Raw genomic sequence first — 136979 nt, forward strand, 5'->3', positions numbered from 1 at the left:
GAGGATTGTGTTCACTGCTTAGTTGAATTACAAATTCGAGTTTTCTAATTAATGAAAAATGTGAAATGATGATACTGCCCTCTCAATATCCTACCAGGGATATTGCTTTTGAAGAATAAAGACAGTTTTGATAATTCCCTTCATTCTCCATTATTTCAATTTTCCTGCAATAGCCTTTCCACTCACTTCCCACCCACCCACCATGCTTAAGCATGCCATCTCCCACCTTATTCCACAGTCACTAGGCCTACCCTATAAAAGGGAAATACATTTCTTTCTTTTTTTTTTTTAAGGTTTTATTTATTTAACAGAGATCACCAGTAGACAGAGAGGCAGGCAGAGAGAGAGGAGGAAGCAGGCTCCCTGCTGAGCAGAGAGCCCGATGTGGGGCTCGGTCCCAGGATCCTGGGATCATGACCCAAGCCGAAGGCAGCAGCCTAACCCACTGAGCCACCCAGGTGCCCCGGGAAATACATTTCTTATCAGCATGATTTGGATGTGGGTTAAAAATACATATGCACTCTTGGAGCGCCTGGGTAGCTCAGTCTGTTGAACATCCAACTCTTGATTTCTCCTCATGTTCTGAGCCCAAGATGGAGCTCCATATGGGGCTCCCCTCTGGTGGGTGGGGGTGTCTGCTTGGGATTCTCTCTCTCTCTGCCCCTCCCCCTTCACGAGTACTCTCTCTCTCAAATAAATAAATGGTTTTTAAATATATATATATATATATATATATATATCCATACACACACACACACACACTCTCTCTCTCTCTCTCTGGGGCGCCACTGAACCTTGGACTCTTGGTTTTGGGATCTGGGGTTATGGGATGGAGCCCCATGTCTGGCTCTGCACTGAGCACAGAGTTGGCCTGGGACTCTCTCTCTCTCCCTCTATCCCTCCTCCCCCCTCAAATAAGTAAATCTTAAAATACATATATACATACCCATACGCACACCCCACTCTGGAATCAGTTGAGTTAGGCCTCTCAGCAATTTCCAACAAACCTTTTGAAAATATTCCTCCTAACTACTGCTGGATTTCTAAATTGCAGCCAGACACACTAAGTCACTTTGTTTCTATGCAAAGCCCGTTTTCTTCTCACTGTGCTTTTGTCCTTTTCTATTCTCTCTACCTGTGAAACTTCCATCTCTGTATTCAAACTTGAGCTTTATCTATTCCATCCTTATGGCTTAAATAATTTCAACAAATAATCTGGCACTTCAAACATCTACAAGAAAGTATAGAAAGCACTAGATATACAGGAATGATGCCTCTGTTTGTAAACATTTCATTTTCTGTTCATCCTTGTAGGGCTCCACGATTCCCAGCATTCTACCAGGCTCATGTGCACTTACATGAATGAATGAACAAATGAAACTATGAATACACCTGAGGAGCAGTAAGCACAGACACCTTGTCCAGCACTGGTAATCCACCAACAGCCCAGCTACTATCTTCATCTACCCTAGGACTGAAGCCCTAATTTCCTTCATTTTAAATCTCAGACTCTTTTTTTTCCCCCCTCAGGCATTTAACTGAGAATTTAATTCTTCTCACTTTCTGGTGGCTAGCAAGACTCCTTATACATATATCCAAAAATCACAATCTTTCTTCTCTTCTCCCCCATTTAATTCAGAAGATACTTAAAGATGCACTAAATTTTAGGAGTGACACATAATGCCCTTAAGGAATGTAATATTCTCCTCACTATGTCAAGCAGAGAAGTTCAGGACTGTGTCTCTAAACCAGTTGTAGCAAAAAAAGACACCAGCAATTGCCTACTTTGAAAATGGAGATTACATCTCTCACTTCTACCTCCAGTTTTCAAAACTACTTATCCCTGCCCAACAGAAGGTCAGGAAAAAATTATAAGCAATGAATTCTGATGGGGCAGAGCAGGAGAGCACATTTCATATATGAAAGAGAATTAAGTGAATCATATATAAAAGCATGTAAAAACTGCAAAGCCTTACAGAAATGTCAATGTACTGACTGAACTCTGAGCACCTTGAAAATATTGGGCATCAGAAGTGGCAGAGTCTGCAAATAGCCAATTCTGCTTTCCAAATAACTTATCAAAGGCATCACAGCATGGTGATCAAAGCAAGGACTCTGGAGTCACAGCATCGTAACAAATGAACAGTGCTTATAATGTGATGTCCTCAGTGAACGCTAGAAGTCTTCATTCTTCAAAGATAGCTACCAGGAGGCAGAGGCATGTGACCTGAACAGGCATGCTTGCCCCAAGGCTGCAATACATTAGAGAAATCACTACCACCCAGGATACAACTTCATTTTTGCAAACGCAAAACATGATTTATCAGAGCATAGGTAAGTGATATTATTGCTCTGGGCAAACTCATTAATCAAGCTCACAAAGAAATGATGCTACAACTACAATGCTGGAATATTATTTTATAGGGAAAATTATCTTCAGAAAGGACCAACAACTCACATCCTATAATCACTGCATTCTCTCCCAGGATACAAACTACCCATCTAATTGTTTAATGAGTCCAGAATCAGAAGAGTTATTCATTAATAATATATGCTTCCAGCTTTTTTTTTTAATGTTTTAAGGGCTTTATTTATTTGTCAGAGAGAGAGAGAGAGAGAGAAGGAACAGAGGGAGAGTAAGAATCCCAAGCTGACTTCACGCTGAGCACAGAACACATCACAGGGCTCGATACCAGGACTGTGATATCATGATGCGAGTTGCAACTAAGAGGTGGTCGCTCAACTGACCCCCAATTCCAACTTTTAATAGCATCAGCTAAGATAGTCTCCTCACTGTCTGAATTAAATGCTAGGTTCAATGCAATCCCAATCAAATACCAGAATTAGCTAGGGGATCTCAAGTTTAAATGGAAATGCAAAGGATCTAGAATAGCCAAAACAAATTTGGGAAAAATGAACAAATTTAATTACCTAATTTTTAAAAGATTTTATTTATTTATTTGACAGATCATAAGTAGGCAGAGAGGCAAGCAGAGAGTGAGAGAGGAGGAAGCAGGCTCCCCACTAAGCAGAGAGCCTGATGTGGGGCTCAATCCCAGGACCCTGGGATCATGACCTGAGCTGAAGGCAGAGGCTTTAACCCACTGAGCCACCCAGGCGCCCCTAATTACCTAATTTTTAACAATTATTATACAATTGTACCATTATTATAAACCTAAATAATCAAGACAGTGTCACATTGGTGTAAAGACAGACATAAGGAGTAAGGGAACAGAACAGAGAACCCAGAAATAGATTCTCACATACATAGTCAATTTTCAATAACGATGATAAGGAAATTCAAAGGGGAAAGTATAGCCTTTTCAACAAAAGGTACTATATTAATTGGATATTCACATTCCAAAAACAAATGAACCTTGATGTTCTTCATTACATATACACATCACATTATATACACACTTCACATTATACACAATAATTTACTCGAAATGGACCGTGAACCTAAAAGTAAGAACAAAATCTCTAAAACTTTTAGAGGAAAACAATGGAGAAATTCTTTAGGATGGGGAGCTGTTCTCTGTATTTTATAATATTTAGCTGCATTCCATACCACATAGTAAAATGTTAATTATAGCATGAAATTTGACTCCTATGTCATACCATACAGGATCAACTCCAAGGGGATTGCAATTCTATGCAGGAAAGATGAAACAATAAAGTTGTCTAAGAGTTAGGAGAACTGGAGTCAAGAGTCAGTTTAAATAGCTTAGCTGTGTCAAAAGGGATTGGACTAGGTCTTAGATCTTAAACTCACATTTCAAAAATCTATATTCATTCTTTTCCATGCAATCTAGAAACTTATCCCAAGGAAATTATAAAACAAGTTTGTAAAAATATGTGTTAACTGCAAAATTGGCTACAGCCTAAATGGATACCGTCAGAGACTAAATAAGTGCTGGTATCTCTATGCAACTGAATTCTAGGTAGTCATCAAAAAGGAGCTAGATCTTCCTATTTTGGTACAAAAAGGTGTCCAGGATAAATTGTTAAGGTTTTTTAAGACTTTTTTTTTTTAATAAGTACAATCTACCCCCACAAAGTGGATCCAGAACTCACGATTTCAAGACCCAGTCATATGCTTTATGGATTGAGCCAGCTAGGCACCCCTATTGTTTTCTTTACTTTTTTTTTTTTTTAATTAGATTACAGGGGCACCTGGGTGGTTCAGTTAGTTAAGCGTGTGCCTTCAGCTCACCTCCTGATCCCAGTATCCTAGGATCCAGCCACCCCATTGGGCTCCCTGCTCAGTGGGGAGTCCGCTTCTCTCTCTCTCCCTCTGCCCCTCCCCCTGCTTATCCACGCACTCTGCTCTCTCTCACTCTCTCAGATAAATAAATAAAATCTTTTAAAAATTCAGATTATAAAATAGTAAAAGGTACAAATAGTAATATTTCCTTCATGTAAAAAAATCCATAAATATTTCTTGATCACCTATCCTACACAATAAGTCATCGAGCTGAACATTGGGGAGAAACAATAGTCAACAAAAACAGGCATTCCCTGGGTCGCCTGGGTGGCTCAGTCATCAAGTGTCTGCCTTCAGCTCAGGTCGTGATCCCAGATCCTGGGATGGAGCCCTGCACTGGGCTCCCTGCTCTGCAAGAAGCCTGCTTCTTCCTCTCCCACTCCCCTTGCTTGGGTTCCCTCTCTTGCTCTCCCTCTTTGTCAAATAAATAAATAAAATCTTTTTAAAAAACAAATAAAGGGGCGCCTGGGTGGCTCAGTGGGTTAAAGCCTCTGCCTTTGGCTCAGGTCATGATCCTAGGGTCCTGGGATCGAGCCCCACATCGGTCTCTCGCTCAGTGGGGACCTGCTTTCCTCTCTCTCTCTCTCTCTCTCTGCCTGCCTCTCTGCCTATTTGTGATCTCTGTCTGTCAAATAAATAAATAAAATCTTTAATAAATAAATAAAATAAAACAGGCATTCCAGAGGAGAATGAAGACATAAATAAATAAATAAATAAAATAAAACAAATACACACAGGGGGTGCCTGGGTGGCTCAGTGGGTTAAAGCCTCTGCCTTTCCCTAAGGACATGATCCCAGAGTGCTGGGATCCAGCCCCACATCTGGTGCTCTGCTCAGCAGGGAGTCAGCTTCCCTTTCTCTCTGCCTGCCTCTCTGCCTACTTGTGATCTGTCAAAATAAATAAATAAATAAATAAAAATAATTTTAAAAACCCACACACAACAAATACACATAGGACTATTGATGTCATGAAGAAAAGCGCTCAAGAGTGGCAGTAGAGGATCTTGTTTTAGTTAGGGTGGTCGAAGAAGGACACTCGGAGAAGGTGGCGCTCGGTAGGAAAACCTAATCATGGAGGAGAACAACCTGCGCAAAGAACCAGGTGTTAGGGCTCCTCCAGGCAGAGGCAAGGGCAACTGCAAAGGCCTTGAACCCCTGAAGAACAAAGGATGCCTGAGGGACAGCGAGAGCAGCACCAGCACGGCTTCGGAGCTGGACACAACACAGACGGCTGCGTGTGCCAGGCGAACTCAGAACTCAACTGCGTGGAGCGAAGTCTCTGGAAGGTCTGAGGAGGGTCACGACCTGAGGTGCTGCCTGAAAGGCTCTGCAAGGAGCTACAAGAGTGGGAGCGAGAAGACCTGCGCAGAGCATCTTGGTGAGGAAGGCGAGGCCAAGGAAGGAATCCCCGACGGCCGCTGTCCGGGCACAGCCTTAGGTGGGCACGAAAAGAAAGCTGGGGAGAAAACACGCAGAAGTGCTGGGGAAACGGGAGGTTCATCATTTCCCCCAGAGCGGTGCAAGGGGTGCACAGTTTGTCATGACGATGCGTATTCGTCATGACGATGCGTATTCGTCAATGCTGACTCAGGCGTGAGGAGAAAGCCCCGCGCGGGCCGCCGCTGCCGGAGCGACTCCCCTCGCGGGGGCGCCGGAGCAGCCGCAGCCCCGCCGGCCCTTCCCGCCGCCGCGCCGGAAGTGTTCTCCTGACCCGCCGCGCCACGCCGCGGGAAGATGGCGCAGGACGCCGGCGACATGGAAGATGGGCAGCTTTCCGACTCGGATTCCGACATGACGGTCGCACCCAGCGACAGGCCGCTGCAGGTGCCGGTGAGTGTAAAGGGCAGGCGGGTCGTTCGGAGCCGGGAGCGCGCAGGCCGGGCTGCGAGGAGGGGCCGGCGGCGGGGCGGGTGAGGGGCTGGCGTGTGGAGCCGTGACTGGGGAAAGGGGCGGGCGACTATATAGCTGAGCGGCGGCCTGGCGACCCGGGCCGGGCGTCCCCCGCGGGCCCCAGCGGCTGGGGGGAGGCGCTGGGCGGGGACGCCACGGCGGGCCGTCGGAACCCTGACCTGGCTTCTCGTTGCCAAGCTGGGCGGCGAGGCTTGCGGCCTCCTGCTGGCTGGCGTGCGGCCGGCTCTTCTCCGCCTGCAGGGTGCCGCTCTGGGTTTTCTAAATTGGGGGAGTATCCCCCCCACGGTAGCCTGGTTAGGGTGTCCCGGCCCGGCAGAGGACGCCGAAAATGTAGAACCAGGGGACAGCGGGCAGAAACATCCTCTGGCGCTCCTTTTCGCCCTGATCGGAGAGGGAAACTGAAAACCGGGAATGAAGTCCATCATTTGCTCAAGGGCCTGGTTTTCCATAGTCCCATCAGATCTAGTTTCGCCACGCAGTAATGCGGCACCGGGTTTTGCATTAATCTCTCCGCTTTCTTAAAGGGGAGTTTGTCTTGATTGCCTGCTAAGTCGCAGACACTTGGAGCAGGCTTTGTGCCAGGCTGCTGCCTGCATTCGAAAACTGGCGCCTCCACTACGTGACCAGTGGCAGGGTTTTTAGCCTAGTGCCCCAATTTGTATAATGAGAATCCTAAAAGTACGCCACTGATAGGGCGTCTCTAAGGATTCAGTGACTCACAGTGAACAGTAAGGACTGATAAATCTTAAATGCTGTGGTTATTTGAAGATGGGAAGATTGCCTCTTTATTGACTTAAATCACCCCCTCCGGCCACCATTTCTAGCACATAATAGCACAAATAATAAGATCCCCCTTTTTTTAAATAAATATTTCTTGATCACCTATCATATGTCATAAGCCATCGTGCTGAACACTGGGGAGCTCAGCAAATCCTTCGTTTAGTACAAAACACAAGTGTGGGTTTTTTTTTTTTTTTTTAATAAGATTTTGTTTATTTTAGAGAGAGAGATGGGGAAGGGGCAGAGAGAATCCCAAACTAAGTGCTGAGGTTCTGAGGTGGAGCCCAAGGTGAGGCTTGATTTCATGATTCTGAGATCATAACCTGGACCAAATCAGGAGTCCAATACTTAACTGACTGAGCCACCCAGAAGCCCCAAGGTGCTCCCTTTTGCATATAGATGTCTTAGGAAGTTGATATGAAGGTTTCAGTTTAGGTTTTCAATCTTTTCCAGATGGTTTTACATAGATTGACTTCGTAAACTTAATGCCATGGACTATGCAGTTTTAATAGTGTGGCAGGAATTCTTACCCAAAGGAGTTGACTATCAGATCTCAAAAGAGTGTGGTCACTAAACTGTATAAAGGAAGTTGGTTGTGTCCAAATGCAAGAAATACATGTTTGAAAAGAAAGAGAACATACTCTGTTAACAACTGCGTTAACCTTTAACCAGTTATCTTACCAGCCAAAAAGGGTTTATTCTGGAACAGCAGAGAATCACAACTGAACAGGCATGCTAGGGCAAAACCATAGACAAGTGGGAAACAGAGGAATGCTCTTTTTTAGAGGAAGGGGAGAAGTTGAGAAGGGCTGTAAAAAAGTCCACTGGAATAAACTGGGAGTTAAAAGTAGTGGTTTTTTTGGTTTGTTTTTTTTTTTTTTGGGTTGTATGGGTGGCTCCATCCCTTAAGCATTTGCCTTCAGCTCAGGTCATGATCCCAAGGTTCTGGGATCAAGTCCTGCATTGGGCTCCCTGCTCCACAGGGAGTCTGCTGCTGTCTCTGCCCTTCCCCCTGCTTGTCTCCCTCTCTCTCTTTCTCTTTCTAATAAATAAATAAATAAAATCTTAAAAAAAAATAAAGTATAAGTCTTATTGGCTGGACTGTTGCCAGGCAAGAAGAAAATCTTCCTCCTGCTCTGTTAGTAAGATACAGGCTTCTTCCTGTGGGAGATGAAACCTCAGGTCTTTTTCTCTGATAGGACATGAGAACTCCCCCTTCAAGCTTCCTGACTCCAGTTTAGTGAGGTTTCCTTTTAATTTTCACAATTGTTACGAAGTTATGGTGCATGCCATTTTTAAACATTCTGACAATAACTATAAATACTGAAAATCTTCTGATGTGGGAATTAAATAGCTTTTTAGAAAGAGACTTTGGAACTAAGTTCTGTATTAGCTTTAGAAATACGAATTTGTAATGGTTTTAAAATTGGCAAATTCCATGTGGAACTTTAGAAAAGAAAGGACTAGGTTGGTTTCAGAGATTCATTGAGGATTGTTCTGCTTCAGTGGTTCGGCTGAATCCCGAAATAATTTTCTTTTTAAATAGCACATGGTGGGTGGATTTAATATGTTTGGTGGAATTGATTGTATTTCCTTTCACTTGCAGAAAACACTAGGCGGGGACAGCGCAGTGAGGCCCTTCCAGGGTACTGCAACACCATGTGCGCCAGTATCACATTATCGGACTGTTAAAAGTGTGGATTCAAGTGAAGAGAGTTTTTCTGATTCAGATGATGATAGCTCCCTTTGGAAACGCAAGCGACAGAAATGTTTTAACCCACTTCCGAAGCCAGAGCCTTTTCAGTTTGGCCAGAGCAGCGAGAAACCACCTGTTCCTGGAGGAAAGAAGGTTAACAACATATGGGGTGCTGTGCTTCAAGAACAGAATCAAGATGCAGTGGCCACTGAACTTGGTATCTTGGGAATGGAGGGTACTATTGACAAAAGCAGACAATCCGAGACTTACAATTATTTACTTGCTAAGAAACTTAAGAGGGAATCTCAAGAACATACAAAAGAATTAGACAAAGAGCTAGATGAATATATGCACGGAGGCAAAAAAATGGGATCAAAGGACGAGGAAAATGGGCAAGGTCATCTCAAACGGAAACGACCTGTCAAAGACAGACTGGGGGACAGACTAGAAATGGATTATAAAGGCCGATATGAGATCACAGAGGACGATTCGCAGGAGAAAGTGGCTGATGAAATTTCTTTCAGGTGAGCATTAAAATTTGGCCTAAAGTTCGGACAGGCCTGATAAAACTAATGAATTTTGTAAACTTTTATGAACTTTTTTTTTTTCTTCTTCTTTTATGAAATCTTAATGATCTTTGTCATTTAGTGCTTTGGAGCTCTTTAGATCAAAGAATATGTTTTTAAATCATGGGTGTTTGGTTTTTGCTTTGCTTTTGCTTATTTTTAGTGTTTCCAAATATTCATGACCTTTTACAACTTACTTGAAGCATATTGTACACATGATAAATTCCACCCATCTTGGGTGTTGATTCTTGAGTAAATTTATCAGTTTTATGAATATCACCAAAAGTCACTTTTAAAACATCATCCTATAAGATCCATCATGACCATATGCCCATTTAAAGGGTATGGTTTTGGGTTTTTTGTTTTGTTTTGTTTTTAAGATTTTTATTTATTTATTTATTTGACAGAGCGCTTGTGCATACAAGCAGGGGGAGGGAGAAGCAGACTCCCTGCTGAGCAAGGAGCCCCCACGTGGGGCTCAATCCCAGGACCCTGGGATCATGACCTGAGACGAAGGCAGACGCTTAACCAACTGAGCCACCTAGGCTCCCCTAAAGTTATTCTTTGTTCCTATCCCAAATAACTGCTCATCTACTTTCTGTTGGCATAAATTAGCATTTTCTGGACATTTCATAATAATGGAATCACACAGTGTGTGGTCTGTATTTGTAATGTTTTTGAGACTTGTCCATTTTGTAGTAGGCATCAATACTTAATTTTTTAATTTCTATACATATGCAAACCATATTGCTATTTCACTTTTTGACTATCATGCTGTATGAGCATAATAGGAAAAAAAAAGCTCTATGAGCTTTGACATGCAGATACTAGGACATGTATTTTCATTTTTCTTGAGTAAATACCTAGAAGTAGAATTTCTTGGCATATGGTAAATTTATTTTCAACAAGTTCAGATTTTGTTTAACTTTTTCTTAGCTCTAAGTATTAAGGAACAAATTTAAAAACAGATATGGTTCGGGGTGCCTGGGTAGCTCAGTGGATTAAAGCCTCTGCCTTCAGCTCAGGTCATAATCTCAGGGTCCTGGGACCAAGTCCCACATTAGGCTCTCTGCTCAGCAGGGAGCCTGCTTCCTCCTCTCTCTCTCTCTCTCTCTCTCTCTCTGCCTGCCTCTTGCCTACTTGTAAAAATAAATAAAATATTAAAAAAAAAAAGATATGGTTCAAGAATAATAATGCTAATACTGAACTTTTAACCTACAGAGTGAGCTTGGAATGTGACTGTTGGAAAAGAATTTAGAGATTTTGTAAACCAAAGCCTTCATTTTACTGATAAGGAAACTGAGACCCAGTAGTTAATATGGCTTGTCCAAAGTCACAGTTTTAAGTGTCAGATTTGGAACTAAATCTTGGTTGCTTTGTTCCTAGTCCAGTGCTCTTTCTCCAGTAATTCACTGCGTCTTGTTGAGAAGGAGCAAGAAAACCAGGTCTAATTAGAACTTCTGTGTTAATCCTCATCATCTCTATGGAGTGTGGACTATGATGTGAGAAGTATTAGGTTTCCTGTGTTTTTACCTCTCAGTGGTAAGATGAAAATAAGTACCAAGTTCATAAGGTTGTTGAGGTGATTAACTGAGATAATGCATACAAAGGTTTTAGGATTGTGCTCATCCCATGGTAAGTCATCAGTTAATATTAGCTATGGCCTTTGTTCTGAAGCAGAGAGACTGAGAAAAAGATCCTATCCACTTTAAAGTTCCCACACATCTCTGGATTTATGAGAACTAATTTGTAGGCATGATAATTGAGAGCATAGTGTATGTTTGTTACTGGTTTTGACAAGAATGGATTTACCTTCTTTTGCTTTTAGGCTTGCATTCCCCTTGCTGGATGTGCACATTTATTATGAAATTCACCATAATCCATTAAGGCAAAATGAAAAGGCCAGTTCTGAAACTTGTGATGGAATCTTGAGTTTACTGTCTCTTTGACCCAAGGTAGTAGTGTTGGCATGTCAGTGATTCTAAGGTTAAATATTGAAGATTGTAAAAAGCAGATGTTACCAGAATAGGATTTTGATTCTACTTGGGAATTAAACTGGAGACAAAGATATATTTCTTCAACTTTATACAGGAAATAAAGAGATTAATATTATTTTACTCTGTTCCTTAACAGGTTGCAGGAACCAAAGAAAGATCTGATAATGCGAGTAGTGAGAATAATTGGGAACAAAAAGGCAATTGAACTTCTGATGGAAACTGCTGAAGTTGAACAAAATGGTGGCCTTTTTATAATGGTAAGACTTACCGCTCTATTGTTTCAATTTTATATTGTGTTTCATGTGATTTTTTTTCTTTTTCTTTTTTTTTTTTTAAGCTTTTATTTATTTATTTGACAGAGATCACAAGTAGGCAGAGAGGCAGGTAGAGAGAGAGAAGGAAGCAGGCTCCCTGCTGAGCTGAGAGCCCGATGCCGGACTCAATCCCAGGACCCTGAGATCATGACCTGAGCTGAAGGCAGCGGCTTAACCCACTGAGCCACCCAGGCGCCCCTCATGTGACTTTTTTTTAATAAAATAAACTTATTTCTTTCTTTCTTTTCTTTTTTTTTTTTAAGATTTTATTTATTTATTTGACAGACAGACAGATCACAAGTAGGCAGAGAGACAAGCAGAGCAAGGGGAGGAAGCAGGCTCCCTGCTGAGCAGAGAGCCCATTTAACCTTTAACCCAATAAACTTGTTTCTGATTGTTGGATCTCTTATCAATATATTACAATGTGGCTCAAATTTTTAAGAAACTGAATTTAAAAATTATGTGTAATTAGTTTTTGCAATTACTACTTCCCTTACAAAAACCATACATAAGTTGTATCCTGTTAATGTGCAGTCAACAACACATCTCTTATAGAATTCATTAAGAATAGGGGCTGAAATTTTAAGAAAATAGTCTGGAGGGAACTTGGAAACTCAGATTTTTAAGAATACAGATTTTAGGGGCACCTGAGTGGCTCAGTGGTTTAAAGCCTCTGCCTTTGGCTCGGGTCATGATCCCAAGGGTCCTGGGATCGAGCCCCACATCAGGCTCTCTGCTCAGCAGGGAGCCTGCTTCCTCCTCTCTCCCTCTCTCTTTCTCTCTCTGCCTGCCTCTCTGCCTGCTTGTGATCTCTGTCTGTCAAAAAATAAATAAATAAAATCTTAAAAAAAAAAAAAGAATATAGATTTTAGAACTTGGGATACCTTGTTTTGAATTCTGGGTCTGCTACTTCCTACGTGTGGGATGTGGCTATATTATTTGACTTCTCAGAGCTTCTTTCTCCCGGGTACAAATTGGGGACAGGATGAGACAAGATGATATACATAAAATACCACAGTGTACCCAGCCCCTAGTTGGCAGTGATGAACAGGCATGTTGCTTTGGGTTCGTTTAATTCATGCATTCTTAAAGATTGGTCTTGGGGCCAAAAAAAAGAAACCCCGAAAACACATATATATGTATAAAACACGGGTAGATGTACAGTGTATCAGTGGGTATTAAAGTTCCATAGATGGTGGGGTAGGAAAAACTCTGCAAAGGCTCCTTAGGGTAGGGGAAGCAACAGTGAACAAAAACTTGAGAAACACTTTTTTTTTATTATTTTTTTTGAGAAACACTTTAGTAATTGTTTTTCTTTAAACTTTACTGTTTTTGTTTGTTATTTTAACTGAAGTATAGTTGACATACAAAAATAATTTTAACTGTACAACATAGTGATTTGACAATTACAAACATTACAGAATGCTCACCATGTGAGCACAGTTATCAGCTGTCTCTATATGAAGTTATTACAATATATTTTTTTAAGATTTTATTTATTTAAAAAAAAAAGATTTTATTTATTTAATTGAGAGAGTGAACATGAGCGATGGGGAGGGGCAGAGGGAGAAGCAGACTCCCTCGTGGTCAGGAAGCCCGACTCTGGGCCCAATTCCAGGACCCCAGGATCATGACCTGAGCTGAACTAAGGCAGATGCTTAACCAGGGGAGCCACCCGGGTGCCCCAAAGTTATTATTACAGTATTACTGATTATACTCCCCATACTGTACTTTCCATCCTGTGACTTTATTGTGTCACTGGAAGTTTGTACCTGGTAAGGTATGCCCTTCACCTGTTTTGTCCATTCCCCCACCCTCTACCCCTCTGGCCACCACTAGTTTTTACTCTGTATTTTTGAGTCTTTTTATGGTTTTTTGGTAAACAGGTTTGTTTTGGTTTTTAGATTCCACATATAAATGAAGTAATCTGGCTTGTTCTTTCTGACTTACTTTGCATTATATCCTCTATGTCCATCTATGATGAGAATGACAAGACTTCATACTTTTTTATAGCCAAGTGATATTTCATCATATATATAGATAAGAGTTATATCATCTTTACTCACCATTGGACATTGAGGTTGCTTTCATGTTTTGGCTATTTTATTATTTTTAAATCTTATTATTTTTTAAGATTTTATTTATTTATTTGACATAGAAACAGGAAGAGACAGAATACAGGCAGGTGGCAGTGGGAGAGGGAGAAGCAATCTTCCTGCTAAGCAAGGAGCCCCATTGCTAGACTCGATCCCAGGACACTGGGATTATGACCTGAGCCAGAGGCAGACACTTAATGACTGAGTCACCTAGGCGCCCCATTTTGGCTGTCTTAAATAATTCTGTAGTAAACATAGGGGTCCATATGTCTTTTCAAAGTAGTGTTTTTGTTTTCTTTGGGTGGATACCCAGCAGTGGAATTGCTGAATCATATGGTATTTCTGTTTTGAATTTTTTTTTTTTTTTAAAGATTTTATTTATTTATTTGACAGAGAGAGATCACAAGCAGGCAGAGAGGCAGGCAGAGAGAGAGAGGAGGAAGCAGGCTCCCCGCTGAGCAGAGAGCCCGATGCGGGACTCGATCCCAGGACCCTGAGATCATGACCTGAGCCGAAGGCAGTGGCTTAACCCACTGAGCTTTTGAAGAACCTCCATACTGTTTCCCATACTGGCTGTACCAGTTTACATTCCCACCAACAGTGCTCAAAAATTCCCTTTTCTCTACATTTTCACAAAAGGAAGTTTGTTGCTTCCTTTTGTCTTGTTACTAGCCACTCTGACAGATGTGAAGTAAGAAACACTTTACTGCTTGAGAATGGCAGAAAGCACTACTCTGCTTAGGGCCAGATCGCAGGCAGTGGTACTTTTCCCCATATGTTTCTGGAGATCTCATTTAATTCAGCTTTCACCGCATGGTGAGGATAAAGCTTGAATGGCTCCTTCTTATTTGTTCTTCATGAATCTGAATGGTAATACCACATGAGAGTGAATCACTTATGCTATGAAGGTGGAGAGAAAAGAAACCAGTTAGAATTGATAGCATTGACTATGGGAATAGGATGTGAATATAGATTTCAGAAGTCAAAATAGAACTTGACAACAAAACAAATTACAATAATCATGAATGTACTGGCACCCTTGTTTGTCACTGCTGAGGTACTTGGATTTTTGTTTAGTTGACCCCAAAGTTATAGACTCATTAATATCTTAATACTGTAGTAATAAAAGCTTGTATTGAGTGAGCTAGTGGAAATCTACTGGTTATTGGAAAGATGCAAGTCCAAATTCACTTTCTTTTAATGGACAGTTTTTTTTTATTCTTTCTTAAACGTTTTATTTGGGGGTGACTGGGTGGTTCATTCAGTTAAGTGGCTGCCTTCGGCTCAGGTCATGATCCCAGGATCCTGGGATGGAGCCCCACATCAGGCTCCCCGCTCAGCAGAGAGCCTCCTTCTTTCCTCTGCATGCTGCTCTGCCTACTTGTGCTCTCTATCTCTCTCAAATAAATAAAATCTTCCCAAAAAAAGGTGAGGTGAGAGGCAGAGGGAGAGGGAGAAACAGACTCACCGCCGATTAGGGGGCTCGATGTAGGGCTCAATCCCAGGACCCTGAGATCATCACCTGGCCTGAAGGCAGATGCTTAAATGACTGAGCTGTACATTTTTCTTATACGATTATTTATTGCTGTGTACTAGGCACTGTTGTAGACAGAACAATCTTACCCTGTAGGTGGGGGTGGGAGTGAGACAACGTATAAAGAATAAATACATCTTCAGGTATGTTAGCAAGTGATAAGTGCTGTGATAAAAGAAATAGATCTCATGGAGGTGTGGAGAAGAGAGGAGGACATTGCAGTTAAACTGTGGTGATCAGGGAAGATCTTTTTCTTTCTTTAGGTACCTTTCTGTTTAAAAGATGCTTTAAGCCATTCATAGGAATAGTCTACACAGTATCATTTTTCTCTTTCTCTTCATAGAATGGTAGTCGAAGAAGAACACCAGGTGGAGTTTTCCTGAATCTCCTGAAAAACACTCCTAGTATCAGCGAAGAACAAATTAAGGTAAAAATTATAGTGTCCTTCCTTGACTTTTAAGATCTATCATATTTTTACTTCTGCTTGGGTTCTAGCTGCATATTCTCCTAATCCCTATCACCTGGCCTGCCTTAAATTGACCAATTCTGTCATTGTCTCATTTCAGGTAAAACACGTGCTTTTATAAACTCTGCCTCCTCTTGTTCTTCCCTTTCCAAGCCAAGGTCACAATTTCCTTTGTGTCATTTTCCTGGCCTTTGAGCACGTAATTTCTGGTCTTTTTAGAACGTATTATCTACCTTCTACAACTTTTTATTAATTAAAAATTTCAAACATGCAGAATAGATGAAAGAATAATAGGATGAATTTCCTACACTAACATGTAGGGGTTGTTAATCTCAAGAATTTGAGATTCTTATCTTACAGTTGTTTTTCTGTACTATTTGGTAGTAAGTAAAGAACATCGTGACACTCAGCCCTAATTTTTTCAGTAAGCATCTGTCAGTAATAAGGACAGTTTCCTACCAAGCTTCACCTAAGGGAAAGAATAGTTTCACAGTACCATCGAACATCTTGATCATATTCCAGTTTCCTGAATTGTCCCAAGAATGTATTGTTTGCCTTTTTTCCCTCCTCCAAACCAGGATCCTGTCTAGATTTCCACTGTATCTCTTTTCCTCATTTTAACTCCACATTTTCTTTTGTGATTTAGACCTTTAGAAGAGTCTGAGGTGGCTTTTCATAGAACATAACCACATTCTGGTCATTGTCTCCTCATGGATTTGTTTCATTCATTCCTCTGTCTCCAGTAGTTCTTATAAAGTAGAATCTAGGCTCCTCCTCCGCCCCACAAAATCTGGCTCTTCTCTTTTTGATTAAAAAAAATATATATTTTTAATTTTATTTATTTGACAGAGAGAGACTCAGTGAGAGGGGGAACACAAGCAGGGGAAGCAGGAGAGGGAGAAGCAGGCTTCCCACCAAGAGGGGAGCCTGATGTTGGGCTCAATCCCAGCGCCTTGGGATCAAGACCTGAGCCAAAGGCAGACGCTTAACAACTGAACCACCCAGGCACCCCTAGAATCTAGGGGAGCATTTTGCATTACTGAATGTCCTATATGGGAGTTCTTTTACAATGTGAGATTTTCACAGCTCAGAATTTATCTTTTATTTTATTTTATTTTAAAGATTTTATTTATTTATTTGACAGAAAGAGAGAGAGAGAGGGAGAGAGATAGTGAGAGCAGGAACATGAGCAGTGGGAGTGGGAGAGGGAAAGCAGGCTCCCCACCGAGCAGGGAGCCCCATGTCGGGGCTTAATCCCAGAACACTGGGATCATGACCTGAACTGAAGGCAGACATTTAACAACTGAGCCACCCATGCGCCCCTCAGAATTTCTTTTTTTTTTTTTTAAGATTTTTTTTATTCATTTATTTGACAGACAGAGATCACAGGTAGGCAGAGAAGCAGGCAGAGAGGAGGAAACAGGCTCCCTGCTGAGCAGAGAGCCAGATGCCAGGACCCTGGGATCATGACCTAAGCACAAGGCAGAGGCTTCTGAGCCACGCAGGTGCCCCTGTCTTTTGTTAATTAAGGAACATGATTACATTTAGCAGGTAGGATCAAGATGGAGAGCTTGCTTCTTGCATGGGAAAGAGATGGTACTCAGGCAACCCAGATACTGTATTTGAGCAGCTTTGTAGTCTCTTTATCATAACAGTGGGTAATACAGGTCGGAGGAATGCCCTTGAGCCATTTAAAATGCTAATGAAGACATAAATAAAAGCCACTTCTTGAGCTGCCTTTCCTTGTGAGTTTATTTTATGTAAGCTCAGTGTTAGATTTTTTTTCCTCAAGTTTCTGGCTGTCCACTTCCAGTTATTTTTTAAAAATCTATTGTTGAAATTCCTACAGGAAAGGTTTCTGTTATTGCACATTTGAAATCTTTTGTCCATCACTGACTTTTTTCCTAATTGGAGCAATGACCTTGATAAATTTATAACAATGTAATTTTCCTCAGGAGCACACCTATTGAGTAGTAGAACAGAGTTTATCAGTTATGTTCTCCCTCCTCCCCCAGTGTAATCTCTGACAGAAGGTGTATACTGAGAAGAAACATGCTTCTAAGTACCATTAAACATGGTTTGACAGGAAAATGTCAAGAGAAATAGCACAATGTGATAAAAAGAATTTTTTAATATTCAAAATCTGGGTTTTAATCTAGTTTTGCCAGTTAGTAATTGTGTGACTATGAGCAGATCACTTAATCTCCCTCAGCCTTAATTTTCTCTTTTATAAAGTGGGGACTGTCCTGCCTATTGAATGGAGATCTTAAAGGATTAAATAAAGTGATATCTGGAAAAACTTCTTGTAGGTAACTAAACTTTGGATAAACAATTTCAACAATTAGAAGAGAATAAAATAACATTTATTCACCATGTCCCCAGCACTGGGCCAAATATTTATAGGACTTAATCTGTACCAGGTTCTGTCAAAGTGGCTGTTACCATGGAATGCACATGAAAAGTGATAAAAGTGATCTCCCTGGGATTGCACAGAATACTGACTTGAAACTGGTTGTTTTCACTGAATTACATCTTTGCAATGGGGAAGGAGATTTTAATGTTAGTAGCTTACGTTAAGCCACAGAAACATTGCATTATAACAAGCAGAAACATTGGAAATATCTAATAGTAGAGGAGTGTTGACCAAAAGGGACATTTTTAAAATGCCCATGCTGTAGCCTTTATTTTTGAAGCATTTTTAAGAAAAGGAGAAAAATGAATACCGAATTTTTTTAAAAGGCAGAATACAGGGCGCCTGGGTGGCTCAGTGGGTTAGAGCCTCTGCCTTTGGCTCGGGTCTTGATCTCAGGGTCCTGGGATCGAGCCCCACATCGGGCTCTCTGCTTGGCGGGGAGCCTGCTTCCTCCTCTCTCTCTGCCTGCCTCTCTGCCTACTTGTGATCTCTCTCTGTCAAATAAATAAATAAAATCTTTAAAAATAATAACAATAAATAATAAAAGGCAGAATACAAATTTCTAACAGAGGCATGAGACAATTAAGTTGATAGGTAAAACACCAAAAAATTACCAGTGATTTGGTCTGCTCCAGGGGATTATAAGTGTTTTGGCTTTTAAGATATTTCTGTGTTTTTCCAAAATTTTTGCATGCGCATGGGTTGAGTCCTTTTGTTATTAGAGGAAAAAACCTAAAGCGAATAGAATTTCATCATAGGTGATTTCAGATCATCTAAATGGTAATGTTATAATTACTGTTGTGATCACTGCAATGGTAATCATTAGAAACCAGAACTGAATGGAGTGAGTGGGCTTGTTTGCAATTTTTTTATTTGATTTCGTTTGGTATGTGACGCCATTTTGTTTTGGTTTTCAGTTGTTATAAGTTTTGTTTTGGAAAATAACAAAGTTTGTGAGAGAAAAAAAGATGAAGAGCAGTTAAAACTTAATTTACTATACTTTTAAAAAGCTCTGCTGTACTGGTCTCCTTCTGCAAGTAGTATGGCATTTAGGTTCTTAACTTGTAAAATTAATTTTATGCAGGTGGATAGGGAAGGGAGGACAAAAGAACTCCTCTCTGATTATCTGCTGTCTGCATTTGTTGTAACAACATTAACAATAGGTTACAACAGCATTTCTGTGGGCCATTGCTCCATTTTTCTGTCAGATTCATAACCTATGGAATGTCGTATTTAATGTATTTGGGGGCAAAAGAGAAACTTTATAATTTTACTTAGTGTTCCTAAGCATCGTACTACTTAGAATTGTTTTTTTCTGAGTCGCTTGGATGTGCTTTCCCATGAAATGGAAATACTTCTCCTCACAGCTTCTTTTTATCTCTCCCCTTGACAGGTAAGTAGAGTCCTGAAAAAATTGTGAATTACTACACATCCATGTAAACAGTGGGTTTTAAGAATGTGAATTTGGAGAACTAATATATGAGCCTACACTTTATACCGTCACGTGTTGGCTATGCAGTCTTGTGCCTTCCTTTTCTCATCTGATTTTAGTGTGTGTGCTGCTAAAATGGGCACTGTCACTTTCCCATCTGAAGACAGGGCTAATACGCACTGCATAAGGTTCTGTTGAGAATGAAGAATCCTTAGCACAGTATCTGGTGTATAAATGTGCTCATTCAGTAAATGGTTCCTATGTGAAGTCACTTTTTCTTTAGTCCTTCCACTTCTTACACCTGTACCCTCCTTCTCCACCCCCAGTCTTGTCATTTCTTGGCAGATGCTTTTATTCCTTCTTTCCATCAAAGCATTCAACTTCTGAAACTTTCCCTTGTTCCCTTAATTTCAGGGCTCCTTCCTCTGCTAGTTCTCTGTGTGGCTTGAAACGATCACAAATATTAGGAGAGGGCTTCCTTTATTTCACCATCCTGCATAGTGCTTTTTATAAACAAGAAAGGATTTGTGATTTGTGGACTTGAAGAATATAATAGGGAGTGACTTAGTTATAGCTTTTAATAGTCTCTTCCCAGAAGGTTGTAGGGTGTCCTGCCTATCCTAACTTCTCTTCTAAATCTTTGAACCTTCTCTGTTTTAGCATAGTCATTTTTGGCCTTCTCTTTAGATCCCTGGCCTACTTTTCTTTTTGTAGCCTCTGAAACTACACTTCGCTGTCTGTGTCAAGGTTTCCAGATGTCCTTTTATGTTTTCCCACGTAGTAGTTGAATGAAACGTTATTTTGCACTTTGGCAGCTCTCATCCACTGGCAATTTTGCCTCTTGGAGGAAGTTGGGCAACACCTAGAGATGTGTTTGATTGTCTCAGTTGGGGGATGGAGGAGGTCTGTGCTGTTGGGGAGACGCCTGGCATGCTGCTCACCCTCCTGCCCTGCACAGAGCAGAGCGCCCAACAGGGAGCAAGCTGAGGTTTCAGATCCCCTGGTGGAGAAGCCCTGTACAGTCTCCTATTTTTCTGTTACAAAGTCCCTTTTCTAACATCCTGGAATACATCCCAATGCTGATTACATCAGTTTTATGCTTCATGGTATAAGTTTTTGACAGATTTACATTCTCCATGCTAATTACAGTAATATTTTTTTAAGGGATAGATTTTTTTCCATTGTGTAGGTTACATGATCATACTTAGTCATACCCATCAGGCCTGGCTTGGTTTCTTAGCATGTGCAATCATGTGTGGTTATGATGCCATTTCAAAGTTAGTAAACCCTTATTCCAAAGACTTCTGTTTGGTTGGGACAAATCATATTTTATTTAAATCCTGAACAACATGGTTTTTCTACCATATCTTCTCATTTAGGAAACCTGTCGCTATAGAGATGGTATGTGATGGTTGACTAAGCATGCACCCCAGAGCTGGCATGGGGATGGGGTTGAGCATGAATTAAAGCTTCATCCTCTGGTTGCAGTGGGGGCTTCCCTGCTTTCATGGACTCTGTGTCCTGTCAGTCTAATAATATTTGCTTGTTTTCTGTGAGAAATGAAGGTAATGAACGTAGAGGAAGGGCCTGCCTTCTAATAAGCGTTCAGTACATAGCAGTTTTTACTTGAAGTCGTTCTTTTATTGTAGGACATTTTCTACATTGAAAATCAAAAGGAGTATGAAAATAAAAAGGCTGCCAGAAAGAGGAGAACACAAGTGTTGGGAAAAAAGATGAAACAAGCTATTAAAAATCTAAATTTTCAAGAAGATGATGATACATCACGAGAAACTTTCGCAAGTGATACGAACGAGGCTCTGGCCTCTCTCGACGAGCCGCAGGAAGGCCATGGAGAGACAAAGTTGGATGCAGAGGAAGCCATCGAGGTTGATCATTCGCACGATTTGGACATCTTTTAGTACATTTGGAGGAATAAGCCTTTTTAGAATAACCTTGTAATAAGCCATTTCTACTGAAGTTGCTTTGTTTTACTTTGCACTGATACATATAAAAATCCGGAGAGAAAGAACTGTTCTCTTGTTTAAAATAAAGTTAAATCTGGGGGGGGAGATGAATGTTATTGATAGAAACATTTCTCATGTCTGACAAAATACTTACAGGTATATATAGCAGAGGATTTAATTTCTCAATCTGTTGCATGTGTCAGTTATTACTAGTTGATAATTACTTTTGTCCTGGTCATTGTAACATGCCATTCAAAAATTTGTTTTCTTTTTCTGAGTTAGGCAGTGAATTATGATTTGTTTCAGAACATTCCATTAAAAAGATCCTAAAAAGGCATATACATTGATAAGCTGTTACAAATGCATTCAAATTTAGTTTTTCTGTGTTCTAAGAACTTATAGGCAGTTTAAGGATAGAGACTAAAAATAGGTTTATACTGATGGCTCTTAACCACTTATTTGTCCAGAAGTAAATTAACATCAGAAGCTTTTCAAAAGAAATATTGGTTCTTAACTTTGTTTTTCATTTCTTTCTAATTATACGATCATACACTAAATACTGAATGTGATCATACCTGTGTAATTACTATGGACATTTAAAAAATTCACAGTGGTTGCTTGCCTAAGACTGTTTTACCTTATGTTAAGGAAGTTGGGTATTAAAAATGCTGCCTGAAGTGTGGAATTACTCATTTTTATTGAAGGAAGTAAAGGTAGTTAAGGTGTTCTAAGGGTTGACTATGGTTTATGAAGTAAATTAAGCAAAAATCTGTAGGAAGCAGTTAGAAACTTCTTTACAAAGAGTACTTAAAGTCTTTCTGTAGTTTCTGGAATACATAGTCATTGAAGTTGGATCTAAGGATATAAATGGGAAAAGAAGAGGAAAATGGTTATTGGTTGCTTTTTATTCGTAAAGAATGCAAAAAATAAAATTAGATTTTGGGCAGTCCTTAATGTGCTTCAAGTGACTTTTTTTTTTTTTTTAAGATTATTTATTTGTGTTATCTTTATACCCATCCTGGGGCTCAAATTCAAGATCCCAAGATCATGAGTCTCATGCTCCTCTGACCGAGCCAGCCAGGTGCCCCTCAAATGACTATTTTTTTAATCTCAGATATTCTTGCATGAAATTGCTATAACCAAGGAAGAAAGTATTTTAAATAGAGAACTGAATATTGTTCCGAGGTTATTCACGAGAGGTAATTTTAAAGGTACAATACATTGAGAAAGATAACAGGTAACTGCCGCTTTGGTGTGTTTTTTTTTTTTTTAATGATTTTATTGATTTGATCGAGAGAATAAGAGCGTAAACAGGGGCGTGCAGGTGAGGGGGAGACAGAGAGAGGAGAAGCAGACTCCCCACTAAGTGGGGAACTTGAAGTGGGACTGCATTTCAGGACCCTGAGATCATGACCTGAGCAGATGCTTAACTGACTGAGCCACCCAGGCACCGCTAACTGGCACCTTAAATGCCATATGTTTGTGTAACTATTAAATTTTCTAGTGAAAGTTAAGGTTTTTGAAGGTCATTAACATCTGAGGTTACTTCATCTTCACTAAATAGTCCATCCTGGTTCTTTTTCTTTTTAAGATTTTATCTATTTATTGGAGAGAGAGTGAGCACAAGTGAGAGAGCAGGAGTGGAAGGGCAGAGGGAGAGGCAGAAGCAGACTGCCTGCTCAGCAGGAAGCCCGACGTGGGGCTGGATCCCAGGACCCTGGAATCATGACCTGGGCCAAAGGAAGATGCTTAACAGACTGAGCCACACACTGCCCCCTAGTTCATTTTCACCAGTAGTTGTTGCCTTACCACTTTGGAAACCATGAATTTCTGGATTACATTAGGATTACTTCCCAATGTTAAATAGAAACCAACACTTGAGGTGTTTTATTTTGCTTCTTAGTAATCCATTACGTTTTATTATCAATGTAAGGGTGGGGCAGACTGAGTGGAGTCATCCAATCAGTAGGCCGTATGTATATCCACTGGGAAGGTTGAAATTCAATTGGCCACCTGTGTAGGGGCGGGGCTCAACCACCCCCATAAAGGTTGCTCTGCCAGGCTGCCAAGGGGGGGCTCCTGCAGGAGAGCCGGGGCTCCTGCAGGAGGGCCGGGGGGCTCCTGCAGGAGGGCCGGGGGGCTCCTGCAGGAGGGCCGGGGGGCTCCTGCAGGAGGGCCGGGGGCTGCTGCAGGAGAGCAGCGGCTGCTACAGGAGGGATGGAGTCGGCGGAGAGCGGTGAAGTCCGCGGAGAGCGGTGAAGTCGGCGGAGAGCGGTGAAGTGGAGCGGAGAGCGGTGGAAGTCGCAGAAGAGCAGGGCAGTCAACGGTGTATAGAAGAGCTGTAACAGCTCTTGTAAGAGCTATAACCGCGTTTGGCGGTCCAGCCTCCAGCCTCCGGGGGCCCCGAGCGGCCGCCGGCAGCCTCCAGCCTCGGCGGCGGCGCCGAGCCGCTGCCTGCAGCGTGCAGCCTCGGGCGGCGGCCCCGAGCGCCGCCGCCTGCAGCCTCCAGCCTCCAGCCTCCAGCCTCCAGCGGCGGCCCAGCAGTCCAGTTGTCAGCGGTCCCTCGACGCCTGCGGTCCTGAGACATCTGCGGTCCAGTTGTCGGCGGTCCCTCGACGCCTGCGGTCCTGAGACATCTGCGGTCCAGTTGTCGGCGGTCCCTCGACGCCTGCGGTCCTGAGACATCTGCGGTCCAGTTGTCGGCGGTCCCTCGACGCCTGCGGTCCTGAGACATCTGCGGTCCAGTTGTCGGCGGTCCCTCGACGCCTGCGGTCCTGAGACATCTGCGGTCCAGTTGTCGGCGGTCCCTCGACGCCTGCGGTCCTGAGACATCTGCGGTCCAGTTGTCGGCGGTCCCTCGACGCCTGCGGTCCTGATGCCTACAGACCCTAGAGGCCAGCAGTCGGTCCTGACACCTGCAGCCCCTAGATGCCAGCGGTCTGGAGGCGTGAGCAGCCCTGAGATGCCAACGGCCCCTAGACACCAGCAGCCTCGCTGCAAAATGCCTCGCCACCCCGAACCACAAGTGGCCTTGTCCGCAGTGGTGGCTTCCTCCGGGTGGAAGCCTGGTCAGAGTAGCATCGTGGGGAGCAGAGTCTGTGTCATCTGGGTTGTCCACCTTGTCATTGTTGCTTCTTCGTCATTGGGAGTGGCCTCATCCAGGAAATGGTCTTGTCCAGAACAGCCTCTTCTTGGGAGCGGCCTTGTCCGGGGAGCAACTTCATTGAGCAGTGGCCTTGTCTTGGGAGCGGCCTCTTCTTGGGAATGGCTCCAATCATGGAGCGGCCTCATCTGCGGAGCAGCAGCGTCATCTAGAGCGGCCTCGTCCAGAGTGGCCTTCTTGGAAGTGACCTTGTTGGGTTCATCGTCACCGCCTTTTCGTAAGAGGTAGCTCTGACCGGTAGTTTGATTCCTGATGCTTGGCGCGAAATAAAGTTTTGCTTGACCTTCGCTTTGTATCAGTCTCGTTCCTTTGATCACGGACCCTAACAATCAATATATCTTGGATGCTTATCCTGCACTTCTACTGACAGGTACTCAAGTTTTGAAAATATCTAAATAACAAACATCCATCAAAATAATTCTGCAGAGCGGCACCTCTTGCAGGCATACGCTGCGGGGATCGATGCCAAATGTTCCATGGGATTTTTGATGTCTCCCAGATGGCTTTAATTATGAATGAAAGAACTGCCTTAAACCTCACAGAAGAGATCCAATTCAGGGTCAGTATCTTGAGGTGGCAATGCCAAGGTAGGGAGCAGAGACACCTCCTGGAGCCCCGTGAGCTTCACCAGAGCAGTCTGGAAAAACAAGCACCGAGACTTGGATACTGCTATTGTCTGATGGCTTTAGCTGCCCCATTATCCTGCCTTCAACATCCAGGCCGCACCAGGCCTAGGAGTAGATATATGAAAAAGAATCTCACTGGGAGGTTTCCTCTTTAAAATAGCATCTTGAGGGCACCTGGGTGGCTCAGTGGGTTAAAGCCTCTGCCTTCGGCTCAGGTCACGATCCCAGGGTTCTAGGATCGAGCCCCGAGTCGGGCTCTCTGCTCAATGGGGAGCCTGCTTCCCTTCCTCTCTTCCTGCCTCTCTGCCTGTTTATGATCTCTGTTTGTTAAATAAATAAATCAAATCTTTAAAAAAAAAAAAATCTTGGCCACTCCCTCCACTGAGGATCTACCCATCCACTCCTTAGTCAACTCAAAGCACTTGTGGGTGACCTGGCTGCCTTCGTCCTCACTCACCATCAGCTCCCCATAGAGCTGTGTTCCCATGGCCAAATCCCCTGAAGGATTTTCTCCACATCTCTGAATATTTTTCTATATTTTTTGCCTAAAAATGCTTCACATGACTGCTGATGGACCTCTACATCCTGCTGGGGAAGGTGGTGTGTCCTCTCAAGACTTTGCAGAGTTTGGGAGTTCACGGTCTTCTGCTCCAAGACATGCTCCAGAAGCAAGATAACCTGGTCTGAAAGGAGTGAGAGTCCTAATGTGGCACAGGCCAGAGCCTGCAGTCCTCCCTAGCACTTCAGTTTTTAAGGTTCTTTACATTTTTATCTATTAAAATTCTTCTGTAAACCTTTCTGCTTATCTAAATCTAGAAATCTCTATCCAGGGACACCTGGCAGACTCACTTGGTGGAGCATGACGACTCTTGCTCCCCGGATTCATGAGTTCAAGCCCCACGTTGGGAGAGAGATTACTTTAAAAAAAAAAAAAAAAAGGAAACAAAAGTCTCTTCAAACTATTGTTAGGTATATATTCAGTTAATACTCTCACCAAACGGCATTTGGCAGTAATATTTGCTGCTCAGCCTAACTTCTTTGTACTTGGTGCCTATGGCATTGACAATAATACCCCTCCACCTCTCATGGCGATGTGTCATTCTCACTTGTAAAGACACACTCCCTGTATTAAAATGAGTTTTTAGGGGCACCTGGGTGGCTCAGTGGGTTAAGCTGCTGCCTTCAGCTCAGGTCATGATCTCAGGGTCCTGGGATCAAGTCCCGCATCGGGCTCTCTGCTCAGCAGGGAGCCTGCTTCCTTCTCTCTCTGCCTGCCTCTCCATCTACTTGTGATTTCTCTCTGTCAAATAAATAAATAAAATCTTTTAAAAAAATAAATAAAATAAAATGAGTTTTTATAATCTCAAATACTCTGCATTATAACTCAAATCCTAGGGGGTAGAAGGGGTTGGATTGGTTTTAGGTTCAAATATATTTGATTTCCGCTCTTAAAGGTGTGTCTAAGCAATAGGTGTGAAACATAAATGAGACATATCCACCATGTGCAGTATATAAATAGGACAACTAGCCAAGGACAAGTACAGAGTGTTTATATGAAGGGCTACTTTGTGAATAATTGCATAGTCCAAAATGTTATCTAGCATGTTTGTGTCAAATTTGTAACATGTCCACAAGGATTCTCATCTTAATTGTTCATGATAAGAATGATGTTTTAGGGGCACCTGGGGGACTCAGTGGGTTAAAGCCTCTGCCTTCAGCTCAGGTCATGATCCTAGGGTCCTGGGATCAAGCCCTGCATCGGGCTCTCTGCTCCGCGGGGAGCCTGCTTCCTCCCCTCTCTGCCCGCCTCTCTGCCTACTTGTGATCTCTGCCTGTCAAATAAATAAAAATCTTTTTTAAAAAAATGATGTTTTAGTCATGGGGTACTGAAAAAAATACACAAAAAAGCTTTAATCTCCATATTTAAAAAAATATGCTTTTAACTTTTATTTATTTAATCTCTACAGCCCACATGACACCAAGATCTCATGACCCCAAGATCAAGAATCATGCGCTCTTTAAACTGAGTCAGCCAGGCACCCTTTAAGCTCTACATTAAGATTTTATTATTTATTTGACAGAGAATGAGCATGTACACAAGCAGGGGGAGCAGCAGGCAGAGGGAGAGGAAGAAGCAGTCTCCCTGCCAAGCAGAGAGCCCAATGTGGGGTTCCATCCCAGAACCCCAGGATCATGACCTCAGCCAAAGGCAGATGCTTGACTGACTGAGCCCACCAGACACCCCTAAGCCCTAGATTCTTAATCACCTGCTAATGTAACTGCTCTGGGTTGCTATGAAGTTAGCAAGACAGTGTTCTGTCTGTGGCAACAATGTCATCATAATTAGAGGAGCGAGTCAGTGAAGTTCTAGAAGAGAGTCTGTCCCTACTGGCAGTGATGGCTTCAGGGAAAGACACTTGTCCTATCTTACCTAAGCTTGCCAACAGTTGCTGTGAAGAGAGTTCATACAAGCCTTCTCATAAGTGAGGACTTAAGGGTTCTGGGTTTGGGGGTTTTGTGTTCTGTTTTGTTTTGTTTGCCCTCTGGGAGCGACACGGACGAGAACAAACATTTTGTGCTTGATGTTCCAGAGGGAAACAATGGGTGGGCAGGGAAAGCAAGTCTGCCCGGAGTATAAAGCAGGTACTAAATTCGGAAGCTGTTTGTGGCTGGTCAGAGACTTCTTTAGGCCATGGGTGGGCCTGGCCAAATCAGGGTGTGCTGCATTCTTAGTATCAGCTTAAATGAACACTGCAAGCAAGTTGTAAAGGTCAGCATGCAGTCGAAGGTGCAGATATCCAGGCCCGATTCTTGATCTTGGTGATACTTGGAGTTTTGATGGGTTCATTATTAGATGACCCTCAAACAATGCCATAGCTCTCTGTTCTGCAGCTGGGGGAGGGGGAAAACCCAACATCATAGACACAGCACATGAATAATGCTAAAACAATTATATTAAACTCACCAGATACCTTTCTTCCTGCCTTCCTAATCTTCAGGTGTAATGAGGTTCATTTGCCACGGTTTTCATTAAAGCAAGGGATGATCCCAAGACATTACGTTATGCCTTGGAAAGAAAACATGAAATTCAGGAATGTGAATCTGAAGGTATTTTCCTATACATGTTCATAATGAAAAACTCATAGTTAAATAGTCTAGTTTAACATATCTATGAATAAAATGTAACAATACAAAAGCTATGTTTAAATTTATATTTATTTTTTCCAGCTTTATTGGGTATAATAAATGTATGTATTTAAAGTGGACAATGTGATAACTTTGATAAGTGTACACATTGTAGAAGTTACCAGGATCAAGATAATTAACACATTCATCCCCTCACAGTGTTAATTCATTTTTTCTTCCTGTGAGCTTAAGATTTACTCTCTGCAACTTTTGAGTATACAATACTGTATTATTAACTATAGTTACTAGGTTGAATATGACAGCTTCAGAATTTGGTCTTATAACTGAAAGTGTGTGCCCTTTGACCTATGTCTCCCCATTTCACCCTCTCTCTAGGCCCTGGTAACCACCATTCAGTTGTCTGACAAAAACTATAAACTATTTGATGCATTTTCACATAAACTTGCAAGGAAGAGTGAAATAGCAACATCTATTCAAATATTTGAGCCTAAAGATGAACTTAAAAAAGATATACCCAAAGATTTCAGAACTCTTTGTCTACCTTTCTCACATAATGGCAATTTGCAATTAAGAATTAACTTAGGGGCACCTGGGTGGCTCAGTGAGTTAAGCATCTGCCTTCAGCTCAGGGCATGATCCCAGGGTCCTGAGATCGAGCCCCGCATCAGGCTCCCTGCTCAGTGTAGTCACTTGGGAATCTCTCTCCCTCTGCCCTCTTCCCATAAGATCTCTCTCTCATACAATAAATAAAATCTTAAAAAAAAAAAAAAAAAGTAGAATAGGAGCACCTGGGTGGCTCAGTGGGTTAAGCATCTGCCTTTGGCTCAGGTCATGATCCCAGGGTCCTTGGATCGAGCCCTGCATGGGGCTGCCTTCTTCTCCCTCTCCTTCTGCCTCTTCCCTCTCCTGCTTGTGCTCTTTCTCTCTATCTCTCTCAAATAAACAATAAATGAAAATCTAAACAAGAATAAAATAAAAATTAAAAAGGGATGTTATAATGCTCTGTCCACTAGATTTTTCCTTTTTTATAAAAGATTTTATTTATCTATTTATTTGAGAGAGAGATAAAGAGCACATGTGCTCAGAAGATGCAGTGGAGGGAGAACAAGCAGACCCCACAGTGTGAGCTAAGTGGAGAACTCATCACAGGGCTGAACCACAAGACCCTGCGCCCATGACCTGAGCTGAAAACCAAGAGTCGGGTGCTTAACTGACTGAGCCACCTGGGCACCCCAGACCTTCCTTCTCAACAGGGGTAGTTAGGAAAAACTATTGGGGAATCTCCATCTTCCCCTAATCCAGTGCTGTTTGGAGTGATTTAAAGTGGGATTTTTTTTTTTTCCCCACCCTTAGCACGCAGAAGTGTGTGGGATCCACGCTGGTCCTCTAGAAGACACTCTGTTTTTGAATCACAGTGAAAGGCTCTGCCATGGGGAAGATCGGGCAGTTGTCTTGAAGAAAGGCCCACCAGAAATAAAAATCGCAGATATGCCTCTGCATTCCCCACTCTCCAGATACCAAAGCACTGTGATCTCCCACGGCTTCAGGAGGAGACTGGTCTAAGGATGGAAAAATAAAGTATCAGAGTATTTCAACCCCAATCTCTTTTCTCCCCACAAATCTAAGCCTGTTGCACAATTGTATTTCACCTACAGATTCACCTTTTTTAAAGGCTAAAATAAAAGTCAATTGTACTCTTCATCCATTATAAAAGTTTCTGAAAGCAAACAGGCTCTGAGAACATTGGAGATGAAGGGGTGGGGAGCAAGGCAAACTCTCACTGAAATTAATTTCACTCCATTTAACTGATGGATCCAGTCCAACCATCTACCCTCACTGTGCTGCTGCTCCTCCTCTTCTCCTCACTCCTTTGTTGTTCATCGCCTCCAAAACTCAGGGTCAGAGGAGCCACACCGAGAAAGAGGGGCAGGATGTGGAATTATTTCTGCTGGTTTTCTGCCTTTTCCAACACCAACTTTCTGCCCTGCCTCACCAACACCTCCCCCCACCAAGGCTATGGGTCCTGGCAACTCTTCCACATGGTAACTTGAAGTATTTGGCAGATACCTCCAAGATCCACAACACCATTTCAGCTGAAGTGTATTTTTTGTATTGGTTCAATGTATCCAAGGATCAATTTCCTGTAGCAAAGAACGGATGAGCATAATTTAACCTAAAAATGACCGTATGCAAAATGGTACACCACTGTGGAAGAGGGTGTAGTACTTTCTCAAGCCATTAAACATAGAATTACCTTATAATCCAGCAATTCCTCTTCTAGATATATGCCCAAAAGAATTAAAGGCAGGAGGGATCGGTGGGAGAGGGTGTGCCAGGCTGGCTCCAGCTCCAGAAGGTGTTCAGGTTTTGATCTTGGGGTTTTTGTGGGTTCAAGCCCCACTCTGGGTGTAGAGATTATTTTTTAAAAATCTTATAAAAAAAAAAAAAAGATTTGAAAGGAAGGACTCAAACAGATATTTGCGTGCCAATGTTCCTAACAACATTATTCACGGGGTGCCTGGGTGGCTCAGTGGGTTAAAGCCTCTGCCTTTAGCTCGGGTCATGATCCCAGGGTCCTGGGATCGAACCCCGCATGGGGCTTTCTGCTCAGCAGGGAGCCTGCTTCCCCCTTTCTCTGCCTACTTGTGATTTCTTTCTCTCTGTCAAATGAATAAATAAAATCTTTAAAAAAAAAAACAAAAAACAAAAACATTATTTGCAATAGCCAAAATGTGGAAGCAACTCACATGTCGCCTGAGAGATGAATACATAAAAAGTGGTATATTCAGGCAATGGAATACTATTCTTCAGCCATAAAATTCAGTCATGAAATTCTGATACATGCTGCAACGTGGAGAAATCTTGAAAATATGCTAAATGAATAGGCCGCACACAAAATTACAAAAATTGTGTAATTCCTCTTGTATGAGATACCTAGAATAATCAAATTCCTAGGGAAAGAAGAATAGTAGTTACCAAAGGCTGCAGAGGAGGGAGGAATAGAGTTGCAGCTTAATGGGTACAGAGTTTTCAGTTTGAAATAATAAAGTTATGGAGACAGTTGCGGGACAAGGTAAATGTACTTATTGCCACTGAATTGTACATTCAAAGAGAGTTAAAGTGAATTTTATGTCCTGTTTATTTTACCACATTTTCTTCAAGATTCTTTTTATTTTTGAGTAATCCCTGCACCCCATGTGGGGCTTGAACTCACAACCCTAAGTTCAAGAGTCACCTACTCTACTAACTGAGCCAGTCAGGCACCCCTTACCACAATTTTTTTTTAAAGATCATGGTAGAGGGCGCCTGGGTGGCTCAATGGGTTAAGCCTCTGTCTTCGGCTCAGGTCATGATCTGGGCTCGAGCCCCACATCGGGCTCTCTGCTCAGTGGGGGGGCCTGCCTCCTCTTCTCTCTCTGCCTGCCTCTCTGCCTACTTGTGATCTCACTCTCTGTCAAATAAATAAATAAAATTAAAAAAAAAAATAAAAGATCCTGGTGGGTCTAAGCTACACTTCACCCAGCCAAGTGTTCATACATGATTACTGCATGAAGGAAATATTATAAAAAAGACAAAGAGGTCCATCTGACACCAACTTAAAGATCACTGATGTAGGGGCGCCTGGGTGGCTCAGTTTTTGGGCATCTGCCTTTGGCTCAGGTCATGATCCCAGGGTCCTGGGATGGAGCCCCACATCAGGCTCCCTGCTCAGCAGGGAGACTGCTTCTCCCTCTCCCTCTGACCCTCCCCTTGTTTATGCATGCTCGCTCTCTCTCTCTCTCTCTCTGACAAATAAATAAAATCTAAAAAAAAGAAAAAAGAAATAGAAACAGAAACAAGGAAGGAAGGGGCATCTGGGTGGCTCAGTGGGTTAAAGCCTCTGTCTTTTGCTCAGGTCATGATCCCAAGGTCCTGGGATTGAGTCCCACATCAGGCTCTCTGTTCAGCAGGGAGCCTGCTTCCCTATCTCTCTCTCTGCCTACCTCTCTGCATACTTGTGATCTCTGTCTGTCAAAAAAAAAAAAAAAAAAAGACAAGAAGCAAGAAAGGAAGAACACAATCCATGGTTCACTTGGCCTTGGGGATTGGCTGGATGGATATACTGCATTTCTGATCAGGCGGAGCACTTTCAGGGACATGACGGTTATCTAAGCTTTGCTTTGCCAATATGACATCATGGGCTTGGGGCAGCTCCATCTTGGGCCTAGAAATCTCTGGGATATCCAAGGTCAAGAAAGTGAATTGAAGAGTTTTTCACATACTGAGAACACTGGTAATCATATTTGACCTTTACTAGTCAGCTTCCTGTGGGGCCACCAAGAGCAGGTGTGGGAGAGAAGGGGAGTGTGGCAGAGAAGATGTGTAGCAGCTAGAATGTAGCCAGCAAGCAATCCACTCACCGTGCTCTGTGCCTCTCAGTGCATAAACAGGGGCCCTGGCAACACAGAAACCATGTAAAATTATTCATTGAAACTCCTCTGGCTTTTAGATGACTTACCAAAGGAAGTCTTTTTCTTCTTTTAAGAATATGGAAAGGGGCACCTGGGTGGCTCAGTTGGTTAAGCATCTGACACTTGGGCTCCCCTCAGGTCTTGATATCAGGGTCATGAGTTTAAGTCCCAAGTTGGGCTCCATGCCCAGTGGAGCCTACTTAAAAAAAAAAAAAAAAAAAAAAAGGAAAAATAGGTGTGATAAAACACTGAATGAAAAATCTGGATTTACGCAGTTTGTGGACAAAAAAAATGTATGTAACCAGAAAACAATGCAGAAACCCAGTGCATCAGAATGTTTATACAGTATAATTTCCGGACAGTAGAGTTATGAGTGATTCTTACATCCTGTGCCTTTATAAATTATCTACAGGAAACGTATATTTTATTATCAGAAAAGAAGGAGCCCTTCCACTCCTGTACACAGGGCTCTGTATGTGTGGGATCATTCCTTTCTCTGTTCTGTTTGTCTAAGTTTGAACCCCAAAGTCAATGTCAACTCTTAGAGGGAACCTGTTTCATGTTTTATCTTCTTTCCGCCCTAACTTTTTCCAAGCTGGTTCTCTGCCTAAGACTTCTGCTTCTTGACCAGAAGAGGTCTCTCTTGCATTGCTCAAGAAAAACAATTTTCTTAAAAAAAAAAAAAAAAAAAAGTTTATTTCATGAATGAAAACGGTCTTCATGTGTTGGAGATACTATGGTATTGTAGAAGTTCGAGAGAATAATTCTTCAGTGCGTCCGTAACTAACACATTCCCAAACTATTTTATTAACAAAGGGGAGCTTGAATTCTGTGGACTAACCCCATTAATACCCAGCACTTTGCAGAGTCACAGAAGAATTTTCTCTGATATTGTAAAAAATTGAAAGAAAAACAGAGAACAAGGGAGTATGCATTTTAAAAGGAAAACGTATGTTTCCTAGGGACAAATTAAAAACCATCAGGGAAGTGCTTCAGAGGATATGGGCTTTATAGTTGGGCTGAACTGAGCCAAATTCTGACACTGCTAATTACGGTGTGGCTTGAAGCAGCCCTGCCTCTCGATCGCCCCTTGTTCACTTTCCCATCTGGAGGCTAAGTAGGGAGTAGAGCCCTCACAGGGACAGTGCGGTCTCAGGACCCGCAGGGTCCCCAAAAGACCAGGGGTGCCTGAGGGTGGCAGAGCTCCCAGGTATTGGAGTGGGGAAGCCGGCTCCAGAGACCGAGCTAAGGAGTCGGTTCTCAGTTCAGGCTTACCTTAAACCGTGATCCCAGGCACAGTGGGGTCTCTGCTCTTCAAGCAGGTTCTCCACAAGTGGCAGATCTGTGAAGACCCCTTCTTCGTCTTCTAGGAGGAGTGGCACGGGAGTGCGTGGCAGGCGTCTGCTGGGTTTAGAGAATCCAAACGGGGCTCTGCGCCTGTGACAGAAACGCTTGCACACAGCCCGGGAGAGCACGGAGTGTGGCCAGAGGCGAGGAAAATGAGAGAGATTGACTGCTTTCCTCTGAGGGCGCACTGAGGAGCGCGGCCCCGAGCTCTCAGATCCAATGGGGGCGGGAGATAAGGAGGCCGCCATTTTCATTCCCGTCCTCCAAAGCTCTGTGGAAAGCGTTCAGGGAACAGAAGCTCCTAACACGTGCCGTCTTGCTTCTTCCTCTACACGTAGTGTTTATTCTCTCTGTTTCCTTACTTTTCTGAAAGGAAAATAGAGTGGTGACTGGACCTTTGTTTCTGGTTCGAAGGAATGGGAGACAAGAGATCTGAAAGAGGAGTGTTCGTGCTGACGTGCTGCTCCGTGCCCAGCGAGTGAGGGCTTGAAGCTGAGACCTGGCAGCGTTGGTGTTCAGGGAGGATGTGGTCTGAGTTTCCCCGCGCACACACAGTCGCTCGGCTGGTCTGCCGAAACGGACCCGTTCCTGCCTTTTGAAGGGCAGTTTGAAGGCGGCTCAAAACCCTGGGGCACTGGAGGGATGATTTGGAAGGGACACCTGGGTGGGCCAGTGTAGACAATCCAGGGAATTCCAGAGCTAACGATGAACACGTTTCTGAGCCTGGAGTTGGCTTTCTCCGTGAGCAGCAGTGAGCTGGGGTGGAAAGCAGTCTCTGGGTCTTACGAGTCACCGTGTCAGCAGTTGTGAGTCTGGCAGGGGAGTCAGATCAGCTAGGTGGGACACTGTGAGGCCATGGCGGTGGCCTTCGCTCTTGATGCACAGGCCAGCTTGCTCCAGGGTCAGGGCTCTGCTCCCCAGCCAGCCCTCCTGCTGCAGAAGGGATGGGAAACTTGCTTCCTGTTGGGTTCTCCAGCCCTCGTCTCAGCAGGGGCCTTGGTGGGAAGCAGCCCACAGACAGCATTATGGCTTCTTGCCCAGAGTGCCCCTTGCTTCCTTGGACGAGGCAGTGCAAGTGTCCTCTGCCTGGTGCCTGTGAATTCAGCCAGCAGAAGCAATTCTTTCAGAGTCGTACCCCTGAGAAATCTTCCACTTTGCTGTGCTGTGCGGAAGAGGCTGGTTTTCATTTGGAACTGAAATCTCAGCTCCTGCCTTGAGGTTCCAAGGCCACATGGCACACCAGTCTCCCTGAAGCTCTAGTTCCACATGGGGCCTGACATGTGAGACTGACCCTGATCCTGGGCAGCCTGCTTCTGTTCTGCTGCTGCTGCAGGTTCCTTCCTGAAAAGTGTGATGGCTTGTGATGACGTTCCAGCAAAGAGGGACAGGTGCACCATTCTGCCCCACCACAGGAGGATACCGGACGTCAATCACAGGTGGCTGGTGCCGGGAGGAGAGATGTTCTGTTTCCCAGGACCTTGGCCAGAGGGAGATTTGGACAGGGATGCTTCTCTGCTCAGCTTTCTCAGGTGAGCACATCAGGCAAAGGAATGTATGTGTGTGCACCTGGAATTAAAGAAGGTGTCTGGTTTCAGGTTTCATGTGCAAGTGGATTTTCTTAGGTCTCAATTTCCTGATGGTCTTCAGGGTGCCTGAGGGGGACCCATTGTCCTGGGCATCCTGGTTGTGCAAGAGCTCTGGTCAACTTTCCCCCCAGAGCTCTGGACTAGGAAATTGGAAAGAGTCCGTGGTGAAACCATCTGAGTAGGGTTCCGTTTCTGCCTTGCCAAGATGGCTTAGTGACTGTGATAACTGGTCTGGAAATAGAAAGCAGGAGACAGGGCTGGGGTGCTGAAGGGGAGGTGGCAGTGATGCTTGCTATTCACATAGGGGCCAGATGGGTTTTCACAAGGAAGCTGATGCTTGAATCAAGTTCAAAAAATGTAAGTGATATCAATGAAGAGTCTTCTAAATGGAAGGAAAAGCATATGCAAAGGCCCTGGGGCAAGAGCATACCACGTAAGTCCAGGAGCAACAAGCCAGGAGACAGGTTAGGACATGACTTCAGGGAGGTGGCAGTAGGGTGACAGAAAGCCATGGCAGGTCTGTGACCCCATGGGACCCTATTTCACTGGGCCATCCTGGCTACAGTGTTGAGAAGAGATGACACAGGGTTGAGGATGGGCAGGGAGGGCAGTGATGAAGATTTTCCAGGAAGTCAGGCAAGAGATAGGCTCCAGTGTGGACAAGACAGGCAGTCTTGGAAGGAGGGCTTAGTGCTATTCTGGGTACCCTATTGAAGATGGAGCTTACAGGGTTTGCCATTGGGAATGGGAGAAAGGAATTGTGGTAAGTCCAAGCTCTTGTGGGTTGTCCTGAGCGAGGTGAAGGAGGAGGTTTCTGGGGATAAGATGTAGTCCATTTTCCACCTGCTGAGGAAGGTACCTTTCACAGTGGACCTGCTGATGTTTGTGTCTGGGAGAACTCTGAACTTCTACCCCCTCAGCAACTTTCACATATAAGTCTTCCCCGTTTTTCTCAAAGTTCCTGGTAAGACACTTCACTTTTTCGCAAGATCTATGTTATTTTTTTTTTTAAGATTTTATTTATATATTTGAGAGAGAGAGACAGTGAGAGAAAGCACGAGCGAGGAGAAGGTCAGAGAGCGAAGCAGACTCCCCATGGAGCTGGGAGCCTGATGCGGGACTCGATCCAGGGACTCCAGGATCACGCCCTGAGCCAAAGGCAGTCGTCCAACCAACTGAGCCACCCAGGCGTCCCAAGATCTATGTTATTATGCAGCTCCGGTAGCAGGAAGAAAAAACCTGAAGAGGATTTCTCTCTTATGAAAAAAGTCAAAAAGTGGGCCCTGCATTCAGAATCTGTTTTGTGGAGAAACACTACAGAGTGACATGCACCCCAACTGCTCCTTCCTGGGCACTGCTCTCCATGTCCAGCCACCAGTGCTTTGAGTTGTGTCTTTGAGCATCTGCTGTACTTTATCCCCATGTATTTTGGGCATCCATTAGGATGTTGTGTCCTGATGCTTAAGAAGAGCCAGAGAGAAGGAACTTTTGGTGTCTGAGCATGCTCACTCATTTTTCTTTTCTTTCTTTTTTTTTTTTTTAAAGATTTTATTTATTTATTTGACAGAGAGAGATTACAAGTAGGCAGAGAAGCAGGCAGAGAGAGAGGAGGAAGCAGGCTCCCTGCCAAGCAGAGAGCCCGATGCGGGACTCGATCCCAGGACCCTGAGATCATGACCTGAGCCGAAGGCAGCGGCTTAAACCACTGAGCCACCCAGGCGCCCCCTCACTCATTTTTCTATAGAAATGAATGATAATTCTTTTTTCCATTTACGCCACTTCTGCTGTGAAAGGTTTCCTAGGAACACTGTACTTTCAAGTAGCAGGGGAGCCTGTACCCCATCCTGCAGGATTAGCTTTCGTCTCCATGCTGCACAGAACATTCCATGACTTGTGGATTTTATCACTCAAGCATGGCACCTTTGATGACCTTCACCCGTTTCCTCCCACCATCCCTGAATCAGGAACCACCCATCTGTTCTTATGATCTATGCATTCAGTACTTTTTTTCCATGTGGAATGTCCGTGAGAGCCTCTGGGGTTTGTCTTTCTCCCATAATGCTCCCATGGTCACTGTTTCCATGTCTGGTTATTGTGAATAATGCTGCAGTGAACATGAGAGTGCTTCTCTCCTTCGGAGAGAGCGTTTTTGTGTTCTCCAAAGAAATACTCAGTAGAGCAGTTACGGGGTCATGTGGTAGTTCTATTAATTTCTCCTGGAACCTCCGCAGCATTTGTCACAGTGGCTGCACCAATTCCCTTTCCCACCAACAGTGCACAGGGTCCCCTTGTCTACACACCCTTGACCACACCTGGTGTCTGTCTCTGGGATGACTGCCATTCCCACAGTTGTGAGGTGATAGCTGATTGCGGTTTTGACTTCTGTTTCCCTGACCACAATTAGTGATGTTGAACAACTTTCTCTGTGTCTGTTGGCCATATGTATGCCATCTTTGAAAGTATCTATTTACATATTCTCCCTAGTTTTAATTCAGTTTTTGTTGTTTGGATTTGAAGGAGTGTTTTGTGTCTTTTGGATATTTGTCTCTTCACACACATAGGATATGCAGATATTTTTTCTCCTTGGGGTGGTTGCCTTTAAGGGTTTGGTGGTTTCTTTTGTCATGCAGAAATTTCAGTTTGACGTCCTTCCACTTGCTTATTTTTGCTTTTGTTGCCTTTGCTTTTGGTGTCTGATGTAAAAGTCTCTTCCCCAAAACCAGTAAACCAGTATCGAGAAACTTACTACCTGTGGGGTTTTTGTTTTGTTTTGTTTTGTTTTGTTTTGGGGGTTTTTTTGGTTTATGGATTCAGTTCTTATGTTCAAGTCACTCATCCATTCATAATTTGTATGTGCCGTGTAAGAAAGTGATCCAGGCACATTCTTCCTCATTTAGTGTCCAGATTTCCCAGTACCGTTCATTGAGGAGACAGTCCTTTCCCCACTGTATATTTTCTGCTGTGTCGTAAGTTAAGACCATACATGTGTGGGTTAGTTTCTGAGGTTTCTATCTATCTTTTTTCTTTCTTTCTTTCTTTCTTTCTTTCCTTCTTTCTTTCTTTCTCTTCTTTCGTTCTCTTCTTCATTCCTTCCTTCCTTCCTTCCTTCCTTCCTTCCATCGTTCTTTCCTTCCTTCATCTGGTCTTACAGTTTATTTGTTGGGAAAATATTTTTCCTGTTGGAATATACGCAGTGTGGACTTCATTGGATACGTCTTCATACTTTTTGGTAGGACTTTTCTCTGAAAATTGTGTATTTGTAAATGATCACCTCGAATTATAGCTTTCAGCAGGTTGAACCTTTGGGCAGAACTACGTGTAAATAGTATTCTATTCTTCTATCATACACCAGATTGCATCTGATTGTCTTCTTTTGTGATGTTCTCAGTTGTGAAGATGGATATCTATATTTCCTTTTCTGTGGTAGGTTTATTAAAGTGAATTTAATTTTTCCTAAAAGTGTGGATTCTAAATCATCCTTATTTTATTATATATATATAAATATATATATCAGCATGTTTTATATATATATAAAACATGTTATATATATATCAGCATGTTTATATATATATAAAACATGTTATATATATATTAGCATGTTTATATATATATAAAACATGTTATATATATATCAGCATGTTTTATTTTATTTATTTATTTTAAAATATTTTATTTATTTATTTGACAAACAGAGATCACAAGTAGGCAAAGAGACAGGCAGAGAGAGGGGGGGGGAAGCAGGTTCCCTGCTGAGCAGAGAGCCCAATGCGGGGCTGGGTCCCCCTAACCCTGGGACCATGACCTGAGCCGAAGGCAGAGACTTTAACCCACTGAGCCACCCAGGTGCCACAAAACAGCATGTTTTAAAAATGCATTTATTGGTAGCAAACGTTGGAACAGGACATCAATATTATAAATTCCCATTAAGAGTTAATAATTCTATCAGAGCTAAGATTAAGTACACCTTTAATATGCGAATGAATAAACTTTTCCAAAAGTACTATGATTTTATCAGTTTCCGAGCTTTCTGTTGTGTTCCAATGTCCTGGGTGTCTGTTTTAATGCCAGTACCATACTGTTTGATGACAATAGCTTTGTAATATAGCTTGAAATTGGAGTGTGGTGACTCCAGGTGGCTTAGTCACTTGTTTGCTTGCATGCTTTCTTCCTTCCTTTTTTTCTTTCTTTCCGGTGAGATTATTTATTTATTTTTACATGGTTTACATTTGTACACTAACTGTTTTTCTTTCACTTCTTTTTTATTATGATCATATAATGTGTTATTTGTTTCAGGGGTACAGGGGAGACCCTTCCGTTTCACACACCACACAGTGCTCACCACAGCACACACCCTCCCCGTGCCCATCACCCAGCCGTCCCATTCCCTCGCCCTCCTCTCCTTCAGAAACCCTCAGTTTGTTGCCTGAGATTAAGTGCCTCTTTTGCTTTGACTCCATCTCTGGTTTCATCTTCCTTTCTTTTTTTTTTTTTTCTCTTTCACTATGATCCTCTGTCTTATTTCTTAAATTCCACATATCAGTGAGAGCATATGATAATTGTCCTTCTCTGATTGACTTATTTCACTTAGCACAATACCCCCCTCTAGTTCCATCCATGTCATTGCAAATAGCAAGACCTCATTTTTTTTGATGGCTGCGTAATATTCAATGGTATATATATCCATATAGATCCACTCATCTGTCGATGGACGTCTGGGCTCTTTGCATATTTTGGCTCTGGTGGGCATTACTGCTATAGACATTGGGGTGCAGGTAAACCTTCAGATCATTACATTTGTGTCTTTGGGGTAAATACCCAGCAGAGCAATTGCAGGGTTGCAGGGTAGCTCTATTTTCAACTTCTTGAGGAACGTCCACACTGTTTTCCAGGGTGGCTTCACCAGCCTGCATTCCCACCAACAGTATAAGAGGGTCCCCCTTTCTCCACATCCTCACCAACACCTGTCTTTTCCTGACTTGTTCATTTTAGCCATTCTAACTGGTGTAAGGTGGTACCTCATTATGGATTTGATTTGTGTTTTCCTAATATCCAGGCACTTTTTAAAGTGTCCATTGGCCATTTGGATGTCTTCATTGGAGAAGTGTCTGTTCATGTCTTCAGCTCTTTCTCTTGACTGGAGTATTTGTTCTGTGGGTGTTGAGTTTAGTAAGTTCTTTCTAGATTTTGGATACGAGCCCTTTATCTGTTATGTCATTTGGAAATATCTTCTCTCATTCTTTTTGTTGTCTTTTGGTTTTGTTGACTATTTCCTTTGTTGTATAAAAGCTTGTTATCTTGATGAAATCCCAACAGTTCATTTTTGCTTTTGTTTCCCTCGCCTTTGGAGACATGTCTAGCAAGAAGTTGCTGTGGCTGAGGTCAAAGAGGTTGCTGCCTCTGTTCTTCTCAAGGATCTGGATGAATTCCTATCTCACATTGAAGTCTTTCATTCACTGGGAGTCTATATTTTGTGTATGGTATAAGGAAATGGTCCAGTTTCATTCTTCTACATATGGCTGTACCGTGTTTTTGAAGCACCATTTATTGAAGACACTTTTTTTTCCAATTGGATATTCTTTCCTCCTTTGAGGAAGATTAGTTGACCCTAGAGTTGAGGGTCCATTTCTGGTTTCTCTATTCTGTTCCATTGATCTGTGTGTCTGTTTTTGTGCCAGGACCATACTGTCTTGATATTATAGCTTTGTAATAAAGCTTCATACCTACAATTGCATTGTCATTAGCATTGGTTTTCTTTTCCAACATCCCTTTGGCTATTTGGGGTCTCTTCTGCTTCCATACAAATTTGGGGATTATTCCTTCCAGTTCTGTGAAAAATGTGGATGGCATTTTGATAAGGATTGCATTGAATTTGTGGATTGTTGCAGGTAGCATAGACATTTTCACAGTATTTGTTCTTCCAATCCATGACCATGGAACGTTTTTTCCATTTCTTTGTGTCTTCCTCTGTTTTATTCATGAGTATGGTATGGTTTTCTGAGTACAGATACTTTGCCTTTTTGGTTAGATGGAATTCTAAGTATCTTACAGTTTGAGGTGTGATTATACATGGGATGGACTCCTTAATTTCTCTTTCTTCCATCACATTGTTGCTGCAGACAAAGGCAAGTGATTTCTGTGTATTGATTTTATATCCTGCCACCTTATGGAATTCCTGAATGAATTCTAGCAATTTTGAGGTGAAATCTTTTGGGTTTTCCACAGAAAGTATCCTATTGTCTGCAAAGGGTGAAAGTTTGACTTCCTCTTTGCTGATTCAGACGCCTTTTATTTCTTTTTGTTGTCTGATGGCTGAGGCTAAGAATTGTAGCACTATGTTGAACCATAGTGATGAGAATGGGCATCCCTGTCATGTTCCTGACCTGAAGGGAAAAGCTTTCAGTTTTTCCCCATTGAGAATGATATTCTCTATGGGTTTCCCATAGATGGACTTTATGATGTGGAGGTACCCTCTATCCCCCCATGGTGAAGAGTTTTGATCAAGAAGGGTTGCATTAGGGGCGCCTGGGTGGCTCAGTGGGTTAAGCCGCTGCCTTCGGCTCAGGTCATGATCTCAGGGTCCTGTGATCGAGTCCCGCATCGGGCTCTCTGCTCAGCAGGGAGCCGGCTTCCTCCTCTCTCTCTCTCTGCCTGCCTCTGCCTGCTTGTGATCTCTCTCTGTCAAATAAATAAATAAAATCTTAAAAAAAAAAAAAGAAGGGTTGCATTAATTTGTCGAATGCTCTTTCTGCATCTATTGAGAGGATCCTATGGTTCTTGTTCTTTCTTCTATTAAGGTAGTGGGTTCCATTGATTGATTTCCAGTTGTCGAACCACCCTTGCAGCCCAGGAATAAATTCAGTTTGGTCGTGGTGAATCATCCTTTTAATGGGCTGTTTGATCCTATTGGCTGGTATGTTGGTGAGAATTTTTGCATCCGTATTTTCAGGGATAATTGTCCATAATTCTCCTTTTGGGTGGAGTCTTTGTCTGGTTTTTCAGACCAAGGTAATGCTGGTCTTATCAAAGGGAATTGGAAGTTTTCCTTCCAGTTCTATTTTTTGGAAAAGTTTCAGAAGAAGAGGTACTAAATCTTCTTTAAATGTTTGGTAGAGGGGCGCCTGGGTGGCTCAGTGGGTTAAAACCTCTGCCTTCAGCTCAGATCATCACTCAGGTTTCTGGGATCAAGCCCCGCATTGGGCTCTCTGCTCAGCAAGGAGCCTGCTTCCCTTCCTCTCTCTCTGCCTGCCTCTCTGCCTACTTGTGATCTCTATCTGTCAAATAAATAAATACAAATATTTAAAAAAAATAAATGTTTGGTAGAATTCTCCTGGGAAGCCATCTGGTGCTGGGCTTTCATTTCCTGGAGGATTTTTGATGACTGATTCAATTTTGTTGTCGATTATGAGTCTTTTCAGGTTTCCTTTTCTTTCCGGTTCAGTTTTGGTCATTTTTATGTTTCTGGGAATGCATCCATTTTTTCAAGACTGCTTTGATTGGTTGACATAGAGTTGGCATCCTATATTCTTATACTTGCTTGTATTTCCTTGGTGTTGGGTGTGATCTCTCCTTCTTGATTCATGATTTTATTTATTTGGATCCTTTCTGTATTCTTTTTGAGAAATCTGACCAGGGGTGTATCATTTTATTAATTCTTTCAGAGAAGCAGCCCCTAGATTCATTGATTTGTTCTGCTGTTCTTTTGGTTTCTACTTCATTGATTTCGGCTTTAATCTTTATTATTTCTCTTTTTCCTGCAGGATTTAGGTGTTCTATGCTCTTCTTTATCCAGCTCCTTTAGGTTTAGGGCTATGTTGTATATTTAAGACCTTTATTTGTTCTTGAGAAAGGCTTGTAGTGCTATATACTCTCCTCCTAGGACCACCTTTGCTGCATTCCAAAGATATTGAATGGTTGTGTTTGCATTCTCCTGTGTTTCCATGAATTTTTAAAATTCATCTTGAATTGACGGGTTGACCCAAACATTCTTTAGTAGGATGCTCTCTAGCCTCCATGTATTTGAGTTCTTTCCACCTTTCCTTTTGTGATTGAGATTCATTTTCAAAGCATTATGGTCTGAAAATATGCGGGGAATGATCCCAGTCTTTGGGGATGAGAATGAACATGGCAGCCTCCTTATCTTTGGCCCCAGAGCTGAGAGCTCAGGGCCCCACTCCTCAGTGCACCCTCACAGGAAAGCAGACTATCCTTTGTGTCTCCCTGGTCTCTGTCTGCACTCTGTGCTCACCGGACCTGTGACCAAACATTTCTGTCTCTGGCATATGACCCAGGTTGGAGTCTCCAAACCCAGCAGACTCCTGTAGCATGCTCAGACACCATTCCTCCTAGGGGAGGAAGGGGGCTCTCCCCAGTTGTGTTGCTTCTTGGGCCCCTTCTCAAAGAACAGTGGCCAGACTGTGCTGTGGATCATAGTTTCTGGCAGCCTCCAGCTTTGAGCCCACTTCTGGGCTCACTCTCTGCAACCGGCTTCCCTGCTCTGATACCTGGGAGCTCTGCTGCCCTCAAGCACTCCTGGTCTCCCTGGGACCCCAAGGATCCTGAGACCACACTGTCCCATCGAGGGTTCCAACCCCTGCCCAACCGCCAGAGCAACATCCCTCACCAGAGCAGACTTCCAAAAATTCCGATTTTGTGCTCTGCTGCCCCTAGCACTTGGCAGTAGCTGGATGACAGAGGCTCCCTCCCCCCAGGGTTTATCTTCTTGCCTATCAACTTAGATTCACTTTTCTCTGCCTCCTACCTTGTGGAAAGTGGTCGCTTTTCTGTTTGTAGAGTTGCTGCTATTCTTTTCTTGGATCCATGCTTGAATTATCAGGTGTTCAAAATGGTTTGATAGCTCTCTAGCTAAATTCCTTCTGCCAGATGAAATGAAGGTGTCCTACTCCTCTGTCATCTTGGACTGTCTCTCTCTCTTCTCCTTTCTCCGGATTGCTTTGGGTATGGTGGGCATGTTAACAATATTAACTCTCTAGTTAATGAGCATGGCATATGCTTTCATTTATTTGTGTGATCTTCAAAATCTTTGACCCATACAATCACCCACCAACACGCACATATGCTCCCTTCCTTTTCCACCATGTGTTCAGTATACCAGGTCTTCCTCATTCTTGGTTACTTTTATTCCTAGTTTTTTTTCTTGATGCAAGTGTCAGTGGCATTACTTTCTTAATCTCTTTGTGAAAGTTGGTCATCAGTAGATAAAAATGCAAGTTGGGGCACTTGGGTGCCTCAGTCGATTAAGTGTCTGCCTTCAGGTCAGGTCATGATCCTGGAGTTCTGGGAAAAATTCTGGCATTGGAATCCTTGCTTAGCAGGGCGTCTGCATTTCCCTGACTCTCTGCTGCTCCCCCTGTTTATGCTCTCTCTCTCTCTGTCTCTCTCTGTGTCAAATACATACGTTCTTTAAAAAAAAAAAAAAGAGGGGCGCCTGGGTGACTCAGTGGGTTAAGCCGCTGCCTTCGGCTCAGGTCAGGATCTCAGGGTCCTGGGATCGAGTCCCGCATTGGGCGCTCTGCTCAGCAGGGAGCCTGCTTCCCCTCTCTCTCTCTGCCTGCCTCTCCATCTACTTGTGATTTCTCTCTGTCAAATAAATAAATAAAATCTTTAAAAAAAAAAAGAAATGCAACATGTCTCTGTATATGGACTTTGTATCCTGCAGCTATACTGAATTTATTTATTCTAATTTATTCAAATTTATTTATTTGTTAATAAAACAATTTTTTGGACTCCTTAGTGATTTCTACATACAGTATCATGTCATCTGCAAATAATGACCATTTTCTTTCCCTATTTAGGTTTTATACCTATTTTTGTTTTGTTTTGTTTTGTTTTGTTTGTCTAAATGGTTTAGCAAAGGCTTTCAATATGATGATGAATAAAAGTGGTAAGAGTGGGCATCTTTATGTTGTTCTTGCGGGTAGCAGGAAAGTTGTCAGCATTTCAGCCTCGAGTGTAACATAATGTCAGCTGTGGGCTTTTCATATAGGGCCTTTATTTGGTTGAGGTATGTTCCCTCAGTACCCAGATGGTGTAGAGTCTTTATCATAAATACATATTGAATCTTGTCAAGTGTTCTTTCCTCATCTATTGTAACAATCCTAGGATTTTTATCTTATATTTTGTTAAGGTGGTGTATGCTGTTGGTGGATGTGCAGATGTGGAATCATCCTTGCCTCCCTGGAATAAATCCCACTGGATCATGTTGTGTGATTTTCCTGATGGATTGTTGAATTGATGTTGCTGATAATTTGTTGAGTATTTTTTGCATCTCTGTTCATGAGGGATATTGGCTTTTCCTTTTTTTGTAGCATCCTTGTTTTGGTAGCAGGGTACTGCTGCCTTCATGAAATGAGTTTGGACATATGCCCTTCTCTCCTTTTTTAAAAGCAGTTTGGGAAGGGTTGGTATTAATTCTTCTACCATCTGGTTGAACTCCTCAGTGAAACTGTCTGGTCTTGGGCATCTGTTTCCTGGGAGGATTTGATTATCGAATCAATCTTTTTAGCAGTGATCAGTCTGTTCAGATTTATTTTTCCCTTCACGGTTCATTCTAGGTTGTTGTTAGGAAGTTTTCCATTACTTCTAGGTTGTCCAAGGTGTTGGCCTCTACTTGCTCATAGTACTCTGTGACGATCCTTTGTATTTTTGTGAGATTCCTTGTAATAGCTCATTTCTTTCTTTCTTTCTTTCTTTTTTAAGTTTTTCACATTTTTAATTTAAATTCAGTTAGCCAAGATATAATTTTTTTTTAAGATTTTTTTTTATTTATTTGACAGAGAGAAATCACAAGTAGATGGAGAGGCAGGCAGAGAGAGAGAAGCAGGCTTCCTGCTGAGCAGAGAGCCCGATGCGGGCCTCGATCCCAGGACCCTGAGATCATGACCTGAGCCGAAGGCAGCGGCTTAACCCACTGAGCCACCCAGGCGCCCGCCAAGATATAATTTTTGATGTAGTGGTCAATGTTTCATTAGTTGTACATAACACCCAGGCTTATTACCACATGTCCCCTCCTTAATACCCATCACCCAACTACCCCCCCCAACCTACCTTTCCTCTATTTTTTTTCTTATGATTAAGAGTTTCTCATGGTTTGTCTCCCTATCTGATTTCTTCCCATTCAGTTTTCCCTCCCTTCCCCTGTGGTCCTCCACTCTACTCCTTATGTTCCATGTATGAGTGAAACCATATGATCATTGTCTTTCTCTGCTTGATTGATTTCATTTAGCATAACCCCCTCCAGTTCCATCCATGTCAATGCAAATGGTAGGCATTCGTCCCTTCTGATGGCTGAATACGATTCTATGGTATGTATGTACCACATCTTCTTTATCCATTCCTCTGTTGAAGGACATCTCAGCTCCTTCCACAGTTTGGCTCTTGTGGGTATTGCTGCCATGAACACTGGGGAGCATGTGCCCCTTTGTTTCACTGCATCTGTATCTTTGGGGTAAATACCCAGGAGTGTAGTTTCTGGGTTGTAGGCCAGCTCTACTTTTAACTTTCTGAGGAACCTCCTTGCTGTTTTCCAGAGTGACTGCACCAGATTGCATTCCCACTAACAGTGTAAGAGGGGTCCCCTTTCATCACATCCTCACCAACAGTTGTTGCCTCCTGTGCTGTTAATTTTAGGCATCCTACCTGCTGGAAGGTGGTAGCTCATTGTGGTTTTGAATTCCCTGATGACAATTGATGTGGAGCATTTTTTCATGGACTCTTGGCCATTTGTGTGCCTTGTTTGGAGAAGTGTCTCTTCCTGTCTTCTGCCCATTTCTTGAGTGGTTTATTTGTTTCTTGGGTTTTGAGTTTGAGCAGTTCTTTGTAGATCTTGGACATCAGACCTTTATCTGTCATGTCATTTGCAAATATCTTCTCCCATTCTGTAGGTTGCCTTTTAGGTTGTTAATTGTTTCCTTTGCTGTGCAGAAGCTTTTTACCTTGATGAAGTCCCAATAGTTCATTTTTACTTTTATTTCTCTGGCCTTTAGAGGCATGTCTTGCAAGAAGTTGCAGTGCCCAAGGTTGCAGAGGTTGTTGTCTGTGTTCTCCTCTAGGATTTTTATGTGAGACAGGACTCAATTATCTTTCTTTCCTCATTATATTTGAGCCCTCTCATTTTCTAGCTAAAAGTTTGTCTGTTTGATTTAACTTTCCAAAAAAGGCAGCTCATATGTTCATTGTTCGCTTATCTTTTTAGTTTACATTGGATTTTTTTCCACTTTCCTTTTTGTTATTTCCTTCTATCTACTGATTTGGGGCTTTGCTTGTTTTTGTTTGTTTGTTTGTTTGTTTGTTTTGTTTTGTTTTTCCTTCTCCACTTCTTTCCCATGTATGTTAGGTTGGTTATTGGAGAGCTTTCAGATGGATTGATGAGTACCTGAATTTCTATGAACTTCCCCCTTAGAGCTACTTTGTGCTAAAGTTGCATCCCATAACTTTTCGTAGGTTCTCTTTTCATTTGTCTCAAGGTACTTATAAATTTTCTTTGGATTTCTTATTTGACTATTGGTTGTTTATTAGCATGTTGTTGAATTTCCACGTATTTGTGACTGTCCCATTTTCTTCTTGTGACTGATTTCTACTTTCATACTGTTGTGGTTGGACTAGATTTGAAGCAGAGTGTGAAGGGAGCACTCAGTTTAAAGGTTAGTTTCCTGGGGTATTTTCTGAGGGCAGACCATGACTTCAATGGGGGACAGAGGAAGGTTTTGTGAGACTGGTGGGGGCGGGAAGAGATGATCAATCCTTGTTAGAATTATTGATTACTACCATGCCAGCTGTGTACCACTGTTCTCACTGTAGCCCTGATGGACATCCAGGAGGTGCAGGGTGGCCTTCTCTAACAGAAAGGTGCCATGTGGGTTCATGGCATGGCCCCAAGTCATACACCAGGTTGTATGGTAAATTGGGGGATCAGAACCTGACTTTCTGTTGGAAGTGACAGGAACAGGGAATGGTGAGTTTCATGACAATAGCCAAGGTCCTGAATGACCCACTGGGTGTTGGCAGTGGGTGGGGAAGTGGGGCCTGTGGTCTGTCTCATCAGAACTTGTGGAATTCAGGGACACCCTTCTGTCTGTTGAGTTGTGTGGAGACAGATAGACAGCAGTCTCTGGCGAGCACGAGGGTCACAATAGACCGCCACCGGAAGGGCAGTGTGTGGTAGGAGTCCGTGCTCAGTTTGCATGAAAACAGATCAGGATCTAGTGACTGTGATTCCTAGCAGCAGCATGGGGAGAGGAGGGCGGTGGTGGTGCACACTTCCTAGGGTTGTAGTCAGCGCTAAACTGGAGTCCACTGAAGTGAACCGTGCCTGGCACAGAAGGTGCCCAGTCACTGTAGCTGTGGGCACTATGCCCATGGCACTTTCATGCCAGGGGCTCCCATGCTGCTGCCTCCTATTTTTTATCATCTTCATGGTAATGAGCTTCTGCTCTTGCCCCATGGTGCCCTGGGGTGTTGCCCTCCCTCCATCTGGCACTCGTCTTCTGCCTTGTGCAAACCAACGCCAGGGTAGCCTTCTCAAGAGGCAGCTCTGTCAGTCCCCTGATGGAACACTTCCATCGGTCCTCTGTGAGGTGAGGACGATACTCTGCTGTGGAAGGAGGCTGCAGGTCCCCAATCAGGAGAGCCACATCTACCTTTTCAGCCTGGCCTGCCCTCCCCTCAGTCCTCCTAGCGAAGCTGTCCCCACTTCCTCACGTGACAGCTGTGACCTTAAAAACCAATATTGTTTTGTGTTTCTCCATGCCTGAGTTCATCCATGTCATGTCTTTCAAACCTCTCCGTGGGTTCTCAGCAGTCCTGCAGGGCTGTCTGCTCAAAGAGGGGATGACCTCGGAGGGCCAGCCTTCCCTGCCATTGCCCTCTTCATGTCCCTGAGCCCTAGAGCCAGCTGCCCCACTGAGTGCTGAGGGACCCGAGCCAGCCCATCTTGAGCCCAGGCTGTGTCAGGGGTGTAGACTGATGTGTGCCAGGAGCGGTGGGCAGGTGGCATGGGCCAGGGGCAGGCAGTTTCTCTTTCTTATTCATTCCCTCCTCCCTCTCAGAGGTAGCCCAGAGCAGCCTCCACACCCCACATCATGAGACCCCTTGATCTGTGTCTCCAGCATTCAGCTGGGGAGCTTGGTGGCTTCCCGTTGCTTCTGTCTCCCATACCCGCACCCATGGCAATTCCTGGATCAGGGGAGGGCTCATACCCTTGTCTGTACTTGACCCTCTTCCTATCCCGCACAGAGCCCACCCACCACACCATTCCGTGGATGTGGTTGGAAGCAAGCTCTTCCACAGGAAATCTAGTAGCCAAATGGATCCAAGTAATGACCACTGAATTAGTGACCCAGGATAGAGAACCAACCAGCTCTGAAACCTGTCCCACACTCTGTGACCATCTCATACTAAAACAGAAACAGTAATAGCTTTCTGGATTATGACATAGCATCTTTCTCTACTTACATTCTCTTGAATGCATAGGTGCTGATCTTGGATGAAAAGGGACCATGGCTCCTGTGGGCTAGGATTAACAAGTAAAATATAAGAATTTAGTGAAATTTGGGGCGCCTGGGTGGCTCAGTGGGTTAAGCCGCTGCCTTCGGCTCAGGTCATGATCTCAGGGTCCTGGGATCGAGTCCCACATTGGGCTCTCTGCTCAGCAGGGAGCCTGCTTCCCTCTCTCTCTCTGCCTGCCTCTCTGCCTACTTGTGATTTCTCTCTGTCAAATAAATAAATAAAATCTTTAAAAAAAAAAAGAATTTAGTGAAATTTGAATTCGAGGCATAGAATAAATAAATATTGATGAGTAAATACTCCAAAGTACGGCATATGAACATTGTGTATCAAAGCTTTTTCAAATAGGTTACTGAAAGAAAAATCTTTTTTTATTGTTTATTTTAATGCCAGTCGAGTTAGCATACAGTATTATATTAGTTTCAGGTGTACAATAGCGTGAGTCAGTAATTCTATATATTACTCACTGCTCATCAAGAAAAGTGTACTTGGGGCGCCTGGTGGCTCAGTGGGTTAAGCCTCTGCCTTCGGCTCAGGTCATGATCCCAGGGTCCTGGGATCGAGCCCCGAGTCGGGCTCTCTGCTCAGCAAGGAGCCTGCTTCCTCCTTTCTCTCTCTCTGCCTGCCTCTCTGCCTACTTGTGATCTCTCTGTCAAATAAATAAATAAAATCTTTTAAAAAAAGAAAAGAAAAGTGTACTCTTAGTCCCCTTCATCTATTTCACTCATTCCCCCCCCCCCAACTCCCCTTTGGTAGCCATCAGTTTGTTCTTGTTAAGAATCTGTATTTTGGTTTGTCTCTTTTTTCTCCTTTATTTATGTGTGCTTGTTTCTTCAGTTCTACCAAGAGTGACATCACATGGTATTGTCTTTCTTTGACTGACCAATTTCACTTAGGATAATCCTCTCTAGATGCATCCGTGTGGCTGCAAATGGTAAGATTTCATTCTTTTTGTGGCTGAGTAATATTCCACTGTGCGTGTGTGTGTGTGCGTGTACACATATCTCTCATCTCATTTAGCACTTGATTCTCAAAGGACACTTGGGTTCTTCCATATTGTGATCTTGTAAATAATGCTGTAAGAAAATAATGCTGCAAGAATGTGCATGTATTATTTTGAGTAATCATTTTCATATACTTTGGGTAAACACCCAGTAGTGTGGTTGCTGGATCCTAGGGTAGCTTTATTTGTAACATCAGGAGGACCCCCTCCATACAGTTTTCCAGAGTAGCTGTAGCAGGTTGCTTTTCCAGCAACAGTGCACGAGGGTTCCTCTTTCCCACACCCTCCCAGAACCTGCTGCTCTTTGTGCTGTCGATGGGAGCCATTCTGACAGTATATGCTAATATCTCATTTTACTTTTGACTTGCCTTTTCCTGAGCTTGGGTGATGGTGAACATCTTTTCGTGGGACCGTTGGCCATCTGTATTTCTTCTTTGGAGAAGACCTGTCCAGGTCTTCGGACTATTTTTTAATTGGATTGTTTGTTTTTTAGTGTTGAGTTGTATCTACTCCACATATTTTGGACACTATCCCTTTACTGCATAGGATATTTGCAAATATCTTCTCCTTTTTAGTAGGTTGTCTTATTATTATTACTTCTTTCTTCCTAGTTCTTCAGCTGTGTGGAAACTTTTTATTTTTTATTATTTTTTAAAGATTTTATTTATTTATTTGACAGAGAGAAATCACAAGTAGATGGAGAGGCAGGCAGAGAGAGAGAGAGGGAAGCAGGCTCCCTGCTGAGCAGAGAGCCCGATGCGGGACTTGATCCCAGGACTCTGAGATCATGACCTGAGCCAAAGGCAGCGGCTTAACCCACTGAGCCACCCAGGCGCCCCAGGAAACTTTTTATTTTTATATAGTCCCAGATGTTTATTTTTGCTGTTATTTTCTTTGCCTCAGGAGACAGTCTAGAAAAATGTTGCTTTGGGGTGCCTGGGTGGCTCAGTGGGTTAAAGCCTCTGCCTTCAGCTCAGGTCATGATCTCGGAGTCCTGGGATCGAGCCCCACATCGGGCTCTCTGCTTGGCAGGGAGCCAGCTTCCCTTCCTCTCTCTGCCTGCCTCTCTGCCTACTTGTGATATCTCTCTGTCAAATAAATAAATAAAATCTAAAAAAAAAAAAAGAAAGAAAGAAAGAAAGAAAGAAAGAAAGAAAAATGTTGCTTTGGTCCATGTCAGGAAGTTACTGTCTGTGCCCTCTTGTAGAACTTTAATGATTTCAGGTCTTCCATTGAGGTCTTGAAACTGGTTTGAGTTTATGTATCTGTATGGTGTAAGGAAGCAGAGTACTTGCATTCTTCTGTGAGTAGCTGTCCAGTTTTCCCAACACCGTTTGTTGTAGAGACTGAGGGGTGCTGGAGGGGAGACAGATGGGGGATGGGGTAACTGGGTGATGGCCACACAATTGCTGGTTTATATCTGAGCTTTTCTCCTGTTCCCTGGGTCGCTGTGTGTATTCTTTTTTTTTTTTAAGATTTTATTTATTTATTTATTTGACAGACAGAGATCACAAGTAGGCAGAGAGGCAGGCAGAGAGAGAGAGAGGAGGAAGCAGGCTCCCTGCAGAGCAGAGAGCCCGATGCGGGGCTCGATCCCAGGACCCTGGGATCATGACCTGAGCCGAAGGCAGAGGCCTTAACCCACTGAGCCACCCAGGTGCCCCCGCTGTGTGTATTCTTGTGCCAGTATCACATTGTTAGGATGACTACAGCTTGGTAGTATAACTTGAAATCTGGAATTGTGACTCCTCCAGCTTTGTTTTTCTTTCTCAACATTGCGTTGGCAGTTCAGTATCTTTGGTGGTTCCATATGGATTTTTAGGAGTGTTTGCTTGAGTTCTTTTTGTTTAACTGAATGTCAATGAGCCAACTTATTGTACATCATTAGTTTCGGATGTAGTGTTCAATAATACACCAGGTGTGTATAACCCCCAGTGCTCATTGCATCACGTGCCCTCCTTAATGCCCATCACCCAGTTACCCCATTCCCCATCCGTCTCCTCTCCAGCACCCCTCAGTTTGTTTCTGTAATGAAGAGTCTCTCATATTTTTCTCTTGCTCTGATGACTTCCCTTTCAGTTTTCCCTCCCTTACCATCTGATCCTCTGTGGTGCTTCTCCTATTTCACATATGAGTGAACCCATGTGCCGATTGTCTTTCTCTGATAGACTTACTTCGCTCAGCATAATGCCCACCAGTTCCAGCCAGGTGGATGTGATGGTAAGTCTTCATCCTCTCTGATGGCTGAATAATATTCCTTAGTAGATATGAACCATGTCTTCTTTATCCATTCATCTGTCTGTGGACATCTGGGCTCTTCCCATAATTTGGCTAGAGTGGATAATGCCACAATGAACATGGGGATGTACAGGCGTCACTACTTTTCACTCAATCTGTATCTTTGGGGTAAATACCTAGGAGTGTGAATACTGGATCATAGGGTAGCTCTGTTTTTGTTTTTAAGTTCTGGGCCATCTCCACGATGGATTCTATCTCGGGAGTTCTGATTCCCATGGGCCCCACTCCTATGGAGTTCACCCATTAGACACAATGGCTGTTTTATGGAGATTCCCCAGGGCAACACTGGACTAGCCAGTGTCTTCAGGGTGTGCCCCTATGCCATCTGATGTGGCTGAGGGGCCATGAGCTATTGTGAACCCAAACCAAGGTTTTGGCCGTGCTGTCTTGCTTGCACAGAAATAGCACTGTCTGGCTTAGGCCTTCACTACAACAGCTGAGCCAGCTTAGAGAGGTCCTTGCCCAGGACACTAGCCTCCTGACACTGTGAGGGCACGGCGAAGTCAGGCAATGCGACAAGGGTTTCTACATCAGGGTAGATGATGCAAGGTATTGTTTCCCACCAAACAATGCAAAAAACAGTTAAATGACAGAATAGTAAGTAGTTTAATGTACTATAATGGCAGTAGTATACTGTGTGGTATGGTATAGTACTATAATGACAATGTAGTATAATGGCAGTGATGGGAAAAGTGAACGATGGGGTCAGAAAGGGGAATGGGAGTTCCAAGAAGCAGGCTGGAGTCATCAGGAAGTAGGGGGTGTCTTGTGGAGGAAGGGACCAGGAGGCGTTCATGGGTTCCAACAGGGCAGCATCAGGGTATGTGTTCTGCCTCACCCATGACCCCTGGGGGCACTGGGGGTATTCTAGCTCCAGAGGATCTACAGAAATGCAAATTGGCCTGAGCAGAGCCTTCCTGGTCTGTCTTCTTGGTTCCTGGTGTGGCTCTTTCTCTGCTTCTGGAGGCTGTTGATTCTCCTTTGTTTTCTTCTGACCTACACTATTTTGCACTATTTTATTGGTGTGGATTCAGTGCTGGTAGTTGACACAAATTCTTCCTGAAAAGAAGTGGGACAGAAGCCATCCTCGTTTTCTAAGTCGACCTGAATAGATTCCATAGTCATAGCCCTTTCCCAGGCCCCTGGGCCTTCACGTGCTCTCCAAGTCCGAGATTTTAGGAATCATCTTCTATTATTAACAGGTTGGAAGAATTAGTTCAGTTTTTTAAAAAGTCAACGAAGTCACACTTTTCATCATCTCTGCCATGATCTGTAAACACTGAGTGAACAAGGTTTGACAGGATGAAGGAAGAATGATGGGCTTTGCAGTGGGGTTTGGGGCACTGTTTCCTCACTGCTGCCCCCGTGTGGCCACTCTCCAGATAGCACGTGGCCGAATGTGTTCCAATTTACAGGATTCAAGGGAGAATAAGACAGAAGGTCGGTCCCTAAATTCCTTAGCTCCTAAAAACCATGCTCTAATTTATGAGCAGTGTTCTACATCCAGTATCTCTTAACTAGATATTAAAGTTAGGGTCAGGGTCAAGTTACATACATTAACTATAGGACACCTTCTTATATGTCAATCTTACCCGTCTGAGGTGTTTTTAAAGAACACAATAGGAGAAGATATAGTCACCAAAGCACTGAGTACATGATCTGTCCCCAGAAACTGGTCACTACACACAATGATTGTTTCATCTTAGCTGAGGACCAGGAGCTAGGCCTGTAGGTACTTGGGAAGTAGCATCTGTGGCCAGCTGGCCATCTCCCGCCGACAGCCACACCCAGCTCAGCCCATCATCTGCTCTGCTCAAGGGCAACAAACAGACGGACCAGGTACAGGTGGGACTCCCTCCTGTCAGGCATGGCTTGCTTCCGACAGGTAGAGAAGTGGGCCAGTTCCCATGCTCATGACGTGTTCCTTTGGTTTCTCCATTTTCTGTCACCCTGGTCCTGAACCTTTAGCTCCTGGGAGAACTTGGGTTTGCGGATTTCTGCTGACATTTCGAAGTGTTGACATTTCAGACTGTGTTGCCTTTGTTCCTGTCCTGGGGCCGGAGATGAAGACAGGAAAAGTCATCCTACTCTGAAAGCAGCCAAAAGAAAGATCAAGTGTGCTCTGCCCTTGGTACCTCGGGTTTGAAAGCCATGGCCAACTAGGTACTTCATGTTCTACACAATCAGCTTTAGGGACTCATGGACACATGTGACATGAAATCGCCTGAAAGAAATCTCGTTACTGACATTTTGCCTTACAGAAGAGAGTTTAGGGACACCTCCCCTCATTCCCACTATCATTGCCAGTCTGGCCAAAGCCCAGTCACACTGACACAGGTAGCCACCCACGGGCACAGCTGTGACATCCTCCTGGAGCACTCCTGGTCCCCCTGCCCCCCGCTCTGGCAACCCTACACACCCCCAGTCCTCCTGAGCATCCCTACAGCTGTGATCACCCTCCTGGAGAATTCCCTGTCCCCCACCCCCAGTTCTGTCCAACCCTGCACACCCCCAATCTCCCTAGTGTCCCCTGTTGTGGCATTTGTCACACAAGGCTGTCATTTGTTGTCTCTCGAGCTGTCCTTTCTGCTTGGAGTAGATCTCTCTCACAGATGCCTGGTTGGATGACAGGTGGGTGAATGGTTATGGGGTCTTTTGCCCTGGAATAGCAGGCATCTTTCAAAACCCCGATGGGCAGGGGGAGTCTCTGTCCCTCCATGTGCCTTGGCGGAACCTAGTGTCCAGGACAAGGGACTCGGGAGTCCTCCCAGATAAAGTTTGTTCTATGAAGGTGGTTTCCTTCTGAGATCACTATGCAACCACATTGAGTGACTTTCCTGTGGGACAGAAAGCATGCTGCTGTATTGTATTCTCCTTGCACACTGGGGCTACCAAAGAGGAAACACATGCTCACCCTCAAAGTTCACACTTAGACCTCCGTTTCTGAGCATGACTACCATGGAAATGACAGTGCATTCCTGTTGTGCGGCAGACCTGTAGATGTGCCATTCAAGGTGTCCATAGAGGAGGATGGAGATGGTGTTCTGGCTAAAAGGTTGGAAGTCCTTGCCTCTGGGGGGTGAAGAAATTAGATTTGATCTGGAAGAAACTACATTCTACTCAAAGAAGGGGCACAATCCTAGGATCTTTGAGACCAGGGATTGGCACAGACTTTTCTGTAATGTCTTCTGTAAAGATTTTCTGTTAGGTGTTGCAGTCCACATGGTGTCTCTGACAATGACTGCGCTCTTGCCTTGTGGCTTGAAAGCAGCCACAGAATGTCCATAATCACTGTTCCAGATACACTTGATTGTGAGAAAATGGCGTGAGGTCCCATTTGGCCCAGGGTGGTAGTTTCCCACACCCCAGATCAGCAACATGATGGGTAAAGGGGGAGAGGACTCTTCTTTCCAGTGGCAGAGTGGGAAGACACTGGGATCTATCCTGCCCGACCCCGGTCCCTGTACTTGAATGGAAAGAAAGATGATAGTGAGATTGGCCAAAAAGGCTTCAGGAATTCCCTCCCTGACTCCATTTCTCTGTCAGCCTCAAGCTTCCCACATCATGTTTGTCTGTGGTTGAATTCAATGTAGGTATTGTTTGGCTGAGTCAGTCCCCACTGCCTTGTGGGTATATCTTGTGGGTTATATATCACACTGATGGTCGTCTTGTTCAGGCCAAAACCATGAGCACATTTAGGGTTCTCCTGAGTTAGCGGAGGATCTAGCATGTGTGGGCTTCAGGACGAGTCTGATTGAGCCCTCAGCAATGTTAAATGGAGCACCTGGCTTCCTGGGCCCTCTGTGGCACTGGCCTGGCCTAGACTACAAAAAGCCTAGCTTTTTCCATCTTCCTCTACCCTCTGTCAGCATCTGGGTTTCCTACCAACTGTGTCTTTGCAGACAAACTCTGAGATGTCCTATGTCTTGGGACTCCATTGACATCCCCGAGTCTCGTTATAACCATTGCCAGAGGTTTCTGTGGCCCTGGCATGACCTTTGTTCCCAGAATATGCCCCATGAAGAGTCCCATGAGAATCTGGGAGTCCAGGAAAGATCTGTGAGTACTGAGGCGATATTGCCAGGGAGGTTAATGGAGGGCTGCAGTCAGATGAGACATCAGGCTCCAGGTTTGTGGCCAGGGGGGCTGCTGATGTTGGCGGTGGCCTCAGGGGGACATGCAGTTTCTCCTCTTCTGAGGGTTCTGCACAGCTCTGAAGGGCACGGTTTCCTCCTGGGGTCAGGTGGACTCCTGGGGTGTGACTCAGAGGTCCCCAATCTGGGGTCTTCAGGGCCAGGACTCTGAGGATGGAAGCCTGAGAACCCAACCCAGGGTTGCGTTTCGGGCCAAGGGGCAGGAGGCCTCACCAGCTGGTGCTGAGGCAGGCCCCCCAGGGGTCTGAGGAGAGGGAGGTTTGGTAGGCATTTGGAGGAGATCCAGGCCATGCGTGCACCCAGCATTTAGCGTGCTCTCTCACAGGCTTCAGTCTGCGACCAGCTGGAACCCTGGGCCAGGCCCAGGTGGCTCCCATGAAGGCCCCCATTGCCAGGAGCGAGTTCTCCTGGGGATTCCAGCCAATTCTCACGAGCTTTCAGCCCAAATCAATATCAGTTTGGGCCAAAAGCTCGTGAGAATTGGCTGGTGTTGGGCGGTGATTTGGGCCCGGCACCCGCCAGATGTTGGGAGCACCTCCTTGCTAGGTGCATGTTGCAGCCATGAGGTCCACGAGCCAGGCCCACGTGGCTCCCCTAAGTGCCCCCGCGGAGGCAAGTTCCCTGGGTCTGTGATGTGGGAGGGTGTGAGCCTGAGTGTCAGGCTCTGGGTTTGTGGTTCAAGGGGTCACAGTAGGTTGGGGTGGCCTGAGGGAGCATGCAGGTTTCTCTGGGTATGAAAGTTTTGCGCAGCTCCCAATGGCACAGTTGCCTCCTGGGTGGCAGGTAGAATCCTGTGGTATGGCTCAGGGGTCCCCAGTCTGGAGGGTTCGGGGGATAGTCCCTAACCCAAAACCTAACCTAGGGTTTGGGTTAGGGACTAGGGGCATGTCAGACCCGACCTGCTAGTGCTGAGTCTGGCACCCCAGGAGGCTGAGTAGAGGGAGGTTTTGGCCATGCGTGCGCCTGGCTTTTAGAGGCCTTTCTTGCAGAGTTTGGGCCGTGACCACTTGGGACCTCGGGCCAGGCCCTGTCGGCTGCCTGAAGGTCCAGGTAGCCGGAAAGGAGTTTGCTGGGTGTTCTCATGACCTCAATTCTCAAGAGCTTTCTGCCCAAATCAATATCGATTTGGGCAGAAAGCCCGGCATTGTGCAGTGATTCAGGTCACACTTGTGCCCGCTGTTGAGAGCAGTTTCTGGCTAGGTGTGTGTTGCCACCATCTGGGAACTTGGGCCGGGAACACCCAGTTTCATGAGCAGTGAAGACAGAAGGACAGTCTTTGGGAATTCTCCTGGATTGAGGCATGCTGGTGGCTTCAAGGGGTTTGGTGTTAGGAATCCTAGGGTGAATTTCGTGCCTGACACTGTGAGTCAGGTTATCCCACAGGTTTTCTGTTTCCTCCTTAGGAAATTGCCGGCAGGTAATGTTCTTAAAGTAGAACCCTCCTGCACTGTCGGTGGGCGTGTGGGCTGCTGCAGCCACTCTAGAAAAGAGTATGGTTGTTCTCCCAAAGGCTAAAAACTGAACAACCCTAGGATCCAGCAATTGCACTCCTAGGGATTTCCCCAAAGGACACAAAAATGCACATTCAGTGGGGTACAAACACCGTGATGTTTATAGCAGCATTATCAACCATAGCGAAATGATGGAGGGAGTCCCAATGTCCATTCACTGAAGAATAGAGAAAGAAGATGTGGGAGATTTATATCTATTTCTATATCTATATCTATACACAATGGAATAGGACCCAGCTTCAAAAAGAAGGAAATCTTACCATCTGCAAGGATGTGGTTGGATCTAGAGTGGATTAAGCTAAGCAAAAATCAGTAGGACAAGACCAATACCCTATGACTTGACTTAAGGAATTTCAGAAAGAAAACAGATGAACAGAGTGAGGGGCCAGAGATAAACCAATGAGGAACAGACTCCACCTTAGAGCACAAACTGAGGGTTGCTAGAGGGCTGGGGTGTGGAGGGAAGGGTTCAATGGGTGACGGTTATTAGGGAGGCACTTGTGATGAGCTCTGGGTGTTCTATGCAGGTGAGAAATCATGAAATCCTACCCCTGAAGCAAAGGAATGATCGCTGCATGGAAACGAATTGGAATTGAAGTCAATGAAGGAAGGCAGAAGACCCTGTGCTGCTTCATGAAGAGCGAGGTAAAATGGAGTGATTTTCACTCTCCTATTCTGTAGATGATCATTTTCAAATACACCGAGGTAGGATACGCTAGTTTCTTGTTGCATAAGGAGCCCTCAGAAAGCTGCCAGGAAGATTCAGATCTCAGAGCTTGTACATGTTCCATTCACACGTTCCTCATAGTTTGCCCAGGTACAAAGGTAAGTGGAGAGAAATAGGACAGAAGAGGAAAGGAGGTGTTAAGCATTCAGGAGATAGCCTTTTCCCTTTCTCATGAAAGACTTGGGCCAGCGTAATTTTGGAAGAAGAAGGGGGGATCCCAGAGCTTTGAGGCAGATGGGAGTTCCAGGTCTGCCTAGAGCTGACTGGGGTCCTTGAGGTGAGCTGAGCTAAGGGCATGGCAGGCCCAATCTGCCAGTGCTGAGGTGCTAAGTTGAGGGCGGGGTCAGGCGGCATGTCAGGCTGAGGGTTCATAGCAAGAGGCCTGCACGGGTGGTGGTGTCCACAGGGGGGCATGCAGGTTTCTCCAGCTCTGAAGGGTTCTGCACAGCTCCAACAACACAGAGTTTCCATCTGGGTGGCAAGAGGACTCCTGGGGTGTGGCTCCAGGGTCCCAAATCTGGAGGGCTTGGGGTCCCTGGGGACGGAAGCCTGAAAACTCAACCTAGGGCCTAGACCTAAGCCTAAGGTCATGCCAGGCCAGATCTGCCAGTGCTGAAAACGAAACCCCAGGGGCTGAGTAGAGGAAGGGTTTGGCCACCCATGCGCCTGGGTTTTAGAGTGCTTTCTCACAGGGTTTGGGCTGCAACCACTCAGGACCTTTGGCCAGGCCCAGGCGGCTTCCCTGAAGGCCTGCACAGCCGGAAGCGAGTTCACTGGGGGTTTCCGGCCAATTCTCAGGAGCATTCTCCCCAAACTGATATTGATTTGGGTAGAAAGCTCAAGAGAATTGGCCAGTGTTGTGCAGTGATTCAGGCCATGCTCCTCCTGCTATTTAGAGTGCTTTCTTACTACCTGCGTGTTGAGACCATCTGGGAACTCGGCCGGATCCACCCGACTCCCCTGAGGGCCACAGCTGAGGGGAGCTTTCCAGGGCCCAAGTTGAGGGAGGGGTCAGGCCAAGCCTCAGGCTCCACGTTGGTGGCCCGATGGGGCGCCAAAGGAGGGGTGGCCTCCAGGGGTCATGCTGGTTTCCTCCAATCTGAGGGTTTTGTGCAGCTCCAAAGGGCACGGTTTCCTCCTGGGAGGCAGGCGGTGTCCTGTGGTATGGCTCAGAGGTCCCCAATCTGGAGGGCTTGAGGGTCAGGCCTCGGGAGATGGAAGCCTGAGAACCCAACCCTGGGTTAGGGTTTGGGCCTAGGGGCATGGCAGGTCCCACCTGCTGGTGCTGAGGCGCGCTCACCATGGGGCTGAGTAGAGGGCGGGTGGGAGGCGACCGGGGCTTCCCGTGCACCCGGTGTTAAGAGCTTTCTCGCAGGCTTTGGGCAACACCACGAGGGACCCCTGGCCGGTCCCGGGCGGCTCCCCTGAAGGTCCCCACTGCCAGAAGCGAGTTTGCCAGGAATTTCTAGCCAATTCTCAGGAGCTTACTGCCCAAATTGACATTGATTTGGACAGAAAGCTCATGAGAATTGGCCGGCACCGGGCGGCGATTCAGGCCACGCGCTGGTGCTGTGATGGGAGTGCTTTCTCGCTTGTTTCTTGTTGGGGCCATATGGGGCTTCGAGGCCCACATCAAGTCAAGTTCCCGGGTGGCAGAATGAGGGAAGCAGTGCGCATTAGGCTTTTTTTCTCAGCAGGGGGCGCTGAAGGGAATGTGGCCTGAGATGGGCATGCGGGTTTCTCCCGCTCTGAGTGTTTCCCCGCAGCTCCCAAGGGTACGGTTTCCTCCTGGGTGGTGGTGGGAGATGCCAACTCCCCTGCCTTACAGGGGCTGTGGAGGTCAGAGCGTACAGCCTGTCCAGGAAGCAGGGATCAGGGAAGGAAACACAGATGCAGGGCTGGGCTGAGACAAGAAGAGGTTTGTGCTTTAATGACAGCAGGGGTAAAGGGGAACAAAAATAGTAATTCTGGGGTACACAGGGCGCAGGCAGCCAGGCCCAGCCTGGCCCAGCCCAGGCCAGCTGGGCAGAAGATGCTGGCTTTTTGTCCAGGGGGCTGGTGTGTACAGATGGTGGCTGGAGACTGAAGTCTCTCGGAGACAAGGGACGGCAGAAGCCTCAGAAGTCCATGGAGCTGTGGGCCAGGTAGTCCTTGCGGCCGATGTTGCTGACCTGCTTGGTCTGCATAGCCTCGAGTTTGGGGCAGTCAGTGATTCGATGGCCCAGGCCCCCACAGAAGGCACAGCCACGTTCTCCTGGGGACACGAGGGTGAGAGTCAGCATGCTTGCAGGACCAGGCTCCACAGCCCAGACCTTGGCTTCCCATTAGATCCCGCCCCCAAGCCCTCTGATATGCCACCTGGACAAGTTTTGTGGTGCTCCCGTTATGCTCCCCCCACCCCCCCGGCCCGTTCCCCCTCCTGAAGTCACCTCCAATGTCCAGCATGGACTCATCCCCGCAGTGTAGCACCTGCAGCACAGGGGGCACCTTCTGCTTCGCCTCCAGCAGCAGAGCTTTCAGGTCCATCAGCACCGACTCGTCTGGGGGCGGGGTAGGGAACTGTCAGGCCCAACCCTAGGCCCTGCAGCCGGGACCTGGGTGGCCATAGCAGAGGACCCCGGGGACAGCTGAGGTAATCCCGAGGGGGCAGCCTTACCACAGGCCTTGTTGATGAAAGTGGTGGCAATGCCTGTGTTCCCAGAGCGCCCGGTGCGGCCGATACGGTGCACTGTGGAGAGGGAACAGAGCCTCTGACCTACTGCCTGTGGGGCTGGGGCTGGCCCACCTCCCTGACCCCCACCAAGCTCCCCACCATAGTTTTCGATCTCCTCAGGCATGTCATAATTTATGACATGCTGGATGGCAGGGAAGTCCAGGCCCTTGGAGGCTACGTCTGTGGCCACCAGAACATCCTTCTTGCCTTCCCGGAACGCCTCGATAGCCTTGGTCCGTTCCTCCTGGTCTGGGGAGGGTTAGGCAGGAGCTATTAGAGGGACGGGAGTCTGGGGAGTAGCGGTGGGCCCACCAGGCAGGGAAAGGGGTAAGGAGAACGGTGGCAGTGGCAGCAGAATCCTTGTCTATGCAGGCACTACCCCTGACCTTTGCCCCCATGGATGGCCACTGCCTCGACCCCCTTGAGCAGCAGGTACTCATGGATGGCATCCACATCAGCCTTCTTCTCTGCAAAGATGAGCACCTGTCCAGGAAGGCCAACTTCAGTCACAGGAGCTGACCCCAACCGACCTTCTCCAGCATGCTGCCCCCACTGCCCCCTCCCTCTCATGCCAGGGGTCCTGGGCTAGCCTGGTGGGCTACACTTACGGGTGGGGGTGTTTTCTGTAGGCATTCGAGCAGGTATACCATCTTGGCCTCCTCCTTGACATATTCCACCTCCTGCCATTACAAGGGCCAGGTCAGGTGGGCCTGCAAATGGGCTCACGAGCCATGGCCCTGCCACAGAGCCTGGGCTCCCAGTCTAGCTGGGAGGAAACCAGAAGCCTCTTGCCATAAATCACTGGCCGCCTGAAGGGCTGGAGATTTGAATGAAACCCCGAGTGTCCACAGGGGGCCCCTCAACCCTACTCCAAGAGCTTCCACATGGCCAGGCCACATCCAACCCTCTTTAGTGAAACCCTGTTCACCAGGAGCGCCTACCCACCTGGATGACATCCAGGCTAGCAGCCCCCGCGCGCCCCACGTTGATTGTGACCGGCTTTACCAGGGCACTCTTGGCAAAGTTCTGAATCTTCTTAGGCATGGTGGCACTGAAGAGTAGGGTCTGTCGCTGGCCCTGAGGAAGAGCAGGGCTAGGACTGAGGGCATGCTGAGGCCTGGGAAGACCAAGTAGCTGGGATGTACCGCCCCAAAGCAGGGCCAGTGGGTGGGCAGTGCTAGGCCTCAGGGCCTGCCACAGTTGAATGGGGTGTGCTGGGGAGGGTGGCAGGAATGGCCTAGCCAGGAAGGGACGGGTACCTTGAAGTAAGAGAAGATGGTGCGGATGTCACCCTCAAAACCCATGTCAATCATGCGGTCAGCCTCGTCCAGAGCCAGGTAGCGGCAGATGTCTAGGCTGACCATCTTCTTCTGCAGCAAATCCATGAGGCGCCCAGGGGTGGCTACCATCATGTGCACACCGCTAGGGATCAAGAGAAGACCCTGAGGTCAGGACTACCTGCCCATCCCTGCACCTATGGGCTGGCAGTCTGCTCATTCTGCTCTCTGGCCTCTTTCCTGTCTCTCCTCCCCTGTCCCCTCATCACTTCCAGCATCCTGTCCTACTTGTAAAACATGTCTCTTCTGGATGGAAGGCAGCTATGCTCACCACTATACCACCAACGCCCGCTTCTGGATGGGCTGCAGCCTTCTTGACTACTGCTGTGCTCCAGAGCTCCTCCCCAGCCATGAATCAACCCTGCCTAACATACCCTTACTTCTCTAGAAGATAGAGGTCCTGAAGCTCCAGCCAGACTGTACCATGTGCTCCTGCACGTCCCTTTGTAGGCGTTGATGGGCTCACCTTCCTGGAACGCTAAATTAATCCCTTCTGTATCTGACTCTTCCCTGGGACCAGGAATGCCTTGAAAGAAGGGACTGGGTGTGGCCTGTCCATAACCCCAGAGCCCGGCCCAGGTCAAAGAGCACTGTCTGCTGGGGACTGCACGGTGTGGAAAGGCCACAGATCTGGCCCTGCCCTAGTGTCTCAGCCTCCATGCTGGACCACACTGAAGGACCCTGACCTTCCTGGACATCTTGGATCCCCCACCTCTGTGTCTTCTGCCCAGAATGCCCTGACCCTCTGACGACCCAGATGCTCCCATTCCATCGGCTGTGCACCCACAGTACCTTACCACATCCCTCTGTCCCACCCCAACTGATCTCCCCATTAGACGAGGAACTCCTTGAGGACAAGGAGGCTTCTGTAAGGGTCTGCAGGGGTAGCTAAAGCAAAGAGTCCTTTAGCTTGCTGAGTGGCTCTGGGGAAGCCCACAGGGTGGGGGTGCCTGTGCTCACTGTCGGATGGTTTCCATCTGCTCTTTAACAGACATGCCCCCAATGCAGAGCGCGCAGCGCAGGAGCGGGGAGCTGTCCTCCTGCAGTAGGCGGCAGTAATACTCCAGGATGCCATGCGTCTGCCGGGCGAGTTCCCGCTGTAGGCACAGGGCAGAGGTTGGCACCAGAAGGCAGTCCTGTCTCTGCCCTGCCCTCTAGCCTGGTCTGTCTTACCGAGGGGCAGATGATGAGTCCATAGGGCCCTTCGCGCTTGGAGAAAGGTAATCTCTTTTCCTGTTCCAGGCAGAACATGATGACAGGCAATGTGAACACCAGTGTCTTGCCTGAACCCGTGAAGGCGATACCTATCATGTCACGGCCAGATAGTCTGTTGGGAGAGGAGAGACCTGAGGATCAGGTTCAGTAGAATGTAGGGAATGAGTCTCCAGATGGACACGGAGTGACTGCTCCTCCCCATCACCGCCCCCTACAGGGCTCCCAGGTCCACACTCACATGGTGGGGATGCCCTGGATCTGAATGGGTGTTGGGTGGTGGATTCCCTTCTTCTTCAGGCCTCTCAGGATGGCTACGGAAAACAACCTCAGCATCATCCCTGTGTCTCACAGATACTTTATAAGCCCCCAAAACTGTAAACTCGGCACTACCCCCTTCAAGTTACAAATGAGGCCCAGAAAAAGAGAGAGAAAAAGAAAGACTTGTCCAAGACCTCCACGATAACTGGAGCAACTGAAGTTCAAACCCAAGTCCTTCCATCTCCATTGGCTAGACCCATCTCTGCAGTTGCTGAGCACAGTGGGGGCTGGGACACAACCCTGCAATTGTCTGACTACCAAAGTTCCCAGTACCTGCAGGAAATTTCATTTCCTTGAAGCTCTTGATGGGCGGTGGGATACCATCTCCTTCCACCAGGATGTGGTACTTCTTCCGAACCCGTTCATGCCGCTCTTCAGACATGCTCAGGACATAGCGGGGGGGTGTCCAACTGTGAGTGGGTGGTGGGGGTCAAGAGAGGCCCCAGGCACAGCTGGCTCTGGGGTACACCTGCCAGTCTCAGCCATACACCATTCCAAGTTAAGAGTGAGTGACTGTCTTCCCCAGACTGAAAAACATACCTGGTTTTGATCGGATCGTCGTATGTGATTCCCTTGGCCATCTCCTTCACGGACATCAAGGCTGAGGAGACAGACATGGCTCAGGGCTGGCTCTTCCTTCCCAGAGACCAGGCCCTCGAGATATAACATGTCTGGGGTTGTCAGTCCACCACCCACCCTGCCCTGACTACAGCCACACCTCGGCCCTCAGCCACACTCTCCAGGATCTTTTCCTCTTCTTTCAGCTGCTTCTCCTTGGCAGACTCCTTGCGGGCTGAGGAAAGAAGCAGAGGTCAGACACCAAGCACTGCACTACGCTGAACCTCCCCGCGGCTCTCCAGCCCACCTTCAGCCTTCTCTTTGAGGTGCTGGTGCTGATCCAGGAGGCTGACGTTGGACTGAGGGCCCAGCGGGATATCGTCCTCATCTCCCCGGGGCTCGCTGCCGCTGTCCTGCTGCTCCTCCTCCGCAGCACCTTTGCGCCTTCGTTGCAGTAGCTTCTGGAGCTGAGGTTCCACCAGCGCCCCGCAGAACCAAGCCCAAAACAGAGAGGCGCATTGGGCCCAGTGGGCCTGCGTCAGGATCTTGGTCGCCCGTCAGGATCTTGGTCGCCGGAGGGCCACGGTCCCGAGTACTGACAGCTCGCTCCACTGGCGGCCACCTCCCCCCACCGCCCCTCGACCCCGGCTCCCACGCCCCCATTCCTCTTCCGAACCCGGGCCCTCACCAGCAGTTGCCGGCGCTGTCGCAAAGGCACGTAAGGCACATAGTCTTCGTCGTCCTCATCCTCCGTCTCGGAGCGGCTTCCTGTGGCAGTCGCCTCGTCGGTGCGCGCCCGCTACAGATACACGGGAGTCAGGCTCAGTCCCCCGCTTTCACTGCCGCTCGCCACCCGCGAGGACCCCTGCCTCGCTCCTACCTTCCGCTCGGGTTCCGAGTCCTCCATCCTTTGCTGCACGCATGCGCGCCACGGTAAAACCCCGCCTCAACTTTTGAGTGAAATCCAATCAGATGTGAAGCGGAACTTGGGCGCCTAGCAACGACTTCTCAGTGCCGGGTCGCGCAGAGGGACAAACTTTCCTCGGAGAACCTGTCAGGCCGCGCTGGCGTCAAAGTCCCTTGGGCGGCTGCGCATTTGTTGCCAAGGGCCAGGGCGAAGCGTCAGACAAGGTATTATGGGACGCTGGAAGACTTGGAGCATGCGCTGAAGGCTCACAACACGAAGCCTGGCGGAAGGTCCCGAGTGGAGACGGCTTATCCCGGAGAGGCCGGTCGGCCAGCTGCAAAACCTCGCCCAGAGTCTGACGTCACCCGGCACGATCTTGGACGGGGCCAACTGGGACCCCGCCGGGGCCTCCATCCCAGGTGCGGGGACGGGGTGTGGCTTACGGAAAAATGAATCAACCTAAACGCGGCAGCTCTGACAGGCTTCCTCGTCTATGTAAGACACGTAAGTTCAGAGTGATGAAGGATAAATAAAATGCTGGTGACAAGTGTTTCGCTGAGGGTTTGTACATAGCTAAGGAGCGATTTTTATTGTAAATGCTGTAATAGAGCTTGGAGTAACTCACTGCCTGCGGAACCAGAGAAGGCTTCGAAGAGACCTGCATCTGAGCTTCCAGAGGTGTGGACCAGAACAAGGGAGTGGAGGAAAGAGAAGCTTTCTAATTGAGAATTCTGTAGGACTGAAGGCTTGGAATCTGCCAGTACAGATTCCTCAAAGAACAAACCACGTGGCCGGCTGCTGTGGGGTGGGGTGGCCCGCCCTAAAGCTGGATAGGGAGGCTGGGTGGGCCCAGAGTATGCAGGGCCCTGACGGCCGAAGAAACTTCAACTTCAAGGGGTACTTCATTTATATTTAAACATTTTATTTTGACAGAGAGCGTGCGGGGGTGAGGGACAGAGGGAGAGGCTGGGGACAATCTCAAGTAAACTCCATGCTGAGCAAGAGTCTGACCTGGGACTAGACCCCACGATGCTGAGATCAGGAATCAGGTCAGGAATCTCGATTTCTGAGAGCAGAAATCAAGAGCCGGAGGGCTGAGCCACCCAGGTGCCCCTCACTGGGGACTCTTTTTTTTTTTTTTTTTTTTTAAAGATTATTTATTTATTTGACAGAGAGAGAGAGATCACAAGTAGGCAGAGAGGCAAGCAGAGAGAGAGGAGGAAGCAGGCTTTTTGCTGAGCAGAGAGCCCGATATGGGACTCGATCCCAGGACCCTGAGATCATGACCTGAGCCGAAGGCAGCGGCTTAACCCACTGAGCCACCCAGGCGCCCCTCACTGGGGACTCTTAAAGAGGAGTGATGTGTACTACTTTTTTCTTCATTCATGTATTTATTATCAGCACATACTGGGCATTGTGCACAGCGCTGAAACAGATAAAAGATGAACAAGACACAAACCTGGCTTGTGAGTTTATGGACTAGTTGAGGAGACAAAAATAAAACAGGTCTTGAGATTAAGGAGAAATATTCTAAGACAGATAAAGTGTACTTTTGAAGCATTCCAAGGCAGGGCCTTTCAGCTGGAATGTGAAGGATAAGCAGGACATGATGAAGGGAAGGTAACTTGGGAAGAAGGAAACGTGAGTAAAGTTGGGAGACCTGTGGGTGCCAGGCCTGGAGGGAAACTGAAGTAATCTTGTGGGACTGAAGTGCCGGGAGGCAAGGGACCAGGCACGGAAGGCTCTGAGCGCCATCCACAGGTATTTCTCTGTTAAGTAAAGCAGTTCCTTGATCAGACAGGCAATTTTTGAATGATGAAGCAGAATTTTAGGTAGCTATGCCAGTTCAGCGGCAGGGCAGGAGCCCGGTGTGGGAGTTGAAGGGAGAGAGGAACACAGATAATACATATGCAGAAACAGGTTTCACCGGGGCATATGCAGACTTCTCTGGAGATTAGGAAGGGCCACAGACCAGGAACTCTGAGCCTGTGGGCGATGCCTTTTAACTTCTTTAGAAGAGAAAGCTGGCACTGACTGCCCGTGGTGGGGATGAACCTGGGAGGAGGGGAAGGGAGAGGGAACAGTTTCTGATCCTGCTTCCCAACACTCTATAAAGCGCTCTTAGTGACTATGTGGCCACAGCCTCCACTAAGTGTCAGCTTGAGGAAATGACAACAGGGACAAGGAGGTAGAACACAGGTGTGTGTGACGCATTTTTTTTTTTTTTAAGCAAACCTATTATATTAAAATCTGAATTTTCAAACCAGATCTACAGGAGGTGGGAGGTAGGAATGAGGCAGTTTGCTTTACTTTACAGAAGGGTTCATTATCCTCAACTCTCAGGTACTTAGTTTGTATGTGTCATTCCCACTGGAAAGTCCGATCCAATTTACAGAAACTCCATTTACTCCACTTCCCTTGACCACGTCAATAATCCAGGCTACAGAAAAGGCTTTGAGGCTTTTCCCAGACCACCTCTCACAGCAGCTGCCCGGACACAGAGTCTCACTCCACCATTTTGCAGAGGGGGAAACAGGGCATGGGGAAGGGGCTGTTCCAGGTCACACACCAGGGTCCTCCCACCAGGAGAAAGTGCACAGATGCTGCTGTTATACAGGCCTCGGCTCTAACTTCTCAGCCAGACCGAGTGCACTAAAGTCACTTTCCTGTCTTGGCTTTAATTTCCTCATCTGTAAAATGGGTAACAGTCCCACTTAGAACTGTTGTGAGAATTAAGTGGAAACTGCCAAACTGCTGCCACATACTACATGTTCAGTGAGGCTAATGGCCAAGGCAGACCCCATGCTTCTGAGTACATTCCTCACCTCACCCCTGTCCCAGACCAGCAAACCACAACACACTGACTGTGTCCAAATGTTGCTTTATCTTTCGGCAGGAAAGATCTTCACAGTATCAAAAGTAAAGAATTGAAAAACAAGAACAAAAACAAAACCAAACACAAAGAGAGCAGTGTTGGGCCAGCAGTACCATCAGCCCCCGGCCCACAGGCCAGTCCAGCCCCCAGGCTCTGAGTGAGGGGGCTGCGTAGCACCAGGAAGCGGCTCTGCGGAGGTCTTGAGGGGCCCCAGCACGGCACAGCATCCATTCAACTTTTGGTTGGTCCAGGACGGTGAGGAGCAGGGAGGATCTTGGGCAGGTGGGTAGGGATGTGGAGGAAGAAACTGTAGACCTTCAGCTGGCAGTTGGGGGTCTCAGGACACCCTGAAGCAGCTCGACCCGGCAGGGGGCTGAGAAAACAGAGCATGACCGTACCGTGAGTGAGCTTGTGCCCTAGCCTCCCTGTGCTGGCTCTGGGTTTCCATGGGTCCCCTGCGTAGGAGGAGCTGCCTGCCGTTTTTTGCTCCCTGGGCTGAAAATATTGAATAGATTTCCTTGATTACCTTCAGCAGAGGATGCAGGTTGAGACCCTGCCAGGGGACAGCTCCCCGGTAGCACGTCTATCCCATCCAGGGTGGGTAAGAGCCCCGACTCTGGCCTTTGCTCTCCTGCTGACGGGTGGAGGAAAGGCAGCATATGCACTCTGATTCCTGCCTCACACTCTGGGGACACAGCCCAGGCTAGGTTCCGAATCTGTGCCGGCACTGCTTTTTCACACATTCTCTGGCCTCCTGATCCCACTCTGAGGAGGGTGGAAAAGGTCAATGGAGAGCCCTTATGGTGGGGTAGGGCAGGGAGGAACATCCCCCGTCTTGGGAAAGAGATCAACCAAAGAGGGAGTCCCTGAGAGAAGATGGCTGAATGAGGTTTCTTGGCTGACAGGAGCACTGGGCTGTGGGAGGAGGTATGCCCCTTTTTCTCTGAGAAGAGGCAACAAATGAAAGTGCCTGGGGTCCCCATAACTCCTGGATCCTGTGGAAGTGGACAAAAGGGGCAGGAGGGCGCCCTAGCAGAAGCTCCTGAGTGTGTGGACATTTCAGTTTGGCAAAAGACCAGGGAGTCCAGCCCCTTCAAAGACAGGGGCTGAGCTGAGTAAGACAGTCCTGTCTCCAGGCAGCCCGAGGGGCCATAGGGAGCCCAGCCTCAAGGGTGGGGAATCCTGACCCAGAGGAGGACAAGAGACTCCGCTGAACATCCAGGAGGTCTGCTGCCCTGGCACTTGCAAGAGTAGGAGGAGGAGGATCCTCCTGGGGTTCCCTGAGTTCAGCTCACCTGCCCCAGTTTCCTGTGCTTTAAAGGCAGTTGTGTCACCAGGCAGAAAAGGCCTGATCCCAGGGACAGAGCACAGGGTTAAGATAGGGCACCAAGGCCTGCGGGCCAGTAACTCTTCTCTCCTGCACTATGGTGATCAGTCCAGTGGCTTCTTGGTCTTCTGTTCTCAGTCCACAGCATCACCTGGTATGTCAGCATTTCACAAAAAAGGACCTGTGTAGGTGGTTGGGAGAGGAGCCCCGAGCCCAGCTGGGGCTAGGTCTCTTCTTCAGGAGGCAGCTTAGCTATTAATTTCTTCATGGGGCTTGCCCTGGTTGGGGAGAGCGCTTACAAACTCCTCCATGCCTAAATGACCTCACTGAGGCCTTGGTCTATCTCATCTAGCCCTCTCCCTGGTCCTCTGGGGCTAGCCCCTTCCTGCATGGCTTTAGCTGGAAAGCACCCTAAATGGCAGCCTACCAGGCTGGGCAATGAAATTCAACCCTGAGGCTAACAATGTCAGGAGTGGGGGCAGTCATCTGGGGATTAAGGCTGCCTCGGCTCTTGAGAAGCAGATGGTGAGGGAAGTGGAGGCCTGGCAGAGATAGCCCAGGGATGGCAGTGCAGGAAGGGCCCTTCAGGAACATAGGCAGGAGGGCTCTAAGGAGGGTCTGGCCCAGGAGGGAGCTATGAAAGGACAGAGGCCTAGGCATGAGGGGCCACAGGAGAAGAAATGGGGCCTGTGTCTTCAGAGCACATAGGCCTCCTTTGTCACTGCAGGGGCCAGGGCTGGCAAACCATTAGCCCAACTCGTGTGCTCCTGAGCATGAAATGGTGTGGTGGGGACACAAGGTGACAGAACTTGCAGAGAGAAGTATATGCAACACTTGGGGGTCCTCCATACCTCACTGAGCTGTGCTGGGAGTGGTTTTCTTGAGGCTGAAGTTGGTCCAGTTCACAGCAACTTTCTGACGAGTTTGCTTTGCAGAATCCAAACAGAACCTGTTAGGTTTGACAGACACCAGGAAAGCACAATCAGAGGATCCCCCTCTCCTTGCTGGACCCCATTTCTAGTCCTATGTGTCTCGGTCACTAAAGGAACCAAGTCAGCTCTGTACAACCCCTCTGGTTCCAGAGTATTGCGGCCTAGCAGGTTACGAGAGCTTTGCTGACCTTCTGGAGAGGGTGCCTGCGAGCCCACGAACAGTGTATGAAGTCAGTAACACTGCCTTGGGATACAGGTTAGCCCCTCACGCTCTATCTTACTCTGGCTACACTGGGCTGCCTCCTGCTCCCATGGGTACTGGGTGTTGCTTTCAGCCTCAAATCTCTGTACCTACTAGCTCTGCTGTCACAAAGGCCCTGCTTGACCTGGCCCACTCATCCTTACTTCTCCAGTCTCAGCCTGGTTCCCATCTCTTCTGGGAGAACTGCCCACCCCTGAATCTCAGCTTGATCTGCAACCCCACATCCTTACTCCTCCAACAGCACTTACAGCTGGACTGTGTGTTTAGGCTCTCTCTCTCCATCTAGACTGCATCTGATTTGCCTCCAGCCCAGAACCCAGCCCAGGCAGAGGAGAGAAAGTGCAAATGAATATACAAAGTAAATAAAACTGGAGAAAGTCCTGGTTCTTGGGGCCTGAAGTGCCTCCTCCTCCCTGTCCCTTACAACTTCCCAGATGCCTTTTCCTGCCGCATGGCCACCTGGGTTCCAGCAGATAGACTGGTGGGAGCGAGCCTGGCGAGGCTCTCTCTCTGAGGGTGTCAGGGTGAGGGTGGGTGTTAAGGCATCCCCACACCTACCTCTTGAAGTACTCCACCTCCCGGTCAGTCTCATCCATCTCCACCCCATCCATGTCCTTGGGCAGGAACACATCGTCTAGGAAGACACAGCCAGGAGGGCTCAGTGCCCACGGCCAGGCCTCTGGGGTCATGCTCTCGGGGCAGCACTGCCCACACGCGAGGACTACCCTCCACCCGTGGCCTGGCTGGGTGTGGGGGGGTCAACCACTCAGTTCCTGGTGCACTCACCCAAGGAGGCGGCCGTCTTCTCCTGCTTGTTGCGGCTCCGGCGGCTGCGGCCCTTGCCCTGTGGCAAGCTCTGTGGCCTTGCTGGGCCTGGGGGCTGCACAGACTCCTGCTCCAGAGGCCGTGCTTTGGCCTCACCTGGCCAGTTTCGCCAGGAGCTGCCCTTCTCGTCGGCTTTGGGGCTGCCAGCCCAGCCTGGTCCCGGTTGGCTTCCCCGGCTCCCCTCTCCAGCCTCGGCACAGCTGCCCACTTTGGGAGGCTCCGGAGCCTTGCCTGGCTGCTTGGAGCTGGGGGTCTGGCCCTTGGCACTGGCAGCCTCTATGCTGGCTGGGGACCGGGGGGCTGGGCTTGCCTCATTCTTCTTGGCCTGACTGCCCTGTCTCTTGCCTTTCCGAGGCTTCCCACTTGAGGCCACAGGCTCAGGCAGCTCCTGCTTGTAACTGGGAACCTCCTTTGGGCTTGGCTCCTCAGGGCTAGGGTTGCCTGGCTTGGGTGTCTTGACCCAGATTACCCGGGAAAGGTTGGGCACAGCGTTGAGTCTCCTCACTAGCCCATTCTCAGGGATGATACCGGGAGGGGGCCCCCTCACCTCTGTCCATGGTGGGTGAGAGCCTCTCATTTCTGTCCATGGTGGGGCCGGCTCACCTGGAACTCGTAACGTGTGGTTCTGAGAGGACCCCAAAGTCAAAGGGGATAGGTCAAGGTTAATGTCAGGCCGTTGCTCTGAGGAGCCATTGAGGTTTGAGGGGGATAGGCTCTGGGGCTCTGGCTCAGCAGCCCCCTCCTTAGAGAATCCATTGCTGTCCATATTGAGCTCACACACACTGAAGCTGGCACGGATAGAGTCCTTGACAGTGTTCTTGATCTCTTGTAGACGGCTGTTCAGGAAGCTGTTGACCCGATCCAGCTCCCGGTCGGGCCACTCCAAGAGCCTCTCCCTTGCAGGCCTTGGCTCCTGGCTTCCGGAAACACTACGATTCACCTGCTTTAGAGCTTCTGCTGCCAAGTGGGCCTTTTCCTTTTCCTGCCAATGTAAGAAGCAGTTTCAGCTAGGGCCTGGCAGCTGCTAGGCACAGTGTGACACCTGACACATCGGCCTGGGGCCCAGCTTTCCAGCTAACTGGCTAGACGCAGGGCCTTGGCCACCCGAGCCTGCTCCCCCACTCTGTAGGAGTGAGGACGAAATGCAATGAGACCGGTGCATGTTCTGGGGATGGAGACAGACCTAAAGGATAAGTTTTTATAGCTTGTTCATCAGAGTCCCAGTGTCAGTCCTACGGCCTAAAACCACTAGGACTCAAAGGGATAAGAATGCAGTTAATTGCACCTTGCCTGCCAGGTCTGACCTTGAGCAGCTCATTCATTTCCTGAGTCTCAGTGGACTCATCTGCAAAAAGTGGAAAAAAAAATTACGGGGTGAAGACCAAAGTGGGGATGCAAGAGAGGGAGATGGCTGCTACAGTCACTCTCCAGCTCTGCTGGTATTAGGGGCAAAAAAAGCTGGCATTATGAGAGGCCTTTCAAAGAAGTAAGACAGGGTGGTGAGACCACCATGGGAGGTCAGACACTCTGGGTGGCAGGAATGTGTGTATGAGTGCTATGGAAGAGGGAGAAATTCTGTATAAAAGCCACTTACCACTCAGCTGCCTCAAGTAATCACGGCCAGTCCTAAAGTGTGCCTGATGGCCTACAATGCACAGCTACATGGGGCCCCACAAGTAAAAGCAGCCCCTCTGCCCAGGTGAGAACTGGGAGGCTAGGCTCTCTCAGTCAGTGTGAACAGACCCGGTTCTGAAGAATGACAGTGAAGTCTGTGGACTCTGAGTCACTCCATTCCTCTACCCAACCTCCACACACCAGCAGACCAAGGAGGCCTTTAGAGGGAAATAAGAGACAGATGTCAAAAGCCTGTGGTAAGGACGTGGTGGTGCTAGGCCAGGGGTTGGAGGACTTCCATTATTTCACATTATTTCTAGCTGATTTAGGAATGGAGGGGGAGGATCAGGAAAAGGAAACTGGGGAGAGAAAAGAGGGCATGCCACCATCTCAGAGTCAACTTAAAAGAGGGTGACCCTGTGCCCCGATAGGGCTCTGCGACAGACCAATACCACCATTGTGGGACCTTGGACAAATCACTTACTCTCTCTGAACCTTACCGTTCCCCTTGGTGTGTTTGGGAGAAAAACTGCCCACCTATAGCTCAGTGTTGCCCGGAGGACACCTGAGAGGGCATGTGTCCCCTTCCCCAAGTGCTGAAGAGGCTGTGACTTGGCACTGTGGTGCTCAAGTTGGGAAGCAGCTGGGCCTGCAGCAGTGTTTCTGGCCTTGTGCCATGGAGTTTAAGGCCATGAGCAGAGCTCTGAGGCCACAGGGATGGATGAAGGACTGGACGGCCCCTCACATCACTCCTCCCCTGTACCAGCACAGCTTTTTCTCTTAGGAATGGAGGTTCCATGGTGGATTTCAATTGCAAAAAAGAGTTCTGCTGCTAAACAAAGAAGTCTGAAAACAATTAGTTAGAGGAAGTGACATGGAACCAAGCATGATTTGGTAGTGAGAGGAGAGCACAGAACACATGCTTTCTGTTAACGTGCCATGAGCCGGATCCTTTCCTCACATTGTCTCGTTTAATCCTTACAACTGCCCTTGTTGTGCCATTATCCTCAATTTGCAGATGAGGACACCTGACTTTGGCACAAATAAGGAACTGGCCCAAGTTTACACGGCTAGAAAGTGGCAGAGTTGGGACAGCACACCCAGGTGTGATCTGCAGTTCCTAGGTCTTTTAGTCCTGTTTGACGATCACTTCTTGACCAGTGATGATGAGGCCTGGGCTGGGCTCTGGGGGATTCAGCTGTGCATGAGATGAGAAGTCTGTTTGTGGACTTGAGTCTGCCGGGGGAGACGGGAGTGTAAATAGGCTGTTTAATTCGGAGTGACAGCGATAAGTGCTACAGGGGACGGACAAGATGCTCTGGGAACTCAGACTGGGCCATCAGAGGTGCTTCCCAGAGGAGACAGCAGCTCACTGGGCCCCGGAGAGTGACTGGGATCATCCTAGAGTGAAGACTAGCACTTTCTAGGCAGCAGGAACAGCAAGTGACCGGGGAACGGGCATAGATGATCTTTAGGGAATGCCAACATTCACAGGGAGAACTGGAGCCCAGGTTTCTTTAGGAGTGGTCGAAAGTGGTAGGTGGGAAGGCCAGGGAGGAGAGACTGAGAGATGAATCTGGCAAGCTAAGCAGGGACTGAAGAGCCCTGCAGGTCAGGTTCAAGTCTGCGTTTGACGCTGAGGGCAATGTTTGGCCACTGAAGGCTTTTTTAGTAGCAGCAGTAGGGTGGGGAGAAGTGGGTGGTTTGACCTATTGGGAGGTTGTGTGGCCAGGACTCAAGGACAGGTGGGGAGATGGGATAAGCCACCAAAAACAGCCACAAATACTGATGACTACTGGGGCCGCCGCCGCTTCCCTGACCACGCATGCTCTCCATTGAGCCTTTCTGTGCATCACTGTTTCATCCCCGCAACCATCTGAGTTAGGCTCTACTGTTATTCTCATGTTGTGGATGAAGAAACTGAGGCTTAGAGGTGAAGTGATATGCCCAAGGTCATCCAGCAAGTGTGGCAGAGCCAGGTTTCAAACTGAGGTCCAATTCCAAGGCCCGCTGCTCTCGATTACCACGACGAATTCCTCCCAGGATGGCACCCTGGGTTCTGGTTCAGGCAACTTGGTGGCTGGTGGCGCCATCAACTAGCAACAGTGGAGAAGGAAGAGCAGGCCTCCTTGGAGAGAGAGAACAAGCTCAGTTTTGGATGTGCTCAGTATGAGGACCAGGACATCTGTGAGGAGGTGCCTCGTAGCAGCAGGAGTTGTCAATGTCAAGTTCAGGGAGGAAATATGAAGACATAGTGAACCAGGAAAAACACTATCTAGACGGCTTTGCCAGGGAGAGGGCCTCGAGGGGAGGGTCAGAAGAAAGGAAGAGGAGTCCATGAAGGAGACAAAAGAGAGGTCAGAGAAGGTAAGAAATTTGGAGAACACGCATTCCCACTGTTCTTCCCTTCTGCCACCTGGCCAAGGACAGGTGAGCCAAACAGAACATGTTTGAAAAGGATAACCAATACAAAATGCCTAGTGGACAGAGAAGATGGGTTAAGAGGGTATGGTTTAGTAACAAAGATGTCACTGGTGGTTCTATGGCGGGGAGGGAGGAAAACAGTTTGCAATGAGCTGATAGGAAAAACAGTGAATGCAGATAGCAGTTTTCAAGAAATTTGACTGGGATGGGAGGAAAGAGATAAGGTGATGGCAAGAGAGAGGCTGTATGCTCAAGGCACAAAAGAGAGAGCAGGCACAGTGAAATGCTGATGGGAGCCAGCCTAGGAGAGGCCGGAGCCAGGGCAGGAAGCCAAGCTTAGATTGAGGTGGCGGGAAAGGACTGCACGGCCTTAAGCAGAAGGGGTAACTCTTCTCTCATGACAAGAAGGAAAGTCTGCCGGTGGAATGGTACGATGTTTGAGGGAGTGCCTATTCACTGGCTTTTTTCCTTGTTGAACCAGGAAATGAGTTCATCTAACAAAAAAGAAAAGGGGTGGGTAAAGCCTGGAGATTGGAAAAGAATCTGGAGGTCTGACAAAGGGTCTGTGAATAGAAGTGATGAAGAACAAGTAGACCAGAGGCCTGCCAGGCAATGTGAGGGCGCAGGCCAGCAGGGGACCACACGGCCTGGGTGCCACAGACAGACAGGATCCAGCACTTTCCTAGAGGTGTGGAAGGGGAGAGGCAGGGAGGGGTCAAACCCAGGGCTGTGATTTTTCTGAGTGGGTGTAATAGAAGAGCAACAGGGCAAAGAAATGAGAGTATTGGTAAGACAGCGAGTGAATGATGGTCAGGGGATCTCTATGGCTTAGGAAGAGGAGAAAGGGCAAGGTGACAGCCTTCAGTGGATGAAGAGGAGTGGCCAAGAGACTGTAGATAGCAGAGCCATCTGCAGAGCCAGGGTCAATTTCAAAGGAGCAGGGGTTAGTACATGAGAGATAGTCACAGTCTGGAAGTGGTACAAGGGAGCAGAAAGATACTCAGCTTTTTTGGTCTCCTGAGGTGTGAGAGAATGAGCAATCTCCACTGGAAGGCTCCCAGGAGAAGCTGTGTTTTTGGTGGACAGCCAGACTGTGGTTAAGTCTGAGAGGTAGAGGAAGAACACTGGAGAGGAGGCTGATGCATAACGGATAATGACCATGACTGTCTCTCACCTGACCTTGCAACTGCCCGGTGCCATGTTTCACTCTGGCCTCTAGACTGGACCAGGCAGACAGAAGTGGTGCAGCAGGTTTCTGAATGAGTGCGTGGAGTGTGATAAACGGCAGGGGAGAGACACGTGTGAGGTACAGTACTGTGGAAGAAGTTACCTGAGGAGATGTGAGCTTGGAAGGAAGTTGCCAGGAGGAAAAGGAGGGGAGAGAAGAGTGTTACTAGCCTTACCAGCAAACGGGTAGGGATGTGTGGGCACACAGATTTATGGAAAGCACACCAGACCCAGGAACTTCAAAGGATGCCTGCTTACTGGGACCTAATTGGAAACCACTGCCTCAAGAAGCCAGGGAAGGCTGAGACTGCTGTTGCCCACCGGACACTTCTGGTCAGGCAACACTGGATGGGAGAAAGTAAGTGCTGACCATTTTCTGAAGGCAGTGGTGGGACCCCTTGGCTCACTACTTCAGGCTGCAGGGAAAGGGTCCTGGTTTGTCCTTTGGGCTGGAAAAAGATGTGGAATTACTGCTGCTTTCCAGAGCACTAGGGCTATTTGACCACCCAGGACCTGGAGCTAGCTAGTTGTCACACCCAACTCTTCAGCTGCTGGGCTCCTAAGTGTGGCGCTGTGCAGACGCAGCTGGGGACAGGCAGGTGAAGAGGTAACGAGGTGGCAGGGGATGAGCTGCCAAGCCCAGGGGCTCGCCTGGGAGCAGGGCTGCCCTGGAATAGCTTACTGGATTCTCTCCTCAGCCCTCTGAGGAGCTCGCTCAGCCCATGGGCTGGGTCACTCCCAGGGCTTCAATTACATCTCCAAGCTGACAATTCCCAGCCCCACACCTCCATCTCCACTTGGAGGTCTCCTGAGAACCTCTGCATCAACGTGCCCCAACTGAATTCCCTGTCTTCTGCCAATCCTGTCCTTGCTCAGTGAAGGGCACACCATCCTGCCAGTCACCCAGGCAAACACCTGGAAGACATCTCTGATTTCATCTCTGTTCCATCATCAGATCACCAAAGCGAGTCATGTCTGCTTCCCTTGCTCCAGACCCACCATCAATCAGCTTTCCCTGGGCCTCAGTGTCCCTTCTGGGAGGGTCATGCCTCTAGGCCACCTTCCACAGGGCCACACAGTCATGGTGGCAAACAGATCTGATGAAGTGCATCCTTTGATAAAAGCCCTGCAGTGATGCCCCCTCAGCAACAGGACCAAGTCAGAACTCTTCAGTGGGACCTATGAGGCCCTTTCTCACCTCTACCAACTGTCCTGCCTCTCCTCTATTTGAGCTTGGACTAACCTCAACTGCTGTGAATGTTCTATGCCTGCTACCAAAGATTCTCCTGATGAAACAGAACTCACTCCCTGAAACTCAGCTCTCAAGCCAGCCTCTTGGTAAGCCATTTCCAGCGTGCCCAAGCAGGATGGGGGGCTTCCCTCATCCCCGGGCTTGTCACGTGATAACATGCTCGTCCAGTTTTGTGTCAGTCTCTCCACTGGACTGAGCTTCTCCAGGGTGAGAACTTAACTGCGTCATGCTTTGGCTCCCAGTATTTGCAGAAGTGTTTGCTGAATGAATAAATGACTGACCGACTGAAGCAAGTCCTGTGCTTTGAGGAATCCAGCAAGCAGCTTCTGAGGCCAGGACTCATCTTTCCTCCAATCACTGGCCCCAGGCTCCCTGACCCTGATGCCTCCCAAACGCATTCAGACCTTCCCAGAGCAGTGAGCTGCGCCGAAGCTTCTGGCAGCCAGCATCACTCATGCCCCACAAGTCTTGGGGGGTTGGGGCGAGGGATTCCTCAGGGAGGAGAGGCAGTAGAACTAGGCTCCCCCCCCACACCCACCTTCTTTTTCAGCTTGTGCCGGGCCCGCTTGGCGGCCCTGGCGCTGTTGGGGGCTTTGGGCTCCGTGCTGTTGATGAATTCCAGCAGCTCATCCACATCTCGGTGGTCCACGGCGGGCTCCCCAGGGATCCCGCCCAGGGCGCCCCCCTTCACGGGCAGCTCCTCTTTCCGCCTGGTCAGCCTCGAGCGGAGCTTCTCTCGGATCTCTGTATAATTCCGACTCGTCGGGGCAGCGGGTGGCTGGGGGAGGGGGAGGTGCTGACGTTACACCCTGGGCCTGGGAAGCCCGGAGCACTCCCACCCGCTGGCACCGAACATGTGGCGAGAAGCGAGACAACTGTTCTTTCTACTATAGCCGCAAAGGCCAAGTGGCTTCAGCCTCCGCCAGGCCCAGAGCTGAGGCGGCGGTGGGCGGAGGGAGTGGGAGGTACGTAACAGCATTGTGAGCACACTGACTTGGGAGCCAGGAAAGCAGGTTTGAGCCCGGGCTTTGTCACTTGGAAGCTGTATGACCTTGGGCAGGTCACTGAGTCTTTGTGTGCCTCGATTTTGTCATCTCTAAAATGAGAATAATTACTTTAGTTTAAAGGTGACTAACAATGTAATTACTTTCATTTCTTCCGTCCTCAACTGCTCTACCCTACCCGGCGGCCCTTTCCTCTTCACTTTAGGAGACTTCTGAGCTGCTTTCGCCCTCTGTCCAGAAACAGCATGTACTCTGCCCTGAGCCTCCTGCCTGGTGCCATCTGGGCTCACGGCCTGTCCCTCGCTGGCTCTCACACTTGGGGGACGGAGAGCCTTTGCTTCCATTCTGCCTTCATCACGCACAAGCGTTCGCTTCTCTGTGATTACACACGTATGCATGCTCATCAGAATCATAGCTTTCTCTCTGCCACTTCCTTTCCTTTTGCCTAAGGAAAAAAAGTCAATCTTAAGAGAAACCATGAAAAAAGCAAAGGTAGCAAGGTGTTTAAAAATCCCTACCTCACCAATGTGCTGTAAGGATTAAGTGAGCGGACACAGGCTGCGAGGACTCAAGAGGGTCCCAGTGTGGTTATTATCCCTGTGGGGGAGGGGGGGATGGGGGGGATTGGGGAGGTGGGGGTGTCTCTGGGGAGAGCAGCTCCTTTGGCTCACCTTGACTGGCCCCCAGCCCTCTCTGGCCTGGGCAGGTTCACTCACCGCATTGTGGCCGAAGAACTCACAGTAGCAGCAGTCACAGAACTTTCCATCTCTCTGGTGAGTGGAGGATGAGGTGCAGGAGCTGCGCTCTGAGCTGCTGTCCTCTTCCTCACCCAGGCCCTCATCTGCTTCGCAGGGCTGGGGCAGCTGGCAGGCCAGACCACTGTGTGTAAACTTGTGTCCCTTGCACCCAGGGTCCCTGCTGATGGGGGAGAAAGACAAGCCCACAGGTGAGGGAGGGCAGGGAAGGAGCAGGCCGCAGCAGGAGCCTGGGGAAGCATCCCCACCACTGCTGTTCCGAATACCCTTCGTTTGCCTCATCCCACAAAGGCCAAGGCAGTCAGGTCATATCAGTGTCTCTCACAGTAACAAAGCCAACACCCTCGCTGTCTCTCAGGCCCTGTGACTGCACCCATTGTGTGGCCCTCTTGGAGGGTCACACAGTGGGCGTGTATACCTCTCTATGCTACTGTATATCACACTTTACTCTGATGATCTGTTTGCCCACCTGTTTCTCAGAGAAGACTGCATTCTCTAAGGGCAGGAACTATGCCACTTCTATATTTAGGTCCCAGTGTGGAGCATAACAACACTGTACACAGCACGTCCTCAGTAAGTAGGTATCCAAACAGATTAGTGGGCCGATGGCTATCCTGGAGCATCCGAAGGAGGCCGACAAGGTCAATTTCATCCTCTAAGGTTCTTCGATTGAGTCTGCCCCAGTGGGTAGAGCTGCCTTCATGTGGGGCCTTATAGTTAGGAAAGGAAATGTCCCATGTGGCCCAGACTCTAAGAGTGATTTTACTGTTTGGGTCTGATACTCTAATTAGCATTATTATTTCTAAGCGTCTCCCAAGTCCTCCAAAATAGATGTTGCTACCTCCATCCTGCAGTGGAAGTAACTTTAAGAGTCCGAGTGCTGAACTGTTTTGCTCAAAGAGTGGCTAGGACTCAGCCTGTGCCTTGCAAAGCTCATGGCCTCCCATTGTACTGCTTTGCCTCTGGACTTTAGGATGCACTGGGGGCATCAAGTAATACAGCCCATTTTTTTAGGTTAAGAAAAGACCTGGGCCCACCAAGTCCCATAATTGGAGCCAGAAGAGCAAAAGCCCTGGGTTAGAAGCTGGAGTGCCCTGGGGCTGGGGACAAGGGGTGGGAGCTAAGAGAAATGGCAGGGTGAGGAGCAGTGAGGCGGCTTGGCTCTCAGGGCAGTCTATTGAGCAAGAAGTAGAAAACAAGGGGCAGGAACCATTATCAGTGGTACTCAGAGAAGCTGAATCCAAACTAACCATTTCTCACCCACATTAGCAAAATCAAAGCACCCAGTGCTACTGAAAAGAAGAAACTAGCACCCCAAGATTGGTGGTTACATCAATTTGGAGAGCCCTTTGGAAAGCAATTTTTCAATGTGTATTAAGAATCCTCAAAAAAGGGGCACGTGGGTGGTTCAGTGGGTTAAAGCCTCTGCCTTCAGCTCAGGTCATGATCTCAGGGTCCTGGGATGGAGCCCCGCATCGGGCTCTCTGCTCAGTGGGAAGCCTGCTTCCTCCTCTCCCTCTGCCTGCCTCTCTGCCTACTTGTGATCTGTCTGTCAAATAAGTAAATAAAAATCTTAAAAAAAAAAAAAAAAGAATCCTCAAAAAAGACATTTTGACATCCTTTAAACTGAGAACTTCTTTCTTTCTGAGGGACCTATTCCAAGGAGAAAAAAACCCAAAAGAGGAAAAAGCTTTAAGCAAAGCCATCTTTAGAGAGATTATTTACAATGTTAAAATACTGGTGACTTAAATCATCAGCAACTGGAAAACAGTAAAGTACACTATGGAGAAAATTCTCTACCCTTCAGCTGAGGCCAAGAAGACCACACAGGAACCAAACAAGGAAAGCTGAGTGAAACAGGACAACAAAAAGCTGCACACTTTATAGACACCACCACCGTGTGGGAAAGACCTGTAAGGAAAACTGCCAGCACTGGTGGTACTGGGGTGGTGGGATTTTACAATAAGAAAATACAAATGCGTACTAAACACAGATCTGATTTATAATACAAAAATACACACTTATCTTCTCCAAAGAATTTTATCTTCCACATCTCCATTACTATAAACTTCCTCAGTACTCAGAGTTACTTCAGGGAATCCTTAAGCCTGTACTTCCCAACTCAAATACAGATTTGGGCGCAACGACGTTTATTACAGCCTTGTTTTTAGTGGCTAAAAACTAGAAATGCCCAGGGGTGCCTGGGTGGCTCAGTGGTTAAGCGTCTGCCTTTGGCTCAGGTCATGATCCCCAGGGTCCTGGGATTGAGGCCTGTGTTTTGTCGGGGCACCCTGCTCAGTGGGGAGCCTCCTTCTCCTTCTGCCTGCCACTCTGCGTCCTTGTACTCATGCTCTCTGTCAAATGAATAAATAAAATCTTAGAAACAAAAACCAGAATGCCCCAATGTCCAGAAATAGGGGAATGATAAATTATGCTTAGAGGTATACAGTAAGACATTTTGTGGTCACTTGAAAGTTTTTTTGAAGAATATTCAAAAAATGGGGAAATGATCTATAATGTTAAAAAAGAACTACACAACAATGTATAAACATGGACCTAATTTATATACAGAGACATCAGAAGAAAAATATACTGCAGTATTAGAAACTGGGGCACCTGGGTGGCCCAGTGGGTTGGGGCTTCTGCCTTTGGTTTGGGTCATGATCTCAGGGTCCTGGGATCAACACCCGCATCGGGCTCTCTGCTCAGCAGGGAGCCTGCTTCCCTCTCACTCTCTGCCTGCCTATCTGCCTGCTTGTGATCTCTCTCTTCTGTCAAATTAAACTCTTAAAAAAAGAAAAAAAGAAGTTGATCATTCGTGGCACATGGGTGGCGCTCAGTCAGTTAGGTGTCCAACTCTTGATTTCAGCTCAGGTCATGAGCTCAGGGTTATGAAACTGAGCCCTGTGTTGGGCTCTGAGCTCACTGGGGAGTTTGCCTATGGATTTTCTTTCTCTCCCTCTGCCCCTCAACCTGCTCGTGCACATGTGCTCTCTCTCTCTCAAAATAAATAAATAAACCTTAAAAAAAAAAGTTTGGGGCACCTGGGTGGCTCAGTGGGTTGAGCCTCTGCCTTCAGCTCAGGTCATGGTCTCAGGTTCATGACCTGAGCTAAAAGCAGAGGCTTAACCTGGGATCGAGCCCTGCATCAGGCCCTTTGCTCAGCAGGGAGCCTGTTTCCCCCTCTGTCTCTGCCTGCCTCTCTGCCTACTTGTGATCTCTGTCAAATAAATAAATAAAAATCTTTAAAAAAAAGCTTATTGTTAGGTTGTGAGGAAATTTTTTCTTCATTAGACATCTCTGGATTTTTCCAAGTTTTTATTTTTTAAAAGATTTTATTTATCATTTGACAGAGAGAGACACAGCGAGAGAGGGAACACAAGCAGGGGAGTGGGAGAGGGAGAAGCAGGCTTCCTTGCTGAGCAGGAAGCCTGATGTAGGGCTTGATCCCAGGACCTTGGGATCATGACCGGAGACAAAGGCAGACGCTTAATGACTGAGCCACCATAGCGCCCCTCCAAGTTTTTAAAAAAACAATAAACACCTACTTCTGATTGTAAAAACTATACAAAAGACACAGAGTCTACCCTTTTTTTATTTTCTAAGATTTACTTCTCTATCCTAGAGAGAGCATGAGCTGGGGAGTGGGGTAGCTTTGTAAAGTTTCTCAACTCAAGACTGAAACTAGCAGGGAGTATGCCCTTCGTGCCACTCACTTACCTGTGAGTGCTAGGGAGCTGCTGAGAGCTGGGAGGTGGGAGGAGAGGCCCGCTGCAGTGCCCGCTGCAGTGCCCGCTACAGGGATGGCTGCACCCCGAGAATGGTGGAGGCATCTTCAGGAGCGGCATGCTGGTGGAGGGCAGGTGGGGGGTCTGACATACCCCTGGGGTGTGGGGGGCGGCAGCAGCGGCAACAGGGCATTCTGAAGCCTGGGCAGGGAAAGGCGCTGCCGGGGTAGCAGGCAGCAGGTGTGGGTGGGGTGGTGAGCCGAAGGATCCAGGGTGAGATGGGATCAGTGATGCTGGCTGGGGGTGGTGGCCGGTAGGGCTGTTAGGTGGAGCAGTGAGGTCTGAGTGCCGGTGGTGCTCCGAGATAGAGAAGACCTCACCTGTGGATGGATGGGGAAGAAGGAGGTCAGAGAGAGAGCCAAGACCCTAGAAAGGAAAGCCCAAGGGCTCACTGTCACAACATCCTACTTACTGTGACCAGAGGGTACCTGTCTGGGGACAGCCTCTCAGCACAGTGAACCATGTGAATTTTTGGAAAGTCTAGCAGTATCTTGGGCTGGAGAGTTTTCCCTGCAGGGAGCAACTTGGTTGGACAGGCTTGAGGAGCCCAGATCTGGGAGAAGGACCCAGGAATGCCCGCCCCATGGAAGGCCACAACACCTCTGCTGTGAAACAAGTAGGGAATATGTGTCCTGTCTCTTGCGGTCTCTCCAGGACTTGCGTGTTTGTAAGCATTCCTCGGGCCCAGAAAAGGGTCTAGAGAAGCCAGTGGAGCCACAGGCCAAAGCTCTGCCTCTGGGCCATGAGGGCTGAGGCAGCCAGGGTATGCCAGACTCTGGGGTGGCCCAATATCAGAGAAGTACGAAAAGGCTTTGCTGAGTCTTCTTTGGCTTATGGATCAAAATAAATGGAATTCTACTCAACTCCCACAATTCTGGGAGTAGCACCCCTTTGGAGAACTCAGGCCCTCAATTTTGTTATTCTTCTTCTTCTGTATTTTAATTCCAATATAGTTAACATGGAGTGTTACACTCATCTCAAGCCCTCAATTTAGAAATAGACACTAATGAATATTTACATAGTACCTCAATAACCCAAGAATTTTTCTTTGGGTATCTAAAGGTTAACTCAGAGTATAAAGAAACCTTATATAAACGTGACCTTGGCTAATATTTCTGGCAGTCTGCACCAGCAACTTCTTGTGCTATTACATGTGTCCCTTAGGTGGAGAAAAGGAGGTCTGGGAAGACAAAGCACCTGGGTCCTCTGTACTACTGCAGGGGACAGGTGTTAGGTGGCTGATGTCCAAACTCCCTAAGGACACTCCCAGACTCCATTTTCTGTTCAGCCAGTGTTTACCACGTCCTCTCCTGAATCTGAAGGGAAAGCTGTCAGAGCCAATGACAATATTTTTCAACTTCAGAGTTCTGGGGAAAGGAGTGTCATGGAGACAGCCAAGGGCTAGGTATCCCCTGCTTCCATCAGAACAGATCCTTTTTTACTTATTTTAATAACTGACCTGGTTTGTCTAACAAAGTGGTTAGAAAAACATAGCTCTCTACATTTATGTGGCCTGGCTCTCTCCCGAGCTCAGAGACTCACCAGGGATGGTAGAAGGACTCCCGAGTGAGCTACCCGGCACGGCCCCACTCGAGTGCGGAGAGTTCCAGAGGCCCGAGAGCTTATGTGCTGACAGGAAGGAGCTGGGATCCCAGTCCCCTGAGTTCCCATGGCAGGAGGAGGAGGACGAGGACGATGAAGAGGAGGACGAAGAGGAATGAGAGTCACCCCCACAAGACTGTGATTTGCAGGATGTGTGTGACAAGGAGATCTGGAGAAGGGGGAAGAAAAAGGCTCATGGTAAAACAGCAAACATCAGAGCCAACCCTCTGCTGCCTTAACTTACTCAGGAGCACCTCCTCCTCCAAGCCCTGTGCCATGGCCAAAGTACAATTCCCACAACAACAGGTGCAAGGGCAAGGCTTTTGCTGGGGGAGGAGCAGTGATGCTCCCAGTAAAGTGGAGTGTGTGGATAGTGTTGAGAGAGACTACAGTAGAGATACAGACTGCCTGTCAACTGTGGGCCTTTAGGGAGTCCTGAGAGCTGCCAAGGAGAGGAAGTGTCTTTAAGTCCAAAGACGTAAGCTGACACGATCCTGGGGTAAGAGAGGGACTGCGGGGGAAGGAGAAACAAGAAAATTCTGACTGCTGTGATTCAGGAGATGCCACTTAGATGGCTCCTGGGCATCTCGGAGGCTTTCTAACTGAAGCACACGGTGGAACCTCAAACCAACCTTTGCCATCCTTGTCATACCAGTTGGCTTTCAAGCTGTCACAGGGCTGAAGGCAGCACGGTGACACAGAAGGGGCAGAATCTCCACTGACAGTACCTACAAGCAGGCCCTCACACCACAAAAGCTCCCTCAGGGCCGAGGGGGGCTGCCTGCAGCCTCTCCATTCTTGCCCCGATTGTGAACCCAAGCTGCTACTGCTGTCTGGAAACAGCCCAACAGCCCCTCAGGGCCTGGGTGCAGGGGCTGCTGGAGGAGAGCCACCTGAGAGGGCAAAGAAGGAATAGCTCAACAGCCTGATCTCTCTGGGCAGGGTGCCCTCCTGCATTCAGGGACCCCCTTCTCAACAGTTACCTACCGCCACTGCATGCTCTCGACCTGTCTGCCTTTCATCTTCCTCCATGCTCTTTCGGCAACTCTGGCAGACCCACAGAGGCATCTCGCCTAGGAGATTCTTGACAAGCTTTGGCATGAAGTCAGGGGGCAGCTTCTCACCCTGCAACACCAGTCCATTTTGGGAAGGGCCTTCTTCCCAGCCTTTGCGTTCCCGATGACATAGCAGGCAGCAAGTCTGCACAGACTGGGTGGAGGTGGGGGGAACCTGTCCAACAGACAGAAACAGGGTTTCCCAGGAGGGGAAAGGCTCTGCTTAGAAATAATATTAACCATACTAATAACTTCACTTATTACATGCCAGGCACTGGGTTAGGCACCTTCTATACATAATTTTAGTCCTTATAATAGCTCTGCAAACTAGGTGTTACTCCTTTTTCTTTTCTTTAAAGACGAAAGAACAGATTTTGAGAAGTTAAGTAACTTGCCCAAGGATATAGAACTAGTGAGTGGCTGAATTAGGAGTTGAACTCCAGTTGACTTCAAAGCTCATGCTCAAATGCCCTGATATCTCCAAATCTTGATGGTTAAAGAAAAGTCCCCTTCCTTCTCTGGCATGTCAGGGAGAGGCCAAAAATCTTGGGCTGTCTTTGCAGTCCACAGACCAATCCCCACCTGGGGGTTGGGAAGATCCTTTCAGTTAATGTTGAGTTTGAGAGAACATGTGGCTTTCCTGAAAGCCGCAGAATTCCATTAGAAGCACAGCAGCGTTTTGGAGGAAGAGTTTGCAGAGCTAATCAGAAAGCATTAATTCAACATAAAACTGAGGCGGAGAAAAGGTAAAGCAGACCCTGGTGCTTCTGAGAGGCAGTGAGGCATGGTGAAAAGAACCTGGGCTTTGGGGGTCAGACTGACCTGCATTCTAATGCCTGACCGAGCACACGTTAGCTGGGTGATCTTGAGCAAGTTATTTAACTTTCTGAACTCCAACTTCCTACCTACCTTGCAGAGTTGATGTGAGACTCAATGCATAAAAGGGGAAAGTGCCTAGCCCCGAGCATGCTCAAAGCATAGTCCCAATACACAGTAATTATTATTTGGACTTTTTTTCCTTCTAGGACAAATGGCATAGAAATATAAGTCTATAGGCTTTTATGTCATATTGAGGGGTACTGATTGGGAGACTGATTACATTTAATGACCCCAATTAGTGGCTTTCTTATATTCTGCAGCTTCGGAAAGCTCCTATGCTCGCCTCTATACCACCAACACCAATGCTTCCAGGGCTATTCTGCAACTTTGTAGAACCCTCTTTCTCTGACACTGGCACTGGTCACGTCACTTTCTTTGGCCAATGGGATGTTAGCAAATTTGCTCCCAGCTTAAGCTTTACAAGTATTTCTACTTGGTTCTTTCTACTTGGTTCTTTGCATGGCTGGGCTTGATCACTCTTGCACCCCTGCCTGCCATGAGAACATGACCGGGCTAGCTGCTGGAGTGATGTGAGAGATGTGTGGAGAAATCTGAGTCTTCCTTGCTGATCAGGTACATGAGTGAGCCCAGCTGAGATCAGCCAAGCTGGCCCTGATCGACAGAAACACTCAGTCAACCCAGAGACTCATGAGAAATAATAAATGGTGCTGTTTTAAGCCATTAAGTTTTGGGGTGGTTTGTTACATGCAATACTTATATTAACTGATATACCTTCCAAACTTACCCACCACTAGGTTACAGGTGTTTGCAGAGGCCTAAGCAAAGGAATAAGGGAATCATCCTCATCCTACCAAGAAAATAAATGCCATCATCTTTCTCAAATAAAATCGCCTTCTCACAATAAATTGGCATCAGGGTATCCTTAAATCTGTAATGTTACAATTACACTGACCTCGGTCTCTGGTTTCTAGAAAAAGAAAGGAACCAAATAGTAGTACCAGGAGCATAATGAAACATCTGGGGAAGAACAAGGATGTTGGAAAAGAGTAACAGAGAGAGAGAAATCTTAAACGTGGAACCTATGTGAGACACTGCCTAAAAGGTTTCTGTCAAGGGAACATTTCAGTGGACAAGACAGCTGTTGAACTGCAGCTGTAAAAGGATATAGTTTCTAACCCACTGCTGGTATCTCATGGAAGGGTGGGAGACTGATGGAGGACAGTACTTGGAGAAGTCAGGCAAAGGGGGCGTTTTTGAGAAGTGTTCTCAGGAAACTTTTCATAGCTGTAAGATGCCATAGCAACTCCAGAGGGAGGAGGTGAGGCCAACACCCAAGTCCCTTTCCCTGTGCTAATGGTAACCACGGTCTTAAGGAAAACACCAGGATGTACAGTTTTACTACAACAGAGTTTCATTTCATTTGGGTATTAGGTTCTAAAGTTACTACATAGGAGGAAAATCTTGTCTGAGTAAAATTATTCTGAAATTCTTTGTATAGCCTGTGATGTAGAGTATATATAGTCTGGGCACAAACAAGATAACAACTGTAAAACACATATGGCAATGTTCAATAAGTAGGGGTTTTTTTTCCCTCTTTTAAAAGCATATACAGAATTCTTACAAGTTAAATGTGTGATCAGTGTGACTGTGCCTAGTGCCAAAGTACTTGTGGGAGGCACTGGACGCAGGGGAATTAAAAATGGCTTTGGCACTTATCTTGGGTCTCCACCACTTACCAGCTGTAGGATGTTGGGCAAGTTCTAGTCTCTGTCTCTTCATCTGTAAAATGGGATTAAGTCCTAACTTGTAAGGTTGGCTGTGAACATCGAATGGACAAAGCACCTAGTCCAGTACCAGGCCCATTAATACGCTGCCTCAACATTGGATACTAATTAAGAATATGATGGGAGTGATGGGAAACACTTAAATTCAGGACCAGGCTTGAAAAATATAGAAAATACAGTCACAGTATTTTATAAGAATGCAAACATCTTTCACATGGAATGAATTTAAGGTGACTTAGACATCTTAATCTCCGTCCTCTACCCCATAGTCATTCTTTAAGTTCCCCAAATATTCTCTATATTCTCCTACCCCTACCCCATGCCTTTGCTGAAGGGGATCCTCTGCTTCAAACTCCCTTCCTTCCCAACTTCACCAGTAAGTAGCTAGGTAGGGCTTAAACCCAACCCCATCAAAGCCTTCCCAGAGAGTCCCTCTTGTAATTCCTCTCCCCTCCCCATATCTGCATAGCACATTATGCCTTGCTTACAGAATCTGTGCCTTCTTCTTCATTTCTTTACCTGCATTTCCTGTCCCTTCTATTACGTTGCGCTCCTAGAGGGCAAGTATCAGGTCTGATTCTTGTCTGGATCTCTCACTGTAGCACAGGGCCTGGGCTCTGCTAGGCACATAATGGCTAAATCAGATTTGTTAAGTATCACTATGGCAATATACCTTAGCAAGACACTGCTTCAAATTTTGTAATTTTTGCTTCTCAGAGAGAGAAAGGCCATCTTCCCATCCTGGACCTTCACCTGAATGGTTCCAATCTCAAGCATGGAAGAGTGGAAGATCACATTCCCTGGGGATTACAATGAGATGGCCTCATTCATGGAAATAATGTGGCTCTTCCTAGAGCCAAACTGGTCCACATAATAAATGAGGTTAGCCATCAATGGAAATAAATTTACAGGACAAGCTGTCTTTCCAGTTAAAGGACAGAAACACCGGGCCTGGCAAGCTAATTAGGTCCTAACTGAAGCAGGGATGATACCACCTCACACTGCATAAGGTTGCCCAGAGAATTAAGTGACATTAGAGATGCAAAGGTTAGTCCGAGGATTCCATGCAACAGACACTCAATCTATTACCTTGGCCCTCTGGCCATTCTGTTCTTAATAAAAAGCTACAATGGAATCTAGTTACTCATGGTCCTGAGTTTGATATACCTGAGTTTTTCCTTCTGGGCCAGGCAATTCTTGGGGCTACCCCCAAAGCTGTTTTAACCCTAAGCCTTAGTGCCTGCCCCCGAATACAATGCCTGGTGGGTCCTGGGGACTTTTTTCTCTGAGATTTTCTTTTCTTCTGCCACAGAATGGTGAGAATCCTGAAACTGGAGATGTTATATGCAGCCCTACTACCAGTGTTTCTGCAAATTTTTCCTTTGGCAGAGAAAAGCTCTTGGTTCAGAATTCCCTTTGAATGCAATCTCCTGCCATTTTTCAAATTCCTGGCAATCATGATCTCTTATGCCTCAAAGTCAACTCAGACTTTCAACTAGCTGTTCTCAAGCTGCATTTTTAACATCAGGCACAGTATTCCCACACAAGAACATGAACAATAAATATTTATCAAATGAATGAAACACCCAATCATTTTTCTTCATCACAAAGCCTAGGGAACTGATCCTTAAACCCAACAGCCCTGGGCAGCAATTATTCCTTCTCACTGCAGTTTAAATTTCAGAGCCTCTCCAGATAAATGTCTAGTTCTAGGTAAAAAATGTGGGGGGGAGGGAGGGGGAGACAGCAAGGAAAGATTCTAGGGGTTTTCTAGATTTGGGATCTGCTCAAAAAATCTCCAACATTAAATTCTGCTTCACTCCAGGCAAACCAGCATCTCTGAGAGTGTAGGGTTACTCATACAAGGGATCCATGTTTTAGCATGCACATCCCCAGGGCAGTCAAGGAGCCAGGTGAACCCTAGACTGTGGCCACTCCCAGCCCAGGGGGGTGGCGTGTGCAGTCATTACAATCATTATCTCTGCTCCCTCTCTTGACCAGGCCCCAAACTTTTCTGTCTTGGCCTGAGAAACATTATGCTGTGATAATCTAGATTTTCCTGGAGAAGAGTAGTTAAAATCAAAGGAAAAGGAAGCCTATTTTTTTCACGGAACATCATTTTTACTTGAAAGAATGACTGACAAGTGGGTTATTCAGACTTGGAAACTGCCAGTCATTTTCTCAAAAAATGAACAAAATGAGCCTGTCACTTCAAGGAAAACAAACTTCTTATTTGTGGCCAATGACAAAATTCAAGCTTTCAGGCAAAAATCAGAATTCTGGGAATTTGGATATTAGAATTTTGTATCCATCATCATGAACTTAACAGCTTCCCAATACTTAAAGACTTTTCTGGTAAAAATGACAGTGATGTTAACAAATATATTCTTTTGACACTGTAAAATGAAATGGAAAAACATTTGGAAGAGCCACATAACTCAGTGAGCCTATTTTCCAAATGAGCAAAGCATCATGTTTTAGAATCATGCACTGGTTAAAAAAGAAAAAAAAAAAAAATCCCTTCAAGGTGCTAGATAAACCGACAAATTTCAATGTAAATGAGTATAAAGACTTCATTGATATGGTCTCAGGTTCCATATTGCAAAGATCAGCAATCACCTGAAAAGACTATTAAAATACTCCTTCCATTTCCAACTACATTATCTATTTGGGGCTAGATTTTTAAAATATACTTCAAAACAATGTACTGCAATAGATGGGATACAGAAACATATATGAGCATCAACTTCTTTTTTATTAAGCCAGACAAAGAAATTTGCAAAAATGAAAATGAGACCATTCTTCTATTTTTTTTGGAAAATCTATTTTTTATTAAAAAATATTCATGTTAACATGATAGGCTTAATATTGTTATTCTTAAAAAAATTAGTTAAAATATTTTTAAGCTTTCTCAGTTTTAATACTTAATTTGGTAAGTACCAATAGATAAAACCAACAAAAGAAAGTCCTTTTGGGTCCCCAGTAATTTTTAGGAGTGTAAAAGGGCCTCAGACCAAACACTTTGAGAACTGATAATGTAAAGCCTCTAAAGGCTCCTGTCATCTGGCGGGTGCACATTGAGCAACAGTCACTACAAAGAATGATAGCGTTTCTGGCACATCTGGATAGCTCTTTGGGGCATGAATAAATTTTCCATTTCACCTTTCTGTCCACAATTTGGGAATTGCTGGGGAATAATCCAGGTCACCAGAACAGGCAGCTATCAAGGTCTGCTCTGAAGGTGGATCTAATATCCAGCACTAAACCTGCTCTCATTCCTCTCATGGAGTCCTTTTAACCCCAAGAGTTTGTAGACATTTGCAGAGGATTCCCCCAAGACGTATGCTGTATCTAACCAGTGGCCCTGCAATAGCTTCCAAGTTCTATTCTGAAATGATCCCATTAGAGCACTCTATTCTCAAGGCACCCAACTCCAAGAGCCTCCCTGTCACCAAGGCAGACAGAGGACAACAAAAGCAGCCAAAATTTCCTTCTAGAAGCAGAGAAAAATGACTAATCCCTAGCCTAGCAAAGCTCATCAGCCCAGTCATTGCCACTTACTTTTCCATTCACCCACTCTTTCCCTCATTCAATGAACATGCTCAGAGCCCATTCTCATTGTGGTAGGTGCTGGGAAACATCAAATGATACAGAATCCCTGCCTAAGAACACATGCTTAAACCAGGCAGGTTCTTGCATGGGGTTGTCAATACTCCCAAACGCCCAGATGTTTCATTTTGGAGAATCAGGCAGGAACACAAATTACAATGACACCCAATTAAAACTAATATAACAAAGTAATATACAAATGAAAACAACCATCCAACCAGGACACTAGGCTTCTCTAGTTTATGTAAGCTTATTATGTGCCTTCTCACATACTTATCCAGTTTGAGGAACTCCTTCCTTTAGCTCCTCTTTCCTACCCTGGTCTCTCTTTAATCTGGCTCCTTTCTGGTTGCACTCACTACCATGACACCTTCTGGCCCCTGTGTTTCATTTCTTGGCCCCAGGTGACCTCTCCGTGTTTCACTTCCATGTGCAACACTCAACAATCTCAGGTTCCATTTATACCGCTCCTCCAACACACCTTGCCCTGCAAGCCTCAGTATCTCAGTTCTACTCCTAAGCAAATTTGTACTCATGCCCTGAGATCTTGGTAAAAGGATAATGCAGTTTTTGCTGGACCAGGCTAAGGAGAAATAATTCTTTTACTATAGCACCTATTATACTGTGCCACAGACATATTCTGTCTGCCTCAAACCCCTGGAGGAATGAGAACTCTTTGGGGGCAGGGAGTGCATCCTGGTCATTTAAGTGTGCCCAAGAACCTAGGCTTGGCGTGGACTGGACACATAGTAGACAATGACTGAATAAATGAACAAATGCTTAAAGCCCACCTGGCTCCATTTCAGTTGCTCTACACAAAGGACAGACTCTAAAGACAGTCCTTTCCTGGGTATGCTATGCTAACAGCATAGCTGTCACTCTGGGTCACTGATAAAAGGGTATCAGTGCTAAAGTTAATACTTAAAGAGGTCATATAACTGTACCACAATGCCCTGGAGCTTTCACCCAAACTCCCACTCAGGCTGCTGGCTCAGTTCCTTCCTGAAAGAACAGCTGTTTTACACTAGCTAGTTTGTGGAGAATCCTCTCTGGTTGTACAAGCTCAGTCAAGGATAGGGCAGCGAGTCTCTCTGACCCCAGTGGCCTCCCCGCTGCATCCCAGGCTGGCTCACCTGTTGAACCTGCTTCCTGGGTGCAATCAGCCACCAGAAGGTGTAAACTACCATTATCAACCTAGAATTCCAGGCAAACCGTATTACCTACTCTGTCACCCCAGTACAGGTTTCTTATGGGTGGAAGAGTATGAACTTTGGAGACAGACTGTTGCGAGTTCAAGTCCAAGTTCTGCCATTTCAGTATGATCTTGAATTATTACTCAATTTCTTTGAGCCTCAATTTCCTCATTTATGAAATGAGAATAAAACCATACTTCACAAAGTTGTGAGGACAGAAGGAAATAAATTATGTAAAGTACCTGGCCTGGGCCTGGCACACAGTAGGTGCTCAATACCCGTTAGTTTCTTTCCTCTTCTGTCCTGGAAGAAATGACAGGGAAACTTACTAAGTGAGACTTGCCCAATCCAAAGTTATTACTTGAAGCACAGGACAGAGGACTAGACAGGTGACCTTCAAGGCCCCTTTGTACCCTCCCATCCACAATTTATGGCTACAACTTCCTAGTAAGATCCTTCAGTATTTTAGGGCCCTTCTTTTTGCCTCAGTTTCCCTTTATCACTTTTCAGAGTAGACGAAGAGGTCTATTCATTTCAGAATGGAGGGGGAACCACAAAGGGAGCTGGAGAGCTGAGAGCCTTGAGGAGGGTCTAAAGGGAGATGGTCTAGGACTGTAGCATGTTCATCTACCTACAGGTTAAAGGATGAGGGGGGAACCATGGGGACAGAACCAAAGAGTACAAACACAGGGCCTTTCCCGAGATGTAAGACCTCCTCTCCTCAGTCCTTTTCTCCTCTGCACATCCTGCCAGGAAGAATCATTAACCATTCCTTTCCCTAATATCTGTTTCTCTCCTCAAATACATAAAGCACTTAAATCTTCACTCATCCTTTTCCCTCTGCCTCTTCCTTGCACAATTTGAGTGTTACCTCCTCCTAAGTCCATAGGCAGAATAAACTGTGCTTTGCTGTGGAATGTCCTAACATTTCTTATGTATCTCTTGAATAGAGCTTATCATCTATGTATCTGTTTTTGAAATCTGTCTTCTCCAGAACACTAAGACACCGAAGGGCAGGACCTGTGCCTCATGACTTACTGCATCCCAACTGTTCAGCAGAGATGGCAGCACCAAATGGGCATAGGTAAGTGTTTGGACACACAAAGGAAGATTAGCAGTTGCAGAACAGCTTTATGGGGCAACAAATGGAAAACTGGGGAAAGTCTGTTTTGTTTTTAAAACTAAGGCTGTTTCTATTCCTGCTTATGAAAAAGCTCCCCTCTCTGGGAAGCCCCATTCTTTGAAAAACATCCTGGGCTTCCGCAAAGCTTCCCCATGCTGCCCTCAACTCAGCATTTCCCAGACCCAGCCACACAATAGAATCACTTTGGGAGGTTTAGCAACCACAGATTCCTGGGCTCCAGACCTAGAGACTCTGATTCTGTAGGTCTGGGACAGGGTCCAGCAAAGCACCGGGAATCTGATGATTAGTTAGGCTGGGGTGAGGGAGAGGTAGAATCAAGCAATCACAGCTGCTTCTTGCACTGAGATGGCTTCCTCTCATGCTCTCAACGAATTTACCCAAGAACATCATGTTCACTTTCTTATTTAGAAGCTTTCACTGATTCTTCACTGCCTGCAGGATAAAGCCCAAACTTCTTGGTGTGGTTTTGTAGAACCTTGCTAACCTCTCCAGCCTGACCGCATGCTACTCTGCCTGAGTTGGGCAGTTCTCACCTCTGGGTCTTTTTTTGTTTAGATATTTTCTCCCACCATCCCTTCTAAAGGAACTGCTACTCAACCTTGAAACATTAGTTCTGAGAAGCCTTCTCTGGACTATTATTTTTGTGCATCTCCCATACCAAGTATCTGTAATAATCATGACTGCCACTTGTGCCAAGTGCTTGACATACAGTACTTGCTGCCCTAAAGGGAACCTGGCATCCCTGTCACACATAGGAGAAAACAAACTAAAAAGGCTAAAACTCTTCCAAAGGCCATGTACTAGGATCAAAGACTTGAACCTTCACTCGATTGTAGCCTAACTACAATTAATAAATACACGTGGGCAGGGACTGATTCACCTTTGCATCCCCAGCTAGCCCAGGGCCTGGCACAGATCAGGCGTCCATTAGTGTTTGCAGAATAAATTAACACCAGGTCAGGTGAGAGGGAGACTGGGTGTGGTGTGTGTGTAATGGGTCTAAATGAATGAATGATGGCCAGCCCTGCCCAGCAGTAGAGGCTGGGAAGAACAAAGTGGAAGGAACCTCACTTTTACTTCTTTTATTATACTTTGGTTTAACAGCCACTTATTGAGCACATAAGGACCATGTACAATGAATACCCCACAAATAAATTAAAACATAGCTCTTGCTCTCAAAATTTCTAGGTTCAGGATATAAAGGTGTCAGGATATTAATAGGCTATTTAATACCAGATATTAAGTTTATAGATCTGGGACATTTTAAGAAAATTTAAAATAAAAACTTTTTTTAAAAATAAAAACTTTTTAAGGAATTTAAAAATTAAGCAATCTTAGCAAGTAAGTCTTCATCTTCAAAGGCCTTTTAGCATTTCTACATAGAGAATCTCTACTGGCTTACAGAGAAGAACCAGAGGTGGCAGGGTTTCCCCACCCCCCACTGCCCATATCATTACCTACTGCTTGCAATGAAAGTGTCTAGACTGGGTTTGCAGTGATTTTGAGAGAGGTCTCTGGTTAGAGCAACTATCTTATTCATCTCTGTGCCCACAATAAAGGTCATAATGATTGCTGAGTGGATTAAACATAATGAGATGGTTTCGATAAAGATATTGACTGATCCTCTGCTCCAGTCTCTTGAGGGAGCAGGTTTAACTCTGAGCAGTGGGGAACCAGGTCTCTAGAGTCTCTTTAAACAGGGCTGGGCAGGTCTCAGCAGGTGCTGTAGAGAGATGAGAGATGGGAAGGACAAGATGAGCTCAACCAGCTCCAACTGCTGGTTTACAGTCTGGCAAGTCTCCTGAGGGTTTACTGAGTATGCACCTGGACTGCAGGCTGAGCGGGCCAAGAGAAGCCAAAAACAGACAGCAGAACTGGCAGGTGAGAACACTCAGGCTTTGGATGGCCATCTGGCACAGTTCCAACTATCTCTGACTCCTCCTCTTGCCTCAGGAGCCTCGATGTACTTGGTGCTACATGGGTTGCTCCACATTCTCTTATGACATTGCAGATGAGGCTCAGAAGAGGCAAAAACATGCCCAGAGTCACAAAGTTAGAGACTGAGCTTGGGAGTTCACCCCAAGTCTGGAATACCAAACACTATTTCTCACTACTGCCTTATTCAGCTGCTTTGTGAGTTGTTTTTCTTCTTTTTTTTTTTTTCCTTTGTTAATAAGGTAGTAACTGTTTTAGTCTTATTTAGTAAATGAGGATTTGGATTGTTTAAGTAAACAGATCAATGCAGTTTAGTGACCTCAAACAACTGGAAGGGCTTTTGGGATCCCAAATAGGCCAGCTTAAGGTTCTGCATTTAAATGTGAACAAATTATGCAAATGAGCAAAGGGGACAGGATGGAACCAGAGTGGCCTTCAAACCTGAACTCAGGAATCCTGGCTCTTCCAGCCTAACTCAATTACTGTATACGTGTTCTCTGGACCATGAGCCCTTTGTGGGCAGGGACCACATCTGATTCACTTCTGCATTCCCAGCTAACCCAGGGCCTGGCACAGATCAGGTGTCCTTCATATTAGGGGCAGACACTATTCAGACTGCAGATTACTGTCTTACAAAAATGTGGGCCCAGCAACACCAGATTTTTAGAGTTTTAAGAAATGGCACAAATCCAGTTTGTAGGAATCTTATGGTTCTAAAAAATTGGCTTAAATTAAAATAAAAATAAAACAATGTGTGACGTGGGGCTTCAGAACGTGTCTGTGGACTACAAGTGGTCCTATTTGCTGTCTTTGGCTTCAGTTTGGCATGCAACACAGAGTTTCACCTTACGTGCCCACTCTGTGTACACAGAGAATTTTAAGTGGCAGTGGGAGACAGAGATCCTCACCAAAGGCTTGCTAGTGGGCAGAACAAGGACCCCAACCCTTTCAGCAGGTGCTTTTCACCAGGGCACAAAAGCCTCCTTCTGAATTAAGAAACCCCCTCCCCGGGATGCCTGGGTGGCTCAGTTGGTTAAGCAGCTGCCTTCGGCTCAGATCATGATCTCAGCGTCCTGGGATCGAGTCCCACATCGGGCTCCTTGCTCGGCAGGGAGCCTGCTTCTCCCTCTGCCTCTGCCTGCCTCTCTGTCTGCCTGTGCTCGCTCTCTCTCCCTCTCTCTCTCTCTGACAAATAAATAAATAAATAAAATCTTAAAAAAAAAAAAAAAAAACCTCCCCAGCAAAAAAGTGGGATACAATCACAAGGGAGTTTGTCAGTTTGTTTCACCTCTTTGTGGCTATAGTATATTTTTTTAAAAAAGGCCTTGTTAAACCCCACACAGTACAAAAAACAGTATCCTTTTTTGGAGGGCAGAAGGTACCGAGACCTATAGTGGGAGTTATATGAGCAAATGTTTTCTTGCTCTGAGTTTCTGTTTCTTCATCTGAAAAATGGGGAAATAGTATTTATATCTTTCAGTTCATTCATTAAACATCTGTTAACCACAGGCATAGGGGTACAAGAGTGACTGACGTGGTTCCTGCACTCTCAGAGTTTATGCAGCAAAAGCAGACCAATAATTAAACCAATAGTTAACTCATCACAACTATATTAAATACTGAGGAAAGAACAGGGGTGATGGAAAGATTAGAAGTATGGTATATAAAGCATCTGGCACTAATAAATTAATGAACTGGCAGGTCAAGCAGTGGAGCAGATAATGAAGCTTACAGTTCTTAGGAAAGCTGTGTCCTAAATAAAAACTAAATAGTTAAGCCATTATCCAAAATTCTGGCCATGAATACTATAACCTAGCTAAGTGGAAGGGGACCTTAAAGTGTTGCTGGTGAGTGAGAAGGAGAGAAGACAACAGCTCCCCTGGCTCTCCCTACCTTAATGCTCCCCTTTTGGATAATAGCATTCCCAGGGTGGCCCAGAGAAGAGAAAGAGGAAAGCTAGAAGGGGAAGCAGGTTCAGGGTCTAAAGTTAGACCAGGCAAGGGTGGGGTCCAACCTGGGGAGCTGATTCCCAGGGTAGGGGCTCAGGGTGAAGGTGGGCCTTCTGACACTCAATAAGTGGTGACATTTTCATTAATTAAAAATCTTATTGTGATCTGAAACACAAAGGATACCAGCATCAAAACTGGGTTACAATAAGCGCAGGTCCTCAACGGATTCATTCTCTCTCATTCACCTAGTTATTTCTACTCAGTGTCAGCAAGGCCCAGGGCTAGGTATGGAGGATAAGAGATAGATGACATAGTCCGTGCCCCTGTGGAGTTCACAGTGCAGTGCAGGGAACAGATACATCAACATAATGTCTCCATGAAGAATGGAGAGTGCTACCAAAGGAGGCACAGGGGGCTATGGGCACAAAGGGGGCACCTGACACAATTGGGAAGGCAGGGAAGGCTTTCTGGGAATGGTTCCCCAAATGGCATCCCCACTCACATGCACAATTCCAGAGATTCTACTAGAAGGCTGTCAAGAGCCATGCCTTCTGGCTGCACCAGCCTCCCAGAGTCCCCTGCTGCCCGATGCAGTGTCTGCAGAGCCAAACGCATCTTCCGCCACGCCTCATCCTCATCCGGCGCTGCATCCGACCCTCCAAGACTCCTGCAGGAGCCTGCCTTCCTTGGCAGGCTCAGCCAAAAGACCAACTCAAAACTCTTTCGTCAGAGCAAGCTTAGGGCGAGCCACCCAGCCCCAGGTGCCACAACCCTCCCAGAGCAGCTGTGGTTCGTGCCACCCCGGGCTCTCAGGAACACTGGCAGGGTACCTCCCATTATCTCCTTTGCTGAAAAGAAAGTGACCTTCTTCCAGGTGGCAAGCTGGAAGCTTTGCTGAGTCCTGCTACTGCTCACTCTTAGCAGGATTCACCAAAGCCGGGGGTCCGAGGGTTGGGGTAGGCCACCTTGTGGGGTCAGAGGTAAAGAGGGAAGAAAGGGCAGGCTTTGCTAGTTTATGCTTCAGCGCAGGAGCCCCACCAAATAGTCTTCTGGGCGGCCTGGCTGGCTGCTCCAACTGCTCGGCTGGGCAGGGAGAAGCGGGAGGCCACTGGAGACATATGCTGGGGGCACACAGCTGCTCAGGGGGCAGTGGCTGCAGGCAGTGAGGGGAAAGGGTGGGGCCGCTCCCGGGGTGGGGAGAGGGAAGAGGCTGCAGCCTTCCAGGGCACAGCGTCCCAGCCTGTGGGTAGGTGGGGGAGCAGGTGGGCCCAGGGGGATGTGAAGGGCAGAGAGCTGAGCTGTGGCCTCAGGAGCAGAGCCCAGTCCCAGTGTGGATATACGACCAGAAGGTTTAAGCCCTTGCTCCATCCCGGAGGTGGCGGGAGAGGGCAGGCAGCCCTGGTCACAGGAGAGGACGGACCACGCTTCGGCTTGGAGAGAAGGGTCCAGCCTCCACTCCCGCCTCAGCCCCAGCCAGTGGAGGATGGTCCATCCCCAAGCTCACCCCGGCCCCGCTCCCGGGAGGTGAAAGTGCCAGAGCAGCCGGACTCCCCTAGCTCGCTCCTACCTGCGGTCCGGGCGCCAACTTGGGCTCGTCCTCCTCCCTGGGGCCGTCGCGGTCCGGTTCCACGGGAGCCTCCGAGGGCCCTGCACCCGCTCCCGCTTCCAGGCTCGGCGGCGGCGGGGGCTCGGGAGCCTGGGGCTTCTGCTGCCCCGCGGCCCGCATCCGCTCGCGCCGGCCCGCGCCGCCGCTCGGCCTGCTCCGCCTCCGAGTCATGCTGCTGCTCGCGCCGCTCCCTCGCTCCACTCGCGCCGCCGCCGCTGCCGCCGCCGCCGCCGCCGCCGCCGCCGCTCCTCTCGCAGGACAACAGCCAATATGGCGGCGCCCGGCTCCCCCCTCTGCTGCTGCCAGCAGGTCATAGGGCGCGGCGTCCGCGCCGCCGCATTAGCCCCCGAGGAGGCTGTCTGCGCCATTTTGAGTAAGGTCACCTGAGTTCTGCGAGTGCGAGAACCCGGTGCGACCTGCGCCCGGGAAGGGTGGTCGCTGTGGGAACCGTGCTGCCCGGCCCTGGGCGCTTAGTAATTGTTAAGTGGATGAATGAATGAATGAATTTCTAGAGTACTTTCACTCCCACCCTCCGACTCCTCGCACTCACCCGGCGAGGCAGGTACGGTCATTCCCATTTTGCAGGGGAGAAAATCAAGGCTTAAAGAAGGCGAAGCGAGGACTCAACATCAGCCAGCCAGAACTCAAGGTCTCGTGGACCGCCGGAGGGGAAAGAGATGAAGTAATGGTCTAGGTCTTTATTTGCAACGTATGGTCGACTGGGGAGTCTAGCGTTCTGTGCTTGGGACAGCAGAGCTCAGACTCCGCTCCTGCCCCAGTCTGGTGGAGAAAGTGGACCGTTAAATACACGGTTACAACCAGGGTGATGAAGATGAGATGACTGGGGCAAATACTAGGTCAGTATTTCCGCAGAAGTTGTATGTACAGGAAAGGATTTTGAGTGGTACACAAAGGAACATTTTTAAAAATGTGATAATTAGGGGCGCCTGGGTGGCTCAGTGGGTTAAGCTGCTGCCTTCGGCTCAGGTCATGATCTCGGGGTTCTGGGATCGAGTCCCGCATCGGGCTCTCTGCTCAGCAGGGAGCCTGCTTCCCTCTCTCTCTCTCTCTGCCTGCCTCTCCATCTACTTGTGATTTCTCTCTGTCAAATAAATAAATAAAATCTTTTTTAAAAAATGTGATAATTACGTATTTAATTGTTAAAATGAGTATCCCCCTTTCTTTTCTTGAATATAGGAGACATGCACATGGTACAAATTTCAGAAAAAGTTTTGAGTGCAATCTCTCATGCCAGGACCATTGATACCCTGAAACTATATGGCTATTATATGTACAGTTGCTATTGATATCATCAACAGGGCAGAATTATGACATTAGCCTAATTAATGGGAACAAGGGCTATTTTGAGAAGAAGGGCTACATGGCCCTGGAGCTTTCCTTAACTAGCAAGAACGTAAATGAAAAATACTTCATCTCTTTCTAGGGATTAGTGCCATTATCAAAGATTTAAAGAATTCAGAGTGATTCCCGCTACATGAACATTACTTCTTAGTTTGGCCAGGATAGAAGATAGATAGTATTTTTTCCCATTTATTTTTATTGTGTTAAAATGTGCATAACATAAAACTTAAAGATCTAAACCATTTTTAAGCATATAGTTCAGTGGTATTAAGTACATTCTCGTTGGGTGCAACCATTACTGCCATCCCTCTCCAGAGCTCTTTTCATCTCACAAAACTGAAACTCCGTACTCATTAAATTAATAACTCCTCATTCTCCTTTCCCACAGCCACTGGCAACCACCATTCTACTTAAAAACAACAACAACAACAACAACAAAAACCAAAAAAGGAAACAACCCAAACAAAACCCAACCTCTTTTTCTTCATACCCAGCTTCTGGTAACCACTATTCTTTCTGTTACTATGAGTTCAGCTTTTTTTTTTTTTTTAACATATTCCACATATAAGTGAGATCATGCAATATTTGTCTTTTTGTGATGGGCTTATTTCACTTTGCAGAGTGTCCTCCAGAGTCATCCATATTGTTGAAAATGGCAGGATTTTCTTCTTTGTTAAGGATGAATATATTCCTGGGCGCCTGGGTGGCTCAGTGGGTTAAGCCGCTGCCTTCGGCTCGGGTCATGATCTCAGGGTCCTGGGATCGAGTCCCGCATGGGGCTCTCTGCTCAGCGGGGAGCCTGCTTCCTCCTCTCTCTCTCTGCCAGCCTCTCTGCCTACTTGTGATCTCTCTCTATCAAATACATAAATAAAATCTTAAAAAAAAAAGGATGAATATATTCCTTTATATATATTGTACACATATACTATGTATGTAATATATGTTCTTATACAGACGTATTTTATATATATTTCTTTCACATATATATGTATACGTGTGTGTGTATGTATGGCACATTCTCTTTATTGGTAGAGAAGATAGATGGTGTTGAAGAATGACAGCATTCTGGCAAAGTTACTCTGCTAAGGACCCCAGGTGTGGGCACTTTTTCAGAGTGGTCTTTCTTGGAACATATGGGTGCAGTTGTTGGGCTCTAATTGACAACTGTGGGTCTAGTAAATGCTTTTCCTTCTACACCAAATTTTAGAAATAGTCTGTGTTCCTCCTAGTAAACCTTTACTGTCTTGCTTCAGGGATATCTCACTCTCTGAACACACTTACTTTATGGGAAGTTTTGACCAAATCGCCATTCCTTGGGCTACCAGGCTAAACTACTGTGACACTGATGACATCATTCTGATGGACCTTGAGAACAGGAAGTAGGAGAGGCCCCAGATGACTTGGTAAGCATGATGTGTGTGCTGGAAGGCAGATAATAAATCTCACAAACAGTGTTCTGTCTGCAGGGGTGCCTAGGGGGCATAGTCAGTTAAGTGTTTCAACTCTTGGTTTCAACTCAGGTTGTGATCTCAAGGTCATGAGATCAAGCCCTGCATCGGGCTCTGTGCTCAGTGTGGATTCCACTTGGGATGCTCTCTCCCTCCCTTTGCCCCTCCCCGCTCATGTTCACTCTCTCTCTTTCAAATAAATAAATTTAAAAAACAAATATATGCAGTGGTCTCTCCACTATCTACACTATCCAGGGGTCTGGGATATGTTGAGCTCTTCTCCGTAAAATGAAGGACAGGTTGCCGTACATCATACTCCCTATCACTAATAAGCAGGTACCATACTTGGTGGGCTTCTTTAGACTTGAATGGTAAAATACGCTGTATTTAATTATTTTTACCTATTACTGCATCACTTGAAAGCTGTCAACTTTATGGGGGACCATATAAGGAGGGAAGGTTTTCTTATTGGATCAGCTTGCAGAGTAAGTAGTTCTACCTTTGGTCCTTATACTAGGCATCGGATTTTGGAACAAAGTTATACCCTCCTTTGGCAAATAGTTATTCTCCTTTTGAGATGCTCCTGGCTTGCTCCAGGGGTCTGGTGAAATTGGTTGCCTGACCATGGCATACCAGGTTATCATGTGACCCGAGCTACCATGTTATCCCATCTGTGCAGCCATAAAATCAGGGGCGGTCAGCAGCACTCCATTGTTAAGAGGAGTGACGTATGTGGCTTGGGTCTGAGCAAGCCCTGAAGACAGAAGTACAGTAGGCTGCCTGAGCAAGTTGTTTACATTCCTCTCCTGCTTCTGGTATTCATGGTCTCATGGAGAATCATTTACAATGATTTGATGATGAGTTGCCTGAGGAAAAATAGTTTAAAGCCCAATTTATAGATGGCTCTGCACAGTATGTGACTTCAGCCAGAAGTGGCTTCTGTGGGGTTCCCACCTGCCTTCAAGAGGGCCTAAGGGACCAGAAAAGGGAAGTGTGCCCAGAAGGCCTGAAGTACAGACACACTGATTCCTGGGCTTTGGATAATGGTCTAGTCTATTGGGCAGAGACTTGGAAGGAAACAGACTAAAGGTTAGTGACAGGAAGTTTTGAGGAAGATAAATGTGCATTAAGTGCCCAGAATGGCTTCATAGCATAAAGTGATTTGTGTCTCAGATGGACATTCACCAAAAGGCTCTCACTGTGGGAGAACTTCTTCATGGTGGCAGTATGACACCTGTGACCATCAGGCAGTCCCCTTCCACAGCCACTCTGGGACTTTCTCAGCAGCTTTATGACAAAACTGGCCGGGCAACACCAACTCCTTCCTCCCACAGATGGCCTCACCGCTATCGCTGCTGAGTCCAGTTTGTCAACCTCAGGAAACCAGCCTAAGCCCCCAGGGTGGAACCTTAACTTTGCGGAGACTGGCCAGCTATCTTTTGGCAGAGATGATACTGGACTATGTATTCATTAGGGTGGGCCAACAGCTGTAACAAACAATCCCAACATGTTAGGGGTCTAATACCATAGTAGTATAGTTCTGTTTTCATGTCAAGTCCCATGCCAGTCCGAGGGGATTTGTTTCATGCGGTCATTCAGGAATCCGGTCCCCTTCTCTCTTATGACATGTCCTTTCATCTGTGTTCTCTCCAATCATCCAGAAGATGGGGAAAAAGATAGAGTGAGGGCTGCATGGTATGTTTTTATGAGCAATACCCAGAAATGACTATCCATCATTTCCACTCACGTTCTGTGGGTGAGATGTTAGCCACATGGCTCCACCCGACTGTAATCCATCCCTCCACTCCATCCCCTCTCCCCAGGCATTCACTGATCTGCTTTCTGTCTCTATGAATATTTTGCATTTCATGTAGTATGAACTGCCTTGCCTGAGTTCTTTCCCTCAGCATAATTGTTTTGTGATTCACGCACGTTGTAGTGTGGACCCATACGCATTCTTTCTTACTGCTGGGTAGTAGTCCGTGGTATGGAAGTACCATAGTTTGACTATCCATTCAACGTTGATGAGCCAACATGACAAACATTTCTCATATGTTAAATAAGCTTGTTATGCTGCTCTAAGAACTGGAAGAAAATTTTTTTAAAGATTTTTTTTAATTTATTTGACAGATAGAGATCACAAGTAGGTAGAGAGGCAGACAGAGAGAAAGAGGGGGGAAGCAGGCTCCCTGCTGAGCAGAGAGCCTGATTCAGGGCTCGATCCCAGGACCCTGAGACATTGACCTGAGCTGAAGGCAGAGGCTTTAACCCACTGAGCCACCCAGACACCCGAAAATATTTTTAAATCAAGTATACAATATACTGAAATTATATCTTTTGCAACTGTTTATTTATATATATGTTTTTTGTGTGTGCTAATTTAAAAATGTATGAAGGCAGGGCCAGCTTCATGGACGCACGGCCTGGGCAGTCACTCAGAGCACCACATTCAGAAGGGCTCTGAGCCTCAAATGCCCTGCCTTTGTCTCTTGGAAATTCTTTCTTTAAGTTTTATTAAGATTTTTATTTTCATTGCAGTATAGGTAACATAACAACGTTATATTAGTTTTGGTGTACAATACAGTGATTCAACAGTTCTGTCTGTTGCTCAGTGCTCATCATGATAAGTTGAACTCTTTAATCCCCTTGACATTTTTCGTAAGGTTTGATCAAGATGCCTACATTTTCATTTTGGACTGGGTGCTACAATTTATTTAGCTGGTCTTGTGCACAAGAGTGTATACTTTTCCAAACTACTTTTATGGGGGCCTACAGTCAAAAGTGTGAAGGCCACTGACCTCATCGCCCAGGTCTGTTAAGGTTTTGGGTGTGGAACACAAAATCTGGGGTGGTTTGTCAGTTCTACCCTGTGACTTTGTTGCTCTTCCACCTAATGTGGTGGGTGCAGAACTAACTAGTTGCTTAAGTATAGAGGAGGGCAGGAGAAATTCTAAGGGCGGTGCAAACTAGTTTACCATCTTGGCATTGTTTCCCATCTGCGTGGGTGATGTTGGGCCTTCTACAGATGTGGGCTTCAGCCAGTCCCAGTGCAGTTACTGAGTCCCACTCAACTCACCACTGTCATCCTGGTCGACTTCCGGGAAGAAGTGCTTCCACCAGAGGAAAGATGATTAGGGCCCCTTCCTCCCCTTGAGTCTTGGAGTTGGACCTCAGCCTGATTAAGGACTTTCTTTAAAAAATTTTTTAAATTTTATTTTATTTTTTTTTAAAGATTTTATTTATTTATTTGACAGAGAGAAATCACAAGTAGATGGAGAGGCAGGCAAAGAGAGAGGGAAGCAGGCTCCCTGCTGAGCAGAGAGCCCGATGCGGGACTCGATCCCAGGACCCTGAGATCAGGACCTGAGCCGAAGGCAGCGGCTTAACCCACTGAGCCACCCAGGCGCCCTAAATTTTATTTTAAAGATTATTTATTTATTTACTTGAGAGAGGGAGAGAGCAAGCACAGTCCAGGGGAGGGGGAGAGGCAAAAGGAGAGGAAGAAGCAGACTCCCTGCTGAGCAGGGAGTCTGACTCGGGGCTCCATGCCAGGACCCTGGGATCATGATCTGAGCTGAAGGCAGATGCTTAACTGACTGAGCCACCCAGGCGCCCCCTAACTAAGGACTTTCTTTGCACTTTTTGAGGGAGGGTCTCCTTCCTTCTCCCTCAGTCCTCCTCCCTCTAAACTTGAGAATGGGTTTGCCCCTTTGGACAGGAAGATCTGGGGCTAACTCTGTCTGCTTCCTCTGAGAGGGAGAGGGGGCTTAGAGGAGAAGGGATAAAGTTGGAGAGGATGAGGGATCGGGTCCAGTGTGAAAGGTCTTGAATCCCAGGTTGAGATTTGGACCATCTGTAAGGGTGGTGGAGCCTTGGCCCAGGGAACGCAATGAGATAAGGAAGTCCAGATGAGGTGTTCTGGTGGGAGGAAGTGCGTTGCTGTGGCCTTTTCCAGGTCCTACAGGCCTCACTGTTAGAGTGACTAGAGTCACTGTTAGAGTATAGTAGAGTGTGCATGGTGCAGTTCTAACAGATACTTTTTCTAGGTAGTAAATAGGAAATGGCTAGTTAAGTACATGGCTTTATTAGAGCAGTTGGTTACTGATTAATCATTAATTGAGTAGGCAAGAATGATTGAACCTATGTTACCGGGCCCTAAGAGAAGACCATCAGGGGAAGGTGGGAAAACTTTGCAGACAGTATTGAAGAACCTGAATTAGCCTGGGGTGTTTGGGAAGCAAATCTCTCAAGGGGAGGAGAGACTTCCTTCTCCTCACCACCCTATCATCCATCTGACCTCCAAGTCTTGTTGATTCTGCTTCCAAAATGTCTATTTTGCAAGGAGCAAGGAGGAATCTCTGTTCATGAATTCACCTATGCAAGAAATGTAATTAAAGTTTTTTAATAACTCAACTTAATTTCTATTTTGAACTCCCATTCTGCTGGAGTGGCAGAAACTTCATCTCAGCTAATTGAGGGTTTTATTCCTTCTGTGGGGCTTGTGTTTAAGGCTCTGGAGCCTGATCTAGTACTTGGGTGTGAGTGTGTACATGACCATGTATGTGTGTGTGTGTGTGTATTGGGGGATCTAGTTCTCAGTGTCATTTGTCTACGTAGATACTCATGGGGATGTCATTGGTCCCACTGGTGGCTGCTGAGACCTGGCTGTTCTCACTCGCATGTCTGCTGGAGACTCCGGCTCTCCTCCGGCTGTGTGCCACTCTTGCCTGGGAGGATCTTGCTGAGCTTAGCTAAGGTCCTTTTTTTGGCTGGATGTGCCTCAGAGACATCTCCATGATGGGTGTTGCTGTTTCCCAGAGCAAGGTTGCTCTCTGCTCCTGGGTTTTCTGCCCTGTACTCCAGCCTCTGTGAACTCTCATCACTCCCCTCCGTCTTCCTCTTCTCCACTCCCTTTTGTCCAGACCTTGGAAGCCCTCATTTTGGGGTCTCCGGAGGACCCCCCAGTAGTTGGCACTGTCTTACGGACAAGGGTTCTAAACGTCGTGGAGAGTGAAGCAAAGGAGAGGCAGGTGAAGGCCAGGACACTGCCTTATTGCTGACAAACATCAGGGTGGAGCATTCACCCAGTGTGGGCAACTGAACCCTGAGCTCGGTAGACACCCCCCTGTTTCCAGTCATGGCAGTGCTCAACTGGATGGCCCTCCCTCTGGAGGCCCTGTTGGGGCTGTGAGTGTGGCAGACCCGAAGAGGAAGAAGAGCAGAACTGAGCAGATGATGAGAGGATGCGCTGTGTTCTTCCCAGGTACACAACTGAGATGAGTATTTCTTTCTCCGAGGTACAGAAGTATCCCGCTGGTAGAGCCTCCTTATTTCCTTTAGCTCATGAAGATTCTCAAAACATTTCTGTCTGAGATGTCCCTCCGTGTCCCTAAGTCCTTTAGGAAACCAAATCTAGCAATACTTAAAAATTTTCAAATAAAACTTAAAAAAAAATGTAAACAGAATTCTATAACAAATCCCTTGCAGCCATCATCCAGCTTCCACAGTTATCAGCTCCTGGCCAATTATGATTCATCTATAACTTCCCCCCACCCCCCCCAACTCCTATATTAATTGAAACAAGCCCAATACATCATACCAGAAAGACTTGTTTTCTGTCCTGTCACATCCCACTCCCCAGGGGCAATGAGCACATAATGGGCTAGCTATTTGGAAGGGGCTGGGGGATGGATTACCAGAAAAAGGAAAAACAAAGGGTAACATTATAAAAACATTATCCTGCTAGAGCAGTGAGGCTGTTTCCATTTTCCTTACCACTGTTGGGAGTTCAGGACTCATCATTTATCTCAGGTGACAACCTCATAATTAGTCTCCTTGCTGCTTCTCTCCCTCTGGATTACTGGACTGGTGTTTCTTCAGTGATGACTCATATTGGAACCCCATGGAAAATGTTAAAATGCAGATCCCTGGGTCTCTCTCCAGCCTGGGCTGAATCACACACTTTGAGTGTGGGTTCCAGGTGTGTTTTATGATCATGCTCAATGATTCTGATCCACACCCATGCTGGGAACTGCTGTTCCAATTCAGCCTCCATGCTGTCCCCAGGTTTCCAACACTGAGTCTGACTGTATCTCCCCAGCTGAGAGCAACCCAGGTAAGTTCCAAGACCCCAGACCTGGTATTTAGGGCCCTTTGTGAGCTGGCCTTTGCCTACAGCAGCCTCTTCCCTCACCCCTGTTTCCCTGGAGCCTTGGGTTTCAACCCCATTTTACAAACTTGAGGTGCTTAGCACTGTATTCTCTCCTTTACTTCTCCTGGATCTGATAAACTTATACTGATCATTGCAAGGCCAGTCCAAGGGTCTCTTCTTTGAATTCACCCAACTCACTCCTGTGCACATTGTAGCAGAAAGTCGTGGGACTCAGACAGACTTAGATTTTGCCATTTACTGGCTATGTGACCTCAGGAAAGCCCTCAATGTCTCTGGGTCTCAGTTTTATTATGTAGAGAATGGGGATAAAGGCAGTGTCCCATGGGATTGTGACCTACAAACAGAGACCACAGCACTGTAGGGAGGCAAAACTACACCTCCATCCTCTTAAGGTCTCCGGGCCAGAGAACTAAATTGACATAGGACAGATTAATAGGAGAAAAGCATGGAGATTTTTGTTTGTGCATGGGAGCCCCCACAGGAAAATGGAGACCCAGAGAATTGGCCAGGCCTAAGTGTTTATATAGTAGGTTGAACAAAGAGAGTCAATTGTGGAAAAATAAATATATGGGGAGACTAGAGATAAGAATTGTTTTTTAAATTTTTTAAGAGTTTATTTATTTGACAGAAATCACAAGTAGACAGAGAGGCAGGCAGAGAGAGAGAGGGAAGCAGGCTCCCCGCTGAGCAGAGAGCATGATGAGGAGCTCGAACCCAGGACCCTGAGATCATGACCTGAACCAAAGGCAGAGGCTTAACCCACTGAGCCACGCAAGTGCCCCAAGATAAGAATTATTTTAACACAATCTATTTGTACAGATTTCTCTTGGCTTCCACTCTGTGTTTCTAGTGATTATAACATTTCTCTCCTCCTGGGATAAAGAGACCATCTTTCACATGGGATTTTTATCTCCTGATTTTAGGAAGTAAAGGAAAGTCAAAGTTCCTTTCTTGTACCTGCTATTTTTCAAGTGGCTTTAGCTCAATAATCCTTATGTCATAGATGTAAGTTTGGGGGGGGCGTATTCTGCTGCCCTTCAGCACAGAGCCTGGCACATACCATAGGGTGTTTGTAAACAAAGGGGTCCTAACAAGGCCTTGGCCAAGAGAGAGTTAAAGGCCAGGGCATCTTGAAATGCTGTGATAACTAATATAGCCTGCCCTGTCAGGAGTCAGCTAATACAGTGATTTATTGTGGAAGCAACAATGAGGTCATCACACCAATGAGGTCATCACTATTCTGTTGGCCAATAATATCTCCACTGCAACGCCCTATGACTCTGAGTTTGCCCCTCCAGCCCCCTGTCATACACTGCCCTATAATTTTTTAATAGGTATGTTAGCGTTGGAATTCTATACATAGGGTTTTATTTTATTTCAAAAGGATTTTATATATATTTGACAGAGAGAGCACAACTAAGCAGAGATGCAGGCAGAGGGAGAGGGGGAAGCAGGCTCCCTGTTGAACAGAGAGCCCAATGTGGGGCTCGATCCCAGGACTCCAGGACCATGACACGAGCCAAAGGTAGACAACTGACTGAGCCAACCCAAGCATTCCATAACTCAGGGTTTTAGTAATTTTCTTTTTTCCAAAGTAGCATCACACGTTTGTGTGCTTGACTAAGTCTCTTGCTGGTTTCCTATTGAAATAGTCAAACTGAAGTCATAGGAAGAGTTTTCCATCAACTGGACATGAGAAAGGGTCTCATGCACATTCTTGAGAATATATGGTAGTGGTAGGGACTCATTCAGATTAGGGCAGAGTGTGGATCGGCAGTCTTCAGGTGGCAGCCCACTTTCACACTCCCTAGTCCCACTGTTCTTCTTGGCTTAAAGTGGGGCCAGCAGATGAGAAGGACTAGTTGTCTCCAAGGGATGTGAACTCCAGTGGGCTTGGAGCCCACACCCAGGGAGCCAAGTCTGTGGTGAGTGGGGATCCTATATTGCTCACATCCACAATGCCCTTGACGTTGGCTTCTTGAAGAGGAGTTAATGCAGGGCGGCTTCCATGTAGCCACACAGTGAGTATGTGATGGAAGTTTCTTCCCAGGATGGAGGCAATAAGGGGTGTGTCTGCAGAGGATTTTTAAAAACAACAACACCAGTTAAGTTAGTCTGTAAAAAGTGGCTTCTCCTGGGGCGCCTGGGTGGCTCAGTGGGTTAGGCCGCTGCCTTCGGCTCAGGTCATGATCTCAGGATCCTGGGATCGAGTCCCGCATCGGGCTCTCTGCTCAGCAGGGAGCCTGCTTCCTCCACTCTCTCTCTCTGCCTGCCTCTCTGCCTACTGTGATCTCTCTCTGTCAAATAAAAAAAAAAAAAAAAAAAAAAAAAAAAAAGTGGCTTCTCCAGAGTAGTTAATCTGTTTTAGTAAGAAATTACACGAAAGCTTCATGGCTTAAAATAAAAGGCATTATCTCTCATCATTTCTCTGTGCGTCAGGAATTTGGAGCAGCTCAGCTAGGTGTTCTGGCCCAGGATCTAGCATGAGGTGCAGTCACAGTGTCACTCAGGGCCACATCATCTGAAGGCTTTGATGGGGCTGGAGGATCTCTCAAGGTGGCTCACTCATCTGGCTCTTGGCAGGGGGCAGTTCCTCACCATGTGGGGCTCTCCACAGGGCTGCTGGAGTGTCCTTCTGACTTGGTGGCTGACTTCCCTCAAGTAAGTGTTCCAAGACAGAGTAAGGCAGAAGTGTAATGCCTTTATGACACAGCCCTGGAAATCACATGTTCTCATTTCTGCAGGATCCTGTTGGTTACACAGGTCATTGCTATTCAGTGTGACAAGGGACTATGCAGGGCCACGAACACCAGTAAGGAAGAATCATTCAGAGTCATCTTGGAGGCTGGCCACTATAGGGTTGCTGTCTCATGTATCCTTGGATTACCAAGATGGAGAAGAGAAGAGGTCCCCCACTCCAAACACAAAGTATTAAAGCTGAACTGTTGAGCTTAAGAGGAAGGAAGGGCCAGGAGAAGGAAGCACATCATTGTAGCAAGTAAGCCTTGAAACACTGTGAGCAACAATGAATGAATGAACTTTAGGGTAGAGTTCACACCTGACCTCATGCTGTCATAGGATATATCTGGTTTCTGGGCAACAACTTAGTGCATGGCGACCTTGAGCTATAGGGCATTATGCTAATTTACTAAGTGGATGACGTTACACTGACAGGAGCAGCTTAGGTTCCTCCCCATAAAAACGAAGTTTCATGTATTTTAATGTTTCTATTAATTGGCTTGGGGTCCTAGTCACAATCACAAGAATGTCCTCCTTCCCATTGTAGGTCCACAACTCAGTTGCCCTGGGTGCAGATATTTACAAGATAGGACCCTGGAAAACTTGAGGAATCTTCAGAAGCACCCTGATTTCTCTGGTTGCTGTTGCTGCCCGAGCCCCACTGTGTGTCCAGAATCCACCAGGGGTGAGGAAGTCTGTTCTGGTGTGATCGGAGTGTCCTCAGGAAGCTGGGGCTCTGCCACCATCACTCAGACCATTTCCACTTTTATACCATCAGTGGCCATGGGAGGGAGAAAGCAGTGGGAAGTTGCAGGATCTGGCTCACCCGTGTCTTCTCCTTGAGGAGAAAAGCATTCTACTCCATTAGAGCCTCCAGAGACTCTGATGTTGGACTGGACCACATTGGTGGCCTTGAATTTGGTGCATTTGTTTTTCTCCATTGCAAAGCCCACCTTCATTTTCTAGCCCAGAGGTGGGACATCCCTTGGGGAGATGAGAGGAAACTAAGCTGGCTACATTCTTTTCTGTAGATAAGTCTGAGCAAGGGTGACACCTACCTTCAGAAATCTGGGGTAGAAATGCCCTATGCTTTAGCTTTGTCCTCCGAGGCTGAGGATTTCTGCATCCAAGATGGCTTTCCACAGAGCCTGGGTTGTGGAGAATGCATGTTCTCATTGCCTCATCTGGCAACTACTGCCTATTTTCTGGGCCTCCCTTATATGGGTGATACCCTTATCTCCCATGGGTGAGTACTCTGGCTCACCCAGCTCCTCAGATGCACCCAGGACATGTCAATGCTCAGCTAGACCTCTGCACATCACCCAGAGTGAAAACTGAAATCCTCAGTGTGGTCTTATAAGGCTTTACCTCATCCTCTTCGACTTCTGAGCTCCTCCTCTCCCCCTTGCTGGCATTGTCCCAGCCACTTGGCTCCTTGCTCTCCGTGTTACCACCCCAGGGTCTTTGCACATGCTGTTCCTTCTGTAAGGAATGTGGTGGCCGACCAAAGATGGGTAATGGAAGCTTCCACCCAGAATGTAGGCAATGAAGGGTGTGTCTGCAAATAATTTAAAAATAAAACATCAGGGGCGCCTGGGTGGCTCAGTGGGTTAAGCCGCTGCCTTCGGCTCAGGTCATGATCTCAGGGTTCTGGGATCGAGTCCCGCATCGGGCTCTCTGCTCAGCGGGGAGCCTGCTTCCTCCTCTCTCTCTCTGCCTGCCTCTCTGCCTACTTGTGATCTCTCTCTGTCAAATAAATAAATAAAATCTTTAAAAAAAAATAAAATAAAATAAAAATAAAACATCAGTTATAAGTAGGTCTGCCTTTTATCATTGCTATGCTGGCAACTCTAAATTATGTCACATAATACACCCCCCTAAAAATAACTTTAAATAATCTAAGTTTTAAACAATTACTGTGGTTATTGATGAGTTTTAATGATACACATACATGTTTCAAATCAGTATGCTTGTGTTACTTATATTCTTTTTTTTTTTAAAGATTTTATTTATGGGGCACCTGGGTGGCTCAGTGGGTTAAGCCGCTGCCTTCGGCTGGGGTCATGATCTCAGGGTCCTGGGATCAAGCCTCACATCGGGTTCTCTGCTCAGTGGGGAGCCTGCTTCCTCCTCTCTCTGCCTGCCTCTCTGCCTGCTTGCGATCTCTCTCTGTCAAATAAATAAATAAAATGTTTTTAAAAAAAGATTTTATTTATTTATTGACAGAGAGAGAGAGATCAGGCAGAGAGAGAGGGGGAAGCAGGCTCCCTGCTGAGCAGAGAGCCCAATGTGGGGCTCAATCCCAGGACAATGGGATCATGACCTGAGCCGAAGGCGGAGGCTTAACCCATTGAGTCACCCAGGTGCCCCTCTTTTGGGAAATTATAAAGATCAGTTATTAAAAAAACCCTGCAAAAACCCAAACCCCCAGAACATTCTAAGTTATGTGCACACTAGAAATATCTAATCCCCAAAACAGTAAAAAGTATCTAAAACAAAGAAAGAAAAAATTATCAATTGTAGTTTTTTTTTTTTTAAAGATTTTATTTATTTATTTGACAGAGAGAGATCACAAGCAGGCAGAGAGGCAGGCAGAGAGAGGAGGAAGCAGGCTCCCTGCTGAGCAGAGAGCCCGATGCGGGCCTAGATCCCAGGACGCTGGGACCATGACCTGAGCCGAAGGCAGCGGCTCAACCCACTGAGCCACGCAGGCGCCCATCAATTGTAGTTTTTGATGTTTGTGTAGACACTCAAAAATTTATATTCAGAATAACCTTTGTTGCAAGATAAGAGAAAGCTTTAATTCCAAGCTAAAATAGCTTTTTGGCACGACCGGTCTTTAAAAAGTAGTTTATCGCATAAAAATAATGTTAGCATGATATTTTTGTTTGTATAAGACCAAGGTTTTATACATGAATTTCTCATGTATATTTCTCATGAATTAAACTTTATAAATTTCCTGAATGATTTTATGAATTAAGTAAGTTACCACTGTTTCCATAGCTTGTTTTAAATGAAAGATGATATGTATACAATTTTAACTAAATGATATTATAATAATAGACTTTTTTATTGTGGTAAATATATATATATATATATTACATAAAATTTACCATTTTGGCCATTTTAAAAAGATGTTATGTATTTATTTTAGAGAGATAAAAGGAGAGAGGAGATGGGCAGAGGGAGAGAGAAAATCCCAAGCAGACTCTGCACTGAACTCAGAACCCAAAGTGGGGCTCAATTCTATGACCCCAAGACCATGACCTGAGCTAAAATCAAGAGTCAGATGCTTAACCGACTAAGACACCCAGGTGTCCCAATGTTTTTCTTTCTTTTTTTTTTTTTAACAAACCTTATTTTTAGAGAATAGGTTCATAGTGAATTGAGTGCACAGAGTTACTATAAATCTTTTGCCCCCACACATGCATAGTCTCACCCACTTTCAACATCCTACACCAGTGTGATACATTTGTTACACTTAATGAGCCTACACTGACACATCATTATTGCCCAAAGTCCATAGTTTACATTAGGGTTCATTCTTGATATTGTACTTTCTCTGGATTTTGATAAATGTAGAATGATATGTATCGATCATTATAGTATTACACAGAACAGTTTCATTCCATTCCATGCCTTGCCTATTCATCCCTTCTTCCCTCCCAATCCCTGACAACCACTGATCTTTTTTTTTTTTTAAGATTTTATATATTTATTTGACAGAAAGAGATCACAAGTAGGCATAGAGGCAGGCGGGGCGGGGGGAAGCAGGCTCCCCGCTGGGCGGAGAGCCCGATTTGGGACTCGATCCCAGGACCCTGGGATCATGACCTGAGCCGAAGGCAGCGGCTTAACCCACTGAGCCACCCAGGTGCCCCAACCACTGATCTTTTTACTGTCTCCATAATTTTGCCATTTCCAGAGCTTCATATAATTGGAATGATACAATATGTAGCTTTTTCAGATTGGCTTCTTTCACTTAGCAATATGCGTCTAAGGTTCTTCCATGTCTTTCTACGGTTTTGAGCTCATTTCTTTGAAGCACTGAGTTATATTCCATTGTCTGGATATACCTTTTATCAATCCATTTACCTAGTAAAGGACATCTTGGTTGCTTCCAAGTATTGTAATTTTAGATCAAGCTACTATAAACATCAGTGTGCCTATTTTTGTGTGGACGTAAGTTTTGTGGTTTTTTTTTTTTTAAAGATTTTATGTATTTATTTGTCAGAGAGACAGAGAGAGAGAGAGCACGCACACAGGCAAGGGAGTGGCAGGCAGAGGGAGAAGCTGGTTCCCCACTGAGCATGGAGCCCGACATGGGACTCGATCCCAGGACCCCAGGATCATGACCTGAGCTGAACCAGGCAGGTGTCCCTGGACACAAGTTTTCTACTTGTTTAGGTAAATACCAAAGAGCATGATTGCTGGATCATATGATAAGAGTATGTTTAGTTCTGTAAACTGACAAGCAGTCTTCCAAAGTAGCTGTACCATTTTGCATTTCACCAGCAATGAACGAGAACTCCTTTTGCTCCACATCTTCACAAACATTTGGTGTTTTCATGTTCTGGATTTTGACAATTTTGATAGCTGTGTGGTGGTATCTCATTGTCATTTTAATTTGCATATTTTTGATGACCTGATGTGGAACATCTTTCCATATGTGTATTTACCATTTGCATATTTTTGCAGTCAAATGCTCTACCACTGAGCTATACCCCCATCATTTGCATATCTTTGATGAGTTGTCTGTTCATGTCTTTTGCCCCCATTTTTTAATTAGAGTGTTAGCTTTCTTTTCTTTTTTAATAGATTTTTTTTAAAAAAGATTATTCATTAGAGAGAGAGAACAAGCAGGAGGAATGGCAGGCAGAGGGAGAAGCAGACTCTCCACTGAGCAAGGAGCCACATGAGGGACTCAATCTCAGTACCCTGGGATCATGACCTGAGCAGAAGGCAGGAGCTTAACCAACTGCACCACCCAGGTGTCCCCTGGATTGTTAGTTTTCTTATTGCTGAGTTTTAAGAGTTCTTTGTATATTTTGGATAATAGTTCTTTATCACTATGTCTTTTACAAATATTTTCTCCCAGTCTGTGCTCTGTCTTTCCATTGTCTTGACAGTGTTTTTTGCAGAGCAGAAATTTTAAATTTTAATGAAAATTAAATTATTATCAATGATTTATTTCAAAGATCATGACTCTGGTTTTGTCTTTAATAAGTCATTGCCATATCCAAGGTCATCTAGATTTTCTCCTGTTATCTTCATAAAGTTTTTATAGCTTTGCATTTTACATTTAGGTCTGTGGTGATCCATTTTGAGTTAATTTTTGTGAAAGGAGTAGGGCCTGGATTAGAGTCTTTTTTTTTTTTTTTTTTTTTTTTTGCCTATGGATGTCCAGTTCTTCCAGCACCCTTTGTTGAAAAAACTATCTTTCCTCCATTGTATTGTCTTTGCTCCTTTGTCAAAGAGCAGTTGACGATATTTATGTGAGTCTATTTCTGGGCTCCCTATTCTGTTCTATTGATATATTTGTCTATTCTTCCAGCAATACCTCACTGTCTGGATGATTGTAGCTTTATAGGAAAGTTGGGTAGTGTCAGTCTTCCAACATTGTTCTTTTCCTTCATATTGTGTTGGCTATTCTGGTCAGCCCTTTTACCCTTCTGTAGAAACTTTAGAATGAGTTTGTTGATATCTACCAAATAATTTGCTGGGATTTTGATTGGGATTGCATTGAATCTATAGATCAAGTTGGGATGAACAGACATCTTGACAATATTGAGTCTTCTTACCCAAGAACATGGAATATCTATTCATTTAAGTTCTTTGATATTTTCATTAAAATATTTTGTAGGTATCTTTTTTTTTTTAAGATTTCATTTATTTAACAGGGAGTTAGAGAGAGCACAAGCAGGCAGAGCAGCAGGCAGAGGGAGAGGGAGAAGCAGTCTCCCCACTGAGCAGGGAGCCCAATGTGGGGCTCGATCCCAGGATCCTGGGACCATGACCTGAGCTGAAGGCAGCCGCTTAACCAACTAAGCCACCCAGGTGCCCCTGTAGATACCTTTATATAAATCTTGTATATATTGGGGTACCTGGCTGGCTCAGTCGATAGAGCATGCAGCTCTTGATCTTGGGGTTGTAAATTTGAGCTCCACGTTGGGTATAAAGATTACTTAAAAATAAAATTTTGAAAAAATCCTGTATATATTTCGCTAGTTTTATACCTAAGTATTTCATTTTGGGGGGTGTTAATGTAAATTATGTTATATTTTTAATTTCAAATTCCACTTTTCACTGCTGGTATATAGGAAAATGATTGACTTTTGTATATCCACCTTTTATCCTATAGACTTGTTAGAATCATTCATTAGTTCCAAGTGTTGATTCTTTTGGATTTTCTACATAGACTCTATCAAAGTTCATTTGATTGAACAAAGTTTTATTTCTTCTTTTTCAGTCTGTATATTTTAATTTCCTTTTCTTGGGGCACCTGGGTGGCTCACTTAAGTGTCTGCCTTTGGCCCTGGTCATGATCTTAGAGTCCTGGGATTGAGTTCCATATCAGGCTCCTTGCTTGGCAGGGAGCCTGCTTCTCCCTCTCCCGCTCTCCCTGCTTGTATTCTCTCTCTTGCTGTCTCTCTCTGTCAAATAAATAAATAAAATCCTTAAAAAAAAAAAAAAAAGAAAAGAAAAAAATTCCCTTTTTTATTTCATTAGCGAGGATTTCAGTACAATGTTGAAAAGTAGTGATGGGGGGCGCCTGGGTGGCTCAGTGGGTTAAGCCGCTGCCTTCCGCTCAGGTCGTGATCTCGGGGTCCTGGGATCGAGTTCCGCATCAGGCTCTCTGCTCGGCGGGGAGCCTGCTTCCTCCTCTCTCTCTCTGCCTGCCTCTCTGCCTACTTGTGATCCCTCTCTGTCAAATAAATAAATAAATAAATCTTAAAAAAAAAAAAAAGAAAAGAAAAGTAGTGATGGGAGGGGACATCTTTGCCTTGTTTCTGATTTTAGTAGGAAAGCTTTGAGTTTCTCACCATTAAGAATGATAACTATAGGTTTTTTGTAAAACCTTTTTATCAAGTTGAGAAGGTTTCCCTCTATATATTTTTCTGAGAGTTTTTATTACGAATGGATGTTAGATTTTGTTAAATCCTTTTCTGCACCTATTAAAATGCTCATGTCATTTTTCTTCTTTAGCCTGATGATGCATATACATGTGGAGATGTTGTGCTGGAATTGATAAAGTTCTAAATTGGAATTGATAAAGTTCTAAAGTTTCTTGCTGCCATTGCACTGGGGAATATAAATGTAACAACCAGAGACTTAGGCCTTAATTCCTTTTGAATCCCCAGTCTCTGCATCAACAATGACAGGCACCTATATTTGAAAGTTAAGAGCACTATCTGTTTTGTATACTTGTTTGTACTAGCATAGCCCTATATGAAAGAAACTGAGCAATTACTACCTTCTAGGTGCCTTTTTTTGAATCATAACTTTTGGGCAAAATAGTATGCAAGGAGTATCGCATATGTGCATATAAAAATTCGAACAACTTTATTGTGAAGCCTATCATACATAGAGAAGAGTATGTAAAATGAATATTTGCAGCTGGAAGAGAAATAATGTGGATAGCTGCATACCCATCATTCAGGTTGGGAAATAAGCTGGTCCCAGAACCTTAAGTAAGGTTCTTAGGGGCATATCATGTTCCCCACGTCCCCCAGATAACGACTAGCCTCACTTATTAATTAGTTTTCTTTGCTTTTCTTTGTAGTTTTACTATAAATAATGTACTCCTAAATAACACGCTGTACTGTTTTGAAAACCCCAGAAAAAAACTTAAGCCCATCTGTGCAAGAAAAAGGCAATATGGTCACTGTCAGATGAAGTTCCAGAAGATAGACTGAGCAGAGGTTCTGGGACATAGCCTTGGCTTTGCTGTCCTTGAGTTTTCAAGGGCCTCCAAGGAAGTCAGTGGGCAAGATAATGAGTGAGGCCTGGATGGTCTCACCATAGTCGGAATATCCCCCAGGGCTAATGGAGTTCACAGGTGCTGCCCATCTGGCAGCAATATGATGGGTAGAGAGGTATTTCTATGCAGTGGGCTAAGCATCCCCAGCTGATGCTGACAGCAGGGCATGGAGAGGAGAGCAGGAAATTTTTCTATATAAACGAAGTACAGATGAAAATTAGGATCAGGCTCAGCTTGGCATGGTTACGAGATGATGCAGTGAAGGTGGATGCCCAGGGATTCTCCTTCAGCATTCTCCTGGGGTTTCCTTCACTTCCCACCAAGTTGGATCTTTTGGTTTCATTGACCTGTTTCTTCCTCTTTCTTGTTTATATTGTGTTTTGGTGAAACATCTTTCAGTAGCCTTTCATGAAAAGGGATTTGGGAGGTCATTTTTTAGACCTTGCATGCCTGAAAACATCTGTATTCAACCTTCCCACTTGATGGATACTTTGTCTTGGATATGGAATTCTAGGATGGAAATTATTTTCTTTCAATATTTTGAAATGATTACTCTCTTGTTTTCTTATCTCTATTGTGGTTGTTGATAAATTTAAAGCCATTCTGACTCTTGATCTTTTTGTGTGTGTGACTTGTTTTTTCCACTCTCTCTTCAGGTTTTAGAATTTTCCATTTGTCCCCAGTGTTCTGAAACCTCATAGTAACTTTCTCTATTGTATACGTATAGATTTTTGAAGGGCTCTTCCAACCTTCCAACCTTCCAACCTTCCAACGTTCCAACCTTCCAAGATCTTCAGTTCTGGCAACATTCCTTCAGTTACTATTATTTGTTGTGATTCTTTATTATTTCTTCCCTTCCATTTTCTCATTTGGATGTTTAAGGAGAGTTGCTCTAACTTTTTTCATCTTTTTTCCTGCTTCTTCTTCTTCTTTTTTTTTCTTTTAAAGATTTTATTTATTCATTTGACAGACAGAGATCACAAGTAGGCAGAGAGGCAGACAGAGAGAGAGAGGAGGAAGCAGGCTCCCTGCTGAGCAGAGAGCCCGATGCGGGACTCGATCCCAGGACCCTGAGATCATGACCTGAGCCGAAGGCAGCGGCTCAACCCACTGAGCCACCCAGGCGCCCTTCTTCTTTTTTTTTCTATCCCTTTTCCTTTGCTCTACTTTCTGGGAGATTTTCTCAAATTATCTTGCAACTTTTACATGGCATTTTTCTTTTTTTAAATTTTTATTTAAATTCAATTTCTTTAACATATATACATTACATTTTTTTATGTTTTCAGGTTTTATTTTTTTATTTATTAATGCTTTATTTATTTGAGGGGGGGCAGAGAGAGAGGGAGAGAATCTCTAGCAGATTCCCCAGTGAGTGCAAAGCCAGATGCAGGGCTCAATTCCAGGACCCTGAGATCATGACCTGAACGGAAACCAAAAGTCAGACACTAATGGACTGAGCCACCCAGGCGCCCCTATGCTTTTAGGTTTTAAATTCCCTCAGGAAAATTGGGTGGCTCAGTTTGTTAAACATCTGTGTTTGGCTCAGGTCATGATCCCAGGGTCCTGGGATTGAGCCCCACACTGGACTCCCTGCTCAGTGGGGAGCCTTCTCCCTCTTCCTTTGCCACTCCCCCTGCTTGTGCTTGCTCTCTCTGTCTCTCTCTCTCTCTGTGTATCAAATAAATAAAATAAAATAAAAATTCCCAACAATGTTTTTTTTTTTCTTCTTTTGAATGTTCCTTCTTCCTATTTCCCTCCCTCTTTTTTTTTTTTTTTTTTTTTTTTAAAGATTTTATTTAGGGGCACCTGGGTGGCTCAGTGGGTTAAAGCCTCTGCCTTCGGCTCAGGTTATGATCCCAGGGTCCTGGGAATTGGGCTCTCTGCTCAGCAGGGAGCCTGCTTCTTCCTCTCTCTCTCTGTCTGCCTCTCTGCCTGCCTCTCTGCCTACTTGTGATCTCTGACTGTCAAATAAATAAAATCTTTTTAAAAAAAGAAATTGTACCACTATTTTTTAAAAAATTTATTTATTTATTTCACAGAGAGAGATCACAAGTAAGCAGAGAGGCAGGCAGAGAATGGGAAGCAGGCTCCCTGCTGAGCAGAGAGCCCAATGTGGGCTTGATCTCAGGACCCTGAGAACTTGACCTGAGCTGAAGGCAGAGGCTTAACCCACTGAGCAACCCAGGTGCCCCTATTTCCCTCCCTCTTCGCCCTTCCTTCTAACCCTCTTCCCTTTGTTTTTTTCTTTTTAGAAATAATACATGTCATATATATGTATATATATATCTTTAAGATATATATTATTAATATATTTATATATCTTAAATATATATTTAAATATCAGTGATAGCTTTCAAAATCTTACTCAATTTTAAAGTTTACATACAATAGTATTCACTCATTGGATATACAATTTGAAGAGTTTTAACACATGCGTAAAATGTTCTTTCCCTGCATGGTGTCTATTTCCTCCAGGTTGGTTTTTTTCTCTTTTGTTTAAATGTGTTAGACATTTTTCTCAGATGTCTAGCAATTCCTGGTTTCCTGTTTGTGATTAAAACTGGGTACTAAGAAAACATAGTGAAAGCTTCACAGCGGGTGATGATGTGGGCCATTTGTTGGGGGCGGGAGTCTCCAGGAAGGAGCCCTCCAATCTCCTGCCTAGAGGGAGGGGTATGGCTGCCACCTCAGGGGGGCCCCCAGGGAGGGGTTGGAGAAGTAGGGGACATCTTGGCATTCAGCATTTTGAATGCAGCTGGTGACTTAACTGCCTGTTTTTGGTGTGCCACCCTGTCTTATTCCCCTAAGTGTATCTCTGTTACCTGTTAGCTTAGACTAGTATCTGTTTACTCTCCTGCTGGGAAAGATGAGAAAGTCAGCCTACTGTGCTCTCTTCGGAATCCAGTTTCTTTAATTATTTCTAAGTTTATGTTCTGGAGCCACAAATGTAGCTGTTATCTTCGCCTCCATTGCACACTTAAACACATTCAGTGCAACACCACTGACTTGGTTGCTGGTATAATCGCTAGTTTTTCTGCTCATCTTTGCCTGAAAATCATCTTCTAGGACAGTGCTTCTCCAGCTTTTATGTTCATAAGATTCACCTGGGGATCATGTCAAACTGCTGATTCTGGCTCAGCAGGTCTGGGATGGGGCTCAAAAGTCTGCAAGTCTGGGGCGCCTGGGTGGCTCAGTGGGTTAGGCCGCTGCCTTCGGCTCAGGTCATGATCTCAGGGTCCTGGGATTGAGCCCCGCATCGGGTTCTCTGCTCCGCGGGGAGCCTGCTTCCCTCTCTCTCTCTGCCTGCTTCTCTGCCTGCTTGTGATCTCTCTCTGCCAAATAAATAAATAAAATCTTAGAAAAAAAAGGTCTGCAAGTCTGACTGGCATCTCGCAGGCAAAGTTGATGCCACTGATGACAGAGCAAGTAGTGAGATGCTAGCAGTTTCTTCACAAGTTCTGAAACTTCGAAAACATTTCTCTGTTGTCTTGATACTGGTGGAAAATTTGGGCATGAAGTTGGGTCATTTTTTTTTTTTTCTCCCTCCACGACTCTGCAGACATTGCTGCCCTATCTGCCGATACTGAAAGTCGCTTGGAGATTCTGAAGGCAGCCTCCCCTACTGCTTGCAGGTGGCTTGAATTTTGTACGCTTTTTGGCTTGGATGCCATGAGAGTCTGGCTTTGGGGACGCCTGGGTGGCTCAGTTGGTTGGGCAGCTGCCTTCGGCTCAGGTCATGATCCCAGGGTCCTCGGATCGAGTCCCGCATCGGGCTCCTTGCTCAGCAGGGAGCCTGCTTCTCCCTCTGCCTCTGCCTGCCATTCTGTCTGCCTGTGCTCACTCTCTCTCTCTGACAAATAAATTTTAAAAAAAAATCTTTAAAAAAAAAAAAGAGAGAGTCTGGCTTTGTCTTTGAAATTCAGTGTCTTTGCAGGCAATGTCTCAGTGCTGACTAATGTGTGAAAGCTGCTTTCTGGGATGTGGTATGGTATGCCCTTCTGAATGTGGCCTCAAAGTCCCTTCTGTTTGGTAAGCATTACCTGATTTTTCTGTTGTTTTCACCGGAGTCATTTTTTAAAAACTAAGACATAATTCACATCCTATTATTATAGTATATTTATCCTTTTAAAATATACAATTCAGTGGCTTTTAGTACATTTGCAAGCTTGTGCAACCATCACTACTATCTACTTCCAGAACATTTTCATTGCCCCAAAAGGCAACCGCATACCAATTAGGGGACATTCTCCATTGCTTCCTCTTCCAATCAAGGACAGTTTACTAGCCTGCTTCTGTCTCTACGGATTTGTCTATCCTGGACAGTTCACAGAATTGGGATCATACAACATGTGACATTTGTGTTTCTTCTTTTTTTTTTAAAAAAGATTTATTTATTTATTTATTTGTCAGAGAGAGAGGGAGAGAGAGCGAGCACAGGCAGACAGAGGCAGAGGGAGAAGCAGGCTCCCTGCCGAGCAAGGAGCCCGATGTGGGACTCTATCCCAGGACGCTGGGATCATGACCTGAGCCGAAGGCAGAGGCTTAACCCACTGAGCCACCCAGGCGTCCCGACATTTGTGTTTCTCTCCTTTCACCTAGCATACTGTTTTCAAGGTTCACCCAGGTCCCAGCATGTATCAAAATTTCATTCCTTTCTATGGCTGAATAATATTCTTTTGTATGGAGAGACCACATTTTGTTTTTCTATTCATTAGCTGATGGACACTGAGTTGCTTCTACGACCTGCTATTTTAAAATCATTTTTGAGCATTTCTCTTCTTCCTTTTGCTCCTCTTCTTTCAGAATCCCAATCATGTGTCTAGTAGATCCCTTTTTGTCTCATCTTTTTTTTTCTTATTCAGTCTTTTTCAGTTCGTCTTTCTTCATTTTCTCGGTCTTCTCCTTTCTGTCCCTGTTTGTTATCTGCAGTGCCTCCCCAATCTCTTCCTGTAGCCTTTATTTCAATGACAGTCGAATTCTCCTCTTTCATTTTTTCCTGAGCTCGGCTAGAAAAATTTGTTTCCATTGGCTTCCATGTGGAACCATTGGATACCGATGTTCCCATTGGTTATTTCTTCACCGTGCACTGATATTTCCGCTTTGGGGTCTTGCGTAAATGGAAGTGAATACACTTCGTATACTCTGTGAGTTCTTGGGGGGAAATCTTTGTTCATGATACTTACTTTTACTGTAAAATCTTTTTTTTTTTTAAAGATTTTATTTATCCATTTGACAGACAGAGATCACAAGTAGGCAGAGAGAGAGAGGGGAGGAGGAAGCAGGCTCTCTGCCCGATGCGGGACTTGATCCCAGGACCCTGAGATCATGACCTGAGCTGCAGGCAGAGGCTTTAACCCACTGAGCCACCCAGGCGCCCGAATGTAAAACCTTTTTAAGAGATGTTCTTCACTTACTGCTTTGTTTATCCTCCATCTTCCTCCTGGCCCCCACCCCCTCTCCACTACAGATTCTTTGCCTATTCATTTTGTGGTCCAGTTGTTCTCGGATTAGCTGTTTTCACAAGGATGGTGTTGGGGAGAAGTTGGGGTATTTGCTGTCTCATGGGGACTTTTAATTAGAAGGTGCTTGTGCCTAAGACTGCTAACCTCTCCTGTGCTGAGCTGATCAAGAGCAGCAGCTTTGGGGCTGTGACCTCCCCCAGATCCCTTTCTGCTCCCTCCCCGTGTTGGCCAAGGTAGTGGTCTGCCAGGTGCCCTAGGCGGCCTCTTACCTCTCTGAGCACTGTGTCCCCTTCCACTCTACGATACCAAATATGCTTGTTTTGTTGGCCCCAGACCAGCCCTGCCTTGAAGGTCTGCCTGGATGGCCTGGTGTTCTCTGCCCTTGGCAGTCTTTCTCATCGACTTTAGAGTTCGGAGTTAGAGGTTTTCCTTCATTGTGTCAAAGACAAGGAGTTGCGGTTCCTCATTTTTTATGCTGCTTTTCGTGGACTTGGGGGAAGAGGCATATAGGAAGTCATGAGGAGTCATTTCTTACATGTATTTCTTGGTACAAGAACGACCAAAAACAAATGCTTAAGAAGTAATGAAGATTTGGAGTTACCAGTACCTTCCTGATTATAAAATGAAGGCAAAATTAAATACATGTGAAGTCCTGAATTTGTCTCAAAATCTTTACAGGGGTACTTCCCCTCCCTCATACATACGCTAGTTTATGACAGTAAAAATATATGAAATGCTCCAATGCCTTTAAAACCAAATTTCAGATATGTTATATAGTTCATATTTTAAATCAAGCCATGCCAAACATTGCTTCTGAATTTGGAGACAGTCCAGTCATCTCTATAATGTGGTAGCAAATAGTTATCTTGTAGGAAGGCAGAAATACGACTTCATACAAAGGAGCAATGGGTGTAAAACACTCAGCAAACTGTTGCTCCCCTTTGAAATCAGCATTGGGTTTTTCTCTCTGCCTCATTTTCTCAGATCAAATAATGTCAGGAACCTGTCCAGGTTGGACCCCTTTGGGGAAACAGAGCTCCCCATCAGAACTGAGTCCTTAGGATGGTAACTGGGCATCTCTTACAGCTGCTCTGGTGGGCCCTTCCAGAGTCTGTGTCTACTTGACTGTGGTTTGGGCCTCTCTCTTTCCGGAGCATTACGACCTGGAAGGGCGCACAGCTCTTTATGAGGCTGCTGGAGGCTCATAACTCCCTGAGGTCACCATCACCCAGCATTCTCAGTCTTGCTGGTTTCCAGCTCAGCCTTTATTTTTTATTTCTTATTTTAAAAAGATTTTATTTCTTTATTTGACACACACACACAGAGAGAGAGAGAGGGATCACAAGTAGGCAGAGAGGCAGGCAGAGAGAGAGCAGGAAGCAGGCTCCCTGCCAAGCAGAGAGCCTGATGCAGGGCTCGATCCAAGGACCCCGGGATCACGACATGAGCCAAACGCAGAGGTTTTAACCCACTGAGCCACCCAGGTGCCCCCCAGCTCAGCCTTTAAAAGTTCTCCAGATCATCTGGCCTCTGTCTCCACTATTCCTAATGTTTCCCCCCTCTCCCTACAGGATCCTGCTGAGCTTATGGCAGACTTCACAGCCTTCCCCTGGCTTAACAGAAACCCGGCTCCCTCCCTTATTGACCTCTCACTCTCCCTCGCCTGAGCCTCTTGGTGCTGTTAAAAACAGACAGCTGGACTCCACGGAGTCACTAAGCCCCACCTTAGCAAACCAAGACTTAATATCCAACCTCATTGCAGTCTCAGTCCCTCTCAGGAATGTCATCTTAATTGGGAAGTACTAGTGCGTTAATCCTCCAGGAAGGTGACCTTGCCTGAAAACAATCCACTCATTTTCCTCTTCTGGCTGTAAGAGCCTTCCACTTTGTAGAGCTCCTTGGAGCTCCTTTCTATATGCTGGACGAGACGCTGCCCTGTTCATGAATTGTTGAATAAAGCCGATTAGATCTTCCAATTTACTCAGCTGAATTTTTTTAAAACAGTGCCTTAGCTGGGATTGGAGTGTCCCCATGCTGCAGCAGCCACCTCCCCACTATTATGTCCTGCTGTCCCTTTGAAATCCTCCCCGTTGAGCTCATTACCCACCCCTATATTCCTTGCTGCTACCCTGTTAGCTCTGGGGCTGTGGCTCTTGGCTTCTGCTGCGGGCCTGCCTGGGAGACTTCCAGGGCCCACTCTACTGTGGAGGGTTATCACTATGTTTCCCCTGGGTACCTATCACGCCCCCCACCCCCATATGGCCCTGACCCCTGGGTGTAGTTCTGTTTACGTTAATGTCTCTCCTAGTCCACTGGAAGCTCCTCTCCTACCAAACGACGGTCTTACTCATGGGTGTCCCACGGTCAACGTTAGAGTCAAGCCCTTGATCAGCAGTAGGTAGGTCTGTTTTAAGAATAAACGAAAGACTGGAAGGAAGGAAAGAAGGCAGGTAGAGAAATAGTCTCTGCTTTCCTCTGCAGTCGGTCCATCCTGCTTCTGCCCCCACCTGGAAGCCTTTCTCCATCTGCCAGCCCCACAGCCCCTTCCTCCTCCTCCTCTCTATAGCCCTTGTCCTCCAGGACAAGTCCTCCTGGCCCTGCTTCCTGTTCTCACACCTTCCTTCTGTAGAGCTTAGGGGAGGCAGCTGGAGGCCTGTGGCCAGTAGAGGGCAGGCATCTTCCCATTTGCGTGAATTGCCCATTTCTCCCAGTGCCTGTGGCAGGTCAGGGAAGCACAGGTTAGGTTAAATAAGGCATGCTGCTGTCTGCCACTGCTGCCCTGCTCAGCAGCCTCTGCAGGGAAGGATTTGACCACTGACTTATGGGCATCTGCTCTCCTGAGGAAGCCTTAGGTAGGTCAGGGAAGGGATGAGGCTCCAGAGATGGTGCGGACACTTGACCCTCCATTGGTGAGAGACTCTGGACTGATGGGGAGAGAGACCAAGCAGGGGTAATGGGAAGGGCTGGAGAGGGAGAGCTGGGAGGCCCAGGCTGGGGGTCTCCTCTGGGCAAGCGCTCACTGCAGCCTGCTGTCCACTTTTCTCCTCCCAAGTATCACAGACAGAGGGAGTAGACTGTCTAGGAAATTTCCTGGAACTGGAAAAGAGGGGGTGGTGGGTCAAAATTGTGTTTGACCAGATCTGATTCTTCCACCCATTTATTACTTTAAAAAAATTAAAAGATTTTATTTCTTTGAGAGAGAGCAAGAATGAGAGAAATCGCAAAGGGAGAGGAAGAAGCAGACTCCCTGCTGAGCAGGGGGACTGATGCAAGGCTCGATCCCAGGACCCCGAGATCACGACCTGAGCTGAAGGCAGATGCTCAACTGACTGAGCCACCCAGGTTCCCCTCATTCATTACTTTTAAACTATTATGGTAGGTGCCTGGGTGCTCAGTCAGTTATGTGTCCAGTTCTTGGTTCCTGCTCATGTCATGATCTCAGGGTTGTGGGATCAAGCCCCAAGATGGGCTCTGAGCTGATCATGGAGCCTGCTTGTGATTCTGTCTCTCCCGCTGCCCCTCACCTTGCACCCCTGCTTGTGCTCTCTCTCTCTCACTGTAAAAAATAAAAATAAAACATAAATTGTTATAAAAATCTGCAAACATAAACAAGTTCAGAAATTTAACAGTGGACTCACATATACTCATTTTATTTTATTTTATTTATTTTTTTTTAAAGATTTATTTTTAGAGAGCGCGTGAGAGCAAGGTGAGGGGCAGAGGGGGGAGGGAGAGAGAGAATCCTCAAGCAGACTCCCCACTTAGCACAGAACCCAAGGAGGGGCTCCATCCCAGGACCCTGAGCTGAAGGCAGATGCCCAACTGACTGAGCCCCCCAGGTGCCTCTATACTCATTCTTTAGATTGAATAATTACCAAGATTGTGCCATATTTTATTTGTCACTTTTTCTTTCTGTCTTAAGGCAATTGCAGACATTCTGCCATTTCATCTTTAAATGCTTTGGTACATACATCTTTAAAAAAATAATCTTTCTTTTATAACCATAATGCCATTATCACAATTAAATTGACATTGGTTCGTTGGTATATCAGTTGACAGATGAATTTTTAAAATGTATCTTTACTATTGTGTTGCCTAGAGGGCCCAACATTTGGATGTGATGATTGATGATAACTCTTTAAGTCTGTGTGTTTTGTTTTGTTTTTTAAGATTTTATTTATTTATTTGAAAGAGAGGGAGAGAGAGGAAAAGAGCACAAGTGGTGGGGTAGAGGCAGAGGCAGAGGGAGAGGCAGAGGGAGATACTACGTGGGGCTCTACCCCAGGACCATGAGGTCATGACCCCAACCAAAGGCAGATGCTTAACTGACTGAGCCACCCAGGCACCTCTCCTTAAGTCTGTTTTAATGGACAGAAATCTCCCTTTTCTTCTGGTCAGTGACCTGGATTAATGACTGGTCATCATGTAGAAAGGCTCTCGATCTGTCTGTAGAGTAGACAGTGTTGCTGCCCTGCCCAGCACCCCTTACTGGCACATCCAATCCCTGGCAATCCAGTGAGTGGATAGCCCTTGTTGGTGACTAAGGGCTCCCAGCTGCCCCCTGCTCAGAATTCTCCAGAATTACTTCTGGAGAACTGCTCTTGGCCAACTCGAGTTCACCTTGTTCACCATGCCAGCAGCCAGTGAGACTGAAATAGGGGTACTTACTGAAGCTTGCAGGGGTAGGGGGCAATTCTGTGGTGGTGGTTATGCTCTAGAGCTTTGGCAGGGGTAGGGGGTATTAGAAGGAGCCTAGGCTTCAGCCGGAACTGCTTATATTCTTAGCTCCTTCCCCTGTGCCTCTTCACTTCCTTGCAGGTTTCTTTTGAGAGTCCTTATATAAGATTCCTGGTGTTAAACTGTGCTTTTTAGAAGACCCAAACAAAGATAGTTTATTTGGCTTCTTAGAGTCATTTAACTTATACCTTGATTTCCTGAATACTTGTAATGTCATCATTGCCTGACTTAATTATTTTTTTTCTTGTGTAGTATATAATGAGATATTGTTAACTCTAGTCACCATACTGTACATTAGATCCACTGGACTTATTTTTTTAAAGATTTATTAATTTGACAGAGAGAGATGACAAGCAGGCAGAGCAGCGGGGGGGAGACCAGGCAGGGGGCGGGGGAAGCAGGCTCCCTGCTGAGCAGAGAGCCCAATGCGGGGCACAGTCCCAGGACCCCAAGATCATGACCTGAGCCAAAGGCAGAGGCTTAACTCACTGAGCCACCCAAGTGCCCCCGCTGGACTTATTCTTATTATATCTGAAAGTTTGCCAATCTCTGACAACAACCAGTCTCTTCCGTTTCAATGAATTTGTCTTTTTTAGGTTAGTTTGCTGTAGTTCCACTTATGAATTTTGGTTTTGTTGCTTGTGCTTTTGGTGTCGTATCAGAAAAATTGTTGCCAAGCCCAATGTCAAGGAGCTTTCCCCCTATGTTTTCTTCTCAGAGTTTTTTTTTTTTTTTTAAGATTTTATTTATTTATTTGACACAGAGAGAGAGAGATCACAAGTAGACAGAGAGGCAGGCGGGGGGTGGGGGAAGCAGGCTCCCTGCTGAGTAGAGAGCCTGATGTGGGGCTCGATCCCAGGACCCTGAGATCATGACCTGAGCCGAAGGCAGAGGCTTAACCCACTGAGCCACCCAGGCGCCCCTCTTCTCAGAGTTTTAGATCTTGTGTTTAAGTCTTTAATCCATTTTGAGTTAACTTGCAAGTGGTATAGTATAGGGGTCTAATTTTATTCTTCTGCATGTGATTATCCAGTTTTCCCAACACCGTTTATTGAAGAGATTATATTTTTTCTACTGAATATTCTTGAGGCTCTTATCAAATATTAGTTGACCATAAATGTGAAGGTTTATTTCTCAATTATGTTCTATTGGTCTAGGTGTCTATGTCAGTACCATATTGTTTTGGTTACAATAGATTTGTAGTATAGTTTGAAATCAGGAAGTGTAATACCTCCAGCTTTGTTCTTTCTTTCTTTATCTGTTCTTTTATTTATCTATTTTAGAGAGCGAGAGTGCATAAATCAGGGGAGGGGCAGAGGGAAAGACTCTCAAGCAGACTCCCTGAGGAGTGCAGGGTCCCATGTGGGGCTCGATCTCATGACCCTTGAGATCATGACCTGAGCGGAAACCAAGAGCTGTACACTCAACCAACTGAACCACCCAGGAATCTGTGCTCTTCTTTCTTTTTCTTTGATTTGGTTATTTGGGGTCTTTTGTGGTTTCTATGAATTTTAGTGTTTGTTTTTCTGTTTCTGTGAAAAATGCCACTAGAATTTTGATAGAGATTATATTTAATCTATAGATGACTTTGAATAGTATGGAAATTTTAACAAGATTAATTATTCCAGTCCATGGGACACTTGGGACAAACTCCCATTTATTTGTATCTTCTTCAATTTCTTTTATCAGTCTTACAGTTTTCAGTGTACAGAGTGGATCTTTCACCTCCTTGATTAAATTTATTTCTGAGTATTTTATTGTTTTTGATATTATTGTGAGTTGAGTCATTTTCCTTCTTTTTTAGATATTTTAATGTTAGTGTATAGAAATGCAACCGAGGGGCACCTGGATGGCTCAGTTGGTTAAGCGCCTGACTTTGCCTCAGGTCATGATCTTGGGGTCCTGGAATTGGGCCTCGTGTTTGTCTCTGCCCCTCCACCTACTCATGCTCTCTCACTCTCAAATAAATAAATGAAATCTTGGAAAAAAAAAAAAAGAAATGCAACTGATTTCCATATATTGATTTTGTATCCTGTGACTTTACTGAATTTGTTGATTAGTTCTTTTTTTTTTAAAGGTTTATTTATTGGAGAGAGAGAGAGTGAGCACAGGGGAGAGGGACAGAGAGAGGGAGAGAGAAAGTCTCAGACTCTTTGCTGTGCACAGAGCCCCATGTGGGGCTCCATCCTACAATCCTTAGATCATGACCTGAACCGAAATCAAGAGTCAGATGCTTAACCAACTGAGCCACCCATGGACCCTGAGTTTGTTGATTAGTTCTAACAGTTTTTGGGTGGGGTCTTTAGGATTTCTTTATATATAACATCTATAATATAAATAATATATAATATTATATATAAATAAATATATAAATATATAAATAATATATAAATATATTATTTATAATATACAATATTATATATTTATATATATATATAAATTTATATTATATATAAATAAATAATATATAATATTATTTGTATAATTATTTGTATGTCTTTTTTTTTTTTCCTTGCCTAATTGCTCTGGCTAAGACTTCCAGCACTGTGTTTACTAGGAGTGGTGAGAAGGGGCACCCTTGTTTTGTTCCTGATTTAGAGTAAAAGCTTTCAACCTTTCATGGTTAAATTTTGTTGAGATATGTTCCTTCCATACCCAATTTATTGAGAGTTTTTAATCATGAAAGGATATTGTATTTTGTCAAATGCTTTTTCTACATTATTGAGGTGATGATGGGATTCTTATCTTTTGTTCTATTAATGTGATAAACCAAATTTATTGGTTTGTGTCTGTTTAATCATCCTTACATCCAAGGTATAAATTCTACTTGATCATGGTGCTTTTAATGTGCTGCAGAATTTGATGTGCTGATATTTTATTAAGAATTTTGTGTTTAGGGACGCCTGGGTGGCTCAGTGGGTTAAGCCTCTGCCTTCGGCTCAGGTCATGATCCCAAGGTCCTGGGATGGAGCCCCACATCGGGCTCTCTGCTCAACAGGGAGCCTGCTTCCCCCCCTCTCTCTCTGCCTGCCTCTCTGCCTACTTGTGATCTCTGTCAAATAAACAAATAAAATCTTTAAAAAAAAAGAATTTTGCATTTATATCCATCAGGGATATTGGTCTGTTGCTTTCTTTTCTTTAGTGTTCTTATTTGGTTTTGGTATCAGGGTAAGGCTGACCTCTTAAAATGAATTTGGAAGTGAGTGTTCCTTCTCCTTGAATTTTCTGGACATTCAAGAAGTATTGGCATTAATTATTCTTTAAATGTTTGGTAGATTTCTCCAGGGAAAATTCTGGTCCTCGGCTTTCTTTGTTGGAAATTTTTTTAAAATATTTTATTTATTTATTTGACAGAGAGAGAGACCACAAGTAGGCAGAGAGGCAAGAAGAAAAAGAGAGAGAGGAAGAAGCAGACTCCCTGCTGAGCAGGGAGGCCGATGCGGGGCTCCATCCCAGGACCCTGGGATCATGATCTGAGCCGAAGGCAGAGGCTTTAACCCACTGAGCCTCCCAGGCACCCCTCTTTGTTGGAAATTTTTAATTACTGATCCAATCTCCTTACTCATTATTGGTCTGTTCAGATTTTTTTTTTCATAATTCAGTCTTGGTAAGTTGTATGTTTCTAGAAATTTATCCACTTCTTCAATAGTTCAAGTACAGTGTTTCCTTATTAATTTTTCTGTCTGAATGAGCTTTTATTGAAAGAAATATTGTCTATCTCCTTTCAGATCAGTTAGCATTTGCCGAATATATTTAACTGCTCTGATGTTGGGTACATAAATATTTGCAATTGTTATATGTTCCTGAGGAATATCCTTTTATCATTATATAGTGATATTCTTCGTCTCTTGTTACAGTTTTTGGCTTAAGTCTATTTTGTTTGGTATAAATATAGTGCCCTGCTCTCTTTTGGTTTCTACTTATATGAAATGTCTTTTACTATTCCTTCACCTTGAACCTGTGTATGTCCTGAAGCTGAAGTGAATTTCTTGTAGACAGGATGTAGTTGGATCTTGTTTTGTTTTTGTTTGTTTTCAATTTATTTTACAGAGAGAGAGAGAAAAAGAGAGAGAGCACAATCAGGGTGAGTGGCAGGCAAAGGGAGAAGCAGGATCCCCACTGAGCAGGGAGCCTGTTGAAGGGCTTGAAACTAGGACCCTGAAATCATGACTCGAGGCAAAGGCAGACGCTTAGCTGACTGAGCCACCCAGAGGCCCCTGTTCTTTTTTTCCCCCTTAAATCCATCCAGCCATTCTATGCCTTTTTTTTTTAAAAATGCACTCCCATGTTTATTTTACCATTCACAATAGCCAGGACTCATGGGAACAACCCAAGTGCCCATCAACAAATAAATGGACAAAGAAGTTGTGGCATGTGTGTGTGTGTATATATATATATACACATATGCATATATATGTATCTATATAGATACATATATATATAATGGAATATTAATCAGCCATGAGACAGAAGTAAATCCTGCATTCTTTGACAACATGGATGGAACTTAGAGGCATTATACCAAGTGATGTAAGTCAGACCATGAAAGACAAATACTGTATGATATTACCTACATGTGGAATCCAAAAGATCCAAACCCATAAAGACCAAGAGCAGAATAGTGGTTACTATGAGCTGGTGTGTGGGAAAACAGGAGAGACTTTGCTTAAGGGTCCAAATCTGCAACCGGTAGGCAGGAGAAGTCCTGGAAATCCACTGCCCAACTTATGGACAATAACATTGTATTATATTATATTAATCAAAATTGATAAGAGACTAGATCTTGGTTTTTGCCACCACAAAAAAGAGATGACAGTTATGTGACAGTGGTGCCAGTTATTACTGATAATCAATGATACAATGATAATCATATTGCAGTACATAAATGCATCAAATCAACATGTTGTGCACTTCAAACTTACATAATGTTTTATGTCAATCCTAATTCAATAAAAAAAGAAAGTTGATTTCCTTCCAAGTTTCAGAGGTGTCTTTGTCCCAGCATCACCAGAGCCAGGCAAGTAGGATATCCCAAACTTCAACCAACCCAAGGAATGTA

At 45.9% G+C, this 136979-nt stretch overlaps 4 protein-coding genes across 20 annotated transcripts; 2 read left to right on the forward strand and 2 right to left on the reverse strand.

Annotated features, from left to right (window-relative positions):
* The first annotated feature begins 5976 nt into the window (after positions 1-5976).
* Positions 5977-22385, forward strand: PHAX (phosphorylated adaptor for RNA export). Its single transcript, XM_044264089.1, has 5 exons — positions 5977-6097; positions 8565-9178; positions 11354-11474; positions 15505-15588; positions 21122-22385. The coding sequence occupies exons 1-5, from the start codon at positions 6002-6004 to the stop codon at positions 21389-21391; spliced, it is 1185 nt and encodes a 394-aa protein (XP_044120024.1). The 5' UTR covers positions 5977-6001; the 3' UTR covers positions 21392-22385.
* Positions 22386-27622: 5237 nt separating this feature from the next.
* Positions 27623-29935, forward strand: TEX43 (testis expressed 43). The gene is made up of 3 exons (XM_044240083.1): positions 27623-27708; positions 28225-28333; positions 29726-29935. Exons 1-3 carry the CDS (start codon positions 27623-27625, stop codon positions 29933-29935), a joined length of 405 nt encoding a protein of 134 aa, XP_044096018.1.
* Positions 29936-61868: 31933 nt separating this feature from the next.
* DDX41 (DEAD-box helicase 41) lies at positions 61869-67059 on the reverse strand. The gene is made up of 17 exons (XM_044264100.1): positions 66991-67059; positions 66799-66909; positions 66418-66577; positions 66271-66345; positions 66093-66153; positions 65826-65962; positions 65473-65545; positions 65193-65346; positions 64980-65116; positions 63942-64104; positions 63628-63759; positions 63291-63362; positions 63069-63165; positions 62782-62931; positions 62626-62697; positions 62399-62509; positions 61869-62223 (listed from the first exon to the last, which is right to left on the reverse strand). Exons 1-17 carry the CDS (start codon positions 67015-67017, stop codon positions 62087-62089), a joined length of 1869 nt encoding a protein of 622 aa, XP_044120035.1. The 5' UTR covers positions 67018-67059; the 3' UTR covers positions 61869-62086.
* Positions 67060-69878: 2819 nt separating this feature from the next.
* On the reverse strand, positions 69879-102209 carry FAM193B (family with sequence similarity 193 member B). 17 transcript variants are annotated; one of them, XM_044264123.1, is made up of 13 exons: positions 100916-101003; positions 95628-95688; positions 91103-91200; positions 90536-90578; positions 87892-88134; positions 86845-87073; positions 85235-85622; positions 81476-81677; positions 80294-80533; positions 73200-74220; positions 72972-73047; positions 72071-72168; positions 69879-70265 (listed from the first exon to the last, which is right to left on the reverse strand). In XM_044264123.1, the coding sequence occupies exons 5-12, from the start codon at positions 88003-88005 to the stop codon at positions 72072-72074; spliced, it is 2367 nt and encodes a 788-aa protein (XP_044120058.1). In that variant the 5' UTR covers positions 88006-88134; positions 90536-90578; positions 91103-91200; positions 95628-95688; positions 100916-101003; the 3' UTR covers positions 69879-70265; position 72071. The 17 variants fall into 17 exon arrangements, 12 of the variants coding, with proteins under 12 accessions (XP_044120058.1, XP_044120052.1, XP_044120054.1 ...); XR_006386225.1 differs by lacking the exons at positions 90536-90578; positions 91103-91200; positions 95628-95688; positions 100916-101003 and adding exons at positions 70419-70523; positions 71188-71370; positions 101981-102209; XR_006386220.1 differs by lacking the exons at positions 90536-90578; positions 91103-91200; positions 95628-95688; positions 100916-101003 and adding exons at positions 70419-70526; positions 71188-71370; positions 101981-102209.
* Positions 102210-136979: the final 34770 nt, after the last annotated feature.

The sequence above is a fragment of the Neovison vison genome, chromosome 1 (assembly GCF_020171115.1).
Source record: "Neovison vison isolate M4711 chromosome 1, ASM_NN_V1, whole genome shotgun sequence".
NCBI classification, from domain to species: Eukaryota; Metazoa; Chordata; class Mammalia; order Carnivora; family Mustelidae; genus Neogale; species Neogale vison.

Coding starts and splice junctions, on each gene's coding strand:
- FAM193B (XM_044264113.1), bottom strand. CDS start 102,190: ATGACTCGGAGGCGGAGCAGGCCGAGCGGCGGCGCGGGCCGGCGCGAG. Junction 85,623..86,844: donor GAGTCCTTCTACCATCCCTG/GTGAGTCTCTGA, acceptor ATCCATCCACAG/GTGAGGTCTTCTCTATCTCG. Junction 80,534..81,475: donor AGTTCTTCGGCCACAATGCG/GTGAGTGAACCT, acceptor CCCCTCCCCCAG/CCACCCGCTGCCCCGACGAG.
- DDX41 (XM_044264100.1), bottom strand. CDS start 67,017: ATGGAGGACTCGGAACCCGAGCGGAAG. Junction 65,347..65,472: donor ATCCAGGGCATCCCCACCAT/GTGAGTGTGGAC, acceptor CTCTCCCAACAG/ACTATCTGGCCGTGACATGA. Junction 63,760..63,941: donor CCATCTTCTCTTACTTCAAG/GTACCCGTCCCT, acceptor GCTCTTCCTCAG/GGCCAGCGACAGACCCTACT.
- TEX43 (XM_044240083.1), top strand. CDS start 27,623: ATGGCTTCAGGGAAAGACACTTGTCCTATCTTACCTAAGCTTGCCAAC. Junction 27,709..28,224: donor TCATACAAGCCTTCTCATAA/GTGAGGACTTAA, acceptor CCTAATCTTCAG/GTGTAATGAGGTTCATTTGC. Junction 28,334..29,725: donor TCAGGAATGTGAATCTGAAG/GTATTTTCCTAT, acceptor CCCCACCCTTAG/CACGCAGAAGTGTGTGGGAT.
- PHAX (XM_044264089.1), top strand. CDS start 6,002: ATGGCGCAGGACGCCGGCGACATGGAAGATGGGCAGCTTTCCGACTCG. Junction 11,475..15,504: donor ATGGTGGCCTTTTTATAATG/GTAAGACTTACC, acceptor TTCTCTTCATAG/AATGGTAGTCGAAGAAGAAC. Junction 15,589..21,121: donor TCAGCGAAGAACAAATTAAG/GTAAAAATTATA, acceptor CTTTTATTGTAG/GACATTTTCTACATTGAAAA.